The sequence below is a fragment of the Typopeltis vanoorti genome, chromosome 2 (assembly GCF_054136105.1).
Source record: "Typopeltis vanoorti isolate ZY-2024b chromosome 2, IOZ_Tvanoo_1.0, whole genome shotgun sequence".
NCBI lineage: Eukaryota > Metazoa > Arthropoda > Arachnida > Uropygi > Thelyphonidae > Typopeltis > Typopeltis vanoorti.
Genome location: NC_143550.1, coordinates 170338229 through 170482407, shown reverse-complemented (window position 1 = coordinate 170482407; position 144179 = coordinate 170338229). Strand labels below are relative to the sequence as shown.

Here is a 144179-nt window from a genome sequence, read left to right as displayed (position 1 = left end):
ACACACACACACACACACACACACACACACACACACACACACACACACACACACACAAAGAATAAACTCTATTCTTACCAAGGATTGGATAATTGTTGTTTGGTGTTGAAGAATAAATAGTAGAGTTTTTATATACGATAAAAGCAAAGATCCGTGGCTTGCAACAGAACATTGACGACTTCAACTGGACGTAAACACAATTCTGCTCCCGTAACCGCAAACTTAATGAAAAAGATATTACAACCGTCCACACTTCCAGGGTGGACAAGTCAGTGAACCGAAGAGAGAGTTAAAGAAACAGTTAAGTCGAGAAGCAATTAAGGAAAATTGAGAGGGAAAAAATACTGCACTTTTTCTTTAAAAGGAGAAGGAATGGAAGAAATAGTACGTAATTGCACATTCGCACTGGTAGACAGAAATTTAGAAACACCCCATTTCAGTATATCATTCGAATAACAAAGGAAATTAATTAAGATGAGTTCACACTACACTCAGTATTTTGCTTGCATATTTGAAGCCACTTCTTAGTAAAGCAAAAAAGTCCCCTATTCACTGTCGGCTCACATTCACAGTGCTTTCCATTCACTGTCAGTATTCTTCCCATCCAGCAACCGATCCCATTCCACTGAACTCAGTATACTTCTCATTTTGTCATAATTTACCGCTTTGTGGTTCAGCATATAACCTTTTCTGAATGGAACATTCATAAACTTAGTCGCTTCCGAATTGAGTACCGCAAATTCACGATGACCAACTGAAGGCAGAAGAGTTACGTCTTTAACAGAAACGCCCTCTGACACTATAATCAAATCTAATACTCTTTGACCTCGAGTTCCTTCTGTCACATGCTACTTGAGGAAGGTGTCTCGCAACAGCTCAATAAAAGCATTTTCATTCTTCTTATGAGATTCTACTATTACCCAATCAATATTTGGATAACTAAAATCTCCCATGATGATTATTCTTTTCGCGCTCACCTTTTATATTTGGTGATGAATTTCTTCACCACGAGCAACCGATCCACCAGGTCTGTAACAACACCCCACTATGTAATTTGTCTTGTTAGATTCCATCTCACACCAGATGGCTTCAAACTCATTTCCACATGAAATATTGTTGGTAGTAGTACTACTATAGTCATAGGTCTCAACTCTAACTGGATTAAAATCATCCGATATCATTAGCAGCATCTCCCATCCTCTCCTATCCTCCTCTCCAATTCCATACAGAAAAATTACTGTATCTACATTTGGTACACCATACAGCCCCCCTGGTGGTGAATTTGAGAACAATTTAACATTTTTTCTCTCAGATGTCGCTTCCGCATAACATACAGGTACTTCTGCAAGCTTCGCAGCATTTGGTTCACTGGGTGGCGCTCCATATTTTGATTACATGCATATACCGTATATGGCATGCCTGATACAATTCAGTAGATATTTACGGTAGATTTCAGTAGAGTTCTACAAATAGCATAGTCGTAATAATATAGAAAATCCCAAATGCAACATTGTTTGAAGTAATAAAAAAAACAATATTTACTTTATAAAATTTGTATCACGTAAATTTATATGAATGAATAAACTTCCTCTTTCAAATAGGTTGTTATTTATCGAATGCATCGACTATATATGTTGTAGTTAATAAGATCTTTAAAATATTTAATAAGATTTATTAGATGAGTTACGTATTTTATTAATTATATATTTTTCAAAACCTTATTACAGTAAATTCACTTATATCTGTTACAAAAAGTCTTAATAATATTAATGAAAAGAAGAACACTTAAAGAAACAGCAAGTCGCGCAGAGATTTTTTTTTTGTATCATTTAGTGTAGTCAATCTCCACGAGAGGACTCTTGCAAGAATGGTATCCAATACAGCAAGGCAAACAGGAAATGCGTAATTTAAATAAGTTCTATCTCATTTCTTAATAAGTTTCAACGTGATCTGCTAACCAGAAGAAGGAACTATTATGTTGTTGTTATTGTTGTTGTCATTGTTGCGATGTATGACGAAGCAGCATTTGAGGATAATGTGCTATGTTCGTGAACGAGTTTTTATTCTACAGCCTGTTTGCCTGTTTTTACTCGCCATGACATCTAGAGGCTCTACAAGTCTATACATTATAATTAATGCAATATAATTCGATGAAGTACGTCTTTCCCAGTTGTGAGATTATTACACTAATAACAGATGAAATGTTTTGCGAATAAAGCACAGTAAATTTTGATGATACATTCCACAGTCAACTTGATTTTTTTTCCGATGATCTCGTCCAAAAATGGTCTTTACTTTTTTCTTTTTTTTCCCCATTGAATTAATCGTCATTTTGCAATATCCTGTAGACAGCAGAATTCGCTGACATTACCGGAAAAAAATATGTATATAAATATAAATGAAAATAATTATTAGGAAAGCCAACACTGAGTGAAACTTAACAAAGAAGAGAATAAACTTTTACTTTTTTCTGATAAAGTATATTTATAGTATCAATACAATAATTTTAACTCTTCAAAAATAAAACTGTTTTTTCCCCTGCAATTTACAAATTTTTCTCTACTTTTCCATAATCACGTGCCATTAGGTTCAGCCTGTTTTCGTTTTCAGCGTTTCCATATTTCGAGATTAGGCCTAATGGAACACCAGGCATCGTTGAAAGGAATTATATCAGAAATCGTCGATGGTCTTTTTAAATGGATGCAATTATTATGTCCGTCCAGACCTAGATTGTAACTTTTATAATATATTAATAATAAGGAGAGGAAGAAAAAATTGCACCACATATTTTAAGTTTGTTTCACAGGGAGTTTGGTATGATTTCTTTCTGTGTTGCCGCTAAATGAACAGTTTTTTTTTATATTACTTTGTGAAGACGAAACAGAAATATGCTATGATTAAAATATCGATCATATTCAATTATTAGACTTCTACTTTATAATATAATTTTTCAAAAAAATTAGAAATGTCTTTTTAGAGGTTCCTGAAACCACTTCAGGAAACGCTAGAGCCAGTGAAGAAAAACAGTTAATTAACAGAAAACACTTCATTCTTTTTTTTTTTTTTTTGGCTATATGGGTGAAGCAAGAATGCTTTTCATATTCCTCGTTATCTGTAGAAGAAAATGTATGCACGGGGCTATAAGCTCTGATCATGGCAGGAGGGTAACAGCAATAGCCGAGCCTCAGTTAGAACTTCATTGGTCAAAGCATTGCCATTCATTACCCTCCCAGGGTACCCATTTTAGTCGATTCATACGCAATGCATTGGCTACAGTGGGGCTATTCTTATGCCGGCCAGCACAAGACGTCTCCATAAATTATTTTTTAAATTTTTTTTCGCTAGATGGGCGAATCTAGAACGCTTTTCATATTCCCTGCTATCTGTAGAGCAATGTAAGGATAGGGTGTTGTAGAGCTATGATCACGGCAGGAGGGTAACAGCAATAGCCGAACCTCAGTTAGAGTTTCATTGGCTACAGCATTGCCATGCAGTTGAGCTATTCTTATCCCGACCACTACACGGGGAAAACCGTTTGCATAATTTATTTATTTTTTTTTCCCTATGTGGTGGCCGGGATAAGAATAGTTTACATAAATTATTTTTAACACGCGCTAGTCTAATGGCGTTATGAATAAAAATAAATGATGGTTTAGCACAATCTTACAGAAAGATTAAAATTTTCTTTACTTTTTCTAAAATATATATTTTTTAATATTAGTAATATAAAAAAGTGATTTTATTTGACAACTAAAGCAGAATAAATATTTAATTTCTTGTATGCAATATACTGTTCATTTTTTATTATGAATTATTCCTAGCAAGATTAATTGTGATATTTTCATCACCAGCCTGCACGTTCCAGATTACTGGCAACGTGCATATATTTATTTATGGATAAAACTGACACCATCGTGGTAATTGCGAAACTTTCTTGAGATAGGTTAGCTGTTGAAATCGTTCCCTTTGATTATTGGACAAGCTGTATTGCAGAATCCAGTTAACCTGTTTGTCTACGATGTTCTTCTCTTCTTGGTCATCCTTTCGCGGATATGCTACAGATGGTCGAAAATAAATTCATCTAAAATTATTTTTATGTTTGGTTTCCAGATTGTCTTAAGGGAACTTGAAATTGTTAGGGAGAGATTAGTGTACACAGTCAGTAATTAACATTAAGCCAAAAGAACTCGAGGGCCACCAAATTAGAACAAGGGGAGATTACATTTTGTACGCTATGAAGCATGAGGCATGCTTGTGCGGCTTGGATGAGACAAACGGGCCTATGAAATCAAAGGATAGTGGAATGACTTAGAGCAGCGTTTCTCAACCTTTCTAAGCCCAAGGACCAGCAAAATGCCAAAAACAATTCTACGGACCACTAAGTTACAGAGGCGTAGCTGGTGAGGGGGGGGGGATCTGCACCGGGCGGCACTTTTTTTCAATTTAAGAAATCTTGTCATAGCAACTGAGTGATGAAATAGACTTCGACAATGTCACCGACGATTTTGCGAACATAAAAGCGAGAAAAATAATATTTTAGAATGTTGGAATTACAGTTTTACTTCAAAAATAAACAGAGTCTTTTTAATTTATTTATCTATACGTCGTTTTGACTTTTTGCAATTTTTTAAAAACCTATGTAGGAATTATCAACATTTCGGAAAAACTGTGCCATTTATAACATAATAAATCTAAAAACATGTTTTGAATACATTTGGAAAATAATTAAATTGGAAGTAAACGATTAAAAGTGTATCATCATTGAACAAAGTTTTAATATTTATTAAACAAATAAATAATATGTTATAATTTTGTTACTACTTACTTTTAATGCGATGGTTACAGAGTTGCTGGATATCTGACTCAATGTTGGTCAACTTCAGTCGGCACACACACGAAGACGATTTCTGTATTTTGTTTTTATTTGATGGAGCGATGAAAATTCTTTCTCACAAAGATAGATTGTAGAAAACTGCATGACGATTTTAATGCATCTTCAGATAATTCGGGAAATTCACTTCTCACTGAAGGCGAGATCCAAAATCAAGTCAAACCACGATCACGGAATTGCATTTTAAGCCCACTGTCACTTGAAAGCTCAATTAACTGTTCTTTTTTTTCGATAACGAAAAGTTGTTCTCGTGACTGCAAGCCTGAAATGGATCGCGAACCCACAGAAATTTCTTATAAAAGTTATTTGGAAAATATGTTTCAAAATTTCGTTTCAGATTTTTTAGGTGGGGTCGCAAACCCTTTCTAGAAACTCGGAATCAACAAAAAAAATCATTTTCCACTAAAATGGATTCCAAGGTTGGAAAAGGTGCAAATTGTCTGTCTTTTACATAATGAATCCATAAAACCAGTTTTTTCTCGAATGCCTTTATTTTGTCGTGGGCATCAAGAACAGTTAAAGAATTTCCCTGAAGGGAGAGATTTAGTTCATTTAATTTCGAAACAAATGTCTGAAAGATAGATCAGTGTTGATAACCATGCTTCGTCAACAAGGAGTGATGCAAAATCACAATTATGTTCATTTACAAATAATAAAACTTCGTGCCTTAATTGAAATAACCTTCTCAGTACTTTGCCGCTAGAAAGCCAGCGAATTTTAGAATGAAGCAAAAGTTGTATATATTCCCATTTCATCGCAGAATACTGAAAATAACCTGAATATGAGTCTTTACAGCGTTGTATAGCACAGTTTTAAATTCTGGTGGCATTCCTTTGGAGGCTAACGCTTCCCTATGTATGAAACAATGCATCCAATTCATATTCGGAGCTACTTCCTTCACCATAGAAACAACCCCATTATACCTGCATGTAAGGACGCGAGCTCCATCCAAACAGAAGCCTATCCATTTTCTCCACTGGATCCCTTTGTGTATTATGTAATTATTGAGAGTGTGAAATATTTCTTCTCCAGTGATTCGGGATGGCAAAGTTCTACAAAACAGAATATCATCATGAATGCTGTTATCATGCGCATATCTTACGTAGCATATTAACTGTGCATCATCTGTAACATCAGTAGTCTCGTCTATTTGTAATGCATAATAAGGGCTCTTCGTAACTGCTTCGATTAACTGAGATTCTACGTCGCCTGCCATATCATTAATTCTGTGACTGGCAGTGATATTTGAAAGAGGAATCAAATAAATATATTGTAGTAACTTGTTGCCAAACATAGTTTTTACCACATCTTTTATAGCTGAAAGTCGCAAATTTTCCCCGATAGAAGGAGGTGTCCCTGTTTTTTTTTTTTTTTCGCTATGCGCAAACTTAAGAGATAGGATGCTTCCAGTTCCATGCTATTAATGAAACCCATGGCTGAAACTATCTCTTTCCCAGGATTTAATGTCCCTAAGCATTGCTGAAAAAATTCAATTGGCTCATTTTTCAAATCACAATGTTTAGTTTCTAAATGTTGTCGAAGTTTCGCAGGTTTCATGCATTCGTTCGACCATACTTCATAACACAAAACACGTTGAGGTTTCTGTTCACTTTCGTCTCCACACCAAGTAAACCTGAATTCCAAATATGAACTGTTATATTTCCTACTGTATTTTTTCTTTGAACTGCTTGTTTCTTCTACTTTAATAGTATCAGATTTACTCGCTGTTGCAACACGTGTAACAAATATCAGTTAGCACTTCTAACAATATACTGAGCCGTGGTTGAAGGAGGGGAAACCTTCAATAATAAAAATCAATAAGCAACAAGCAATTGGTTGAAATGTGGATAACACATGTTCACTTAAAATCTGACAAAACAGCAAGGAAAGGGGGGGGGGGCAACAAAACTATATTGTTGTTCACTTCATCCCTCTAATTATTCATCATTCTGCCGCTACAAATTATTGTAGTGCCAGAATGACGAGTAATAAAAGAGGGTTGAAGTGAACAACAATATAGTTTTATTGCTTCTACCTTTGAACTTTCTGAGGCTAATTATTGGGTTTTTTATGTTTCCATTTGATTTCAATACTTTTTACTTACTTATTCAATTTTAATTTGTTTTGTTTGGATAATTAAAAAATATATATTTATTTAATTAATTTAAGTCTGCCTGCGGACCACCTGTCCCATCGTTGCGGACCACAGGTTGAGAAACAGTGACTTAAAGTAATGACCATGGTTTACCAGAGATAATATTTGAACTTAGTCAGCGGGAAATGGGTGACGCTGACTGCATCTAGGTGAGGGGTATCATGGATGAACTGTTCAGTTAATGAATCCCATGGAGATAATATGGGGATTCATTAATAATAAAAAAAACTTCACTCAATAAAATGCATTTTAGGCTATAGCATATTACGACACAGGGATACCGAGAGTCTTTGCTGGCTGGGGAGAGCTAAGATTGGTACTGGATAAGTCAGCCTACCAATCCATCATTGGCTAGTAGGGAGTCGACGGCATATCTGTTACAGTTTAGCTGAGGGGTTTAAGGAATGCATAGCTAAAGGAGCACAAGTTAACCGGAACGTATTTATCATAGTGAAACAGCCAGTTGTTTGGTCAAAATTGGATTCCTTGTAGTTTACTTCACTTTCAAAATGAGGACCGAAAACGATGTCTGGAACCTACCCTCAGAAATTCTAATTTTTTATGTTGCAAACTCTGGACCTTACAAAGGAATCAAAGCTTTTGCTGCGAATATGTATCTAGACTATCACAGTGACATACGTGTAAAATACGACTTAGTAAAACTGGCCAACATCGTGGATTTTTCTGTGAATCAGGGCTTCATCTTCGCAATGGATAGCAACGTCCATTATGTTTTATGGTTTAATGAGGGTAAAACAATATAGAATCTAATCTGGAAGAGTTTTTAGCATCAAATTCCCAACACCTGCTAAATAACAACAGTAATATCCCATCGTTTGAAAAAAAAAAAAAAAAATCAGAGGAAGCAGCCTCATTGATCTGCCAATAGCAAACGATGCTATTTTTTCCTGGATTTATGAATAGAGATGTGAGGAAGAGGAAAGTGTTCTGATCATCGCATATAAAACCATAGGGAATTCTATTTATTTACAAACAGGCAACAAGTCATGACATTGAGAACTACAGATTTATAGCTAACCTACCATTCGTTTTTTCTGAAATTCATGAAAAATAACAGACACGAGAGAAAATACTACTTATAGAAATGCATAATCGGGCAAATGCAGTATGCTTTCCAGAAAACAAAACAAAACAAAAAATGTGCTATTAGAAATCTTCATAAAAACCAATCATTGACTTAATTTTTTTGACATATTTGAAAATGACATATTGCGGACCAAGTTTATATTCATCTGTAATAAAAAGAACACTACGTTTTTAGTTTTATTTATTTATTTCGTACGATGACACAACGGCCGTGAGCCCCTTTTACGGGGCGTTACGACCAGTGCCGACTCGTGGCTTGAAATCGTGGGGTGCTGCAACTTTCGAAATATTCATAGACACTGTAAGTACAGTATGTACGTGTTTGGATAAAATATCAAAATTATGGTAAAAATTTTAAAAAAAAATAATAAACATGAAAAAATATTGTTTATTATCGATAAAATTATACAGTTTGATATAATTCAAAATTACTTAAAAATAAAATCCATTCTTTTAATTGTAATTAAAGGAATGGAATTACAATTCTTTAATTGTAATGTCCAAATATTTAAAGACACGGAGTAAACACGAAAATCACTACGAACACTCTACTACTGGCGCAAACTGCATATAAACAACAGTGGAACTGCGCGACGGACAGTGCCTCATTACGCTAATAGCTCGCATCTCACTATGACGTGCATATGCTTGAGCGCGTAGCAATATGACACTGTGGTAAACACAGTGCTGCTAGTGTCCTTCGCCCTCCTAAGTGCTACAAGAGGGATTTTTATTATTTTTTATCCAAAATAAGAGAATTGTATAGGATTATTGATGATAAAATTAAATATTACAAGAAAATATAAATAAATTAATAAATATATTTATTTATATATCGAGAAAAATTGGGGGTGCTGCAGTTCCACAATGCCTATGCCGGAGCCGTCCTTGGTTAGGGCACCATCTCAATACTCCGCTCCTCAATTTTAATCAGGGCTCGGGACTGGGACAGCTGATGAATCAGGTTTATGGCTGGGTCTTACGTATTCCTGATTGCAATCCGTGTGTGTTCAGGGGACCGGTTTGCCTGTTCCGGGGGAGGACGACAAAAGTCGGTGTCATACCTCGTATGAGACCGGCTAACTCACCTTTCGTCGAAATAGGTCAGATAAAGGTTCCTCACGTCATGGACGGGAATCGAACCTAGGTCTTTCCGACCAAAGGGCTTCGTCTATACCGACTGAGCTACGGAGGCTTTGTTTTTGGTTTATGAATTATCTGTCAGAATCCAAGTAAGAAAATGGGCACAAGTCTTAGCTAGGATACATATTCTAAACCGAGTTCCGAGCAAAAGACATGATAACAACTTCATGAATCCATCTTTGGTCAGAGAGGAAGTGAGTTCCCTAAATCCTTATTCCCTAATCGGGAAGAAAAGCCAGGCTGCTACACAGATCCCTTTTAAATCACAGTCACTGTTTCCGGAAGCGACTTATGTTCCACTCAGCCAGTTCGAAATGGAACAGAACAGATGTTGTAACTGCGCTCAAATTTTGCCGCACCTCCCTATCCTCTCGTCAGCAGTTATCTCCGAAGACCGCCGTAAAGAGCGCCACTGTAATCCCCACCACCACCACCCACGTGACTTTCCTTTATTCTCAAGGTCAATTCATTGAGTGCGTGGTGTGTCTCCAAGGTGCCTTTGATAATGCTAGCTTGAGTTGACGAAACGTCTGCTTGTAAACACTTAATTTAGTTATTACATTTATTTATTTTCTTTCCAATTCTAATTACAATTTATTCCAGAAACTTCAACATGAATAACTGGAGATTTTTAAACAAAATTAAAATACTTGAAAATCTATCCCCCCCCCTTTCAGATCCAGATTATCATAAAAGTTTTCGCTATCATCTTAAATTACGACTTTCTTGATATTTCATGGCCTCATAATTCTTGTTTATAAAGTTTGAGCACATCTCTCAAGCAAAGGAAATATTTCATGGTTTATAAATATGACCTCGCTATGGTCAAACATTTTATACATAAAATTCTTCCTAAGAACTTCTTTCCTAAGTATCTCTGAACAGTTTGAACAGGGCAAGATTATTGCGAGAAGATTCTTGTAAATCGTTGTATTGTATTTGTTGTATTTACTTCCTAGTTTCGATAACCCAACAACTCATTTTGTGTTCATTGCTCATTTCTGATTATTTTTTTCTCTTCCAAGGATAATGGATACTTTGATCTAAATTTATTAGATGAAAATTGCAGAATTCATATCCATTTTTAAAAAATGCAGGTGCAGGTGCGATTAAGTAAAATATAATATAATTGAATGAAACAGTGTGAATTAAAGTATCACCAATAAAAAATTATTTACGAATGTAATAATTTTTTATTGGTAGTCCTTATAAGGACTGGCTTAAAGGGGCGAAGCAAGAATGCTTTTTATCTTCCCAGTTATCTGTAGGGTACTGTGTATGGATAAGGTGCTATTGAGCAACTGAAGCTCTGATCATGGCAGGAGGGTAACAGCAATAGCCGAGCCTCAGTTAAAACTTCATTGGCTACAGCATTGCCATCCATTACCCTCTGAAGGGTTTTGGATTGAATGAATCAATCATCGCATTTCACGGTCGATTGATTCCATCTCCGTTTTATTGGTATTCTTTTAGATATTCTTCAATTATCATTATTAATATTTCGTTTGACTAAAATAGTAAATGGTGCCTTTAAAAATATACATTTATATTTTAATTTTTTTAATTTCTTAAATATCTTTTTATTGTATGATTCGTAATATTATACTTTTCATTAAATTTTTAATAAATTTTAAATTACTTTTTAAAATATATGTTTTGGTCTACAAACGATCGAAACAATCCGACTTGGCTATCGACAGATTACGAATGAAAGATCTACAATTGAATGGTCGTACCGTGAAACACAGCAAAAGAAAGCATCTACCGTCTAAAAATTATTTATTTTTTATTTTTCATGAAAGAGGTATTTCCAAGAAATTAAAACAAAAAAAAAACTGCTTAATAGAATAATACCTTATAAATGTTATGTTTTAAAAATTCTCACATCTTCTTAATTCTAATAAAAAAAATTATCTGCATTATTTAAATGATACCCAGAAACTTCGTTTCGAAAAGAATATTACAGTAAGGCGTCAAATTGTACGATTTGCTAATTAATTAACGTGAATATATTATATTGCAGATTAAAACAGGGACTAAAATTATATTATTTAATAAATGTTATTAAATTTGTTTATATTTTTTAAAAAATGTATATAAAATAAATGTAAATATAATAAATTAAATTAATATTCTAGTAAATCAAATTAAAGGATTTTTTGTTTATTGGAATACATTGGGATACATTGGATTAAGTTAGTTTAGAAAATTTCCGATCTTCGAACAGGTTAAGTGATCGATGCGCCCTCATTTTTGTCTAAATGCATTACATCCATTGTTACTTAGAGATGGTATGCAGTACCTGGGAAGATGTGACTAACATGATTGATGATTGCGCTTAGGTTTTCACTGCAGCAGTTTGGAGATTTAGAAATCCGTTTTGTTTCCAACTCGAATATTACAAGATCCAGAAATCAATTTTAAGCTATGATTACGCATCACTTTTTCCTGCTAGAATTGCCACCTTTCCCTTAATTGTGATGACTCTGTTAGCCTTCAAACGAAGTTGCTAATTTCTTATTCGAACTAATTTCTTATTTTTATTCACCATTCAAATGAAGCTGCTGATTCCTGTGGAATAAAACCTTCTTGACTGAATCGTTCACAGGTTAGGCTATTTGCTGATTCTAAGACGAAGAAATAAATCAAGTAAAGGTAAAGTATTTCTTTTGTTACAGAAATACGTTTTTAAAAAACTGCAGTTTGATTATTATCTATCACTTCTTTAGTGATATATTGCCTCAAAGGATCTCCAAAACGAATTCATCTTACGTTTTTATGTTGATTCCATCCATAAAGGTTGGTTAGTCAACCTGTGAATTGAATTCCTTGGAAAACACAAAGAAGGGAGACTCTTCCAGAATACAGAAATAGAAGGAAGTGAAACTAGTTCTGTGTGTTTCGAGTTGGACTGCGAAATGAGCATTGGGTGGCAGGTACACGTATTTCAATGGATTTAGTAGAGAGTACAGGAATTATTGATGTTGGTTCATTGGGACAATTGACATGGTTGTATTTATAGAAGGAGTCCCCGTAGCTCAGTCGGTATGGACGAAGCCCTTTGGTCGGAAAGACCATGGGTTCGATTCCCGTCAGCGATGAGGAACGTTTATCTGGTCTCTTTCGACAAACGGTGAGTTAGCCAGTCTCATACGAAAACTCGGGTTTTTTCCCCAGAGCAGTAATACCTGCCCCGTGAACATACCCATTGACAGACATAGTTCACACCGGGAGGCATAGAGCTAACCACCTTATCCTCTAATTACATTTGCGAAGTCCAAGAATACTTGGAAAGGTCGTGGGCGCTTAAGTGCCTGTTAGGACCACTAATAGGATATCAGTGGTCCTAACCACTAATATCCTATTGGTGGTCGAAGTGATCCTAACAATGGTCCTAACAATTAAAAATGAAATATATTATTAGAAGATACTTAAATAAAATATATATTTAAATTTTATAAATTTAAATATATATTTAAATTTATGAAATATAGTATAGTATTTAAAGAGGGCACATGCTACAGAAACCAAATTCCAACCAAAGTGGTAACAGGCGGGTCATTAACCGATTTAAATTTCCCTTTCCTGTATTGAGTCAAGTATTTTAAGGGAGATCTTGGGGGAACAAGTACAAATGTAACAGCAATATTCGATAGTTGAGCGGACTTGCCATTTGTACCAAGTTAATAGCTCTTCGGAGGTAAATTAACGTCTTGAACAAAAGAGAAAATCCAGTTTATTGGATGCAGAAGAAGCAATGGCGGTTGCAATGCATTCATACCGAGAGAGAGAGAGAGAGAGAGAGAGACTTGATGTATGTCAGGGTAATGTCAAGAAGAGAAATCTCATCGTATGGTATGAGTGGTGTCTAAAGTAATACTAGAAGAATCCTTTTCTTTTTTGGTGGGAAAAAAGGCAGAACTGTATATTAATAGCATTGAAGCTAACAAAGTTATATTAGCCAGTTGAGGAATTGTTTGCATATCAGAATAGAGGATAGTTGATGCTCTAACTTTTGGTGATGTCTATATTGCAAGGTTTGTCGAATGAAAAGTAGGAGTGCAATCTACTGTCATCAACAAGCTATGTTTTGGTTTGCAGATCAACTGAAATAGGTCATTGATATATATACAGAAGAAAGAAAGAAGGTGGGTGAGAGAAAACACTTGTGAAGTTCCAGCATTAGTCGCAAGGCTAGAGAATAAGAATCATCTACTATCAGACTTACGGTTAGAAGGTGGCAACTCTTTTCGCAGAGGACATGAAGATCCGGTGATGGGAGTATACTTGGCCGTTGTACCAGATCCCGTCAAGCCCTCGGTGTTACCACTCAGATTCACGAAACGTTTCCATGGTATTAGTCTGGAGATGCGGCGTTCAGTGAAGAAATGGAACTTGACGTGCTCGTCGTTGTCAACGGGCAACTTTTCCGAGGCACGAGAAGTTCGTTTTTCGTGTTTTTCTTTCGTTCGTGAGTGCGAAGCGGTCGATTCGACAATTTAAAAGCAATCCAAGACGCCTGAGCATTTATTAACCTTTTTCCAACCACTACCTTTTCACTCGTATTTCCGTATTCAAGTTTGCTTCTGCCTAGAAATGTACAAAACACTTGATGCCATTTGCTTACGAGGTTACGATCGTGGTATCGTCACTGCCATACATGCGGATTAGCGTGATGCCACCGCATTCAAACGAGGATATTTTGTTACCATACACATAATCTATCTTATTTCTTCACAAAAATTATCTTTACGTCCTGGACTGATCATTTATTAATTATTAGTTCAATTAATTAAATATTGACTGATCGAAAGTATACAATCTCCAAGAACTGTACAGGAAATGTAATTTTTAGAAAAATAACTTGATTTTGTAAAGATAATTAGGCATCACTGGGAGCATTTTGGTATTGTTTCGGAGTATATAATTAATAAATAGAAAAATAATAAATAAAACAGGTTGTAATAGAATGAACAAAGAGAATGAATAAGCACGTGCTGACTCGTACGAAAAGTTCGTGCGTGCACGTGTAAATATGTGCACATTTATATACGTGAAAAAATATCGGGTTAGCTGTATTAGTTAGCTGAGTGAAATCTTCCAATAGTGATGATTTTCTTTAGCATTATACACAGCATAATAATGATTTATAACCGATATACCTCATTTAGGTCATTTATTATGTTTTCTTTTCTTGGTTTGGAAATTAATCGTCATGGAGTATTTTTCTTCCTCTCATTGTATTGATTTGTAATTAGTCCAGACATTTAAGTAATCTGATATGTAGTTTATATTTTATATAACGTGAACTTAAAAATGAAAATATATTATTAAAAGACACTTAAATAAATACATATTTAATTTTTTTTTTGTAAAAATTAGTGTTTTTTTCTTAAATGTTGAAAATATTATAAAAATTTAAAAAAATTATTTCGTACACCTTTTAAGTATAAATATAGTAGAGCAATATATTGATATCCTCGTTAGTTAAAGACTTCGACCCAACTGTCCGACTGCACCGGGACACGGAGGTCCCCTATATCTACACCTTCATGCAGACTATAGCAACCAAATTCTTTTCAAAGGCAACTGTGCACCCTAACAGACTGATCCAACTGGCTGCTGACTATGATGCTATGGACTACTCGAAGCACAAAAGACCTAAAGCCATCCTCAAACCCCTCACTGAGGATTAATCTCCTAGCCTGCTGAGGGCGAGCAATTAGCTCATAAACTCTTTCTACTCACAGTCTCTATTAAGATAGCCGGGAATATGAAAAGCTTTTGCTTCACCCGTTAAGCCAGTAATGTTACTAGTTACTAGTTTAAGACTTCGAGATTACGGGTATAAAGATCTTAGTCCTTTTTAGGACTTCCAGGGTAACAATTAGCAATGCTGAACCGAGGAAGTTAACTGAGGTTCGGCTGTTGCTGTTATCCTGGGTGTGAGTTTTTGAGTTCGCTCCCTTAGGGTTTTTGCTTTAAGGGAGCACCTTGAGTCTCCGGGGAAAGTGTTCTCCGGCAGGGCCCGCTGAGGGGTTCTTGTCGGTGAATTATTTTCCTCGGAATTTGAGCGGTTCTGCTCAGGAGTCGGGGAGCCCATCGGGGTGCTAGGATGGGGCGGCCGACACTGAGTGGAGCCAACGCTGAGCGGTTCTGCTTAAACGGGGAGCCCGTCGGGGTGCTTGGACGGGGCGGCCGTCAATGAGTGGAACCAACGCTGAGACATGGACGGTCTTTCGCCCACTATGGAGTGGCCTAGAGATCGTCCGATTTTTTGAGATTTTACCCTTTACTTACTAATCAGGGTAACAAATAGCAATGCTGAACCGAGGAAGTAAACTGAGGTTCGGTTGTTGCTGTTATCCTGGGTGTGAGTTTTTGAGTTCGCTCCCTTAGGGTTTTTGCCTTAAGGGAGCACCTTGAGTCTCCGGGGAAAGTGTTCTCCGGCAGGGCCCGCTGAGGGGTTCTTGTCGGTGAATTATTTTCCTCGGAATTTGAGCGGTTCTGCTCAGGAGTCGGGGAGCCCATCGGGGTGCTAGGATGGGGCGGCCGACACTGAGTGGAACCAACGCTGAGCGGTTCTGCTTAAACGGGGAGCCCGTCGGGGTGCTTGGACGGGGCGGCCGTCAATGAGTGGAACCAACGCTGAGACATGGACGGTCTTTCGCCCACTATGGAGTGGCCTAGAGATCGTCCGATTTTTTGAGATTTTACCCTTTACTTACTAATCAGGACTTCCAGGGTAACAAATAGCAATGCTGAACCGAGGAAGTAAACTGAGGTTCGGCTGTTGCTGTTATCCTGGGTGTGAGTTTTTGAGTTCGCTCCCTTAGGGTTTTTGCCTTAAGGGAGCACCTTGAGTCTCCGGGGTAGGTGTTCTCCGGCAGGGCCCGCTGAGGGGTTCTTGTCGGTGAATTATTTTCCTCGGAATTTGAGCGGTTCTCCTCAGGAGTCGGGGAGCCCATCGGGGTGCTAGGATGGGGCGGCCGACACTGAGTGGAGCCAACGCTGAGCGGTTCTGCTTAAACGGGGAGCCCGTCGGGGTGCTTGGACGGGGCGGCCGTCAATGAGTGGAACCAACGCTGAGACATGGACGGTCTTTCGCCCACTATGGAGTGGCCTAGAGATCGTCCGATCCGATTTTTTGAGATTTTACCCTTTACTTACTAATCAGGACTTCCAGGGTAACAAATGGCGATGCTGTAGCCCATGAAGTTTTAACTGAGGCTCGGCTATTGCCGTTAGCCAGCCATGACTAGAGCTTTTTAGCTCGATAACACCCCATCCACACAGATTTTCTTCATTCAGATGACGGGAAAAAGACTTCGAGACCATTATGGATTCGTAGTCTCGCTCTTTAGATGTTGTTATCAAGCGAGTTTCAGGTCTAATCTATGAGGAAACTCGAGGCGTAAATTCCATTAAATTCGAGATTTGGTGGATGATTTTGTAAGTGATGCTTGTTGCAGATGAGTTCTGAAGATCTCACCATTTTATATCAGTGCTCTTATCCAATAAATTCCGAGTTTTACAGAAGCCGGCAAGGCTACAACTGTACGGTAAGCCGTTTTTTTTTGTTTTCAGTTTCAGACATTTCATATTGAAAAACAGTAAAACGAGACGATATTTGAGAAGGTATATCGCGATTTCATCAGACTAGGCGAGCTGGTTAATAACAATTGGCCGGGAAAAGTGAAACTTTATGTTTCCCCCAGCAACTGTCACAGACGTTCACTCCGGCAAAATTTAGGATCAGTTGGAATCGGTGATCTCCACTCCCTCAGATTTTGAAGAGGTCCGCGCACGCAAGAAGCGTAGAACCACTCAAAGACAACGAAATGGAACAAGAATGTCAAGTTTCGGGCTCCACTGCTTCCCCAAAGAAAAGGTGCCTCTAATCATTTTAAGAGAAAAACACAGATGGGCAGCTCTAATATCTACAATGTCCAGTTTACACATTGGTTATATAAAAGCTAAAAATGTGGATGAGGGTATAAAAATACAACCTGCAACGGTGACAGATTACAAAAAGGTTGACTAAAGACATGGGTGATAGAGGTATTCAATATCATACTTTCTTGCTCAGTTCGGAAAAAAAATTAAAAGTGGTCCTCCGTGGCATCTGCGAAGACATTGATACAGATGAAATAGCTGCTGATCTTAAACTGCAGGATCTACCTCCTGTTAAGGTCAGCAAAATGCACAGATCCGACAAGTCTCGCTGCCATTACTCCTTATAGAGATCCATAACATTTACAAAAAATATCTACAACTTAAAAACAATCTGCGGCCTCATCATCACACCAGAACCACTCCGGAAAAGGGCATTTTCTGGGCAATGCCACAGGTGCCAAAAATTTGGCCATGCCCAGAAACTACATGTAAAGCTGAGATTAAGTGTCTGAAATGCGGGGATAGCCACTCAAACAATATCTGCACAAAGCCAAAAATCACCTCGGCTAAATGTGCCAACTACGGTGGCCCTCACCCTGCCAACTATAACAGACTCAGCACCCAAAGAACAGACGGATGGTGTCAGCTAAAAAGTCCTCCTCCTCTAGTACTAGAACACCAGAGGCTTCCATAAATACCCCATCTACTAATAATCTAGGGGTTACAGGTACAGAGGTTCTCATGAGCTCACTAGGTAGACTAAAACTCTTTGCAGCATACATTCCTCCACTAAACTCATTACTGTCCTTGGATTTGGACGCCATCTTGGGCATTGGAGAGACTCATCATTGCCGGTGACTTAAACGCTGAGCGTCCCGTCTGGAAGAGTCGAACTACCAATAAAAATGGACACATACTTGCCAACTACACAGGAGTCAACAATGCGGTTGTGGCAGGTCCACTGAATCCACCCATCATAATGCCTATGGCGGGGCTGATGTCTTGAACATTGTCATACTGCAAAATGTGAGACGCCAGTACAGCTTAACGAACTTAACGATATTTCATGTGATCACAACCCAATATTGCTACAGCTGGAAAATCAAGAAAAACTCTCCTCCTCTCCCCAAACTCATTCATATCATGGGAAAGGTTGATCAAAGTATTCCCGAAACATATTGGTCCCATTCCAGGACCAATATCTTTCAGGAGTACTTTGTCTAATGCCTAATATTCAAGTCCGCTCAGGGAAAGAAATTGGCTTATAAATTTTTCCACGCACTGTTTCCCTATCAGATAGCTGGGCGTATGAAAAGCATTTTGTTTCACCCTTTACGCCAGATATGTTACTCGGTAATCAAGACGTTGATTATGAGAGAGGGATGGCAATGCTGTAGCCAATGAAATTTTAATTGTGGCTCGGCTAATGCCGTTACCCAGCCATGACTTGTGCTTTTAGCTCACATCCCATCCATACAGATTTTCTTCAATCAGATGAAGGGATAAAGAGTCAAGGACTGATGTCATTCCTTGACATCAGCCCATCCCCCCCCCCACAAAAAAAGACGTTGATTCATTCAGCAACGGATAAATTAGGTATTATTCCAAATGAGCAGTTAGGATTCAAAAAAAACCATAGCACTGTACAACAAATACACCGACTGGTTGAATACATCACAAGAGGTTTCAACTGGAATGTCCACACAGTTGCGGTCTTTATAGATGCGAAAGCTTTTGATGAGGTGTGACATCAGGGGCTTCTCTACAAACTCATCAAATTCAATATACCAATTAATTTAATAAACGTTATTGACACATACCTCAAAGATACATGCAGGTCAAAATAAATGAAACTATATCAACTAGAAGTAAGATCCTAGCAGGTGTACCGCAGGGCTCACTTCTGGTCCCCCTTGCTGTTTTCTATCTACATAGCTGATATCTCTCAAAACCCAAGTTCAACAATCACTGCATTATATGCAGATGATACTGTTTTATTAGGAAGATCTCTCAGCCCCAAACTAGCTATCAGAAGACTCCAAAGCAGTATTCATACACTGGAGAAGTGGCTGATGGACTGGAGGATCCAAGCAAACCAGAACAGTTCAGCCATACTGCTCTCCAAAACGAAGTCCAGATCAAGGAGGACATACATCTTCTAGGAGTCAAGATTCCATGGCATACTGAAGTCAAATATCTCGGCGTGATGCTTGACCAAAAACTCCAATTCATGTCATATAAAACACATAAGCTCAAAGACATCCAAAGTAATATCGGAACTCTACCCCATGATCAACATAAGAAGCAAACTGGATACTCGGAACAAACTGCTCATATACTAGATGGTAATACGCCATGTCATCACTTTCGCATGGAGCGGATTCAAACATTCAAAAACTGCAGAGGATACAGAATAAACGCCTGTGAATGATTATGGACACCCATGGTTCATGAGAAACTCCCAGATTCACCGAGAAGTCAACACTCCTTACATCACATCCCTCCTCCATGACCTAGCAGAAACGTTCTTCACCAAGACAAACACTTATTCAAACCCGCTGATCAAGCAAGCTTCAGATTATAATGAAGCAGAATTCTATAAATACAAAAGACCCAAGTAAATTCTATGCTCAACTGAACACGACTAATCTCACTGCCCTTCCAGGGCGAGCTTAAAGTTCAATAACTGTCCACTCAAAGAACTTCGCTATCAGACAAAGGGGAATATGAAAAGCATTTATGCTTCAGCCATCAAGCCAGTAACGTTCGTTCTTCAAGAAGTTGAACATTTTCAAACTTTGTTCCGTTAATTACTGCATGATAATAATCATTATTATTAAAAAACCTTCTTTGACTTCATGGAGTTTTTTTAATAATAATTAAAATAATAATTCAACGCGGGAGATCCATTTTTATACACACAGTTTATCATTCTGCACCTTAAATATATTCACTGTCTCTGCGCTCACCACACTCTCCGGTAGTACATTCCAATCACTCACCACTCTCCATGCAAAAAAACCTGCTCCTCACTCCCTTGCTCACATCCTCCATATACAGCTTCCAGGGGTGATCTATTGTTCTGTTATCTTAATCCATTCTGTGCAAACGCTCCCTGAAATTAATCTGGTAATAACCTCTTAAAAGCTTATATGTCTCGATCATCCCCTCTGCTCCTTCTATATACCAATTTCTGCAAATTGCATTTTATCAATCTGTCTTCATACTCAACATTCCAGAGAAGAGAAACCACCTTAGTCAGTCGTCTCTGAACCTTTACCAATACATCCTCATTTTTTTGGAAAACCAGGTGACCAAATCTGCGCACAGTAATTTCATATTACTACTGGAAAAAAATGCTTTGAGAGAGAGAACCATAACATCCTTACTTTTACAATTCAGTGCCTTCCGCATCATTCCCATTAACCTCTGTGCTGTCCTCACAATTTAGCAACCAGTTAATTATTAATTATCACCAGTTTCGTGTGAATTCGCGTCAAGCAGGTATGTCGTATAGTTTCACATCTAAAGAAAGCTCTTCTCCAGCACTTTTCTTTTATGGTGTCAGTCCCCCCCCTCTTATTTTTCTTTAATTCTATTCTTTTCTTCAACTCGACATATTACGGCACAGCTTATTATCACAGATGAGGCGGTCCAAATTCTGCTTATGATGATTCCGATACTAACACAGACACACACCACGCACGCACGCATACATACACAATGTTAAAATAATAAATTTGGACCCGAAACAGAAACGAAAGTTAGCATTCAACCTTTTGTTAAGTATAGTATTTATTCTTATCTAGGGTTGGATCATTGGTTGGTGTTCAAGAATAAATAGTAAGGGAAAGAATTATTACAACTACTGGAAAAAAATGCTTTGAGAGAGAGTAATAGTTAAATTTCATGTTAATTTGCAATTTCATATTACTATTAAGCCAGAGGATTAGGAATGGGTGTAAACCGAGTTTAAGGTTTTAATATAAGAGACAACCAAAGATCCGTAGTTTGCAACAGACCATTGGCGACTTCAACTGGACGTAAACACAATTCTGCTCCCGTAACCGCAAACTTAATGAATAAGATATTACAGCCGTCCACACTTTCAGGGTGGACAAGTAAGTGAACCGAAGAGAGAGTTAAAGAAGCAGTTAAGTCGTGAAGAAATTACGAAAGATTGAGAGGGAAAAAATGCTGCACTTTTTCTTGAAAAGAAGAAGGAATGGAAGAAATAGTACGTAATTACACAGCCACACTTGTAGACCGAAATTTAAAGACATCCCATTTCAGTATAGAACCGTTTAAATAACAGGGAAAATGAACAAAGATGAGTTCTTTGTTCATTTCCCCTTTGTTCATTTCAAAGTTATTATACTCGAGTGTTTTGCTGGCATAATTTGAAGCCACTTCTTAAAAAAACAAAAGCTCTCTCTCTCTCTCTCTCTCTCTCAGAACTGGACTTATTACCCTAGATGCTTAGCTAACTCTCTCACTCATTCGTATTAAACACCAGTCACGTGTTTATTTAATAATAAAATAAGCAATTTTATTTAATCAATAAGAACAGTAATCCAAGGTGCTTACGCACCCTTAAGGCATGTCCAGATTGGCTTATGTAACTGTAATAATAATTTTATAATACGATGGATAGTCTTATGTCTAAACATATATTTGAGTGTGCTCTCATAGACGATTTGTCTGTTTAATGTGATAAAACAAACTGACTTTCTAGGGGCGGGTGGGTGGATGTAAAATCCTTCTACATCAGTATAAAATCGACTAACTCACCTCAGCTAGAAAGCCTTGATAAAGAGTCTTCGCATCCAGGATGTAGATTCAAACACAGATCTTTCCCACCAAAGGCTTACCCCAAATCTACAGGGCCACAGAGGCTTTTAATTAAATAAATAAACGAAAAATAATTCATTGTTTTAATGAGATATCATTTTATTTAGTCATAAATAAACTACACATAAAGACGTATATTTTATGCCTAAGTTACTAGACTGGTTAACTGAGTATCTATCCTACCCTCTACCCGGCGAACGTAATGGTTATGATTATCTTTAAGGCAGCAAATGAATTTCGTGAACACGTAAGTAGGCGATTTCTTCTCCTTGCTGAGTGATGAATTTCTTTAATATGTTCATTTATTTATTTTTATTTAAAAATAAATAAAAATGAAACATTTTTTGTGATTGTTTGTGAAAATACTAGTGGCAATGTTCCGCTGTAGATGGCGTTGGTGTAGTTCTCCACCACCCAATTGGTGGATTGGGTGGTGGAGAACAGAGTTGTAGAGCAGGTGCCCTCCCTCGATTAGTCTTTGGACTCCCTGGAGGTGTCAAATAATAATAATAATAATAATAATAATAATAATAATAATAATAATAATAATAATAATAATAATACTGTATATGTATATAAAACTGTTCTTATCCACTATATTAGTGAGGGAATTCACATAAAATAATAATAATAATAAAACATACTTTTCAATCCTAGGATGTAATTAATGTATTTAATATAAGTTTAAAAATTGTTCGTTCTCTCATAATATTTCCCTAAGTAACCATATACAGTAAATCTTAAAATTAAAAAAAAATCTCTTGTAATTTTAATTAAAAGTTTGCTATCTGATAATATGTTATCAGTGATGAAGGGTCGAATCATTCGAATAAATAAATTAAACTCAGCTAAAACAAATGATAGCTTTAGAAATAGATCCATCATTTGAAATTTAATTAAATTAAAATTAATTACAATTGGACGACCGAAACAGCAAAAAACAAATTAATATAAAAAGCTGAATCAAAAAACTAACTAACTAAATAAATAAATAAAAATATGACAAAGAATTTTATGTTAAAAGAAATTAGTTTTGTTCAAATTGATATTCCATATGGTCTTTGAGAAAGATAAATTATTTAAATTATGAATTTGAATTCAAATGAGATCTAACCTAACCTGATCTATAAAAATAGTTTAATTGTTTTATTAGATGAATAACCATAAATGTATTATCATTTCTTGTTCCGTAATATTTTTTATCTAGACGCTAATAAATATGTATTACTTATACGTTTGAATTTGGCTGCAAATGATAAACCTTAATACAAGCATATATCGGTAGTTTCTGACGGAGAAACGTACAGTGGCGCCATCTTTTAATAATCATCTACAGCGGAATGTTATAATAAATTTCAAAATTACAATGTTACTTTTAGATGCATTGCTTAGTGCTTGTCTTCAAAATTTAGTTAAGGTTAATTGAATTCGGTAACTTTCTTTGGGAACAAAAGATATTACAGGATTATAGTTTAGGACGTATTCCCTAAATTCACTGAATAAAAAAATAAAAAAAAGAACACAACCGATGTTATTAAGTATACCTCAGTATTATATTGTATTTCTAATTTGTACCTTATTGTTAAGGACGCAACTTCAATGCTCTCTGATTTAAACTTTTTTTTTCCTGTGATGTCAAGTAGCAGACGCAATACACAAAAGGACTGTCTACACAAAGCGCGTAATTTATTTCATTGTGAGAATGCAGAAATACAACAGCAACAAAATGAAGGTGTCTTATTGCTTCCTGCAAAGATGAGTGCTCCAAAAGCCATGCTTTTGACAGGATGATATACCTTTTCACAACAAATCATGACATCTTTCTACGTAGCGATTCGAATGACAAAACACCCACTTTAGAGTGCGAGGAAGTTGACATATTCCAGTTCCGCGATATCGTCAGCAGCTTTTCCACACAGACATACTTCCATTTCGCATTTCTCATTCAATAGAGTACGATTCTATAGAAATGTTTTTCGTCATTCTCAGGTTTTATATCTTTTGAGTTCACCGACCTTCACATGGTGTTTGTTGCGTCAGAACCGGAATTTATCCACACCTCAGAGCAACTCCAAAAAGCTCTTTTAATAAGGATGCATTCCCTCCCCCCCCCCAAAGGTGTCTATAGTATTTCAAAATAATTGTTTATTAATCTAAATTTAACACAATTAGAAACGACAATATTCCGATCACGTTGTGCTGCCATCTATCGGTATATGTTTAAAACAAAATTTTCTTATATTATTTTTATTCATTGTTCTATCGGTAGTTATGTAGTTCATAAAAATAGAATATTTCTCAAGTGAAAAGCTATAAACACATTAATAAAAGTGCAATCTATGACTCTCGTATCATCGCGTATCTTAACCAGTGTATATTGAAACTATGTAGAAATAAGATAATTCAAGCATACATTTAGCTGTTCTTTCATTCAAATAGCACTTCTGCAGACATTTTGAAGTTTTAAAGCATTTTAGGCATTTACTTAAATTTTATATAAACAAAAATATTTAAAGTATAATTTTTAATCATATTTCTGTTTATATAAATCAATGTTTAAAAATCATATATTTTAATAAGAAAATAGCAACATGGGGGGGGGGGGGGTGGGGGGGGGGGGGGGTGGGGGGGGGGGGGGGTGGGGGGGGGGGGGGGTGGGGGGGGGGGGGGGTGGGGGGGGGGGGGGGTGGGGGGGGGGGGGGGTGGGGGGGGGGGGGGGTGGGGGGGGGGGGGGGTGGGGGGGGGGGGGGGTGGGGGGGGGGGGGGGTGGGGGGGGGGGGGGGTGGGGGGGGGGGGGGGTGGGGGGGGGGGGGGGTGGGGGGGGGGGGGGGTGGGGGGGGGGGGGGGTGGGGGGGGGGGGGGGTGGGGGGGGGGGGGGGTGGGGGGGGGGGGGGGTGGGGGGGGGGGGGGGTGGGGGGGGGGGGGGGTGGGGGGGGGGGGGGGTGGGGGGGGGGGGGGGTGGGGGGGGGGGGGGGTGGGGGGGGGGGGGGGTGGGGGGGGGGGGGGGTGGGGGGGGGGGGGGGTGGGGGGGGGGGGGGGTGGGGGGGGGGGGGGGTGGGGGGGGGGGGGGGTGGGGGGGGGGGGGGGTGGGGGAAATCTACAAATTTAAAAGACCAAAATCTATTTTAAGTTCAGCTGAACACAGCTAACTTCACTCTCCTCAATAGGCGAGCATATAGCTCACAAACACTCCATTCAAAGTTCTTCCATTACAAGACAAAGGGGAATATGAAAAGTAATTTTGCTTCACCCATCTAGCCAGAAATGGTAATGTTAATGTTATTATTATAGAATTGGAGCATTGTTCCAATTCTATGAGAAGAGATAAATTCATCTTTATTGGAAATATCCAGTGATTAAAATGTATCAAAACTTTGCAGGATTACATTGTACGTCAAGTGGTAGAGATATCTGAGAAAACGTTCCAAAACCAGAGGAGTGGTAAACACGAACTTCGTGGAATTTGCATATCACGCAACTCGGTAGGTGCCAATGGGTGTACTAAGAGGGTCTTGGGATTTTCCCTTTTCATTCTGGTAATTAATACTGTGACAGCGATGGCATTAACCTTGCCCCAACGTGTTTCGCTCGTGAAGCTGTACTACCTAAACAACTGTCGCACTTCGCGAATTTCGTCGCCTGAATAAATGTCGACGAGGTTCGTTATTTTCGTGTGTTCTGCGAGGAATGATTAGTCGTTTTGAAAAATGAGATCGTTGACCTGCAGAGGTCGCAAACTAATCAGTTCTCAATAAGTGTATGAAGTTACTACTGCCATTGTAGAGTAGGCCATGAATAACAGCATTGGTTTTATGCAGTGCGTGCACGTGCTGTATCAAGATACATGGATGTGCTTTACACAACTGTATGGAAAATTCTACCGAAGATTCTGCATTTCTATCCATTCAAGAGTTGGACGCTGCGTAGGTCATGGATAATTTTGTGGGGATTCACCTTCACCTGAACGGAGCTGTGCATGCCCACAATTTTCAGATGTGGACTACGCAAAACCCGCATGCAGTCCAACAAATTCCTTTGCATTCACTTGCTGTTTTACAGCTTCGTTTATCATTGAACCATTCTTTGAGGACATTCGCCAGTCTGATCCTCAGATCTGCTCAGTTCCTGCTGAGAGTTATCGCAATATAATAAACAATTTTGTTTTGCCACAGCTACAGTAGCGCCTGTGCATGGATTCAGTCATTTTCATGTAGGATGGGGTCCCTCCACAGATCAGTCGATCCGTACAGTGATCAGCCACGCGTTTCCCAATCTATGGCCGCCTCGTTCAACTGATCTGACCCAGATCTGAAGTGACTTCTGGATATTAGGATTTCTCAAAGACAGGCTTAACCGGGATCATCCTAACAAATTGCCAGCGCTGAAACCAGCGTAACGCACTGTGCAAAGGATGCGGTTTCTGGCATACCGAGAAGGGCACACAGACCAGTACAGGCCGTGAATGACACACATCACACATGTGCTTCTTACACATACACAGAAAAATTACTGCATCTACATTAGGTACATCACACAGCGCCTCTTGGTGCTGAATTTGGGAACTTTATTTTCTCTCAGATATCGTTTCCGCATAACACACAATATACTCCTGCAAGCTTCGCAGCATTTTGTTCACTGGGTGGTGCGCCATATTTTGATTACATGCATATACCGTATGTAGCATGCCTGATGAAATTCGGTAGATCTTTACAGTAGATTTCGGTAGAGTTCTACAAATAGCATCATCGGAATAATATAGAAAATCCCAAACGTAACATTATTTAAAGTAATAAAAAAATTTACTTTATAAAATCTGTGTCACGTAAATTTATATGAATGAATAAACTTCCTCTTTCAAATAGAATGTTATGACGTTTACTTATTTCATGCTATGATAACACTTCTACTTTGTTTTGCTTGCGACTGTAAAGTATGTTGTTCTTTTTAGGAAGGATATTTTCTGGTCATTTTCGTACCGTTACTAAGATACCGATACAAGAGTTTTCTTGTATTTATTAAGTTAAATATACTAATCTAATACTAAATTTCATTTAATTATTAGTTTTCAAGTTATCCTGAAACAAAAATATTTATCTACCGCCTCTACACATGTTCGCATTCGATGGAAGCACTTTAACCCTGTTCATCGTGAATATTAAAGTATCCCAACGTTCTGCACTGACAAAATTATATTCCCTGATTCCATGTTCTGGTTGATTGTTTGGATAGCAGTAAGTAGTGTCCATTGCTTACATACTGCGTGAAATAATGAAAATTCAGAGATAAGAATTAGAATCTTTCATGTTACTTGATATTTGATGAAAAGGGTTGATGAAAAAGGGATTTGTTTCTGTAGATTTGAATACAAGTAAGAGAAGAATATTTAATTAAAATTGGCTTTTAATTGTCTGTTAATCATAAACGAATATTGCAATAAACAATCCGAAAATCACCGCTTCAGTACGTGGAAAAAGTCTTTATGAGTAGGCACTATTTTTCCCCGATTGCATTCACATTAATAAAAAGGATATTATTTTTTTATTGTTTATGTTTAGTTATGTTTTTGTGTGTTTTTCTTAAATTTGTTATTTATGTTTTAAAATAAAAATGTCTATTCAATTAGTATTATGTTTTTTCTTTAGAATATATCTTTATGCCATGTTTTATGTTCAATGAGTTTTTTGCTTAATACGTATTGACTCTCTCAATATAACGATTTTATAAATATAAGAAATTACAGGTAAATTTCCGACAAAGAGGTATTCATTAAAATTTTTACCGACTTATAGATAACTGAAAAATTTGGGAAATTTGCGGTTTCTAATAATAGCAATGACAATTTAAAGATAAATAACTTTCTGTTCAAAATCCTGTTAATTCATCGGAGTTGAGACGAATGAATTAACAGGAATGTTGATGAGGAAGTTATGTTGTTTAATTTCTTAATTAGAGAGACATATTTTAGTTTCATCATGGTTATATCTCGAACTTTTCAAATTATTACGTCAAATAAAACCTTTCTAATTATTTGTGATATGGTGATAATTTTATTATTATCATTATTATTATTATTATTATTATTATTATTATTATTATTATTATTACCTTCAGGGAGGCTGTAATTCACCCAAACCAGCTGTCATACCTTCCCTTAAATTCATTCACAGATGCACTCACTACCCCTAAGGGCAAATTATTCCACTCACTCACTGCTCTCTGGAAGAAAAACCTAGCTCTTAACCCTATCTTGACTGAGAACAACCTTAACTTCCATGGATTCCCCCGTGTTCTCTCCCCACCTTCCATATAACGAAAATTTTCATCATTTGAAATGATATAACACCCATTCAAAAGTTTATAGACCTCTCTTATATCACCCCTCTTTCTCCTGTTAACCAGAGTCCGCAATCCACATACTCGCAATCTGTTCTCATAATCTAAATCCCATGATTCGGATATAATCTTTGTAACTCTTCCTTGCTTCCTTGGAACCCGGGAGACCAAATCTATGCACAATAATCCAGGTGTGATCTTATCAAAGTCTTATAAAGAAGAAAAATGGCTTCCTTGTCCTTACATGTCAACATCACAATTATCCTCTGAGTTGTATTTGCAACTTCTGCTATGTGTCCTTTGAACTTTAAATTCTTATCCACCAATACACCAAGATCCCTTGCCTCTTCAGTTTGTTGTAGCATACCTCCGCTAATATAATATGTCGCTGGAACTCTAATCATACCAAACTGCATAACTTTACACTTACTGACATTAAACTGAAAGAAGCCATTTTGGTTATTATTCTAAGGAAACGCTTCTTCAATTTACTAATTCTCGTTAATTCTCCCCAGAATGAACCAAGTAAACTTTAAATTGTAGAAGAGAATGGAATTTTGCAATAACTCATATAAAACGAAACGAATTAAATCAATCATCACTGTATATATGAACAGTGGTCTAAAAATAAGCGGCTGAAGTTGTTGATACAAAACACAGTCCGAGCGATATTTGTAGCACTAGTAGTTACACTTCTCTGGCGAGAGAAAAAGAGAGAGAGAATATCACTAAAGGCCGAATGTGTGGCATTTTGCATCTCTGTGACAATTGATGGGTTCATCGACTTGGTTATGAATATCCGAAACATTCGCGAAGGACACGGAAGTGGCGACTATATTACAATTGAGCGAGTCGCATGTAAAAGCAAATTGGCACTGCCAGCAAGAGATAAGAGGAAACAGCTCTTAGTGACAGAATTCCCACGGACAAATATTATTTACTGAGGCTCGAAAGGCAGTTATAAGCAGTGCAAAGAGAACTCTCCGGTCGATGAATGAATAATTTCTTCCTTCCTGATTGTTAACCCTAATTAGAATGTGTAATATTACAAACCGCCTTTAAGAAAACAGATACAATGTTTCTAAGAAATTTCACACATATAAGCGTGCAACCGAAATCAAAGCGTTTGGTCACATGTGTGTTGAGTTTCGATCTTTAAATTAATGTTTAAAAAGATTTTCAATCCTTTCGTACTACTATATTATCGAAGCGTACAAAGATGTATTAGGCACAATAGGATACCCTTTCTTATAAATCTAAACTACCCAAACATTCTTCAGATATTTATCAGTATACGCAGGTTATGGGTTACTGTATATAATGCATAAACAGGCCCTCCCCTAGAAATCAACATGAAACTCTTTCAAGGGTTTCAGGCATCCAATAAACAAGTTATTGTCTCACAGAAAAATTAGATTCTCCGATCATCATCTAAAGATATTAATAAACATGAATGCAGGCATGCCCACGTGTGATTGAAATCAAAAACTATTTTGTGTTTCCCTCATTAGGTTACCTAATGTAGAAACACAACAGAGACCAAATATGTACAAACAATTTCAGTCCTCCAATACACATACTGTTGGTCTCATCTACCATGTACAATCATCTAATCGAGCCTGAAATATCACAATTAAATGGCAAACGAAATACAAGGACACATAGTTTGCTTCCAGGAAAAATTCACATACCAATAAAGGTAAAACAGATGGATGAATCATTGAGATATGAAAAGGGGAGATAAATCCCCCCAACAAAAGCCTACACTTTTCTTTTACTTTTTAACAGAAGAGCTTCTTCCATTACTGAAAATATAATTTGGTTTACTCTGGCATCACGTGCATTCTAGTTCATGTAAAACAAAGACTCAATTTGCGAAAATGAATTTTAGTTAAGTATTCTGTGTAAACAGCATATTAAAGCGGGGAGGGCTTTTATCTTTTCGCAAATTACAATTAGTCATTAATCCGTAGATGAATGAATAACTTCATAGCAGATTTGGGAATGTTATAGTCGTATGAATATCTTTATCTTCATACTTGATGCAGATACTACGTCATCAGTTAAACTTGTTTTCCTAATTCTCGCATAAATCTTTCATGAATGAACTTGCAAATGCAGTCTTAGTTTTTGAAAAAGGATGTCCTATATTTTAAAGTAACATTGTTTTATTTCAAATTTTAAAATAGGAGTGTAAAATTATGTAAAAAAAATAAAACTGAAAATAACAGTGACAGTCGTGTTCACAAATATCTTTATGTGGGAGACGAATTTCGCACTAGTGTGGAGACTATGATTCCACTTATTGGAACCTTCAGATAACTCTAAAATTTGTGGAGTTTTCATCCTATACCAAAGAGTGTGTCATAAAAGAAAACCGAGTTTGAAGCAACAATTTTATCTGACGTTATATTTGATTTATTTCACTGTTTACAGCAGTGTTCACTAAATCAATGCCGCATGTACTTCAACAGACGAATTTCTAAAATTTGTCAAGAAGTCATTTTAAAACTGTATATTCAGTGATTTTTAATAGAGAATTCCAACTAAGTTCAGTAATTCCATCCGAATTTCTGATAGGAAATTTGTTTAGAATTGCGTTCTAATAAATTTTAAAAAAAATAAGAAAGAACTACTACACAATATAGCGAAAGAAAAGCAACTTCTTTGGTTTACTTTATGGATGTCATATTTCATAAGAGAAACCATAAAAACAGTTTCAAATATTCTGTTGACATTGACATATATGATGCTCATAATTTTATTCGCAGTACCCACCAATAACAGACAATGAATAGAAAAAAATTCTTCAAAACAGCAAAATTCTTTATGAAAGTAAAACATATATTTGACACCATAGTGTGCACAAGCATTCATAACTAAAAAATCCTGTATATTCAAAGCACCAAGCGGAAGTTTTCTGTTTACTCTTGTGCGACTAGAAGGCTGTTTTCCTGCATTTCTATGCAGCTGTACAGAGAAGATATTCCACAGGGGTAACGATAAGTTTTGCCTCAAGGTAGAACATCAATTACAAGAACGATTTGGGAATTTATTATTAAAATATTGACATAGACTGATGCTCACTCTTTACATTTGCATAGCTTCGAGCAAAAATTTAGGTACAATGACCTGCATGTTTGCGGTAGGAAATAAATCAGTGGTTTCAAAATAGGAGTTTTATTAGATTCTTATTACATAAGATGCCACTCTTTACATCGAACTTTCACATTCTATTTCTCTTTATTTCTAACATTCTGAAGGTTTTTTTTTAATTTTCGTTTCTAATATTTCGATATTCCTATTAGTTAAGGGCATTATTTCTCGACAGGTGGATGGACACTTCAGAACCTTTCAAAACTCTATGCGCATGTTGAAGATATTGGCGACGTCTACCATGAAAATTAAGAATTAATTATTAAATATATGCCTTGATCCATAATAGCCTCCGTTTTAATATTCGGGATTAACATTTTGCAGAGAAGTTTAAACATGGTAAGGCATGTTGATTAATGATTAACACGGAAGTGAAATTCGAATTACTTAAATTTAAAATAAAATAAGAAATCACATCTCTTTATCTTTTTAATGCTTTTGGCGTTTCTTATACAAAGTATTCCTGTATCGTTAAAATTTTATTTGTCGATTTTAATTCAAATAAGAATTGTTATGTACATTAAACACATACATCCAATATACTGATATTCCGTTGATAATCGAATCAATATATTTCATTAAATATTAAACTTTTGCATTATTTTAATTTTACAAAAATTGAAAATATTTACATTAGAATTTTGATATTTGTTCATCTTTTCATTTATTTCCCATCATGCTGATACAGTCGTTTTGTTGTATTATTATTATTTTTTAATTGTTAATTTTAATTTTAGGAGTAAGATGGATATTAATCCCATTGATTTATTTTACAGTAAATGTCTCGTGGAACAACCCTTTAAGCTGTTGGCTAAACTAACCAAGTTAATTTAAACTAACCAAGTAAAATAAACGGATACAATAAAGACACAAGTCACAATCCTGAATAAGAATCTTCATAAGGATCTTCCTGGAAATCTGCACAAGTGGAAGGTATTATGGAAAGAAGTCATTCACGGTATATTATTTTAGTAGATCTGCCTACAAGTGTTAATAATAATTCTTCCATATAGAATCATATTCAACTCAGGAACTCATAGAGTTTAATATAGAAATATAGAGCTTTCCCAGAAATATTATTTCTGGGAAAGCTCCCATGTTACTCCTGTTAAAAACTATTATTTTTACGGCTATTTTGCCTGCTTTTGTTTAAGAGTACCCCTTTTTTAATGTCATTGGCTTTTTACTCAAGAATTTTTAGGGCATTGCAGATCTATTTTAGAGACAAACATATGTAGCATTATAGAAGAAAATTCGCACATACCTTTTCTTGGATGTTGTTGACTGTCTTCTTTCTGTAGTGCGCATACGTCTACTGTTATGGTGTTGAAAGGCGAGTGGGGGGGGGATTAGGCAATGTGGGAGAATTAATTTGAAAAAAATGAAAAACCTGTTTTTTTTTGTATAATATATATTATTTTTAACGGAGCGCTTTTTTAAGGGTGGGGAAAGATGAAAAAGAAGGGCTGAAAATATCAACTGTTTTCTTAGAGGAAGGGGAAGGGTTTATGGGAAAAGGGGGTCGGGAAGATTAATTTTATCGTATCCATTAGTTTGAAATTGCACTGCCGGCCTGAAGAGCTGTATGTAGTTATCATACACACGAGAAATCACCTCTATCTTCCATTTACGCATCAGTCACAATAGCCTGCTAAGGACAAATTTGGACGTATCTTACTGTCCTAAACATTCGCTTCCAAGTGTGCAAGTATCTGCACTCACTAACAACAGGGTGCAGTTTTTATATACAGAAGTATAGATGATTGAGAATGTAATTAGGTGATGGATAACTTTTGCTGTCGATGGGCAACCATAAGTGATCTTATTGACAAGCTGATGTGGCTTGATGGTTTAAAAAAGGGTCTATATTTGGTCTCTAGAGGAGAAATTCCAGATTATCTGATCATTAATTTACTCAAGGTATTAATGCAGAGCAGGTATAGTAAGCGAATGTGCTTTACATAGCAGTTAATTCTTAAAATGCCTCAGTTTGGTAATGTAAGGTGGTTGATCTTATCTGCATAATTCACATTCACTATGTGTGTATGTGTGTGTGTGTCTGGGGATTATTACCAATTTTTCTGTTTTCCAGAAATGACAAATCTTCCTACTTTCAAAGTAGGGATTTTCGCCTTCTCCAAAACAGAAAAATACTTTCGAGTGGAACAGCAGTACTACCTCAATACAAAGTCAGTTAACTTACTTAAACATATCCTGTAAATATTGTTTATATATAACAATGCTTATACATTCTGCAAGTAATTGTAATCAACATCTCATTCAGAGAGATATGTCAATATCTCTTGTAATAACGCATATTTCCCTCCAGTTCGAGCCAAACGGTGTACTAGACAATGTAAAGTGCAAAGAGAGTCCCATTTCAGTACATTAGCTAACTTAGTTTTCGTATAGGGTTTTTGACATGTTATCCACTGCCTTAAAATAGGTCAGCTTCTTTTGTGCTTTAATTGCAGATAGGTTTAAGGACTGGCAGGTTTCTGCGCAATTTTAACGCTGGGATTCACTTGTATGAAACTCACTCGTGGAAACATTCAGACGAATTCTTATCTTTAAATTCTGCGTCCGAAGTGAAAACTGAGCCTCGGTTCTCTTTTATCAATAGTGTGTTACTTTTCTGCCGTTACTATGACAACAATGTCGTATCGATTTTGGATGACGTCCTTCTATGAAAATTAATATTTTTTTCTTTTGAATCTGATTTGTGGTATTGAAAATCAGTGAAACAATTACTTCTCCGTTGATGCATTGTGAAATGAAATGAAGGCAAAACAGTACATTTCTAGAGGCTGAACCAATGGAATACCCTAACGGGTATTGTGATAAAAGTAATGACCCCCATTCTGCGAGTTAAGGTGATTTTTTCTTTGATATTTATTTGTTTCCCTTTCTTCTAATAGCCAAGTAAAAGCTAACGAACCATTTAAGTTTTCAAGTATGAAAAACGATGCTAATTTTGATATGAATAATTAGCCAATGGTGTTTAAATTAAAGGAAATGTGAAACAGAATTGCAATAACCTGACTTAAGTAAAATTTTGAAAAGAACACAACCAAGTTAGTAATTTAACAGAATAGATGTAATGGGAGTTTATGAACAAATGTATACCTGAAAACAGATCCATGAATCCTACAGGATCCCTGATAAAAGCATATTAATATTCATCTTCATATCAATTTTAATATATTTAAGATATTCAACCTCCTCAAAGTAGATTCACTGGGAACCAAGAATCGTGTCATGGATCATTATTAATTATACTATTATGAGTGGAGACGATTTACGTTATTTTCCTTATTCCCGGTCCTGGACTCCGATTAACCATCTGAAGATGCCTTAATTCAGAATATCCTGATGGATAATAGAAGTTATCAAATCCTCTTCGATGAGCTAAATGTTTAGATCCTAGGACAACTTTGTGGTAGAGTTGGTAGCGTACAGATGTCAGTCAATAGCTTATGGCTTCGGTTTCCATTTTGAACGTTGTTGATGAATGTGTTTAGGTGGTAAATCATTTTCGTTTCCCGATGTCAAATTGTCACCTTGCATTTTCAGGACTAAAATAATCACTCTGACATCCAGGCCTTCCTATTTACTTCATTGTTTACATATAGCATATATTAAGAAGTTGTACAAATATCTGGACACGTGTTGTTATTGAATACGGCGTTGCATTGTCTCTGATGGCAATTATAGACGCATCTCAGTGATTTTCGTTCAACTAAGTGCTGCTAGATTAATATATATTTTTGTCCCTTAGTTCATCAATATAGCAATTAGTTTCTGGTAAACATAAGCGTGTTACCATTTCTTCCAACGGATGTTCTTACTGTTCCTAAAATCCTGTACATATTTTAAGTCAAGAATCTTTACTGACCACGTCTAACATTACTCTCATTTCTTATTATCTCAGCCTTTGCAATATCATCTGGTACATGATGCTGTATTGCCATCATCTGTCATCATTTTCACAGCGATGTGTGTGTGGGGGGGTAGGTGGGTGTGTCATAAAATTCCAGTGACCCGACATCCAATTAGACGTGTCAAAGGTGTCTAAATGTTTAATTAGATGTATTTGTCTATCCTATTTTATTCTGTTGTAACTCACAATACATTTCAAACTCTATTGCTACTTGTAGCATATAACCGAAATTTATTAACTGTGATTTCCTTTCAAACGAAAGCAAATGTGAACTTCTTTCAATTCTCCCCTTGGTAAATCGATGAATTTGACGATATTAAAACAACATCGAAAACAAATCGATACCATCATAATTATGCTTCTTGGTTGTTGTCTGCATATGTACAGTACTTCTGCTGCGTATAGACCGAATGTTTTCCTTTGTTAATTGAAGTATTGAAGATAATCTCGCGAAAATATCGCTCATGAAGTGGATGTGAGACGAAGCATTTTCATGTTATCGTTAACACTGTGAAAACCAAATGAAACTTAATGCACGTTGAATTAAATTTCATTTGGTTTGCTTAACAAGCCTGTATTCAGTCCACTTTAAAAAATACAAATCTCGCATCCCTTTCTGCGTAAGTCATTGCTTCCCACCTGTTTCCAATTGCTAACAGTATTCACATCTCAAATCTACCGTACCTGATACGACTGGTTTCGCCCTGTGGGTCACTAAAACATTTCTATATTCTTGGTTCACTAAGGTATACAGAAAATGTATAAAGAACCAGTAGCAAGGTACTTAAGAAAGTACCTTATGCATTTTGTTAAGGTATTTTATGGGCATTGTTCTACTGAACTTGTATAACAGAATCAGCGACTCCTCGACCTCCACTGAGATTCTAAGTACCAATCCACCAAGTCTGTCTTATTCTCCTCCTTTCTTACTATTGTATCTATTTCTGTTCTCTGGAAGAGAAACAATAAGAACTTTTAATTTCCAGAAAAATTACGATCTTCAAAGAGTATAAACAACTTTGCCCTATTCAGAGAAGAAAATCAGTAGGTTCCTTAGCTGTTTTTTCCTACTCGCACGTGACACTAGTGTTCTATACTGGTGTACGAGAATAATATCAAATGTCAACATTTGCGCTGTTGAAGAAAATTAGTTTTCTTTTAATTAACAGATTCAATGAGACAAAACAAATGAATAAGTAGGATATAACTGTGGATCTCCATAGAGTTTCCACATAGACGCTAGACTATGGTAGAAATATCACGCGTAGTATACATACGTTGATATCCCCTAAAAGACAGTTAGCAGTAAAATGCAAGCTCTCTCTCTCTCTCTCTCTCTCTCTCTTAGCAGTAGAGTTCCTCAAATTGCAACTTTTCATAGGCAAAATGGGTTTATTTTTTGTACATATACTTTGTTCTTGATTTAATGGTTAATTCTGGAAAATAGTAGACTTAGAAATATTGAGAATAACAAGGACGTACGAGTTTCAAGTAGTCTATAGTTTAGCGTTAAAAAGTGTTATAAATTTAAGGATAATATAGCGAAATGGTTACAGTATGATTATGATTTATAGTCTTACTGCATTTGTTTGTGATTTCTTCGTCCCAAACGAGGATAAAATGGAACCCAAGGGATTTCTGGTTGGTGCTTGGAACTGATGAAAATGAGAGACGAGATCTACAAATTGCAAGTAAATATTGCAAACTATGAAAGTAGATGTACAATTTCTTTCGGTAGAAAAACATTACCATAAGAATAGAGTACCCTATTTCTAGAAAACTCGAAGTATTTTCCCAAGAATATTTCGGTCATTTTCCGATGCATATTCAGAGACGTGAGTAACAGCACATTGATGAGTAGCAAAATCTGAAAGCAAAGAAATTGCCCTTGGATATTTTCAAAAGAAATAAAGGAAGTCCAAAGAACGGGTTGTGTTTTATTCAAGAACTGATCTCTACTCACCGAGCCATAAAAACTTTCAACAGCTCAGCGACGTTTTGTTGAACAAAATATAACTACGTTAGAAAAACAATGCAACTCGGACGTCGCTTTGAGAAATTCAGTGTTGGACATTTTTACCTTTTTTTTTATTTATGGGATGCCATTTTTCAACAAATTCGTTATTTTCCTTGTAATGTCTGCTTTCCAAAAATCTCCTTATATGGACATACGTAGAAGGTCTCCTGTTTAATATATTATATACTTTTAAGAAGTGTTACTATTCTGTCCTCTGCATCTCGCTCTATATCATTAGAGAAATAACATTTCCTTAGAAAGGGCGCAATTAGAGAGAAGTTGATGTGTTTATTTAAGGAAGTTAAAATGCAGTGTCTAGAAATGAGCTAGTGAGTCGTGTCTTCCGTCTGCTAATGAGTCCCGGAAGCTGTCTTGTTAACTTCGTGTTTTATAAACCCAGTAGCCAGAAGTCCTAATGATGAGACAGTTGATTAATTTAATTACTGTAATTCCTAACTTTTGCAATTCCAGTCAGATGTTTCAAGTCGGCAATTAATTACAGTGGGTATGTGGCTGACCCGAACTTGTTCGAACAAATCTGCAATTAAATCGATATTGCCTTCAGTACTTTCTTGATTTCAAATAGTGTTGGGATAGTAGCAATGCATCATACCCGCAAACGTAATTCAAAAACTACAGTACGAATGTGGATGAAGTTTATATTTGTCCTTGTATGGTATTGCGTCCAAAGTCACTTATAGTCCAATACGGTCTTCCATAATGTGCAATGCATTATGGGACAAATATTTCATCAGTGCATTGTACTTCGTACTAACAGATTTAAAACAGATAACGTAATTTAAATTTATTTTATGGTTGATTTGTAGCGGCTCTTTACAAAACGAATTAAAGCATAGAAGAGAAAGAAAGAAGAAATATATAAATATATTATGAAACTTTGTTTTCGAAAGTTACGAAAGACATGAATTTTATTAATATTTTTACAGAGATACACTTCAATTTTTATTGAACATATCGGATATGACGTAACGGAACTCTCAAATCACGTGACTGCGGCACAGCAAATAGATAGGAATTGATGACTTGATTCTTTTTAGTGGAGTATTTACACGTGTGAATTTCCGTGGAAAAGCATCGGTTCATTGGTCATGCACAGGTTTTCTTTATCAACTGTGGGATGTTTCTTGAGTGCCGTCACGGAGAGACGAGATTTGGTGGAGAATCTCTGCACAGTCGAATTTCTTGAAGACGTTTTAGTTGTGGTCGTGGTGTTCTTAGAGGAACGATTGGAAGTGTCGCTGCGGAGCGAGCGTTTCGAAGTCGGACAGAGGATGGCGATCTTCACTGCCAGGATGGTGCACAAAGGAAGTTTTCTAAGAAGAAGAAAAAAAACGAATGACTAACAACAACAGAAAGAGCACAAAACTGCTTTGAGATTTCTAACTTTACAGCAATTCAAATTTATATATTTATTATTATTATTTAAGATTGCACTAGCAACTATTAGGCTCCCTTAATCCCCATCATTTCACAATCTATCCAGTAGAATGATATTGCATAGCAGAAATTAATATTGTTAATGCATTTGATGACCAGATTAAGAAGTTCATTGATACCAATACAGCGGGTTTTTGTATCAGTGAAACACGAAGAGTTTTTATGTAATTTGTGAATAACGTAATTTGTTATTAATATTTTAACAATGTTATGAAGTTTGGATGTCTGTTGCACTATTCTGCACCCAAAATCGATTACAGACAAGGAAATTAATTACTCCAGATTTAAGTTATATTTAATAATCGGATATTGTTGAATAGACATTATAATTTATGTCATAATAATTCAGGTTTCACATTTACATAATCGTTTCAGTTTTAATTTTATTGAGTAAAGTTTGATGTATCTAAAATACTCAATATGCATAATGCAATTATTATTATTATTATTTCAGACCTCCAGGGAGTCAAGGACTCATCGAGAGAGGCTGTGAGTTACCCAACCCAGCTTTCATACCCTCCCTTATATTCATTTACACTAGATGCACTCACTACCCCTAAGGGAAAATTATTCCACTCACTCACTCACTGCTCTCTGATAGAAAAACCTAACACTTACCCCTTTTTTGACTGAGAACAACCTTAACTTATATCACTCCTCTTTCCCCCTGTTAACCAGAGTGTGCAATCCACGTACTCGCAATCTGATCTGTCCTCATAATTTAAATCCCATAATACGAATAAATTACTCTTCTTTGCACCCTTTCCACAGGTTCTTTATCCCCTTGAAACCAGTGATACCAAATCTGCGAACAGTAATCCAGGCGGGGTCTTATCAAAGCCATATAAAGAGGCAAAATGATTTCCTTATCCTTACATGTCAAGGTTCGCTTCAACACGGCAATTATCCTCTGAGTTGTATTTGCAACTTTTGCTATATGACCTTTGAACTTTAAATTCTTATCCACCAATACACCGATAGTTTGCCTCTTCAGTTTCTTACAGCATAACCCCGGTAATATAATATGCTGCTGGAACTTTAATCACGACAAAGTGCATAACTTTACGCTTATTAACATTAAACTGACAGCCATTTTCGTTAGCCCAGATTTCCAGTTTATTCAAATCATTTTGTAATTTCTGAATATCAGTAGCATCCCTTATTGCTCTGCCTATCTTCGCATCATCAGCAAACAATTGCAAATCTGATGATAGAACCTGCTTGATGTCATTAATGTATAGATTGAACAATAATTGCCCAAGGAGTGAACCATGAGGTACATCACTAATAACCATAAATCTGGCAGATTTACATCTACTGTATACCACTTTTTGATATCTGTCTGTCAACCATCCCCTGATCCAAGTCAATAGATTATAGCCCAATCCCATATTCTCCAGTTTACAAAACAGCCTATCGTGTGGTATATGTGGTATGCCTTTGAAAAAAATCCAACATTATCAGAGTGTATCCATTTCCTTTATCCAACTCGGCCGTAACATTGTTATAAAATATGAGCAAATTTCTGAAACATTACCTTTCTTTGGTAAACCCATGCTGTTACCTGCATAGTATAGAATGCTTGTCTACCCATTTCTGTATGCGAGTTCTTACCAACTTCTCTAAAATCTTCACTACCACAACAGAGATACTCATAGCTCAGTAGTTAGACACATCCGTTTTTGCACCACCCTTGTACAATGGAACTCTCACACATTCCTTCCATTCCTATGGTGTCATTCCTGAGCTGAGACTCAAGTTATACAAATGTGTGAAAGGCCTAGCCAATTCAGTTGAACAATCCTTTAACAAACGGGCAGATATTCTATCTGTTCCTATTGACAAGTTCTTATCCAGGTTATGCAAGAGCTCTTCAACCTCATTTTCATGAACCTCTAACCCTTCCTCCCATGTATCAGTAGCACTGTGCACTATGTGACATACACCTGGTTGATATATCTTAGCAAAGTGAGCACTCATTAACTGAACAATCTCCTTAGCTTCCGACACTCGTGTACCATCAACATTCAATAAAGTTATTCTTCCACATTTATTCTTTCTTTTGCTTGCAGCATAATTATAAAATTCTTTTGGATTGCCTTTAGCTTGCATGGCCAATTTCTTTTCATACTCCGTTTTAGCTCTTCTCACAATACTCGTTACTTTTCTGGCCTGAGCTTTATATATATCATAACTCCTCTCACTCTTATTCTCACGATATCCTTTCCACATCATCTTCTTCTTGTGGATTTCTAGTTTAATAAGGCTGCACATCCATTTCACTCCCAACCTATTTATTCTTCGAACACTAGGGATACATTCAGATACCGCCTCATTCGAGGACTGTTTCAAAGATTCCCATGCATTGCTGACATTTTTTCCATTCAGTAACTGATACCATGGGACTAAAGATAATATTCTTCTTAGTTCATCATAATATCCTTCATTGTAGTTCAGCATGTAACCTGCTTTAATCAGAGCTTCAATACAAGTAGATACTTTACAAGAAAGAACAGCATGATCACTGTCACCAATTGGTTTTAAAATAGCCATATTCTTGGCAGAGATCTCTTCTGACGCTATGAGCAAATCTAACACTCTTTGACCTCGAGTTCCTTCTTTCACATGGTGCTTGGTAAAGTTATCCCAACAATTCAATAAATTCCTGTTCTTTCTGATCATGAGATTTCTCTTCTACCCAATCAATGTTTGGAACATGAAAGTCACCCATAATGATTACTCTCTTGGTACCGATAAGGCTAAATTGGCGATGCATTTCTTCGTCCCCTACAACTTAGATTCCAGTGTCGGTAGCAAGACCCCACCATATTTCATTCTGTTAACGTCCACTTCACACCAAATAGACTCAAACTCATCGCTACATGGGACGTTGTTACCATCATTGTTTTCTTGTATTTCTACCCTAATTGAACTTAAGTCATCTGATATCATTAGTAGCACTCCTCCTCCTCTCCTATCTCTTCTGTCATTTCTAAAAATAGTATATCCGTTACCTTCTATCCCAGTTACAATATCTGATTCTGATAGTCAGGTTTCACTAATGCCAACAATCTTAGGCCACATCGTATTCAATAAAGCAACAAACTCAACCCCTTTGTTTCTAATGCTTCTGGCATTTGTGTATAGACATAATAAACTACGACCTACCCTATTATTATAATTAGATATGCAATCTATTTGGTCTTGTTCTAGAATTTTCTCCTTTCCCTCCCCAGATATACATACATAAAAGGTCCGAACCCAAAGCATATTTTTCCACTCCTTCGCCACATACATAACCTTGTTCAAAGTATTCATATCTTTATCTCGTTTGTGTACCATAGCTGAACTTTCACACACCCATTTTTCCCACCCTTCCCTTGATGATCTAGTTTCCCTGACTCTCTGCATTGGATCTCATACCAAGAAGTAATTCCTCCAGGCTTCTGATGCCACATGAATTCAAGCATAGGCCATCATTTTTATACAAATCTTTTCTGCCACCAAACACACCCCACACATCTAAAAACACTCACATCCATATCTTCTATATAGATATGGATGCGTCTGAAATCATTTGCTATCATCGCCCTCCTTTTTAACTCAGTACTGTCATATCTAGGTAGTAATCCTACAATTTTTACTCTTTCACATTTCTTTCTCGTTTCTTCCAACAGATCTTTCATATCTTCTCTCATACTATATTTGTCACCACTTTAATTATTAGTTACTACCAACACTACCATTTCGTTTTTGGTTTTCAATTACGTTTGTCATGGAAACTAGAAGTGGTGACTTCCTCGGCAAGCGCCAATTTTAAAATTGAGTCACCATACCATATTACCTCTTTTGTCTTGGATATTAAGTAACTTACCTTGTTGTTATTAATATTTTAATTTCCGTCTTAAGTATTTTCCTGCCTGTTCCTGTTCTCATCCTTATTCTTATCCTGTCGAAGTTTAGACAAACGTTTTTCCACCTTTTCCAATTCCCTGGTCGATTTTTTAATAATTTCTTTTAACCGAGCTATTTCTAATGTCAACGTATCCTCAGATAAATTATTATCATCATGCTATATTTAGTCACTGTCATGTTACGACGAGTTTTTGGCGCGATTTTTAAGAGTAGTAAAAACTAATAATATTTCTCAAATTATGCTATAAAATGCTTTAGTACAATAACTAAAATCTAAAATAATATATTAAAAATACACAATTAAATCTAAGAAAACACATAAATCAACGAAACCCACAAATCTTTCAGGGGCCCTCTTACAGCACTTCTTTTTACCCTAGCCTCAACACCAGATTATATACCCTTGGATTTTATAAAAGCCATGTATCAGATGCAAACAGAATATTTAAGATACCAGAAACAGAAGACCGAAACAAATTACATTCTGACCAAGCAAATTAATTTTTCAGGTAAATCTTATCAAGCAATCTTCTTCAAGATTTTCTTGAATTCTTTCCATTAAGCTACTCTATTCAGGTGATTTACGATTAACATGTTGAACTCCATTTTCCGATTTTCATAAAAAGGATGCGAAGGACCATTACCAAGGAGGCTTTTCAGCTGAAGGTAGGCTATCCAGTTTCATAAGGAGGAGAAGACAATCTTTTTCACCTTAAGAACTCGGATTTTTAATCACAAAAAAAAGTAATTTGACAAGAGAACAAGTAGTTAACTTTATATTTGAATACATTCTTCGCGGTTAACTCTACACTTGCGTATGTAAATATATAATTTAGTTAATTGTTACAAATACTACTACCCATCTATCCTATGTCACCTTCGGTTGTTTATACACACACATTGTAAGTACAGTGTATACGTGTTTGGATAAAATATCAAAATGATGGCAAAAATTAAAAAAAAATTAAACATGAAAAAATATTGTTTATCATCGATAAAATTATACAGTTTAATATAATTCAAAATTACTTAAAAATAAAATCCATTATCATAACCCCAATAACGTTCTAAAATAAAGACTATAACAAATGTTATGTCTTTAACTGTAACGTCCAAATATTTAAAGAGACGGAGTAAACACGATAAGCACTACGAACACTCTTCTACTGGCCCAAACTGCATATAAACAACAGCACGACGGACAGCGCTGCATTACGCTAATCGCTCGCATCTCACTATGACGTACGTATGCTTACGCGCGTAGCAATATGACTGTGGTAAACACAGTGCTGCTATGCGTCCTTCACCCTCCTAAGTGCTACAAAATGGATTTTTATTATTTTTTTATACAAAATAAGAGAACTGTATAGGATTGTTGATGATAAAATTAAATAATACAGCAAATATTAATAAATATATTTATATATCGAGAAAAATAGGGGACTGCTGTTCCGAAGTACCTATGCACGTGCTGCCGCTGGTCTTACCTATGTCCTGAACTAATTTATAAACTTCAATTAATCACGTCTACGGCTCCCGGGAAATAAACTCATCAGATTGTAATTAACTAACCAATTTTTATACAATGAGTTGTATAACGATATAAAAACGTACTGAAATCATTTTCTTTAAACTCCTTGAATCCCAAATCTCTTACACTTGCTTTGTTCACGATATCCCCAATTATTTCGTTTTGAACTGATCAAATCTTTTCTGGTCATTGAGCAAAAGATTCAGGTCATCCTAACAGCTGTATACTTCCCAGCATCACATAATTATTAAAGGGAGAAATTTTATTCAAAATAAAGAACTTAAATCATTTATGGATTCACTAAAGACAGAGAGGGGCTCTAATATTAAATCCATAGTAAGTGGGTCACCCTCTGCTAACTACTTAACTCATAAAAATCTCCTTTAAACGCTACTTTCAGTCGTCGATAAGCCAAACAAGTTCCAACCATTTAATTAGTAAGTCATTAATAATTATTAAAATCCGGAACTGAAAATACATTCAGAAATTTCTAAATGCATTGAGAAAGATCCTACAGTGAGAACAGAACCTACGATAGATTGATTGAAAGCGGAAACACCCACCCACTGAGCCTACTCAGCCGAGCTTTACCGTGATTCTAATGAAAGTAAATCATGTCTGGTTCAACAAGTGATCCTTATCAAGAATATACCCGAAACTCTTCCTAATTAATTTTAATTTGATGTAAAGAATCACCCTGGTGAATTGTAAACACCTTTGCAATTTTCCAATCACAAAGAACTATTCCCAGTCCCAATGATTCGTTAAGGACAATCAAAAGTGGGGTGATTAATTTGGATATACAGCAGCTCTATACGAAAGAAACGTACACCATCCTAACGAACAACCTTAACTATAAAATGATCGCTGCATGGTATTATTTTATTTAAAAGGGTAGTCTCATTACATTAACAGTTACACACTAATAGCTACTTTAGACTCTTAATTATAAATACTTAAAGCATCTTAACATGAGCCAGTTATGTGATAAACTAGTCGCATATTTTAAGAATACTGAACTGAAAAATACCTCGTCAAGTGGAATAATACCGTACAGGTCTTCTTTCAAATATTATCGGTTTTATTGTACAAACTGTGGCATAAATAACTTCAAAGCATCACTGCCATTCGGAGTAAAAAGAATGTCCCATCAAAGTGAATACACCAGCTTGCAGAGACTCACGAAGAAATCTCAGTGTATTTAGTGCATCTCCATTGTCAATGGAACAGTCAGGAGAATTGCAAAGACCTATAGGTCTAAAATCCTCTTTATAGTCAGTCGAAAAGAATGCGTAACAAATTCGTGCTTAAACTTAATTCACTCACTTCTTGTGTAATTCTGAATAATCATCTGTAAGTGAAAAAATTACCTTCGACTACGGCAGATATGTGTTGAAAAGAGACAGTAGATGATAGGATTGGCTGCACTGTTGAGAGGTGCCAAACTCTGAATGAAGGTAGAAACGGCAATAGTGGTTTGATTGCTTGGGATATATCCATACACCTGCAGCAAATCGTAGATAAAGTACGGGCTCCAACACAGAATAAAAACTAAAAAAATATAGAAAATAGTAGACATTATATAGTTATGATAGTAAAGAAGGTAATGCTATTAATCACTGTTCTTACATCGTCATATTAACGAATAGAATTAATTATTTAGAATTGAAATTGGGATTTATATTCTACACAGTATAATCCAATTGAAATCAGCTCCTCTCTCTCTCTCTCTCTCTGTGTATTTATTTGTTGTCTTACCAAACACGATAACAAAGGTCATCTTGACTGTTTTGATTTTGGCTTTAGGAATGATCCCTCGGGAACTAGCACGCTTTCTTTCTAATTCCCTATTACTGTGTCTTCGAGTGCTGTTTTTACCTGCAGCAGAAATATAAGCAGAACCTTTAATTTGCATCCTTACTGGCACAATTTTAATTCTCTATAATTTACTCGATTCTATAACACGCACACACAGCTAAAAAGAAAATGCACGTAATTTAATACATATCATCTATCAGCCGCTCGTACAGTCATACCGTTTGACGTGTATTTCGACACTTTTCCTTACCTGTTATGCCATTTGATATTGCCATCAGTTTCGGATATCCCATGATTTTACTTTTGTTCCAGATCGTATACACGATGATGCTGTAACATGCGGAGATGATGAGGGCGGGGATGAAAAATAGAGACATCGCTACCATGGTGATATAGATCTGCCACTGAAAAGGTTTTAAGTCGATCCAACACTGAGAACGACCCTTCACCAATTCCTCTTCATTCAGAAAGATAGCAGGTACCGAAAAGATTGCACTGAGTCCCCATGCAGATATTACTAGCAATCGGGCTCGTCTCCCTGAAGGCAAAGAAAAATTATGTAATCTCAAAACCTGCCAACGCAATTGATAGAGTAGAGGAGAGAAGAGATAAACACAGCAAGGTTAGTGGTTACGGTGTGTGTTAGTTGGTTACAGTATTTTTCGACGTGGAAATTCAGAAACACGTTACACAAAGCGAATATAATTTAAGGTAAATAATAACTGTAATTTAGTTTTCTAAGATTAACACTTATAAAGGATGATTGCATTACAAATACTCTAGGTTACAAACGTATATGGATGTATAAGAACATTTCCAGATGATTCAACCCAATCTACCGGTTGTTCTTAGTAAAAATAGGCCAAAGTATCCTTGGAATTCTTTACTTATTGAAATGAGTGTGTCGTGGTTGAAAAATCACATTCTAATTTAAGAGAAACCAACATCATTTTGTGGGGTAATATTATTCTAGCAGATGCATTCTCTGACTCGCTTTGGCTGATGACATAATTTCTCCGAAGACGGCAAGAGATTCTGCGTGGCCTCCTTTTTTATGGCTTCAGAGAAGCGTTGGTTGAAACACTCGCACTAACAAATCCCTGAACAGTTGATACTCACATAGCAGACGAAAGAAGGCCATGTTTTTGTAAGTAATATTTTCTGTTTTATGTCTTCCTACCTCCATCCATTCTCGTTTTGTCTGGTTGAGAAATTTATTACATATCTGACCTACAGCTTCCGGACAAAACATTAAAACCGAGCTCTATTTTTTTTTTTTTTTTGGTGTTGGTGGTGATAACAGAAAACGAACACCACTAGGAATTTCTCTCTGACGTGCTACTTCCCTGGACAAATCTCTTTCTCAGAGTTCCCCAACTTTTCTTAGCTTCGGTAATAATCAGAGGGTTGATTGAGAGAAGCACTACCACTTCTCTGAGGATATGTCGGAAAATAGCCGAGCAGGGAATTGTTTAAGCGACGCATTTCTGACTGGGTTCAACCAGCCGTGTGCTAAAAGCGGGAGACTACAAGGGGGATGCTGTAATCTAGATTTATCCATCGCGTCGGGCCATCCTATCACGTAGCTCGGATTGACGTATTTCTATGTGAACAGCATGGAAGACTGGAGCCAATCATTTTAAACTTTTATTTCATTGATCCTCGTTTTAAAAGTATTAGAGGGAAAACAGTCTTGATCATAGATTGACCATTATCTGAGAGAGGAAATTGCTCACAAAATTCATTTGTTTTTGTGTGTTCGTGATCCATAAAGGGATTTGATTGAAGCCCGAATATTTTAAAATATTTGGTAGAATGGAGGCTCTCGTATAATTGATTTGTTTTGCAGTTGGTATGTGACCACATAAAGTTTTTGTTTTCTTTTCTTACTTAGGAAACAGTTCGCCTTTAACGAGGTAAACATAACTATTTTATTGATCTCCAATTTACATTTTATTTTGAAAGTGATTTTGAAGAATATTAGTTCGTCTGTATTGTATTTCGTGATTTTATTCAATTCAACATTATTAATCATGACAGTTGTTTTAGTTTCGTCTTTAAATATTCATGTGGTTCTATTTTTTTTTTTAATTTCAAGATATACAAAACAAAAAAAAAAGTAAATTATTATGTATTCTTTTTTTCCCTTTTTAACTCAGATTTCTAAGAGAATAAGTGAATTTCATTCACTTAATTCGTATATCTTGAACTTTCTACGGGGTGAATAATACTGAAAAATATCTTTGTTTGCGAGGATTTTTTTTATTGAATTTGTTCATTTTTAGTTGCTCTTCTCTGTTAACTCTGTTTAACGATGCTGTATACAGTTCATAATTAATAGTGGACATAACAAGGAATCTGGAGACAAACAGGCACCTACAGACGTTCTCCTGAGAACCAGTCATGTAACACTGCTATTATATATAATAGCAATGTTAAGAAAAATGTTAGGAAAAAGGATGAGAACAACAACAGGCAGGAAAATACTGAGCTTGGTAATCAAAATATTGATAACAACAAGGTAAGTCCGTTAATATATAGGAAGAAAGAGGTAATATGGTATGGTGACTCAATTTTAAAATTGGCGCTTGCTGAGGGAGTCACCCTCTTCTAGTGTCCCTGGAGCGAAAATTAAAAATATGAAACGTAATTCAAAACCAAAAACGAAATGTAAAAGAAATGGTAGCGTTGGTAGGTACTAATAATTAAAGTGGTGACAAACATAGTATGAGAGCATATATGAAAGGTCTGTTTGAAGAAACGAGAAAGAAATATGAAAGAGTAAAAATTGTAGGATTACTACCTAGATATGACAGTACTGAGTTAAAATGGAGGGCGATGATAGCAAATGATTTCAGACACATCCATATCTATATAGAAGAAATGGATGTGAGTTTTTTTACATGTGTGGGGTGTGTTTGATGGCAGAAAAAATTTGTATAAGAATGATGGCCTATGCTTGAATTCATGTGACATCAGAAACCTGGAGAAATTACTTCTTGGTATGAGATCCAATGCAGAGAGTCAGGGAAACTAGATCATCAAGGGAAGGGTGGGAAAAATGGGTGTGTGAAAGTTCAGCTATGGTATACGAACGAGATAAAGATATGAATACTTTGAACAAGGTTATGTATGTGGCGAAGGAGTGGAAAAATATGCTTTGGGTTCGGACCTTTTATGTATGTATGTCTGGGGAGGGAACGGAGAAAATTCTAGAGCAAGACCAAATAGATTGCATATCTAATTATAATAATAGGCTAGGTCGTAGTTTATTATGTCTATAAACAAATGCCAGGAGCATTAGAAACAAAGGGGTTGAGTTTGTTGCTTTATTGAATACGATGTGGCCTAAGATTGTTGGCATTAGTGAAACCTGGCTATCAGAATCAGATATTGTAACTGGGATAGATTGTAACGGATATACTATTTTTTGAAATGACAGAAGAGATAGGTGAGGAGGACGAGTGCTACTAACAATATCAGATGACTTAAGTCCAGTTAGGGTAGAAATACAAGAAAACAATGAGGGTAACAATGTTCCATGTAGCGATGAGTTTGAGTCTATTTGGTGTGAAGTGGAGGTTATCAGAATGAAATATATGATGGGGTGTTGCTACAGACCTGGCAGCTCAGTTGTAGGGGACGAAGAAATGCATCGCCAATTTAGCCTTCTCGGTACCAAACGAATGATCATTATGGGTGGCTTTAATTTTCCAAACATTGAGTAGAAGAGAAATCTCATGATCAAAAAGAACAGGAGTTTATTGAATTGTTGGGATAATTTTCTCCATCAGCATGTGAAAGAAGAAACTCGAGGTCAAAGAGTATTGGATTTGCTCATAGCGTCAGAAAGGATCTCTGTCAAGATTATAGCTATTTTACAACCAATTGGTGGCAGTCATGTTGTTCTTTCTTGGGATGTATCTACTTGTATTGAAACCCTGATTAAAATCAGGCTATATGGTGAATTACAAAGCTGGAAATTATGATCAACTTAGAAGAATATTATCTTTAGTCCCATGGTATCATTTACTGAATGGAAAAAATGTCAGTAAGTATCCTTAGTGTTTGAAGAATAAATTGGTTGGGAGTGAAATGGATGTGCAACCTTATTAAGCTAGAGATCCACAAGAAGAAGATGATGTGGAAAGAATATCGTGAGAATAAGAGTGAGAAGAGTTATGAAATTTATAAAGCTCAGGCCAGAAACGTAACGAGTATTGTGAGAAAAGATAAAACGGAGTATGAAAAGAAATTGGCCATGCAAGCTAAAGGCAATCCAAAAGAATTTTATCGTTATGTCTCAAGCAAAAGAAAGAATGAATGTGGAAGAATAGCTTTATTGAATGCAGATGGTACACGAGTGTAGACGCTAAGGAGATTGTTCAGTTAATGAGTGCTCACTTTGCTAAGATACATCAACCAGGTGTATGTGGCATGGTGCACAGTGCTACTGATACATGGGAGGAAGAGTTAGAGGTTCATGAAAATGAGGTTGAAGAGCTCTTGCATAACCTGGATAAGAACTTGTCAATAGGAACAGATAGAATATCTGCCAGTTTGTTAAAGGAATGTTCAACTGAATTGGCTAGGCCTTTCACACATTCGTATAACTTGAGTCTCAGCTCAGGAATGATACCACAGGAATGGAAGGAATGTAATATAATGTCATTGCACAAAGGTGGTGCAAAAACCGATGTGTCTAACTACCGAGCTATTAGTATATCTGGTGTGGTAGTGAAGATTTTAGAGAAGTTAGTAAGAACTAGCATACAGAAATGGGTAGACAATCATTCTATACTCTGCAGGGAGAAGCATTGGTTTACTAAAGGAAGGTCATGTTTTAGCAATTTGCTCATATTTTATAACAATGTTACAGCCGAGTTGGATAAAGAGAATGGATTCACCATGATAATGTCGGATTTTTAAAAGGCATACCAGATATACCGCAGGATAGGCTGTTGTGTAAACTGGAGAATATGGGACTAAAACATAATCTGTTGACTTGGATCAGAGGTGGTTGACAGACGGATGTTAAAAAGTGGTGTGAATCTAGCAGATTTAAGGTAACCACTGGTGTTCCTCAGGGTTCAGTCCTTGGGCCATTATTGTTAAATCTATACATTAATGACATCAAGCAGGGTCTATCATCAGATTTGCAATTGTTTGCTGATGGTGCGAAGATAGGCAGGGCAATTACAAAAATATTCAGAAATTACAAAATGATTTGAATAGACTGGAAATCTGGGCTAACGAAAATGGCTATCGGTTTAATGTTAATAAGTGTAAAGTTATGCACTTTGGCGTGATTAGAGTTCCAGCAGCATATTATATTAGCGGGGTTATGCTGTAAGAAACTGAAGAGGCAAGGGATCCGTGTATTGGTGGATAGTAATATTAAGTTCAAAGGTCACATAGCAAAAGTTGCAAATACAACTCAGATGATAATTGCCATGTTGAAGCGAACCTTGACATGTAAGGATAAAGAAGTAATTTTGCCTCTTTATAAAGTTTTTATAAGACCGCACTTGGATTACTGTGCGCAGATTTGGTCTCCCGGGTTCCAAGGGGATAAAAAAGCTGTGGAAAGGGTGCAAAGAAGAGTTACAAAGACTATATCCTGATTGTGGGATTTAGATTATGAGGAGAGATTGCGAGTATGTGGATTACAGACTCTGGTTAACAGGAGAAAGAGGGGTAATATGATAGAGGTCTATAAACGTTTGAATGAGTGTCATATCATTTCAACTGATGAAATATTTCGTTATATGGAAGGTGGGCAGAGAACACGGGGGTATCCATGGATGTAAAGGTTGTTCTCAGTCAAGAGCTAGTTTTGTTTCCCAGAGAGCAGTGAGTGAGTGAAATAATTTGCCCTTACGGGTAGTGAGTGCATCTAGTGTGAATGAATTCAAGGGTAGGTATGATAGTTGGGTTGGGTAAATTACAGCCTCCCTCGATGAGTCCTTGACTCCCTAGAGGTCTTAGATAATAATAATATGCTTATACATTTTGGAATAGCTGTATATTGGATTACTTCTATACAAAATGCCATGTAGAAAATTAGATGCAGTTCTTATAAAGCACTATACTAGAAATTACATATTACCTAAAATTTTCTTTCTTGATGATTATTGATAACTTATTGATGATTATTTCAATCTACAATGGTATATTTCTAACAAAAAAAACGTATGCAACCACTCAGACAGAATCATTAATTATTTTAGAGAAATTATTTTAAATTTAAAATGGTGTCAACATGTATTTGATAATTATTTTAAATTAAAACAATATTGCTTGAATTAAAAATTAAAATTAAAATTCTAATTTCAAATTCTTCACTATTGTTTGAGAAATTCATCTAATTAAATAAAATAAGCCTGCATTCTAAGCTAAAAGAATGATATTACTACTCCAAAAGATATACATAAATTCCTCGTGATATTTATGGATAAATTTGCATATCATATATACCTTCTGTTTATCTGTGTTTTAGGATTATTTAACTTTCGTTAAATAATCCCAAAACATTTGATTTATTTATATTTAGTCATAGGGATTGCATTCAAAATGATTAGCGGATACGAATGTAAATAACACTTACAACTTCCGCTAAAGTTCATGGGATGTGTGATGGCGTCATAGCGATCTATGCTGAGAGCAACGAGGACGTATGTAGAGGAATATGTCACCAGAACCTGCAGACAAAAGACCGTATACTGAATGACAGGAAACACTTTTATTATGCTAAAGTTAAACTTGGGGTACAAAAAAGTCTTTGAAATGAAATACTATCATTGGAGTAACAGATTCGCAATTATCGTAACCATTGTTCGTTTTATGCTTCCAATTTGAAATATCTGTAAGTTTCCCATTAATCTGAGTGCATATGCTCCATTTTATAATTGCGAGATTAAATTTTCCGACTCTAATGTACTGTATACTCTCTCTTTCTCGTTATCCAATCATTTCAGACAATGAAACCGTGACGTCACAACATCCAAAACCAACAGAAACTAGCGAATTGATTCGTATTCGTATATTTAAACTAATATCTTGTTACTAAGTGGGTGTTGAATTAATATTTTATAAAATATTAATTCAGTCACTTTTTCGTTTCCTTTGCTGAAATCTAATATTTTGATTATTACTTCCTTAAATATTATTTATTATTTTGCAGAATTTCACAATAATTTGATAATAATTACGTAGAAAAATTATTACCAGAAAGTCGATATTTCAATTTATCATATTTATGCAATTTATATTCTTTTGCTTTACCAGCTATGCTTTCAAAAATTAAATATTTGCATATAAATGCACGAAACTATTATTTCTACATCATATAATTTCTAAAGAGAAAAAATAGTCTTCATTAACTCTAAACTATTGTCATTTTTTACATAGAATTTTACTTATTATGCAGTTCTCCATTTAAAAATAAACGAATACTTTAGTAATGAAGATACATTAAAAACTGGTTTAAATTAAACTGTCTGAATAAATTGAATTTTTATGAGGAAAAGCGACATATAAATTTGCTAATTTTGACATTTAAATTAATTTTATTTTAATTAATAGTCATAACAACATTTACCCCAATACTTCTTTTCAGTTTAGCTCATGACATTAATTACTGTAAATAAATAAATTTGTTTTCTCAGCATTAAGCAAGACAGCTGGACAGCTGAGAAGACTGTTTATATATCATTTGTGTCATTATAAAAGAGAAAGTGGAAACAAATGCAGAAATCTTAAGTGAATCCAGCATTTTAAGAAGTATACATTATTAATTTGAACCTTAATTAATTTGTTTTTGGCTTGGTGAGGAATAAACTGCATTAGATAAAGATTTCAACCTTTTTTAAATAGAGAATCAATTTAAAGCAGATGTGTCTGATATTTACTGCAAACGAGTTTGGAAATGAAATTTTATTCAACTCATCGCAAGGTCTTGGTGCGTAGGAAGAAAACTACTTAAGGAAAAGTTTGGTTTTTCTCCAAATGATGAGATTATTATGACACAGTGAAAGATGGAAGTTATAAAATACGAAAAACATACAGACAAACGTCTCATAATGAGATCGAAGGGTTAATAGTCGGATCTTGGTTAAGAATTTTAAACCTTTACAAATTAGCTTCCGTTCTAGAATGAACATTTCTGTTACCGGGAAAATATCGCCTTATTCTCCACAGTAGGACAAAGAAGCTATTTTATATGAAAATCAGAAAGAAATTTCTCGCATTTTATGGAACAGGATTAGAGTGATAAAGAAAATTAACTTATGGTTGTTAGGAAGGAATCTTAAGGTGGCTAAAACTAAGAAGCTACTGTACTATGCCTGTTAACTAAATTTATATATTGGTTGATTTTCTCTCTTTTCTATAATGAAAAAAACCCGACTTTCTCGGAAATCCTGCTACTTCTATTCATGATTGACTCACTCCACTATGACGGAAATGGCCTAGAAAAATTATTGTTAGCTTCTTTGTCGGTATTTGGACCTGGGCCATTTTAACGAAATCACTCACAGAGATTTCTAGATATAAATAAATGAGAAGGGTTAACACAGTCGTTATTGCGATTAGTAGTTGAATAGTAGATGGTGTGACTTTTCTTTATAATTAGTGGGTTGTTTATTAATGACATTTGGAATGATTTGTAAGATGGGGAATCTTGCTCATATATAGCTATTGACTGCTACGATAAATTAATGTTTTCATTAGTCCAAACACGGTAGCATAACTTAGTTCTTAAAGTTCTTATAAGAACTGGGCGATGGACTGAGTCCTTGACTCTTTATCCCGTCATCTGAATGAAGAAAATCTGTGTGGATGGAGTGTTATTGAGCTAAAAAGCTCTAGTCATGGCTGGGTAACGGCAATAGCCGAGCCTCTGTTAAAACTTCATTGGCTACAGCATTGCCATTTGTTACCCTGGAAGTCCTAAAAAGGACTTTTGGCTTATCTACATTCACTATGAAACCGTAGCATAACTTCAGTTTAGAGACTAAATATAACTGGATAGTATCTATGCAGCCTTGTGGTAACGTTTCTAATTTCTCAGTGTCAAATTCAGAGTACTATTATAAGTTGAATTAGAGAGTTTGAATTATCAACTCAACGAACGTTTTGAGTCATTTTTGCAGTCAGTTCCCAAATTAGTCAACTTTTAATGCAGGTGAATAGAACAGACCCTGGTAGTATTCAATTTATAGTTAGTCTTTGAAAGTGTCAACGCTTCAAAAAGTTAATATTAGTATCAGTGATATCGGTTAATATCAGCGACATGGCATAAGTATTTGTAAGAGATGGATGTTAGCAATGCATAGGTGATAGTCATTTTTGTTTAGCACAGTTGGAAGAACGACAGTACGTTGAGCCCTTCGACTGAAAGGCCTAATTTCAATTCTCGTCGTGACGAGAAGAATCTTTATATGGGTGTTTTCAATTGAAAGAGAGTTAGCTGATCTCATACGGATCCGGGGTTTTTATCCCGGAAACTCCAGTTTTTGATCTCGCATACAGACAAATCGGCCTGCAGAACACACGCATTTTACAAGAAAGAAATACTAGTGGTTGTAGTGCGCAGCAGATGACGTTGGTGTACGTGAGGACGGTAGTGGCAGTTCACTAGTTGGTGGATTGGGTGGTGGAAAGAGAGTTGTAGACTAGGTGCCCTCCCACGACGAGTCTTTGGACTCCTTTGAGGCGTCACGTAATAATAATAATAACAATAATTATTATTATTATTATTATTACACAGTTTAGCGAAAACTGAGGCCACTGCATTGATGAATGGTTTGTGTTTCATGCAATATAAAATTTATATACTGATGTACATTATATATATTGTGAAAATTACTCACCTGTAAGTATTTCACCATCTTGCAGATAACATTCCCTCCATAAAATGCTACCGTAGTCCTCCAAATGATATCCGTCAGTACGTTTATCAGGCCGACGCTGAGATCTAAAACATAAACTTTAGTCATAAAGCAGTAACGGGCCAAAGGGTTCGTTCGTTGATTGACACTCAGTTGGTAAAAACAGAAACTTACCTGCAACTGCAAGCTGTGTGATGAAAAAATTCATCCGGGACTTTCTGTTCTTGGACAGCAGCAACGCAATAACAACAGAACTGTTGGCCATCACTATCATGGTGAATATGATCCACAAGAAGGTGAGCTGTTCTGTCTTAGAATAAATAGAAAGATTAATTAAACTGCCCATTATAACGAATTGGTACACTCAATTAACCACATCTATACACATTTGTTAATGCAGTTCACTTCACTTGAAACATTTTCGGTAACAATTTAAGCCGAAGAGCGAGACCTTACCATATACTTGGCTTAATGGAGACGAAACTTTACAGGACGAAGGCTCTTTACACACCATTATCTTCGTTCTGTCCCATCCCACATTACAGGATGATGGTAAGCACTTATCATTTGTGGTCGTTTCAATGGAATTACCGCAAAACTGTTTAATTATGCACGTGCTTCAAGTCTTGGCATTCACTCTGTCGGTGTCTGCGTGCATCACAAAACTTTGCCAGAATGATGGATGTTGCGATATGCAAATTAGACTGGGATTTGTTTTTATTGCCGAAGATAGCTTAAAATTTCGCTTTATGGTCATTTATCTCTGACACTCCAGCGCTTCCGTGCTAGTTTCTATTTCCTTACAATTTTATGCAAAAACCATCTCCTTTTAACTTCTATACTTTAGGGTTATGAAGGTGTTTCTTCTGAGTAAAATTAGAGGAAAAAACATTATTTAATGACAGTTCAGTGGCAAAATTAAAAAAAGAGAACAAATGTTTTTTATGACAATCTCACTGATTAAAGTTTGGAAATGTAATTTAGTACTCTGAGTAAGCTAATTCAGGAAAGATGCTATACACTACTTAGAGCAATTTCGGTCTTCAAAAAATAAGGTGGTGAAATTCATCTTCTACCCGAAGACATTCTCAACTTCCTTGCGTAGAGAGAAATCAAAACCCACGTTCTGTTATCTGGAGAGCGCAAATGCTATCCACTCAGCACCAGTGACATTATTTGGATCTCTCATAAGCAGAGTACAGCAACCTGTTTTCTTATATCTGTTGAATTGGGAAAGCTCGTAACGAGTTCTCTTTTATTTAGGGTTATCACACCCAGGTGATTCGTGTGCTTCTGAATATAAGTAAGCTATTTCACTCAATTATAAAGGTTCTAACAACAGATTGACTTGCGTTGATTCATTGAAAGACTTATTGGAAACCAACTAAGAAATCTACCTTCAACGATGTAAACTGTCACTGAATAAATTATACCAAGAATTTTTTGTCTCTATTTATAATAAAGGAACTACTGTTGTTTTCAATTTACTTGTTTCAGTAACCGTCAAGTTGCTATTAAGAAAAAAAAAGATACTCGCTAAAACAGTTCAAATTTTCCAAATGCTTACCAGTTAGATCCTTGGAATCTAATTAATAACCGGTTCTCAAAACTTTTTTATCGATATTCACAGTGAGTATTTGGCAACTGCGTTTTTTATAAACATGATCTCTAAAAATATATACTGCATAATTTACATCTTGCGCAAGGATCTGTTTAAATTAAATACTAATACTAACTCGGCTTATGTTATCTTAGAAATCACTAAAATAAGTCTGTACATTAAATATTTGAAAGTTATTTTAAATAGCATTTTAATAGTAAACCTGTGAACATCGCCACATACGCGAAATATAATAGGTTAAATTATTTTCGTTGGAACGTGTGAATTTGGTTTTCACTCTAAATGAATAAATAAACGTCTTCCGTAATTTGACCCACTGTTTTGTTGTGGTCTACGTTTTTTTTTTTTTTTTAATCCTGATTTCGTCTTATTTTTTTCTCTCCCCGTAGAAAACGCATCTCAATGTAAAGCCAGATAAACCATCTTCGGTTAAAAGGTATTCCTAAATTTGTTCACATCCGAAGAGAGAATCAAGCCTGATGTTTTTAAATAAAACCTATTTTATTGTTCCTAGGGTGCTCTTTTTGTTCGAGCATTTTTGATAGATTCCGACATGTTGATAACACCAAAATTGTAGCACCACATTATTGTTTTTATGACCTTGGCATTCTTATTCCAAATGTCTAGTATTGAGAAAATATTTTTCATCTTTTATTTCTATTTCTTCCTACAGTTCTTTACCTTTAACAAAGGTCAATATTTCTCTAGAAATACTGTTTTTCCCCTCTCTGTTAATACTTTCTTACTTTTATTTTCTTCCAGTCTTCTGATAACGTAGAAGTGACGCAACTTGTTTTCACTTATCGAAACTTCTTTGAGATTCCGATAAGTGAAAACAAGTGTCTTCAACTGGTTTCGGTAGATCAATTATACAGTGAAAAGCGCAAATATTTTTTTTATATAGGCATCTTCACAATAAGTACCTATTTCTCAACTTATAGATGGCGCATTATTATCGCAAAGAATCAGGCTGTGTACTTAATTAGATATATTAAAACAGCTCCTCAATTTCAGTAAATATCAATTGTCCGTTAGTGTAAGGTTTGATTTAAAATGCATTCATTGCTAGTTCTGATTTTCTGTTTACGTTTTCTTTTAAATATAAATTTGAACACATTTGAGCTACTGTTAAAAATAATAATTATTATTATTATTATTACGGACAACTCCAAGAAGTCTTTTCACTCATCGAGGGAGGCCCTAAACATCATGACAAGAACTATTCACCATCCACACAGTATCTATCATACTTTGCTTTGAACTCACTCACAGTCACAGCACCCACAACAGACTCTGGCAACCTATTCCGCTCATTTACCACTCTTCAAGTAATAAACCTAGTTATAAAATCCTTGCTAACTACACTCTTGCTAAGTTTCCATGGATGGCCCCTAGTTCTCTCACCATCAGACCTGTTCTGAAAATTTCCTGTGAATTAATCTTGTAAAAAACCTTCAGTAATTTGAATGTCTCAATCATATCACCCCTTTTCCACCTATCAAGCAATTTCTGTAACCCACAAATCTTCAACCCGCTCTCGTAAGGTTCTTTCCATAGAGCAGCTACCATCTTGGTCACTCGCCTCTGGATCCTCTCTACCTCCTTCCCATCAAGAAGAAACCCTGGCGCCCAGATCCGGGCATAGAATTCAAGACGGGGTCTTATCAAGACTTGAAAAAGAGGAACAATAACCTGCTTGTCTCTTCTCGTCAAAGTATTCTTCATTAACTAAGTGATCTGATGAGCTGATTTATCCACTTGTGCCCCCTAAGCTTCAACTCCCTATCCACCAACACTCCAATGAAGCAAGGATTCTACAAAATGTTGGAATAACGCTGTATTTCACATATTTCAGAAAATAACGCTGGTTTTCTAAGATTTCAGAAACTACAGGTGCTTTTCAGGTTTTTCAGGTGTTATTATATATAAGTCGTTACGCTGCAGGTACACATACCATTTGTTGATGTATATACCATTATATATACAAATCTTACACACCGCAGAGGCAAACTTTTCAGTATTACTAGCAACATATTATAGCATATGATGTCGTCAAAAACAGTACATTCTCATCAAATACACTCTCAACTCTGTAAAATGGTTTCGTGGCTAAATACCACTTAACAAGTTAGAAATAATCAATGGCATTTAACATGCCTTCAGTTTATCAAAATAAGGAATAAATTCAAAAGGAATTTAATCCCTAACTAACCTCGATACACAGCGAGCTCCCTTACTATAAATCAGATGAGCTGAAGATAGTTAAGGTATAATAGTTTAGGATACTATGCTTGATACTGAACTGAAACCTTGTAGTAAGTAAATACGAGTATTGTGTAAACATAAATCTTGGATATTTGTTCAGGATTTGTGAGTTCCCTCTCGTTCTCTATAACTTTAGTAGAAAGAAGAACTGTAAATACGTAAAAGAAACAGAATAGAGAGAGAGAGAGAGAAGAGGAAGTCAGCGGGTTTTTGAATGTGCAATAATTGTCCGACACTGTTCTCCATCCAAATAAAAAAGAATCTTGAGACACTCTTTCCGGGTATGGATGATGAATGAGAACAGTTTGAAGGCAACCAGCTCCACATCTCGTGGCAATGTCTTCTGAAACCTGCGTAGCATTCTGGAATAGCTCTCAGTAATGCAATCGATTTTTGCGACCAGTTCTTCTAACTGAGCTCGGTTACGTCGACAAAATTTGTTTGTTATTGCCCGAAGTATAGCTACATCCGCGATGCTGTCAAACTGCAGACTGTCAGTGGTCTACTTGATGTAGATTGAGTAGCTTGAAAGGGTCAAAACACATGAAACAGAAAAAAATGATGTCAATCTGGGATTGTTGGTTTCACTGTACGCTATAAAATGATTTTCGTTGCATAAATTAAAGAGTTAAAAATAGAATTCAGAAAACTAAATTCACTAAAAACCAAAAATGCGATAATCAATACAACTAATTTAGAGGAAGTTGAAATGATAATTCTTTCCATTTCTAATTCATTATTTCACTCTCTTGCATCAATGAAGCAGTTAAAATATTGTTTAAAGCAAGGCTGTTTCATCCCTGTATGAAATCGGACGGAAACCATCATCAAAACAAGAGATAGATACAACTGAATATTTTAAATGAGAAATAACAAAGATGGAATTATCGCTGGGTATTTGCAAGGAGCATTGTAATTAAAAGAGCGATTAGTTGATGTCAACATGAAATCTTTTAACTTGAATTATTTAAACAAAATTAAGTTCCTTTTATTTATAACTCATTCCCCAATACATATGCTTACGAAAGTGTGCAGAATACCATGAGAGTACTACAGTTTAATATTATGCTTACATTATTACAAACTTGCTATAAAGTTCATGAACATCTTTATGTTGAAACATGGTGGTAGTAATTTCTAGTCAATGTCTCGGTGCTTACCATCATTACGAGCGTTCTCAATTATTCTTCCAAAAATTACTAAATGTCTGATATTCATTTCCCGATTTGCTGGTTAGTTATCCAATCAGAATCATGTTTCATTTTTTTATGTCTCTGCCCTTTCTAGTGAGTCTAAATTTCATATACGTCTTCCCTACTAAATAGGAAATTAAACCTGACACTTCCCTGTGGCTATAGTCCGAGAAAACTCAGGTTTAATTTCCTATTTCGAAGTCTTCTGTCATCACTTTACTTACATTTGTCTGTCATTCAAGACATTTATTATTACCTATAGATATTCAATTCCTTATCATGAACATCGGTGCATGAACATAACATCTAATACATTACTATTTATAATTACCTTACCATTTTAAGTCTTCATTTCGTTTCCTCCAATGAAGGCAAGCCTACAACTCTTAAATCATTCCCATTTAGATTTCATTTCAAAATATTTTATTTGTTATTGTATGATGATTTTGCAGTCCGTTTTGAGAGGGGGTGGTCCATAGTAGAGCTAATATTTTAATACGAAGAAGCAAGGATTCTGTAAAATGTTGGAAGGTGCCTTGAGAACACTGATGCATATTTTTACGCCAATTCAGAAAGTTCATGAATATATTCTGTCTCGAATATATTCCAGATCATGGAACACATCAGTTTTCAAGACTACCTTATTATGAAATGAAGCCATGTTTACTAAAGTCTAGAACCCTTATGGTACTCCTTATCTATTATTATGGATGAATAGTTATGCTCCCAATATATCTGCAAATTTGTTAATGAACATAGGTCACCAATCAACTACTATATAAAACCTACATACACACCGTACCTAGCAATATGTGTAAGGATATTAGCAACAGATTATGACATATTATGTCGTCAGAATAATCTAAAATCTTATCAAAATGTTTGTACAACTTTACTGAAACCTTCACGGTTTTCCTGTCTCCTTATCCTTCATGTTATCGCATTTTATTCTCGTAAATGTCAATTTATTTTTTACCTTTTATGGTTTTTTTCTGTTCTGAAGACAATTGTAACACAACTTGATTGTTCTTCTGCTAACTAGGATTTTTCGTAACTAAATTAGGCAAACAGGCCTAGAGAACGGACACAATGTACATCTAAAATATGTTTATAGGAATATGACCTTCCATTAAAACTATGGCTAGGAATCCTCCAAGGACACTAGGCATACAGTACGTTGGGTCCTAAGAGCCTGCAAGCACCACTGATGAATGCATGAATTAGGTAATAATTCGGTTATTAATTGATGATTCCAAAATAGGATAATGCGGATATTATAATATTAGAAACACCCGTGTTCATCTAACGCAGAATCTTCTGCCCAGAGTGCATTATCGTTACGCAGTGATCTACAAAGGCAGCGTTATATTCCTGTTATTTGCATTTGACATAATTTGAAATATAATATGAAGAAGAAAAAGGCATAAAATTAAAAACTTCAAAATATTTACAGATTACAGGCCTGATGAATAGAACAATCAACCCAAATATGGTACAAAAGAAACACGCTTGAAAATATGCAATCCTTTAGCACTGCCCACATTATTATATGGCAGTGAAATTTGGGCAATAAACAAACAAGATAAACAAAGAATAAAAATAAGTGAAATGAGATTTATGAGAAGAACTGCAAAATGCACATTATTAGATCAAAAAAGGAATGAAGACATTTTAAAAGAACAAAACACAAAATCAATATAAGAAAAACTAAACAATTATAAACAAAAATGGATTGAACATGTAAACCGAATGGCCAACACCCAATATCCTAAACAAATACTAAAAAAAAAAAAAGCCAACAGGAAAGAGAAGGCAGGGTAGACCTCAAAAAAGGATATTAGATGGATAATGAGACCGGAACAGACCAATATGGTCTATACCAATAATTAGTGTTATGATGATGATAATTTGATAAGATGGGCGACAGTTCAACAAAGTGCACAGTGTCTTAAGTGGAACAGAATTTTGATTAAGTGATTATTGTTCACCGAAGATTTAGTCCACAGTCAGATTAATCTGCCGCTAGTAAATGCAACAACAATAAGTTGTATAATCCATTTAAAGAAACTGGAAATATTGGGAAACGTATATAGAAGTTCTCAAGAAAATTATATTTGAAGTGTATTTGAATCGCTTTTACAGTCGAAATCAGCGAGAATATACTTGTTCAGATAAGTTTCAAGTTGTGGTGTCTCGGGCTCTTTATTGCAAACTGATTCAATAAAGATATCTATATAAGTTCTATAAGTATGGAATTCCTCATCATACCAGTTTAATTAAAAGATCGACTTACAGAATTAGCAACTTATATGCGTGTGTAGAGAATGCAGAAAATAATCCCTCATTATGTTTATACTTCAGGACGAAGCAACTCGTCGAAACTCGACATCTGGTTTATCTGAATATTTAGATCATGAAAGGGATTTTCCTAAAGTAAGTGGTGCAATCTTACGATTATTCTTTTGCTAATGTACAAGACGTCATTTTTCAATTAGATGGCAGCATCATGAAATTTGGAACATTGAGAAACAAAATGAAAATTGAGTTACGAAGCCATCTTAGCTCAGTCGGTATAGAAGAACCGTTTTTGTCTGAAAGACCTGGTTTCGATTCCCGTCACGTAAGGATCGGATCCTCTATCTGATCTCTTTCGACGAAATGTGAGTTAGCCGGTCTCGTTTTACCACTCGAAAATTCGGGTTTTTGTACCTCAGAACAGGCGACCTAGTTTCATTAATTAGCTGAAAGTGTCCTCTGTAGAAGGGGACTCAACCCGTCCTAGGATAGGATTGACGAGTAGATATATTGATGAAAATAAAAATTCCCATTTATAAACTATATCATTTGATTATAAACACCAAATTACTGAATATCTCATCGTCCTGACCTAGCAGTTTAAATTCAGTTTTTCAGTCAAATTAAGACAGCACTGCAATTGCATTTCTTCCTCAAATATTATAACACAGTTGAATAAATAAATGAATAAAGTTTGGATGCGTATTGAATTACAGAGTTTTCATTCAACATTTTCACCTCCAATTAAAACTAATGCATTACCCTATTTATTACATTGATGATTATTTTATATTCCTTTTTTTCTAAGAAATATTTTCGTTTGAATTACTGGCATTGTTTTTCAGAAAGAGAGAGGAAGAGTTCCGAAAGTCCATTGATGCGAATAATCATTTAAAGATGCCCCTTATAATTCTTCGAACTCAATCACGGAATGTACTGCTTACTATCAGTCTCCGGTATATTCTCTCAGAATGTGTTGTTTCCATCAATCTGCTCTTAGAGCAGCACCAGTGAGGTCGACATCAAGCTATTGTAATTGTTTTTTTTTCAAATGGAGGAAAAACACAGCGAAATACTTCCTGTTATTTTATTACTTGCATTATGTGATTTCGGAGACATTTCATACAATTGAAACCGTGTTTCAATTGTATGAAGAGCATTCGTTGTCGACAATGGTGTGTTTGTTTTGATCCTTTTCGAACTTAAGACAACATGGAAAAAAGAAAGGACATCGAAATAATGTTTGCTTACGCCAGAGGCACACCTGAAGCAGTGATGAGGTTTCGCTGTGTGGTGTCATTAGCTTCAATCACTTTACCTCTTTTATGTTCTTCGATAAACAAGGCCATAGAGAGAGAGAGAGAGAGAGAGAGAGAGAGAGAGAGAGAGAGAGAGAGAAGCCAAGTACCTACCAAAAAATACAAAGTAGACACGAATTCGCACGATGGTCGTGACAGCGCTGCCTACATACCGAGCATTAATCTATTTTTAATATCGCACAGCCATACTTTAAATTCCGGTTGTTGTAGCACACCTTGCATGCACAGCCATTTTTGTTATCCCTCGTCGTGTGTTTATTTTAAAAATCAGAGTCATTAGCTAATAATGCGAAGAATATTTTTAACTGCCATTCTTCGAAAAACAACTTTGGTATTTGTTAGTAGCAGCTGAAAAGTTCAGGAAAACTCTGTTAGAGGCATCTGCAGGAACAGGTTTCATAGAATTTGGAACAAAGTTATTTTGCATTAGAGTATTGGTATTCGTAATAAATGGATTATATTTAGAATTGGTACAGAGTTCTGAAATAATTCTTCGGTTCTGATATAGTTCTTAAGATAAAACTCAAAAAAGTTATGATTTAGAATATCAACAACGCACAGAATGAAACCAATATTTACCAAAATTACTTGAGATAAATATTTTATTGAAGGAATAAATAAAATATTTGTGCATAGTAACTGTGCTGTTGATATACATATTACTAAAAATGTTTATTTGTATTTTATTTTTATATATTATTTATTTATAACGTATTATGATTAAATTATTATAGATTTTAAATGTGCATCTGTGTGTGTTTTCCTAATGGTGTTGTGGGATAGGAATTATATTTTACGAGAGATCTATCATAGAACAAGCTGGGTTCGCGGAATTGCATTCTCTTAACCTGTTTAGAGGGATCAGAAACCGACGTTTCATGCAGTAACAGTCTTGTAACTTCCCTATGATTTTTAGCAGCAATAATAGAACAATAAGAGGCAATATTTTTTGCTTTCCCTTTTATAGATTTTTTTCGCTCTTTCCTTGAGTATTAGAATTATTAGGGTAGTATTAGAAGACTATTAGAAGATAGCAAAGTATCGCTATCTTGACTGCAAACCAACGTGAAAGTAAACTATCATTCTCTATTATAAAGAGAGGATATAGAAAAGACACGACACTCATATCACTTTATTCCAAACAAAATTCAATCTATCTCCGAATTTTAATGAACTGATACCACTACTATTGTTCATTTCGTCTAAATCAAGATTGCCTTTTTCGTAATATGGTTAATGTTTAATTAGAATGAAATGTTTCAGTATAGAAAGCTATAATATAATTGCGTCTGACATAATCTTTAAAAACTAAAGAAAATAACTGTTAGTTGTATTAAATCTATCGAATTCCGTTTCTCTCTTCTCTTGTTATCAGCGTCCTTGCTTTTTTCGGTCAGATTAATCTGATGTGATATCTTCTGTCAATATTTTATGTTAGAGGCTTAGCTAATAGTCGTCGACATGGCAATTTTCAATGAAATCGGAGTAATAAAAGTCTGATTCTGTTGATATCACTCTAAAGAGTTTGTTCCCAATATCGAACACCAGTTAGAATATTTTGAGTTGCATAGTTGCATATAAAATATTTTTCGAATTAGTCATATAAAATATTTTTCGAATAGAGTTTTTTTTTTCGAAAAAAAAAAACTCTCATTTATCCAGTATCACCATCATGTGATACATGAATAGTTAAGGATTTTCCGTTCTTTTGTGACATTGTTGTTATTATGTTAGTATAACAACCCCAGAGATCGTTATTATAGCTTGATTCAATATATGTAAATAATGCTGCGTTAAATTTAAAATAATAATGCCCTAACTGAAGTTTGTAAGTCGTTGAGTATCACCAACACCAAAGAACTGATAATGTTATAGTAATCCAAAGTCTAAAAGTTGTTTATCCTTTGTAACATTCTCAAGGATGTAAGCATCAGTATTTTGAAACAAGGGAAGGATCTGCATTGTTGTTTGCAGTTACTGCAAAATCAACTAAGAATATGATGCGAGTGTATTGTAACTATTACTTGCATATGTTCTACAGCTGTTTTCTGCGTCGCACAATGAAAACATTCAGCAGTAAAACTGTACTGCCTGATTATGAAATAGCCTAATCCACCTTCACCTCATAGCAGTTAGAAAGGTTCTTCCTGTGGTAAATATTCAATCCCAGGTTTTTATAACCAAAGGACATTATCATTACTCTAGTCGGTATAATTCGAAGCTTATGTCTCACAAAACGGAATTCTTTAATTCCACTCATGTTTATGCAGAAAATATACAGGACAGAGTGAAATCGATTCGTGTATACATTAATCAGATGCAAGCGACGATGTATAATTCTCGAAAATTCAATGGAAATATAAAAAGGAAAAGCTTTACAAATATAGATTGATAATAGTGGAAATCTTTAGCTCAAATGTAGTGAATTAAAATTTTAGATAACCCGCTCTATAAAGCTTTGTTAAAAGATAAATACAAGTCTTAATAAAGCGTGTACGTACACACACACACACACACATAGTTGCATTAATAGCTAGATATAGTTGAAATCAGTATCCTGACGTGTCGTTCCTTACGATTAACTTCCTGTTTAGCAATAAAAATTATGAGTGGGCTGGTAAAGTTGGAAATAGCCTGCAGTTAAGCTGTAAATGTGTGTAAAAGAGCAAACAAATTACGGTTTTATGAGTGTGTACTGTCGTAATACGTGCCAACTAGACAACTTAGTGAAGGTGCGATCTAACAAACGCTTAACTTCTGTCGACTGAGCGAAATAGTTGTCGCCAGTGAGATTGCTATTACAGAAAGGTGGAGAGGTAATTAGATATTTTTATTATAAAAATTCTTTCCTAACTTGATCATCCTGATTTAAAAAATAAAAAATGCAACAGCCATCCCAAGCTCTTTTTATATATATATATATATATATATATATATATCCTTATAGTCCTTATAAGGACTGGCTTAAAGGGGCGAAGCAAGAATGCTTTTTATCTTCCCCGTTATCTGTAGAGGACAGTGTAGGGATAAGGTGTTATTGAGCTATTAAAGCTCTGATCATGGCAGGAGGGTAACATCAATAGCCGAGCCTCAGTTAGAACTTCATTGGCTACAGCATTGCCATCCATTACCCTCCAAGGGTATGGTGGTTCTTCATATATATATATAGTTCTTATAGTTCTTATAAGAACTGGGCGATGGACTGAGTCCTTGACTCTTTATCCCGTCATCTGAATGAAGTAAATCTGTGTGGATGGAGTGTTATTGAGCTAAAAAGCTCTAGTCATGGCTGGGTAGCGGCAATAGCCGAGCCTCAGTTAAAACTTCATTGGCTACAGCATTGCCATCAGCTACCCTGGAAGTCCTAAAAAGGACTCAATTATCCATATCCTTCTCATAATGATTCTGAGATTTTTTAATTGATATTAAATGTTTCTTTACGAAATTATATTTATTCTAGTGAAACATAAATAGAAAATCCCCGCTTTTGATGCATATAAGATGTTATGATTTAGGAAACTTTTGTTTGAAAACATATAGGGAGAAAATGACTCTTCTCTTAGCAGTAATTTGTATTCCACTGTAAAACCAATATTAATAAAGAACAAAATCAAATCTGATGGGACAGAAAGCTGAAGTTAATTAAATGTGAACTAAATGACGACTCCAAAATTCACTTTTTTTGAACATCTTTAACGCATACAAAGAGCTTATCATATTATATGAGACAAGTTATCGACAAAGAACAAAAATAACTCACTCATTTGATAAAAGGTGTCAGCAAAGGCCAGTTTCTATAATAAGCGAGGCGCTGAGTAAACTTTAAAGAAATACTTATCTTGTTTAATGCACCCATAAAAAATTACTCGATTTCAGATGAGGGAAGAAGTTGCATTGAGACAGTCTGGCGCCGCGATCTTTGCTATAGCACAGGATGCATCATTTGACGCTAATAATGGATCGATTTGATGAAACACGGCAAGAAAATGGTAGGCGTCTGTTTTGATAAGTCACGTTAAATGACTGTGTGTGTGTGTCTTATCTCAAATGATTTTATAAAAGAATACAACGAAAACATATTCTGCGCCTACAGAGTGAGAGAGAGTGAAATACATGCCTAAAAGAACATGCTTGAATCCTAAATAAGACAATGGGGCATGAATTAAAAAAATAACTTTCTTTAATTGTTTTACATTGATGTTCTGTTATGTGAACCAGTATCAGTTGCAATTTATACCATTTATTATGAGTATAATTAATACCTAAGTGTACATACGTGTATTCCTAATATTAATTCTTAAAATAGTCACTTATAAGATAAAAATTATAACCGAGACTTAAACAAGTTAGTACTTAAAGAGTACTTAAAGAACTGTTAGGACGTTAAAAATAATTAATCGATTAAGGAACCCATCTTAAAACGAAAAAAAAAAAAAAACTGTTTAAAAATAATTATAAAATATTACCCCTGTAGAAGATGCATCTCCTATAATCTTCATTGTATGGCAGTGAGAATGCTCACTTATAACTATTGCCAACTGAAGGGGACATTGATGTACCAGTTTCAGCTTTTTGGAGTGAATAAAAAGGGAAAAAAAAAGAAAGAAAACGACGACACTTTAGAGCTTCCATTATCTGGCTCAATTACATTAATCAAGGTACAGTCCGTCTACAAAAAAGTGGTAGTTTCCTGAACAATACTCCGAGATTTGTGTACATTGATCGTTATCGCTGAAAAGCCCTTTCATTGCTTTTAGTCGTCTATGATTCCGCCGTGGAATGCGAAACTTTAATTCTAAGCAGAGAGGACCTAACCTCCATCGATTTGGAGGTTTTCGTACCGCCGGTTTATTGAATAAAGCGAATCCACAGAGCCTCTAGAGATGATTTTAGGCTCACTCTGAACGTTAATCAACACCAATTTACTACGACAGCGTAAAAGCATCCAGAAAAACAATTTTTTCTAGTAGTGTTACTATCTAAACACACAGGTTTCTACGCTTATATCTAACTATTGCTGTTGCTGTTCTTGTTGTAACCGTGTGTTAACGTAATCTATCTGACACAAACTAACAATCATCAGTTGAAACCTTTCTAATAAAGAGAAATTACTTTATTCGAAAATGGTAAATAGAATTCTTAAAATGATATGAAATGTATAAACTATCTTCAGTTGCTGACAGAATGTACATTTATTATTATATCCAGTACAATAAAAGAAAGAAAGCAAAAGAATAGATTTTGAATTTCGAGACAGCTTTGTGAAGAATAAGAGAAATATCATTTTGAAGGAAATCATTATTAATCATATAAAATATATTTATGAAGACACTGAAAAATTACATCATACAACAAAGCAAAGAGAGTTATAGAAAGATAGATAGATAGAGAGAGAGAGAGAGAGAGAGAGAGAGGAAAATGGCTAAAGAAAATATATGGACATACTCATTTTTCATTCCTATTATGGACATTTTTACAAGAACAGGAAGAGCATCACGAAATGTATAAAAATAAGACAAACAGAATCGTTTTAAAAAGGAATAATTGCGATGAGGATTGAGAAATATTTTCTTCCCATGCTTATAGATTGTAAAGAAAGGAGTATTTTATGATAGCACAATGAAAAATCAGATCCCCCATGTTCTCTTCTTTAAACAAGCTCGTTGTCTAATCTGGATCCATCTTGTACTCTCTCTGATGGTTTATTATATTTCGTAAATCACATTCTTCGGCTTCAGAGAAGAGAGGAAGTACATTCCTATCTTCCCTTATATATAAACTGAAGCAGGTATGGATCTGAGAAGAACTGACGGGGAAAATCTCATTATCATAAGCAAATGCAATTTTCATGTAAGAAGATGCCTGCAACTTGCGTCAGTCTTATCAGTGGCTCCGTTTTTGTGTGTTAACTTCTAACCTCCGCGGACTAACCAGGAAAAGAAAGTCTGTTTTTTGATATTATGCGACCATCAACCCATACTGTTGAAGCAGGACATTGTAACAAGTATTTCCCCTCAACAATTGCTGACTGTTCTCGTGGCTACACACCAATGAAGTCTTCATCTCAGCCACAATCACGGAAGTGCGGGGAGAGCGTGTTTCGACGTCTGATGTGAAGTGGAAACTTTCACGGAACCGTGACGTTTGTTTAGAAATAGAGGCTGCGCTTTTCCACTTGCGCGTCACTTTCAGATGTTTTATTAAACCCTGGGAGTCGTCATGGTTTTCATCCTTTAATCATCTCCGTGATCAGTTTGCGACGCTTCTCTAGGGTTGGCCTTTTTTATTTTCTGATCGGTGTTCATCAATCGTATCAGGCAACAAATTGAAGTAGGAGTCGGCTACGAAATGAAATCCTCAAAAATCTCCATCCCCGCCTTCATCTATTTGTTAAACAGTAGAATTGCATTGCGTGATGTTTGTGAGTCGTTCTCTGGGCAAACATATCCGCCTCTTCCGTCTGAATGCGTCTTCCTCAAGGCAACAGCAACATCGACCATATGACAAACTTACCCTCTCTCTCTCTCTCTCTCTTGTGTGCGTGCGTGCGTGCGTGCATGCGTGCGTGCGTGCATGCGTGCGTGCGTGCGTGTGTGTGTGTGTGTGTGTGTGTGTGTGTGTGTGTGTGTGTGTGTGTGTGTGTGTGTGTGTGTGTGTGTGTGTGTGTGTGTGTGTGTGCATTTATTTTTATCACCATCTTATATTTTATTTTAATATTTTATTATTTTTCTTATTAGCTTTATTACTTACACAATTTAAATGACACTGTTTGTTTCTACAAAAGCATATTTTCTGTCGAAGATAAAGAGTATCCTCAGGACAATTGAATATGCCTTCGATTTCCCCTACCAAAAAGTACACTCTGTAGCTTCTGCAGACATAATCATACTCTCCTTAAATTTTTTAAGAATGTTAAAGGTTTTACTTTAGAGAACTAAAATCGAATACCATTGTTATTACGTAGTCTCATGAACAAAAATCTAACCGACTGAACACAACCGATGGATAAGGTTAATACGTGAAGTCAAACTATCATAGCGCTATCTTGAAAGATTAAAATTTTGCATTATTTTTCCTTCTAAATTTTTTTTCATCTATTTAAACAAGACATCCGGCTGGAAACTACATACAGTTAATAAACAATAAATATTCTAAAACCCATAGTTGCAATGACTGCACTTCTAAAACCAAAATAATGATTTTTACGTCCACGTATTCATGTTCTAGATTGATAACTTAGTCAAGATGAATACTCATAGTCCTCTTCAGATATGGTTCAGGCACATCTGAAGTGCAGAAGGAATTCTGAAAAGCAAATCGGTAACTGCTTTTCCATTACCATATAAAAATTCTTCGCTAAATCAATGCAACATAATCCTTCAACAGTCAGAGCATTTAATGGAAAATAGTCACCATTGTAATTTCTTTATTCCCGAATGTTAGGTTTTACCCCATTGATGAAATATATAAAAATAACATAACATTTATCGCGACCATAGACCAACTCTGCTATTCTACAACAATTTCCAAAGCGAAAATTAAAGTGCACAGTAATCCCTCGATTAATGCGTCCCCGATTACTGCGTTTTCGATTAGTGCGTCATTGTTTTCGATACCCGAATTCGATTAGTGCGCCTCTAAAATTCGATTAGTGCGCCTATATACATCTTACAAATAAATGTTACAGATTTTAAAAATGTTTCTATCTATACATTTTTATGGCTAACTATTTTAAAAAATCACTCACCAGAATTAAACAATTTAGTTACCGATTTAAAGCATTTTACAAAGTTATTTTTAATGGCCTAGTACACTACTTCCATATACACTTGCTCCAAATAGTTGTATAGCAGACGACGTAAATTTTTACCCCCAAAATTTATGTCGTCTGCTATAGTACGCCCACAGATTCGAAATTCTTCGACACTTCTGCGCATGACACAAAAAAGAGAATCGATTCTGATAATAGGGTAATCAATCCGTCTTCTGGGATGAGTTGTTTATTATTACACGTCGGAAAATTACCTTCTCTTTTATGATCATTGTAGTTTTTAAAGTGGCACCTATTTTACTTGTATAACAATTGGGAAATTTTATCTATAGAGCACGTGATTTCGCGTGCTGGCAACCAATTCGTACGTCCTACATTTCTTTCTCGCCTTCAAAATTTAACCACTGACAGTCAGCCAAAAGATATTTCATAGAAACAATTTGAAAATATTTTTCGTACAATCGAAGTTTTTAAGCAGCAATGCTTAGAGGCTGACCATTATGAAAAGAGAAGCAGTAAAATTTGCAGAAGAGTAGAAGAGGCAATAGGGCCATACTCGGCTGTATGAAAAAAAAAAAAAAGAAACAAAATGCCGGCCAAACTACGTTAGCTCAATTCTTTGTTAAGAAGTAGAATAATACATTTATATTCTGAATATGTTTTATTGCCTTTCAGCTTCATGGTTTTCCTTTAACTAGGCCCTGAGACATATCCTAATTCTTTTATAAAAAAATGAAGGGTCAAAAAAGAAATCCTAGGAACGAATTATACATTTTCCCATAGGTTGTTATATTCGATTAGTGCGTTTTCGATTAATGCGACTGTTTTAAAGAACGAATTAGGCGCACTAATCGAGGGATTGCTGTAATTGCAATTCATCTATGAACAGCTGCATTTAAAATGTCAAGAAAACTTTCCTTGTAGACACCAGAAATTTTTCTAATTTTCATACCTTGTACCTATCGGTTTAATAATCTGTGTTGTAGAGTAAACCCTTGTTTATTATCCTTTCGTATGTCCAATAAGTTTATTATTACATTGGAAAAGTGCTGTTGGCTGTTGTTGTAGTAAGCATCATTTACTTATGAATGTAATTCAAGTTCGCGGCCATATTTTTGCAAATCTCAAATCTATTTAAATCGATTAGTCAATTATTTAATTTTGTAAATGCATGTGATTAAACAACGTGGAGTTCGTTCATCAAAAACACAAATAGATTGTACGTAATTATATGCATAAATTGCATACCTCATAAATATATCAATGCAGATTCTAATTAAGAACAAGTTAACATTAATGGTCATCAAGAATGTCAAATAACCGCATCAAACTCCAAATATTTACGCTCAGTAACTATGTTGATTACTTGAAGCAAATGTATGACTATCTCCAGGGTAAATCCTCTTCCTTATTTATAATCCTCGTTTATAATCCGTACCATTCATCTTTGATCTCATTTCATTAAAGGGTTGTCTGGTAATACAAATTCCAAACAAGAGACGAAGCAGCAGACAGCAGATTAATAAGTCAGGCGACATCCTTCGTATTTACAAGCGTTCTGTCTAGTTGGGACGTTCTCAAACGAGGCAGAAAATGAAACTGCTGCACAGAATGGTCGTATTTAATATATAGTTTGTACATATACATCTAATCATGTACAGTGTCTGTAATGTAAAATTAGATGAAGAGTTTTTATACATCCTGCGTATGAAAGAGATGAGTTTGGAAGAACACAAAACTATTTATTTAAAACTTCATGTTTCGTAGTTGAATTGACTTTGATAATCTCGTAAGAGAATCAGTATAATCAAGAAATTAATTATAAAAAAAACTTACTACTTTATACTACTTTAGTTGGAGTCATGCAGTGCTTCTTAAAAGGATATGGCAAAGGAACCAACTATCACACCTTTGGTAAAATCAACTGAAGTACTCGGAACCATCAGACCTTTTGAATGATGTGAGTTCTTTGAAAGGATTTAACTCTCCAAGTGTCCATTGTTTTATGTTCCTAAAGTTAATCATTCGCTGCGTGCAACTGATGTATTTTCCAGATAGAATTTCGCCTTAGCCACAAGCCGGTTCTCGAGTGAAATCACAAGTTATCGGACACTGAGCAGTCTGCTGGTTGTTAGATGCAATCCCAGCTTTGCCTCAATAATCGATATTCACTACTGTTCAACGTAGCGTTTGCTTAGAAATGCATTAATTCAAACCTCGTGTACCTTTCGTATGCACCGCGAATATTTGTTATGCAGCTGACTCTATAATTATTGTGGCATCAAATGGCTCATTATTTCAAGTCATTGCCTGCAATGCTCGACAAGAGAAATGCAAATCGCTCTTTCACAGAAAAGTAACTAATAATTTACTTCGCCTTCAAGTTTGATTTTAATAAATGATCAGTTTCTCTTCATACATCTAATTATTTTCATGAAATATATCTGAATTCTTCTTTGGAGTAAAGTAGGCCCATCATATTATATCGTGATCATTCCCCCTTATCAACACAATAAACTCAATAAAGATTATCGGATGATAATCTCTGTTGAGTGCCCATATTTAGAACGATAATATTAAAAGAGATCGCGACTCTTGGTCTATTATGACGAAAGGCATTGGATGCTTTCCTTATGTTTCAAATACATTGTAATAGTGTGCACGAAATCTATCTAGTATGAAAGAAATCAACGATGGCATCTTAGGGTCACTCAGTTGTTAAGAGGATACAGTTAGGAAAACCAACAGTTCATGTTTGAAACTGTTAGTGCATTCTGGCGTATTTAGCTATCTCTCGAAAAATGTCTAATTTCGTCGGATGTCCATTAACGCCGTTGATGGCCTCGAGTTAGCGGTCAGTGATTGGCTAAGGATGGAGATTGCCTACTAACTCTATATATTATCTGTAGGAAGAACTTGGAGGAGGATGTTGATATTTGTTGAAGATGGTTTGTTTTTAAAAAAATCAACTTTTGGAAAATATATTTCCGGCATATTTGTTATTATTCAGGTCAAAGTTTCTGAAACAAACAGCTACGTTGACAATGAAATACAAATAAATAATTTACTAGCCAAAATTAATTATTTACAGCCTAGGTTTGGCTAGCTTAAGCTAGCATTGTCAGAAGTAATTTAAAACTACACACTCAGTGAAGACAAACTAAAATGAACTGGATAACAAGGACACTCACGTACATAGAGGGCGACTGTCACTCTCTCTTCGTGTTGTTAATTCTGAAGGATAAATAGATACCGAGAGTCTGTTCTGTTACATTCAACCGAGTTATACGGAACCCTGCTAACTATAGCAGAACGGACGATATGAATTTAAATAGACTTTGGCACATTGCTCTATCTACCGATCAACATTAACAAGAGGAATCATCACAAAGAAAACCACTGTCGCTCTCCATGCACGTGAATGTTATTGTTATACAGGAGGCCATTTTGGTTGGTGTCTTCATTGAATGTGTAGTATTAAATTGCCTCCAATAATGCTAGCTTGAGATAACGAAACGTCTGTTCCAGAAACTTCGACATGCATAATATTTAATAACATTTTAATATACTAGTTTAATATTTTATCTTTATAGTATATTTTAATATTTTACTATTAGATTTCAATATGCCATATTTATTTTTTTATACTACATCCTACCATGCACATAATTGACTGATCTCTATGCCTTAGAGGTCTTTTGGGAATCCATTGCATAAAGATGTAGGGGTGCAGAATGTTTAAAGGCATATGCTATATTTTTAGAATTTTAGAAATATAAAGTATTTAAATTTTTAATTAGAGATATTATTTTTGAGAGATAATTATATAAAAGGAGGATAATCATATAAAATTTTTGTGTGCGTACACCTGTACGCGTGTGAAGCAGCACAAACTGTAAATGTAATAATAATGACTTTGTTAAAGGCAGGTCCTGCTTCAGAAATTTTGTTTGACGTTATATACTAAAATATTGCAAGCAGGATATGTAGAATGGACATTTGGAAATACTCTTGAATATGTAGATATGTAGAATATTATCATTTATACATATTCTATATGTATAAATGATACATATTCTTTATCATTTAAACATATCAAGAGTATTTGGAAATACTCTTGAAGTTTGTCAAGGCAATCGACAGGATTCTGTATGGGAGATTATTATAAAAATTGATTGGGTTGGTTTGCAAAATGGTCTTGTGGCATGGATAGCAGAGTGGCTCGCTGAGAGGTATCAGAAAGTAAAGTATGGTGTTATACTTCTGGTATACCACAAAGGTTCTATACTGTAGTCAGAGCTGTTTAAGTTGTATATATTCTGCAGTTCATCTTGATAGTATTAAGCAATTATTTGTTGATGATGCAAGGTTAGGAAGGGTGATAAGGAATGTTTCCGATACACAGTCCTTGCAGGCTAATCTGAAACTGATTCTAGAGATGAATGATAATAAAGATCAATTCAGCAAAGCTAAGTGCAAAGTTATTCGTTTTTGAGCGAAGACATTGCAGAGTATTTTATGGATGGTAATTTGCTACAAGTGATTAATGAAGCTGGAGAATTTAGAAATGATGGTAGTAGGCAAGTTAAAGTTAAGAGCCACATTGCTCAGGAGGATAAGGGATCACATGGAGATGAGGAAAGATAACCCATTTTGTAATAGTAATAAAGTTATTCTTCCGCTGTGCAATGCTTTGTTAAGACCATACATGGACTACTGTTTTCAAACATGATCATCTAGGTTCAGAGGATAATTGAAGACAATATTCATCAAGTGTAATCAAGATGATATTGGGTCAATGGAATTGCGCATACGAGAATAGACAGCGGGAACGTGCTTTTCATCGTTTGAATTATGAATGAAAAAGATGAAACATGGTAGAAACATATAAAGACATCTACAGTGTAAATGCAATTGAAATTTTTTAATCCGCGATAGCAGGTGTGGAAAACTCAGGATCATCCCTGGATAATGAGCAATCATGTGATTAGGAACTATATGAGATCCAGATTTTTTCTCATATTTATGTTAGTGTATGAAGTAGTAATGCACGTTGCAGGTATGTCATCAGGGAATATTTTCAAAGAGAGATAGAATACGTTTTAGGCATTGTATGATCTGTAAGAATAGACCCCTTGATGACTCCTTGTCTCCCTGAAGGAGGTGCATGTATAATAAAAAGAATAACAAAAACAAACATTTGGAAGAACAATTTGGTAAGAAGAAATATTTTTTTAGAAGAAAAATTAATTTTCATTGAAATGGTGCATCCTGTATTTCTCAAATATGTAAATGTGATATTCCGTAGTGTTTTGTCTCCGTCAACGTAAAATCTGATAACTGCATCTGTATACAAAAAAAAATGATGTTTCGAACTACAGAAAGAGGTAACCTAACAACCGTTTCTAAAATTCTTGAAAACGTATAACACGGACTTCAAAACTACTCATAAAATTATAATCTGATCTCAAAAGCAAAACTTCTCCAGAAATCAAAAAGTACACCCACGTTGCGCGAATATATTGCAGACATAAAACTCCTCAATTAAAAAGAAATACGCTGTTTTCCTCACTGTAGCCTTAACAGATAGCGGAGAATATGAAAAGCATCTTGCTTCACCCCTAAAGCCATTAATATCAACAGTCAAAAACGCTGATGCAAAGATGCATCTTTACAAGTAAAACTGAATTTAATTTGTACTGTATGTCCATTCTACAAAGCGAACTTGCATATCTTAAATGTTTAGTCATCAAGAAAGGCCAAGGTAGTGTAAGTGTTAGTGTTAAAAAAAAGAAAAAAATACTGATTTCCCTCTTCCACTAGGAGCCAGACACTAATCTATCCGGAATGGCAACGGGTATGACCTTCAAGGATTACCTACTCTTACTGTATACAGAAGTGTATCCAAAGTTATAAAACTGTGTTGGAAGATGGTTTTATGGCTCTGGAGGGAAATCTTGAAGAAAGAAAGAAAACAACCAAAAGACTGAGATGATGAACTCAGTTCTAGAAGAAAAAGAGCAAAGGAGAAGAACAACTGAAGTTATTCTTACTATAACCGGTCAGGTGTCTGAAAAAAAACCGATATACACTGGATTCCATAAGTTAAGGAACAAAGATAAAATTCTTGACATCTCCGAAAAAAAAGGAAAAACAAATCATGTAAAAAGTGATACCGAGTGTGATTATCGTACGCAAAAAAGATTGTTGCTGTCAGCTGTAAATGCAAATGAGCAACGACATAAAATCGGGCCTTTGGTAGTGGTTTTCCATTTCATGTCTGGAATCAGAAGAACCCATATTTCATTGATCAAAATTCTTTCTTCTCTCCAGATGAAGCCAATACCAAACATAGTCTCATCTGGAGAGATCCTGGGACTCGTTACTCTAATATTAGTGAAAAGGATACGTGTGGTGGAAGTAGTGTTAGGTTTTGGGGAGGCATCGTGTAATCTGCATATGCTTCTTGAAGGAACCACGAATGTTGCAATGTTTGGAGACAACAATGGATCCCTTATGTTCGTCTGAATGCGCGTGCGATAGGGGAGACATTTATTCGACTAGACTATATTGCTTGTTCATCATCGAACGAAGCTAGTGGACCCATATCTTCAAGGAGAGACTGTGGTACGTATGGACTGGCCAGCCAGGTCTCCGCACCGAAACCCTATCGAACATGTCTGGGATTCCCCAAGTAGACATGTTGATGACCCCCGCAAAAAAAAAAAAATCTTGAAGGACTGAGGAGAGTTTTGAAAGTTGTTACTACTGAGGTCCTGGACACCATTATACAGTATGAAACACCGTTTTGAGCGCTCCATTCCCGTGAGATGTGAACACGTTCCTTACTGGGATCCTTTGACAATCTTCAATTTGAACGTTGTCTTCAATGATCCCATTTGTTACTGAATGAAACTGTTTATTCACGATATTTGTGAGCGTTTCTTTCACATCTCAAATCGTACTACCAACACCAACAATAATAGAAATGGAGAGTGATAGAGTTATAGAGATATAGAAAAGGTTGACCGAGAGAGAGCACTTCTCTCTCTATTAGCCCTTCAAGATAGAATGTAAAATATCTGGGTTAGTTACAATTCATACCATGCCGGAGGACATGATAGTGTTGTTTGTTTATCCTGAATTATGACCGAAACTATTAACGCTATGAGGGTAGTGTAGCAATTTAGTATGACTTTCTGGCCGAGCTGCCTTTTTTTTTTTTTTCTGAATAAAAACCAACCCGAATTTCAAGATAATCTGTACCACCTCTGTCTGAAACACGCCGATCGCCTTCAACATAGTAATTTGAATAAGAACAGAGAATATCAAGAAATCATTCATATGTCCACACTCTCTGGGTTAAGTCAAAAGGGCTCATTTTATTTGACTTAAATATATAATTGCAGCCCTTGGGGAAAAAATGAAGATTTTTGCATCCATATTTAAATCCATAGTTACTGAATGGAAAAAATGTCAGCAATGCATGGAAATATTTGAAAAAGTCCTTGAATGAGGCGGTATCACAAAGTATCCCTAGTGTTCGAAGAATAAATAGGTTGAGAGTGAAATGGATATGCAGCCTTATTAAGCTAGAGATCCACAAGAAGAAGATGATGTGGAAAGAATATCGTGAGAATAAGAGTGAGAGGAGTTATGATATATATAAAACTCAGGCCAGAAAAGTAACGAGTATTGTGAGAAAAGCTAAAACGGAGTATGAAAAGAAATTGCCCATGGAAGCTAAAGGCAATCCAAAAGAATTTTATAATTATGCTGCAAGCAAAAGAAAGAATAAATGTGGAAGATTAACTTTATTGAATGCAGACGGTACACGAGTGTCGGAAGCTAAGGAGATTGTTCAATTAATGAGTGCTCACTTTGCTAAGATATATCAACCAGGTGTATATAGTATGATGGATGGTGCAACGTTGGATGAAGAGTTAGAGGTTCATGAAAATGTCATTGAGGAGCTCTTGCATAATCTGGATAAGAATTTGTCAATAGGGGCAGATGGAATATCTGACCGTTTGTTAAAGGAATGTTCAGCTGAATTGGCTAATCCTTTCACATGTTTGTATAACTTGAGTCTCAGCTCAGGAATGATACCACAGGAACGGAAGTAATGTAATATAGTTCCATTGCACAAGGGTATTGCAAAAACGGATGTATAACTACCGACCTATTAATATTTCTGGTATGGTAGTGGAGATTTTAGAGAAGTTGGTAAGAACTTGCATACAGAAATGGGTTGACAATCATTCTATACTCTGCAGGGAACAGCATGGGTTTACTAAAGGAAGGTCGTGTTTTAGCAATTTGCTCATGTTTTATAACAATGTTACGGCCTAGTTGGATAAAGGAAATGGATACGCTATAATAATGTTGGATTTTTCTAAGGTTTACTCAACAACCACACGACAAGTTGTTGAGTAAACTGAAGAATATGAGATTGGAACATAATCTATTGACTTCAATCAGGAGATGGTTGAGAGACAGATATAAAAATGTGGTATAAAGTGGGTGTGAATCTGCCAGATTTAAGGTAACCACTGATGTACCTCAGGGTTCAGTACTTGGGCCATTATTGTTCAATCTATACATCAATGACATCAGACAGGAATCTATCATCAGATTTGCAATTGTTTGAAGATAGGCAGGGCAATCAGGGATGCTACTGATATTCAGCAATTTCCAAATGACTGGAAATCTTGGCAAGCGAAAATGGCTATCAGTTTAATGTTGGTAAGTATAAAGTTATGCACTTTGGCGTGATTAGACAACCAGCGGTATACTATATTAGTGGGGCTATGCTGCACGAAACTGATGAGGCAAGGTATCTTGGTGTATTTGTGGATAAGAATTTAAAGTTCAAAGGTCACATACCAAAAGTTGCAAATACAACTCAGAGGATAATTGCTATGTTGAAGCGAATCTTGACATGTGAGGATAAAAAAGTAATTTTGCCTCTTTATATGGCTTTGATATGACCACACTTGGATTACTGTGCGCAGATTTGGTCTCCCGGGTTCCAAGGGAATGAAGAAGCTGTGGAAAGATTGCAAAGAAGAGTTTCAAAGATTATATCTGGATTTATATTATGAGGACAGATTGCGAGTATGGGGATTGCAGACTCTGGTTAACAAGAGAAAGAGGGGTGATCATAAAGGTCTATAAACCTTTGAATGGGTGTTATAGTATTTCAAGTGATGAAATTTTTCATTATATGGAAGGCAGGGAGAGAACACGGGGGCATCCATGGAAGTTAAATTTATTTGCAGTCAAGAAAGGGGTAAGAGCTAGGTTTTTCTCCCAGAGAGCAGTGAGTGAGTGGAATAATTTGCCCTTAGGGGTAGTGAGTGCATCTAGTATAAGTGAATTTAAGGGAAGGTATGATAGCTGGGTTGGGTAATTTACAGGGTGAGTCCTTGACTCCCTGCAGGTCTCAGATAATAATAATAATAATAATAATAATAATAATAATAATAATAATAATAATAATAATAATAATAATAATAATAATGTTTTTTTATTTTATTTATTTATTTTATTTGTTTATCATGTCTGGGATGTAGAAGTTTCGCGTGGCCTTTCCGTAGTGATTATTATATTTATATGTGATATAATTAGTTGTCTGAGGTCTTGTTATACGGTATGTATTTCTGACAGTCCTGTAGTTGGCATGGAAATAATGTTTTCGCAAAGCTGCATAGCGACATAAATGTTTTGCTGTGAGTATTTTGTGTTCTGACATTGCAATGTATATAAGGTCGTTAATTTCTTTTTGTTCCCAAAAGATCAGTTTTATCATTTGTACTGTAGCGATATTAATCTATTTAATTTGTAGGGTACACAGAAAGCATACGTTGTTATAGCGTATCTTAGTATATTTTGGCATAGTGCTTTGTATATTAGTGTTTTTAGGCGTATGGGAACTATGTCTTTTAATCTGTAGAGTTTGCCACTTATTGTTCGGAGTTTGTTATGTAGATGGTTTATGTGGCTATTCCAGTTCATATTTGCATCGAAGTAAATTCCAAGGTTTTGTATTGTTTCAACCTGAGTGATTGTAGTGGTTTTGCTGTTCTGTGTGTTTTTATGTTGGAAAGTGGATGTTGGGTGGTTATATATTTGTTATCGACTGGTCGAGTCAGTGGATTTCTGAATATCATTAATTTTGTCTTTTCTGAGTTTAGGTGTATGGATTCGTGAGCCAGTCTATGATCAGATTTATGTCATGTTGCATATTTGTTTGGGCTATGCTTGCGTTATTATTGATAGATATTATTGTTGTATCGTCTGAGTAGTGGAATATCTTACCTTTGAGAGGTAGCTGATTAATATCGTACGTGTAAATGTTGAATATAGTCGGGGATAGTACAGCTCCCTGTGGTACTCCACAGGGTTACTGGTAGCTCTCTGCTTTGGTTTGACCCAATACGTGTGATATGCTTTCTATTTTGAAGGTAGTTTGTAAACCACCTGTGAAGAGGCCCGTCTATTCCAACATGCCTCAGCTTTTCTAACAAGGTCTGATGTGTGAGTGTATCGAATTCTTTAGTTAGATAATGACTACAATGGCAATTTGTTTTTTTCTAAGGCGGTATTAATTACGTCTGTAAAGACTTCCAATTTCTAGGATTAAGTTTTGTGTTATCCAAGGATTTTGTGTTGTTGTTGAACGAATTCTGACTTTCTTTGTTGCTTTCTTATATATTTCCTCCGGTGTGAGTTTAATGTTGTTGAATCTGATGCCAGGTGTTCCCAATCTGTTTTTCTTATTTCGTGGTTGACTATTTCTTTGTATATTATTGTTTTCTGTCGTTTTTCTTCTGTGGGACATTGCATGGATATTGTCTTGGTGTGCAGGTTTAGAGCGGTGAAGTAATGGTCTGCTAGTTTGCACTTTATGACTGATGCAGTGCAACTGTTTGGTGGTGCTCGGGCGTTTATATGATCTAGACAAGAGACAGTGATAGTATTTCCGAATATTTCTTCTTTAGTACATGATGTTATTGTTGGTATTACATTATACATGGATAGCGTCTAGGTATTGTACAGTGTTGTTCTGGTTTTCGTTTGCAATATTTATGTTTATGTCGCTAATTATCATTAGGTATTCGGTTGAGCAAAATTCTTGGCGTGAAAGCTAGCAATTGAATTCGTTCAAGAATTTTATCATGTTTAGGTTTGGTGGCCTGTAAATAGCATTTAGTATTATGGGATGCTGTCTATTGGTGGTATTAGTGATTTCTAGGCAATGGGTTTCAGCATGCTCAAACTGATAGGCCGTTTCTTTTGCTATTAATTTTTGTTTGATAAATATTAATATCCCCCCCCCCTTTTTTTTTGTTTGGCGGCATGATCTATGTTGTTGGAAGCCTGGAATTTGGAAAGCAGTAGCTTGGTCATTAGTTATGGATACTTATGTTAGAATCAATATATCAATAATATCAGTGTAATTCCTCAGATAACCCTGTAAAAATAACCAATGTTTTCGGATGCTTCTGATGTTAACATGCAAGATTGAGAGGCCTCTCGCTTGTTTCCATGCATCAAGCGATTCGAAAGTACAATTACTGATGTATTCTGGTGTAATTACATCTATCTGTTGGTTCACATTCATTTTTGTTGTGTTGAGATCATCTTATTGAACTAAGTTGGAGTCTTTTGTTTCACTCTGGAAACCTGTCTATATCTTCCGAGCTTTTTATTTCTATAGACTTTGAAATCTATGACTTTTTCAAGAATATTTTGCCGTCTTTGATCGTAAACATTGATACTTTTTTTCTGTTTTTTTCTTTTCTTGCTTTGTTCAAGAGATTCTGATTGAAAGGTATTAAATACTCAACTGAACATTTAAATCCTTGACTACTGGTTTTTTCAGTGTGCTGGCTTTTATGAGATTGTTTCTTGTAGCCTTGCTTGTCAGACGAACTATGACTGGTGCGGGTCGTGGCGAGCCTTGTTTTTTGTTCTTCCTGGGAATCCTATTTATGGTCTGAATATCATTATGTTGTAGGGGGATGTCAATTGCATGGTCTAACTTTAAAACTACGTCTCTGATATTTTCTGTGGATTCAGTTTCTGGAAGACCGTTTATGACAAGGTCTTCTTTATGTTGTTGTTGGTTTAAAACTTCGTATTGTAGTTTCAGGGAATTAAATTCTTGACGGAGTTCCGATGTGTCTTTTATCAATTTGTGCTGCCTGTCAGTTAGTGCATTAATGCTGGTTTTAATGTCTTTTACCGTTTGTAAGACTTCCTCGACTTTTGAATTATTAAATTTAACAAACTCTTCATATTCGCTAATTTTTTTGCTATTTGTTTATTCTGTTTATCAAATAGTTCTTGAACAAGATCTACCAAGCTGGCTTTTATATTTTCTAAACCTTTTTCTATTAATAAATTTACGGAACTCAAATTATAAGACTCACCGTTATTTTTTTGTCTGTTCAGTTCATCGTCCAATTCTTCCTCCGGCGTAATTTGCGTGGTGGGTGGCGGCCTTTCTTTGTTCTCTCTGCAATATAGGCATTTCCATTCCTCTCGCTTGGCATCGGATTTACGTTGCCATGTTGTTTCTGAGGTTCCGGAACAAGGAAAGTGAAGATTTCTAAGGCATTTCCTGCAGGTTATATGACTTCTGTCGGACGATAATTCCTTCGGGCACTTGTTGCACTTCATGGCTCACCTTTCTTCCCTTGGACAACTGTAAAGATGGCGACATCCTGTGTTCTATGCTCATCAGTAACCACGGTAAACTCTGTTCAATTTTCAGCACACTCACAATTTGGGTTTCACTTGGCCGATTTCGATGAATTATATATCACTTCTTCAGCGTGACAAGAAGAGTTTATTTGTGACACTTTTAAATTAACAACAGGAGTTTGAACCACATTAAAGTATAAAATCTGGAACAGCGATACAACCATGTAACCATTCGTATGCCTAATAATAATAATAATAATAATAATAATAATAATAATAATAATAATAATAATAATAATAATAATAATAATAATAATAATATTTGTTTGATCTGATCTGATTTTCCCTTTCAGTAGTTTCCGACCGTAGGTGACTTTGTAGGCATTGCCTACAAAGTATTCCTGATGAGATTTTACAGGGTAGTTCACCATTGCTTTCCCTCACCCCCAATTTTATTGGTCTCGGGACCGGCATATCGCTGGGACGTATTCATGATTGTTATTCATGTGTGATTAAGGGGCCGGTTTGCTTGTTCTGGGGAACAAAAAAACCGAGTTTCAGTATGAAAAAACCCTACCTCCGCATGAGACCAGCTAACTCACCTTTGGTCGAAAGAGACCAGATAAAGGTTCCTCACTTCGATGACTTTCCGATCAAAGGGCTTCGTCTATACTGACTGACTACGAAGGCTCTCATATTTGTTTAGGTTATGAATATACTTCAGAACATAAGCAGATTCCCAGAAAAACATGTCACTTTCAAAGCGGAGTTTTTTAAGATAACAGCTTTTTTCCTGGATATATAGTACATGATCTACTGATCCATTTTATTCATAGTTGTTCATCCTTATATAGTTCTGGTGATCTTTTTCTCCATTTTGGGGATAATCTTTCTGTTTTCTTATTTCGTTAATAATATTTAGTTTACCTTGTTTTGTTTATTCGTGAAATGCCTCATTTTACTTTTAGGCAAAATACTGGATTATAAAATTCAGTTGCTTTTTTTTTCGTGTTAACAAATATTTAAATTTTAGAAATATTTTCCATTTCATGTCTGGAGTGAGAAACCCACATTTCATAGATCAAAATTCTTTCTATGGAAAATATTTCATATAATTTAATTATTTGTTAACACGAAAAAAGAACAACTGAATATTATAATCCATCTGTTGACATATTTGTTACTATTGGTCACTACGTTTATGAGTATACTAAATCTACAGTTTTAATGCATACATTAGTCGATATCATTCAATGTTATCTACCCTCGATTCTGGAGATTTAAGTCCAATTATAAAACTATTTAATCTCTCAATTGTTTAAGGTTATTCGATATATTCTACTCTAGCCGGAAAATATAAGCATATTTCATTAATTTTATTTTCGTTGCTTTTTACGATGTCCTATAATATTGACGTGACTGCTCATGTTCAATAGATCAGGCTGTCTAAATTATAAAATCTGTACTACTCGTAAATTCCGTTGAAGACACGAAATAATTTATTCATTTATGAAGTATGTTCCTTCATCATCAACCCAGACAGAAAGTTTCAATAAATCATTGATCAAATAAATTAGACAATTCTACTAAAGCAGAAGCAAAGAGTATCCTTCCCCCACACTTAACTGGGAAATGTTCACCTTTGATTTTCGTTTTTTTGTTCTTCACAAGGCATACCATCTGATGTCAGTATACACCCTCTGTCCGAAAAGAAACCGAATTTTTCGAAAATAGACGAAACTAGTGAGGCCACCTGTTGTATCTTTTTGTTGTCGAAAGCGGCAACCTTCATTAGTGTTGTATCAACTATTTATGACATTTGTTGCATTTGAAGGTGAGTTATAATGCAAAGAGTGACAGTGTGTTTTGACGAACGGTCGGAAAACGAGTTTCGAACTGTGAGCTGTGATTGACTTTTGTGTTAAACTTGGTAAAGGTTTTACCAAAACGCATCAAATGCTTCAAAAAGCATACGGTGATGAATACTTATCTCGTACTCAAGTTTACGAATGGTTTAAGCGATTTCAAAGTGGTAGTGAGATACTTGAGGACGACAAAAACCCGGGCCGTCCAACAACTAGACTGAGCGAAGTTAACCTTCAAAAAGTACGTGATTTCATCAAAGAAAACCCGGAATCGTCCATGCGATTGATTAAAGATGAATTGGGAGTTCAAAAATCAACTGTGCACAACATTTTGACCGAGCGTTTGGGCCTTCGTAAATTGAATTCGCGATTTGTTCCCCACTAGTTGACCGACGACCAAAAAATGTATCGAATTGAACACTGCAAAGACTTCATTAAAACTGGCGTAAGGACTCCGACTTCCTTGAAACGATCGTTACTGGTGACGAAACGTGGTGTTTTGAGTATGAGCCCGAAAAAAAGCTCCAGAGATCTGAGTGGAGACTACCAGAAGAGGGGCATTCGAAAAAAAAGTCGCTTGGGGAAGTCAAAAGTAAAGACAATGCTGATTTGGTTCTAAGATTCCAAGGACATTATCTACAAAGAATTCGTTCCGCCTGGCCAAACAGTCAATGATAAGTTTTATTTCAAAGTTTTGAAGCAATTGATAGTGAGAATTCGTCGAGTACGACATGAATATCGTGATGACCGACCGTTCGTCAAAACACACTGTCACTCTTGGCACTATAACTCGGCTTCTAATGAAACAAATGTCATAAACAGTTGAAACAACCCTAATGAAGGCTGCCGCTTTCGACAACAAAACGATACAACAGGTGGCGCCACTAGCGTCTTCTAGTTTCGAAAAGTTCGGTTTCTTTTTGGACAGAGGGTGTATTACACTTCAGGTATGTGTTCTTCAAATTATCTATGTAATCAAATTGATTTAACCCACAACCTCCCAAATAACCTCAACTATACCGGATTATCATGTTCTATACAGTATTTGCAAAAACATCTTCAGAATAGTTTGGTGGTTACAGAATGACGTCCTTCATGAAGATAAATAAATAATTATTGTGAATGTATTGATCTGGAATGTTTTCTTTTAAACGGGATGTTTTAAAGTTTTTCCTCCAATTCCTGAGTAGCTAATCACTAAGATAGTAGAGAACTGGATGGCTAATGTTAAGCATTTCATAATAACGTGAATGTTGACTTGTTTGCCAAAGCAGTTGCATTCCTAACTCGGGGCCATTAGAGTCGGCAACTCGTGGTGGAGGCAGTGCTCAGCAATCGATTTCACTGAATGCTCAACGATATTTCAAGAGCGTATCATCCGTGACCAATTTCTCCTTTCTCTCTATTATTTATTGTGGTCATGAAAGAGCCATAACATTAGAAATGGGATTCTGGAGTAATCTTTATCAAACTACCTATCTGTACACAGTGTATGTAACATAATTTTATAAAGGAAGGGCAATGACCTTCTCTAAGACTATAATACCCGCTTAACCCAAATAAGAAATGTATCGTGCTGAATTTCCTTTTTTTACTAAAGTGAGTGGAAATTCTTTTGTCATATCCATCGCCAGAGTATATTACTTGGAAATGCTATCAAACTCTATTTACTGTGTTCTAAGATCGATCTGCTGTTCAAGAATATAAATATTTATTATAAACAGCTGAATAACATAAATGTGAAGTAGAATGACAAGGGGATCAGCGCAATCACACGTACCCTAAAAGTGCATTGAGATAAAAACGAATTTAACTCTTATTTTTTCAGTGAACTGGAATTTTTGTGACTGCAGTTCCAGAGAATGTTGGAATTTTCTCCTGAAGAATCAAATCAGAAGCAATTCGAAAAGCATTATTAGTAGTTTCTTTTCACTGTCTAGAACGAAGTATTTGCACTTACCATGTTACCGTAATTTTATTTTCAAGGTGCATCTGACTGCATCCAACTTAACTTAGACTTCTGTAAGTATGTGGAAATAATAAACAGTAAAGATCACAGAATACTTTCACAATTCCAACGACTACTTGAATCCAATACTGTTTAACTATTTTCCATCCAATATGCTTTTATTCGGTTATTTAAAATACTATCAAAATCGCAGTCACCAAAAGTTACATTAAAATTCTTTTATATGTTTTTATAGTATTGCTATCGACGGACAACATTCCATAGATATCTTTCGAATCTCATGAGCGATTGCTCCGTCCAACTCGGATCAAAGTATGTCTGAATGATAGAAAGTGGATTTAGAAATCTTTCTCAAGAAAATATTCGCTAGTCAGAAGATGAAATTCCAGCGACAGTTTACAGATGTTTCCCGAAAGTAAATCACCTCTTTGACCTTCACGGGCCATTTCCTCTTGTATCGAATCACTTGCCAAGACAATAAAGAAGTTCCTTGATTGAACTACAACGTGAGGTAGCCGCGAAGCGAGAAAAGCCACACTATACACTAAAGGGTTAATGTAGCGTGATGCTTTCCGTTACGTTATACTTGACAGCCTTAAAATGCGTGTTTGGTAAACACCCGTTCACGATACATGTGCAAAAGAATCGTAAAGGTGAAGAACCTCGCCAGAAATACCCTCGCACTCCACTGAGCGTTCCTTGAAATATAATCGTGGTCGTTATCATCTGCCCTTGGCGACTACAAATCAGTGCTGCCGCCCCAAATGATGCTCCCGCCTAGCGACTCATCCCTAGAGTTTTGTAAGAGGGGGAAAATCTTAAATAATGAATTGTCTTATCATCTTACCACATGATGGAAACTCTTATCTCTCTTTCCCTCTCTGAGATGCCATGCATTTTATTGCCAGGATCACAAAAAATATCACTCGTACAGAAAAATGCCTTTCGTTGTGAGTGAAACAAAGTATTTTCTAAGAACAGTGTAGGCTTCAGTTATCGAATGAATTCACCGTTCAAATCATCCTAAGGCATCCTCAGTAAACAAACATATAAAGGATTTCTAGTGCATAAAGAAAATAAAAGCAAAATCATAACTATTGAGTACAAAACCAGATATTTTATTCTCTCAGACCTAAACAATGATAACTGTACTTTATCGCTTTTTGACAGCGCATAAACGTAGGTGAAAATCTTAAATACTTCTTGTTGTCCCTTTTTCTACCTGTCTTGTTGCCGTTCTTTTTCTTACGTTCTTCTTAATCAGATTTTCTAAACTCAACTAACCTTTCCTAATAAAATATCGGCGCCTACATATGTGCGTTTACTCTTAGGCGCAATATGGTAATTCTCTAAAAGAAAGAGAATTTATAGCTGAATTTTAGCTAGTAGAGTGCACTCCAAGACATTCAATTGGAAGACTGCCAGACCGTTAAGTGCAAGAGTAGATTTTTTTCTCCTTTTCTTGACTGTCATGGAGAGAAAGATGCGGTGCCGTTGTATTTACCTTAGTTTTTACAGTTTCTCTGGAAAAGCGCAGCGACAAATCAAAATTGGAGAACACAGAAAAATATCTCGTTTTTTCAGCACCAAACGATCATGTTTGAGTTTCCTTTTAACATTCTAAAGGTTCTCTTTATGAGAATGGAACGTTTTCATTTACTAACATAAAAATCGTTAAATCGAATTACTTGAAGTCATCGCACCACAAAGCGATTTTATAATTCTATCTAAGAAATGGTATTAATGAATTTAATTATCTGGTTAGTTTAATCCAGCATGTGCTTACCGAAGAATAGTTGTAATATAATCGCATTGAATCTCTAAGAACAAATCAGTCTCCACATGTATTTCAGTAAAAACTGTTTAAGGATGATACGTAAATACAATTTTAAACGCCTTAATGGGGTTTCAGGATGTTCGCTGTAAGGAGTCTGTTTTGTTTTTCAATTAAAAACTGATTTCAGCTTAATAAATGCTGATTTGTTTCATTTTATAAAGAAAGTTGTAGAGTTTATTAAAAGAAATAACGAATATTTCAATGTATAATTTTCGTTTTCAGTTAAAGAGGGATATTTTTTATTTCTATTTTTATTTTTAACTTCAGCATAGGAAGAAGAACACTTTAACGTTCTTTTCGTTATGTTTAAAAAATAATTACAAGTGACAGTATTTGAATAATGGTTACTTGAAAGAAACTTTATTTAAATTTAATTGGCCCTTTCATTAAATATAACTTAAAGAGAGGCTCCGTAGCACAGTCGGTATAGACGAAGCCTTTTGGTCGAAAAGACCTGGTTTTTTCTGTTCTGAACCGCAGAAGAGACAAAAAGGGCCCCGTGAACACACGCATTTACAGACATAGGACACACCGGAAGACATAATACCAACTACCTTATCCTCGGGACAGTCGAGGTTGTGAAGTCCGCATCTAAAGAACCTCGATGGTTAGTGTAAAGATTAAGACAAGACAAGTATATCTTATTTGATTTGCATAAATTCTTTGCAATATTTATATTTTCATATTTTTTATAAGGGGTATTTATTTATTTTATTTTTATTTTCATAACATGTATCTTACGAAAAAATTATACATGCTTATTGATAGCAAAGAAATAGTATCTTAATTTGCTTATTATCGATAAATATCATATGATAATAGGTAACATTTATTAAATATTAATTAAGATATTAAATAAATAAATAATTATGACACTGATCAATAAAACTCTCAAATAATTTGAATAAGTTATAGATATAAAATTCTCACTGTTAATATTTTATTGATAACATTAAATATAGAGTCATTATAAAGTCCTTGCGCAGATTTATAATTTCGAAACGTCTGTTCTATTCATGGTAAAATCAATCTACAAAAAAACATTAGAAATATATTTCAGTGGGGCTTGGAATGTACTAAGAGTGATTCAGTCATTTCATTCTTGTTTAGTAAACGAATTATTATTTTTTGCATCAGTTTAATGAAACATTTGACAGTAATGCTTCATTTATGGACCATTTAATGTTTTCGACGGAGAAACATTTCACATTAGTGGTAACGTCAACAGAAATGACAGTCGTATATTGGCGGAGACCGAAAAGCGACAAGAAGTTGAGGAACATGAAAGAGAATGGATAATTCTTTTTTTGATAGATGGTTGTTAACAGCGAGAGTTACTTCCTGTAGAATTACTTTATTCCTGAACTGACAGGTTTCGAACTTCAACAGTTTTCAGCAAGACACTCGGCCTTGTCGCTTTGCTCTCAACTGTTAGGCGGTTTCTGGATGAACATTTTCCTAACAGATGAACTGGAAGAAATGGACATATCCCTTGGCCAGCATGTTCTCTTGATTTAAACCCACTGGATTATTGTTTTACATATTGGAACATGTTAAGACATGTTTATTCAACAAAACCTCATCCTTTAGATGATCTGTGGACGTTACTGTGGATGGGATTCAGGCTATTACTGAAAATCAACTGTAAAACGTATTTGTAGAACTTTAGACTCGTATTTTGGTTTGGACTTTGGAAAGGATTCGTATCTGTAGACATATCAGAACCAATGCACTAAACATATGCATTTACGTTCCCTCCTTCCTATTGCAACAATATAGATGTAGATGCCATGTTCGAATTTAATAATACCTGTATATATACCTGTATATACAAGAATATACAATACAATAATAACTTCAATACTAAATTACTACAGCTATCATCAGTATTACAATAAAGACTATATTTAAACACGAACGGTGTATTTCTGAACCTACATTGTCAGTCTTAATTTCATATTTTATTCAATTCTGAATATAATATGCTTGAAGAGATTTTAGTACCTTTTTTAGATATAGAAGGATATACAATTGTATCAGAATTAACTCACAGAAACAATGAAAAGCCAAACGACTATATTTTCTAGCGAAGTTGATTAAATTAAGGGGATAAAAATCCCTTATTATTTTATAGCCAGTATGCGAAACTCTAAGATCGAAAACTAAGATCACTCTATATTTCATGTAGAGTGACCTCTCCTCATAATGTAAAGCAGTATTACATCTTCTAGGAGCTGTGTTTTCACATTATGAGAAAATATCAAGGATAGTGTGGGAGCTTGCTCCACCTTTGCTTCGAGTTGCCTTGGTTTTGTACTACCAAGTGGTTACTTACGCTTGGATTCGCCGATAGTTCTTCGGCATGAAACTGGTTTGGCTTTTCATCTTAATTATATTATGGGCACACCACTCTGGCATTCGTATAGTAAAGGTATGTAAGTTCTTGTCACTTAAAGTTTGATAGAGAGAGGTGGACATGAAAAGTCCTTTTTAGGACTTCCAGGGTAACAAATGGCAATGCTGCAGCCAATGAAGTTTTAACTGAGGCTCGGCTATTGCTCGCTACCCAGCCATGACTAGAGCTCTTAGCTCAATAACATTCCATCCACACAGATTTTCTTCATTCAGATGACGGGATAAAGAGTCAAGGACTCAGTCCATCGCCCAGTTCTTTTAAGAACTTTGATAGAGATATATCCAGGTCTAGCTCCGTGAGGTTCTGCTTGGGGTAGGTTTTTTCCTGTCTCCCAGTGGGACCACCGTTGAGATTATGGCTCTTCTTGGTGGTGGGGTGAGCCTGCCACTGGGTAGAGCCAATACTGAGAAGTTCTTCTCGGTGACGGGGTGAGCCTGTTATTGAGTGGAACAACGCAGCGTTGGGCGATCTTTCGGGATCGTCTTATTTTTAGAGCCCGTTTCACTTTTACATTCACAAAAGGTTGAAACCGGTCTAAGTAGTGACTCTCCTCATAATGTAAAGCAGTATTACATCTCCTAGGAGCTGTGTTTTCACATTATGAGAAAATATCAAGGATAGTGAGGGAGCTTGCTCCGCCTTTGCTTCGAGTTGCGTTGGTTTTGTACTACCAAGTGATCACTTACGCTTGGATTCGCCGATAGTTCTTCGGCATGAAACTCGTAGATCGTAGTTTTCGATCTTAGAGTATCGCATAATCTTCTTATTCTTCTTCCTAACATGGAATATAGGCAATGTGGCCTGTTCCGGTCTCATGCCATCTCTTTCTTGGTCTTCCGATTCTTCTTTTTCCACTTATTTTGTATCTATATAATATTTTTGGTAGGCTGCTGTTGTCCATTCGATTTAAATGTTCTAGCCATTTTTGTTTATACTGTCTTATGTAGTAATTAATTGGTTTGATTTTTAGGGATTGTAAGATTTCTTCATTTGTTTTGTGGTCCCACGTGGTATATCCAGCTGTTTTTCTGAGGAACTTCATTTCTGCTGTTTGAATTCGTTTTTCATCTTTCCTTTTCATGGTCCTTTCGCTTCCGTATAGTAGAGTTGGTTTTGACAAGACATTATATAGTCTGATTCTAGTGTGTTTTTGTACCAGGGATGACTTAAATATACTGTTTATTATGCCATTTACTTTAACAAAGTTTGATATTTTAGTGTCTATGTCTTTTTCTTCTTCGTATGATAGATCACATCCCAAGTATCTGAAAGTGTTTACTTGTTCTAGTATTTTATTATCTATCACTGTTTTACTTCTTATTGGGTTTTCTCCTTTGAATGTCATTATTTTTTTTTTCTTTGGATATTGTCATATTATATTGCTTTGAGATATCATTTAATGATTTTAATGATCTTTGTAAGTCATCTTCTGATGTAGCTAATACTATTTGATCATCTGCAAATAGTAGTGTATCTATCTTCATTTGCGGGGTCATTTGTATACCAAATGTGTTATGCTGTTTCCAGATTGTTAATATTTCATTTATATATATATATTGAAAAGCATAGGTGAGAGGGTACATCCTTGTCGTACTCCACTTGATATATCTTTCCATTCTGAGGTGTGTTCTAATTTAACTGCTATTTTATTTCCTGTATATATTTCTTGAATAGATTGTAAAAGTTGGTTTGGTATATGTTTAAATCGGTTAATATTTTAAACAATTTTTGTCTACGAATTTTGTCAAAGGCTTTTTCATAATCAATATAAAGGCCACGTGTATTTCTTTTTGAAATTCTCTTCTCTTTTCTATTAATAATTTTAAAGTAAAAATTGGATCTATGCAGGATCGGCCTTTTCGGAAACCATTTTGTTCTTCTAGTAATTTGTTTTCTACAATGCTGCTTAGTTTCTCTTTTAATATTCCTGCATATATTTTATATCCTGTATTCAGCAGGCTAATTCCCCTATAATTATTGCAATTGTCTTTATTTCCTTTTTTATAGATTGGGATGACCAGTGCTTTTTTCCAAGAGTTAGGGGTTTTTCCGGACATCCAAACCATATTAAAAAATTTCAAATTTTCGCATAATAAAATACCTTATTATTTTACTGGCTGTAAAATAATAAGGGATTTTTATATCCTTAATTTAATTCACAGAAACAATAATAAAATATTGGAAATTCATTTCTCCAAAATGAATAAAACGGATTTAATCAAACAACTTTGCATGTTTTATTATTTCCGGGTTATTTCAATGAAGTGATCAGATGTGTCGAAACCACCAAGTACATATTTACATGATTGATGGATTTTGATGTGCAGTTATTTTAAAATGGCGCTGTTTTATTTAAAAAGTTATTTTAAAATTAATTAAAACAATTAAAAAACAATTTAATTAACTTATTTAAAAAGCTAAAGAAAACAATTAAGATCATACACAGAGACGTAATTTTTCTACCATTTACGAATTCTGAAAAAAAAATACTGAAATCGAATTAATTAGTTTAATTAGTGATTTAAGCATTTATGATGCTGTGTACGTCTTGTCCAGGAATGGCGCGCAGGTACTTTAATGAGATTACTTAAAACGAAGTTTAAAAGGATTTTAATAAGATCACTAATGAAAGCTATCTCACGTCTTGCCCAGAAGCTTTCGAAATACTTGATTAAGGAGCTAAAAAATAACTTGTCCGTTGGAATTCGGAGTGTTGCTGTAAATTGCTGTCCCTTCTCCAGCAGGGGGTGCGGCGAGAGCTTCTGAAATACCACAAGAGGCCAACTTCAGGCTTAAGTGAGGACGACGAGTAGTGAAAGGGTATTCAGCTATAAGTCTTAATTAATGGAAGACAAGATTCCTCTTCGCAGCGATATTTGAATGGGGAAAACGGATTTAAAGTGCACGCAGGCAAAGACCACGTAGGGCGATTAATTTGGTCGTGTGCGGAGAAACGACATGCCATGTCTGCCATAATTGGCGAAATGAGCGCCACTCGGGATGAAATGTGTTGTAATTACGGCATCGCTTTCACTATCCCCTACCAGAAACCATGTCGTCGTCCTTTCGCATCGGATGCGAGTAGGAAGTAAATCACGCGCGAGCAAAAAAAAAAAAAAAAAAAAAAAAAAAAATCAATTGGTGACTTTTCATTTCGGTGAAAGCGAAGAGGCATTCCTGCGACCTCGCTAGCGCCAGCGTGGGCTAAGAAAACACACGGAAAATTTCCAGTCTCGTGCATGTCTAATGGATCCGACATCTGATGCGACCGCAGATCTGTTTCCGGAATTTAAGGACCCGAGAGCACCCGCGGTTCTAATGCGTTTTGCTGGGGAATAGAAAATAAGCTGTTTTATTCTCGTGGTCACGAATTTCCGCTTGTCCTTAACAGGTGAATATGTTAGAAGAACAATCACTGCCCAAGGGTTTGTAAATCACGAAGTAGGAAGCTACTGCCATCACCGACACGGCGTTGAAAAAGTAGTTTTAGAGCTGCTTCGTTTCAACCAAATGAAACGTCAATAATTGACGATGCATCAGAATAATATCGAAACAAGCATGTTCCTTCTAGATCAGTTCGAAGATAGGAATTAATTTCATTTTGTAGTCAGTAATTAAAATTAAAGTTTATTCAAATTTCACCTTCAAGAAATTTTGCATGTTTTATTATTTCTGGGAAGAGTCTGGTTTTAATCAGTCTTCACTCTGGGGTACATGAATAAATATTGATGCAAAACTTCATATCCGCATCTGTCTCGGCTCCAAGGACACTTTATATTTTTTTTTGAAGAAAGTGACAGCTGGAATTTCTACGAAGCTTGGAAAAACTTTTCCTTCCGGAAATTCCAGTCTTCCTTATCATGAAACAGAAAATCCCTTTTAAAGAACACACGCGTCAGACATCAAAAACCCTCCCAGTAACCTTACGTGCCTTTATTAATTCTTAAAAATCACACCTTCTCATGCAGATTTAATAAGTGGTTCTGAAATATCAATCAATAGTATTAAATCCTCTTGTACGCTCTGACGGAGGATGACAAAGCAAAAGGTTTTCGTCAACTTCATTGCCTTTCAAATACTTCGCAATAACAAGAAAAAAAGCGAAATAAGCATATGTGTTTTTATCAACTTGAATAGCAAAGAATTTGCTGTTTTTAAATATATCTATTACTGTTGCCTCAACATCGTCAGACATATCCTGATTTTTTCGAGATATTGCATCGTTCGAGAGAGGGATGAGGTTCATTTGCCTCACACGTTCTTCGCCAAGAAATACACAGAACGGCATCTTTTACACAAGGAGAAATTCTCAGCTATATTATGATTCTTTCGACATCTAGCAATACGATAACTAATACGACTGCAGGCTTCAAGCGCATTTTTGTTATATTCTGATGTTTCGCTAGGCGGTGAAAAAAATCTGCTTTCCTTGTTTGAGTAGCTGGCATGTTTTGTTTGTAAATGTCGCAAGAGTTAAGACGTTTTCATGCTACCATTGGATAATACTCACCCCCTCCACACACACACTAAACAGAGGCCTCACCTCCTGAATACGAAAATCCACACTTCATTCATTCATGTCAGTATTTTCTCTTTTTATCTGTTCGAAGAACTGAAAATTGTCTGTTTTGCACTAAAGTGTTAGACAAGACCTGAGAAATTCTTGGTGATTGGTCACTATCTACATTATGCTTCGACTATTCAATGTGCTTATTTACAACCACTGATCCATATCTGATAATAAACGCATTAATTCATGTTCAATGAACTTCACACTTCACTACTTTTGACTCCGTATCTTGTCTTACACTGTTGACGTATGTGCTTTTTCCCGCGGTTATTCTATTTTTTTTTCGCGTACCCCTAAATGTCCTGATTCGTGCCTCTGAGGATACACATACCCCACGTTGTGAATCACTACTCTAGAGCAGCGCTTCCCAAACTGTAGGCCGCAGCCCCCTTGGGGGCCGAGGTTTTGCTGAGGTGGGCCGTGAAATAATGAAAACAAATTTAAAATGTTTTAAGACTAAGTGTGGTATTTCAAATGTGTATGTAAGATGCTAAAAATGTAATATTTAATTTGATTTTTACGATATTCGCTGTGTATGTTTTGTATTGAATATATACAATAAATATAATAATATATGTCTGTATTACGAATTTTTTTTTTCGATGGGGGCCGTGAAATATTTTAATTTTTCCAAGGGGGGTTTTTACATCCACAAGTTTGGGAAGCGCTGCTCTAGAGCAGCGCTTCCCAAACTGTGGGCCTCGTTCCCCTTGGGGGCCGTAAGTTTTGTTGAGGGGGCCCGTGAAATAATGAAAAAAAATTCAAAATGTTTTAAGACTAAGTAGATTTTTTTTAATCTTAAAAGAAACGTATTTAAGTTTTATTATTTATTATTTCTTTTCTGTTATTTTTTATATTTTAATGGAAAAAATCACACATTGGTGTTGGTTCACAAATTTTGCTTCTTGCATATTTCGGCGATTAATGAATATTAGTAAATATATGCTTATTCATATAAGTTTCATTTCAAAAGTATTGATAAGAAACACACAAAAAAGATTACAAACGCAAAATCTTGAATATAATTATGGGGCCATGAAATATTTAAATTTTTCCGAAGGGGCCTTGGCATCCATAAGTTTAGGAAGCACTGCTCTAGAGGACCAAATATGTAGTAGATATTTGAAGCAACTTTAGACATTGTAAGTCCACGAGGAAAACCAACTTCTACCTAAATTTAAATAAACGAACTTTGAATTCAATATCACCTTGGTAAACAGAAAAACTAGGATTATTTCTGGGCAGTAATACAAAAATTGCCATCCTTATTTGTTGCTTGCATATCATCAATGCCTGTGTTGATCAGGAATACTTATATAAGGAAAGCAACCCTCGACTCGCGAAACATATGTTGCCGAAGATATCCAAAGATGAAGGAGAGAAAAAGGAATTTTATAATAGAATACATTAAAAACCAGTAATATTACGGTGCATATCGGATTGCATCGCATGTGCTTGTTGGGCTATAATATCAAATTTCTGTTAGAAAAAGAAAAAAATAATAATAAAAGAAATCTGACAAGCGATTGAAGTCAAAAGTGAAATATTGATGATGAGATTGATTGACAAATTGATTGATACTTTGATCCCACGACTGGACAAATACTTAATAATCTTTGACGACCATGCGTAAAAGTAATGTGAACCTAAGTTGCCTAATGTGCAACACCTGCTTCTGTGTCAAAATAGAATTCTTCAGCAGAACAGATGTCATTTTTAATCTCCCTCATTACGCTGCACCGAAATAAACGATTAATATTTTAAAGGAAAGAATAGAAAATTCATTCACTTAAAAATATTTGGTGGATAAAAAACCAATATTTTAATATCACCTCATTGGAATAAATTCCGAAATACCAAATAATTACTGCGCAAATGAATACATTCAGTATTCATTTGCGCAGTAACTCTTTCATTCCAAACAGTGCAGTTACGATGGATCTAATAACAAAAATAGTTTCAGTAGAAGAATTATACATTTAATGTGAACTCAACTCTCCGTCTTGTCACCCACCACATGATTGTCTTATTATTTTAATTATTCCTGTAAAGATATTGATTTTTAAAGAAGAACAACGTATGCATATTCCCAAGTGGACCGCCCAGTCAAATGAACACTGTCTGTACAGTATGTAGAAAATTCACCAAATGAAAATCAGTTCTTCGAAATCACAAAACATGATCAGTAATCTACCTACAAAGCAATTCACGACAAAACGTTCACAGGAAACAAAATTCCTTGACCGAATTCACCGAAATTCGAATGAAGAATGTTCAAAAATTTGAATGGGATAGATTTGAAATTTGATACGTTAAAAGCTGATATATAATTCATTGTACATAACATGCGAGGAAATAACTCGTGCAACTTATTTTAAAATGATTACAGAACATTGGGAATGTTATTCGGTTCTTAAAAAAATAATACTCCAGAAAAAGAAAATATTGCGTGTTATTGTTAATATTTAAGTGGCTGCCACTCACTAAAAGTAATTGCAAGCCCATAGCACTTTCGTGAATGTGTTAATATTTTTAAATAATTAAACGAATATTTGATTAGTTTTATATTTTTGTATGTTTTATTTATTTTCGCATAATGCAAAGATCCTGCTCTAAACACTAAACGTGGAACTTTTTCAAGCCGCTTTACATTTCACACCTCACAATGAAATTCATCTTCCTTCTAAAATAATTATTCATGTCGATAGCGAAATTAGTCGAATTCGGATTCATTCAATCCAATACCCTTGGAGGGTAATGGATGGCAATGCTGTAGCCAATGAAGTTCTAACTGAGGTTCGGCTATTACTGTTACCCTCCTGCCATGATCAGAGCTGTAATAGCTCAATAACACCTTATCCATACGCTGTCCTCTACAGATAACGGGGAAGATGAAAAGCATTCTTGCTTCGCCCCTTTAAGCCAGTCCTTATAAGGAAGCGAAATTAGTCGGTTGGAAGAAGTTCAAATATGCTAACCGGTGATACTGATAATGAATTCACATGGCATGGAATCTTTAGATTCCTGATCAAACGCATAAAAAACCATATAAAAGAATTACATAAAAACATCTAATAGTAATAGTAATAATAATAATAATAATAATAGGTAAGTTTTACGGTAATATGCAGGATATTACTGAGTAGATTTTACTTAACATTGGTATTTAAAATTTTAATTAAAATTCATCGACCCATTTCCATTTTCAGTCTTTTTTCAATACTAGTACGGAACAACATGTGCAAAATATATATTGCAGTAACCTCACCCTGACTTACTGAACTTTAATAATCTTCTGGATTCGAAAACGACAAGAAGTTGTCAGCGTGGTTTAGCTTTGATTACGGCTGATTCGTTTTATTGGAAATATTTGGCAAAGGGTTCAAATGATATTAATATTTCTGATATCTGATAACTATTCTCTTTCCTTAAGATTTTATCACTTCTAATTATACTACAGTGATGAACTCTCTTTTATATAACTCACAGCTTAGAGTTGATTCCTTCTCTTATAGATATTACTGAAAATCAACCCTTGGTTTTGATATTTTCCAATAGAATAAAAAAATAGGATAATAGTCTTAACTCACATGATTATTTTTGGATTGTATTTAAGTTCTGTAGGACAGCAGTCACTTTGATTACACTCATCATTTAAATTAGTCTTTTAAAAATAATGGCGAAATCCATGAATAGTCAACATCTTCTTCTACCTCAATATTTCTCCCGTGTTATCAAATGATGTGTAATCAATCGGAATTTTGCATGACTGTATCACGACAGACATCATAGAATCATTCCATTGAGTTTGATTTTCGTTTACTTTAGTCAGAGTTTTTATCTTTCATCCCAGAGAGGAGAAAATCAGCTATATGGGGGAGCCACTTGCAGTGTTAAAAACAAGTTTCCCAGTATATAAAATTTTATATTAAACTTTTTTTTTCCATTTGTACTGAAGTTTATAACAATTTTAGTTTTATCCAATTTAAAACCCGAACAGGATAATAAAATAAGATATAATTTATCTTATTTTAAAACGAAGGACTTAAAGTTTAGTGATAAAATTTCAAATTTTAATTGTTTTAAAAATGAATTTAGCAGACAGATCTCCCATTATAATCCGACAGGGAACTGTGCAGAAGAGTTAAAACGTCTGTGGAGGCCAATGTCAACATGGGCCTATAGCCGAAATATTCTGTTTTTTAAGTATTTTGCTTTCTTCTACTTAAGTTCTGAGGGCTAAGCTACCAAGGATATCAAATTAAATTGGCAATAAAAGCAACATTGAAGACACCCTGTATCGTTACTTATGCAATATATAGTTCATATTGAAGTTTGCTTTAGCATTGTATGTGTGTGTGTGTGTGTGTGTGTGTGTGTGTGTGTGTATGTATGTGTGTGTGTGTGTGTGCGTGCGCGTGCGTGTGTGTGCGTGTGTGCGTGTGTGTGTGTGTGTGTGTGTGTGTGTGTGTGTGTGTGTGTGTGTGTGTGTGTGTGTGTGTGTGTGTGTGTGTGTGTGTGTGAGAGAGAGAGAGAGAGAGAGAGAGAGATCTGTTAATCTGTTGTCCTTTATTATTAATTGATAAATTAATAATACTATATTAATTTATCAATTAATATAGTATTAATTGAGTCATGTTTTTCCATCAGAACAGGTAGACCAGGCCACTACACACAAATCTACACACATAATATACTTGTCCTTAGAAGGATGCATCGAATGAGTGGAGTGGCAAATTTGCTAATTAGGGGACTCAATCCATCTCGATGAGGACAGATAGATAAATGGATGGATAGTATTAATAGTGGTTCCAATGAGAAGTAGCATCTTCAGGTCGAAAAGGGAATCATCTGTTTCGGCTGTTTGTGCGAAAAAAGTAGTGAAGAAATTCACTCCAAAAATAGAAAATGAGGGATTACCTTAGATTTGATTTGAACAAAGAGAAAGTAGACACGATTCCATCTTGTTTAGTTTCTCTTTGTTAAAACCAAAGGTTGTTCTTAGCTGCGTGAGAACAACCTTTGGTTTTAACAAAGAGATTTTTATTTATTAAAGCGATGTTTAGTTTTCAAAACTAAACATCTCTTTAGTTTTGAAACTAAACATGTTGGACATTATAGAAGTTCATGGAATGAAGAGAAGATATAGAATGTACTTTTATCACAAAAATTGTGGATGGTTGAACTCAAAGACGAATACTCAGAGCCCTGGGCACTCCACAATTTGTGATGAAATATGAAGAATGAACCACTACAGAGGAAACTTACGACCTACTTGGAAATGATAGAAGGCAGGCCATAGGATGCTGCTAGTTTGGCAAGTTGACTTCTTTATATGATCCTATCAAATGCCGTCGAAACATAGAGTGATCTCACATATTCCTTAACGGCTTACTATATATTGCCTACTAAAACAGCTTACTGCAATCGTTCTCTGATCTTACACCAACTCCATAGCTTGCAAAGCAACGTCTTATGATTTGAGTGCGTTTGGAAAGACACTATCAACCACAAGACGTTGCTATACTGCACATGATTATTATAATGGCATTCTGGAGAAAGATCAGAGAAAGTGAATTAACCTGTTCTTGATATAGTATGCAGTGATTCGTGTTGGTCATCTATGCAGGAACTGGAGGAGACAATGCCTTTGAACAGTTTACTTTGGAATGTTATTACAGCCTCCGTAGTTCAGTAGGTAAGGACGTGGACCTTTGGTCAAAAATGCTGGGGTCCAGTTTAGCATGCGAAGGACGTTTATAAGGGCTTTCAAATGAAGTGGAATCAGTCTTTCTTAAATGGGAGTGACAAAGTGTTCCATCCGGAAACACTGATTATTTTCATCCCGAAAACATATTAACTGGCCTGAAGTACGCACTTCAACTTTATTAACATACGAAATACTGACCACGTAGTTTTGATTCTCCGTAATAATTCAAAAAACCTACAACAACATCGATATTCAGCTAACACCACCTGGATGTTAGACAGATGGAAATGAGCATGAGACAAAGATGAGGCCAACGGTTACAGCGAGGGATCAGAAAGCATAACTGCCATTTTAGAAGACTGAAGATTTCCTTCAACTACAATTCGGATCTCAATTTTATGAACGTTTGACAGTGCTGCAAGCTACAATGCCACCCCATACAAAGGTATGGTATGGTATTGTTTACACCAGCCATTTCAGATAAGGTGAATTTTTATCCTGTATGACTGCCATGGCACACTCACAGAAAAACGAAGACTAGATTGAGGATTTGTAAATACTATTTAGTCCTGTTGTACTGTCATAAGACATGAACGGAGAGTGGCTTTGAAAAGGACTTTTCCAGAAAACTAAACACCGACAAGGTTATGATATGAGTTACCAGAAAGAGAAATGAGTTTTCGATCGGTATGTAGAAGTCACGTTAATTCCCTGCTGTCAACAAACACCTTAGTATATGTTATACTAAAAAAAAATAAGTGTATTTCAGTTATGGAAATGAAATTCTCGAAAGATGATTCGCACTCTTTGGATTTCAGAAAATAAAACTTAAACGATAAATTTTAAGAGGAGTTGGATCGATTGTCAAAATTTGAAGAGCGATAAAGTGATCAAAAGAAAATGACAGAATGGAGAAAGAAAATTTAGAGTCAGAGAAGATCAAAACAGAGGATCGCATACTTTGGCACGAGGTGTCAGATCTGACGAGTACATAACTCTCCTCTTAACGGAGGGGGGGGGGGAATGCTGTGTGTAGTTCTGATAACAAAAGTGGGCATTGGCTGCTACGACCGATAATTCGAGTTCTCTTAGAAGTAGAAAGTCGGATTTAGATAGCTTGTGTTACATTTTGTTATGATGTTTATTGAGGGTTTGGTGTTCATTTTTTTATTTTATTGTTTCTTATAGAAAATCAAAACAAAATACCAAGACACATTGTTTTTTTTTATTAGGTGTGCAATTCGGAACAAAAATAAATTAACATTACTATAGTTATTCGTAGAATAATAGATGAATAGAAGAAAAAGAAGGGGTGTAATTATGACAAGCAATCAGAGTTCTATGAATATAAAATTGTTACTCTTTTTGCGTGTTTTATTCAGTAGGTTTTTCTGTTCTGCAATAATGCGACTTTATTATGCTGACTATCTAATAACCTTCAGATGAAAATCCTTGTAATGATTCCGCATATTTGAAGCCAATCTGAACCAATGTTTTTTTTTCCAAATAAATAAGATCACATCTACTATCGGATGCACTAAGACGACTCGTAACATGATATTCGATGCCAGACATTCTACTGAAAGTGCTGCCATGTAGAGATGCCGGTTCAAAAAGTATCTACAATATAGCTCAAGTGCCCGCCTACCAACCGGCATCTAGCTTACAGTTCTGTGACTAAAGACAACTTTTTTTTAATTCTGAACTTCAAGGAAGTTTATAAGCGTCACGTTGTCTAATAGATGGGCTACGAACAACAAGAAACTTAAAAAAAAATACTAGTCTGGAACGGGTATTTTAGAATGCCTGATGAGTCGATCCTATCATGGATTGGGACTTACGAAATACGTAGGCTGGAAAGATCGTTTGATAAGATGGTTCAGGAACTCTTGGAGGTAATCCGGAACCAAATTAATAAAATATCATCGACCATGGGTAACTCTATCTCCTGTACTGGAAAATATATATTTGGAAGCTTGAATTATCTCAACAACTAACATTCAAGAATACCATTCACCGTGGAGTTAGAAGTTAACGGCTCTCTTCCTTTCCTGGAGGTCAAAACTACACATGTATCAGAAAAACTGAAGAACCACACATACCAACAGATAGCGTCATTCTCAATCTCATTATTACCCACCCAAACAGCTTGGCTTGGCATCATTTCTACATTAGATAGCCATGCTCACTTCCTCATTAGTAAAAAAGAGGAGATTATCAAAGAACTACAGAACTACAGTTTCAGAAAAACAGTTATCGTAAGAGTACGATTAATAAGCTGCTGTTTAATCCATATAATCACAGTACTAAAGATACTAATGATGTAAAAGGTTTTATTTCTCTTATTTATATCAGCTGTGTTTCACTAAAGTTAGCCAAACGTCTCAAAAATACGAGGCGTGTTCAAAAAAAACGTTTTAAATAGCGCGCCAACTGTCATAGAGAGCGCATTGCGACTACTGAGCGCCCCTAGCGGTAGGTTTTGACAACAGACTGCCATTTTCCCCGTTCTGATATTAGAATTAGTCGTCGAATCACATCCGCTGAAGTGAGCCCGTGCACAAGCTGTTCGTTGGATTAGTGACAATGAAAGAGCTTGAAGAACAACGTGTGTGTGTGAAATTTTGCTGCAAACTTGGTTAAAAATTTTAGAGACATTTCAATTGCTTAACCAAGAATACTCAGTGCTAAGAGTGGTTTAAGCGTTGATGAATGAGTCAGTCAAAGATCAAGGTTGATGTTGGTTGTGTTTTTTGATTGGAAAGGCATTGTCCATTATGAATTTGTACTACGTGGTCCGATGATAAACAAATAGTTGTGCCAGGAAGTTTTAGCGCGTTTGAAGGATGCTGTACGCAGGAAGAGGCCTGAATTGTTGGAACACCAGACATGGACGTTGTACCACGACAATGCGCCGCTCCTCATCCGCAATCATATGCCAAAACATCAGCCATCCACTTTGTTCCCCATCCACCCTATTCTCCGGACGTAGCTCCAGCAGACTTTTTCCTCTTTCCCAAAATTAAAACCACTTTGAAAGGACGTCGTTTCCATAGAAGAGATTCAGGAAAATACGATAAGAGAACTGCTCGCCATCACGAAAATGCGTTCCAGGAAGTATTCCAACAATAGAAGAAATGTTGGGAACGTTTTTCGCCAGTGTAGGGGGTTTCTTTGAAGGGAACAGTGCTTAAAGTGAGCAATAAAAAGTCTTCATAGCGAAAGTTCAGTCTTTTTTCTGAATACGTCTTGTATATGAAATGCACAGCTCTTTCATTGCTCTAACGAAACTGCGTTCCTTGCTTCATACAGAAAAACCCAAACATGACAGCATAAACTATCCAAGAGTTTATTGTTTTTGGTGGAACTGCAGTGCGCGATGTTTTGGTCAGAAGGAATAATCCATTGAACTATGTATAGAGGAGCATGAGAGAGCATCAGCTACAGCGATGCATCACCCATCACTGGAGACACCGTTCTATCTAGTCACGATCTTAATTCTACTAACCCCTAAAATGAAGAACCCACCATTCATCTAATAGATCTGTGATGAATCAGAAAATATTTTAGATACTCTGAAGAGCTTGGAAGAGTAATTGTTGAATGGAACAAAAATGTCCTCCATCAATCCACTTTAATACTAAGCTAAGCTGCACTATAACCTCTGATTTTGCTCCTCAGCTATCCAAATGTGGCATACAGAACATGAGATACCCACGTCAAGTTGTCAACAGTTTGGGATCTACATCTCTTTCAAATGTCCGCAATCTGTTTTTAACCTAATATTATGGTAATTGTTCTCTAGTAGTGTATATTTTTTGTATTTATATTTTATCACTTCAATGTTATGCGCCGCATGAAGTCTTCTAGCAAAACGTAATTAGTTGTGCCTTAAAAATTAAACTTTTTTTTTTCTGTTTTGTTATCTATATTTATGTTATATATATATATATGGGGGACACGCATGCATGTGGTGGCCATTGAAGAAGAAGATGTTGGAAGTCGCTGTTATGTTTATATAAAAGTCTACTTTTCAGGATGGACTTTATCGGACACAACGTTCAGATAATCCTTCGAGGACAACCGACCTTCCAGCAATATCAGGAACTCGTTCCGTACCAACAGAACATACCCAATATCATGACACCACCTCCAGAAAGTTGATTCATGTTTACAAGGCAAGCTCGGTTCATTGTTTAATAGGGTGCCACCAAATTCTTTGTGCCATTAGTACATAGCAATGTGTACTGTGACTAGCCGGAACATATGACTTTATTCCAGTCTTCCAGTCACGGCATTCTTGACACTACTTTGGACGAATTTTTCTGTTCTTCCGATCCTCTTCAATTCCCTGCTCATAGTTCTCATACGAAGACGATTTCGTTCCACAGACTGCCTTAGGTCCACAGTTACGTCTCTTAGACAAGCAATCAGGGTTATTTTTCCACTGATTAAACTCCCGAGATATCTTACCTTGTGAGAAACAAGTCAGCTCAGCTTTTCAAAATCGTGGCTCCAACAAGAGGGGCACACACAATGAACCCTTTATATCCGAAAGATAGTTTTTTTTCCCTATTATGATCAACAGCATTGATGATTACTGACCATCAGCATTCTTAAATAGTTGCCTACAACACGTGGTAACGCATGTCACCAAGTATTTTGCAAATACCCTGCATAAGTAAAGTTTACGTACATCTGCATAAAGGTATCTAAATCAGTGGCCAGTATGTGAATATAACAGGATGAAGGAGCGAGTTTGGTGAAGACCATGACAAAAACTCATGGCGAAGTGCCAGTTCATCCTTTAAAAGTTCGAGAATTTAACTTGTAATTCTTTAATCAATAAACGTCGGTTGTAAAATGTGATGAGTTTCCAATAACCGATATATATTTGTCCTTGACCATTCTGCTGGAAACAGGGTCAGGGATACTGCAGCCAAAATTCAGCATATTAACGTAAGAATAGTTAACGAATATGTAAAATGACTAAACACCTTTAGCAAATATTTAACGTGATTAAATATTCCCTATTGATGTTACGCAATTTTGGAAATGTGAGTATTTAGGACGGGGCGGGGATTGGGTAGGGATGATGGAGTATTCGTGGATTTTGTTTGTTTCTTTGGCAATTAGAGCTAACGTAGTCAAGTCTATGAAGTGCATTATGCTATAAATTGCTTGTATTCTTTGTATCTTTCATTCAAAACAAGCTGGGATATTTGTCTGTTTTGCAGGATAAAAAACACGAGATTCTAGAGGAAAAAGAAAGAATCCTCCAGTTCCATATCTCTAGAAGGGTAATTTTCTTACTGACTGAGTTGCAGAATATTTGTCAAGCGCTGCAGCTAACATCGGATTCAATCTGGACGCAGTAGACACATCCTAAATGATTAAAATTTTAGAAGGCTGAAAATTAGAAGCTTGTGTCAGCTGTGACTGTATGCGCAGCAAATAGGAATCACGTTTATGCTAACAGCGCGTCAGAGCAGTGAACATACCGAACTTATAAGACATGATGTCCCGTCACAGCCACGTGGAGCTTTGACGAACGGTCTGTTGAAGAGCTACGACATCGCACTAACTCAGCTAACATGACGATACCTTAAGAGACAGCGCCTGGGGGAAAGTTTCTCAACGAGGGACAACACGACGAATTCGTTACACGAAATTAATAAAACTTCTAAATTAAGATAAGATTTATCACCTTCTCCGGCACGTGCTTCTTATTAGCACTACCATAAATGCCTCAACTTGGCACAATGCTGCACATACGAAGAGTAACAGCTGTTTGTGGGTGGTCGTCCGATGTTTCGTCTCGCACTGGGGGGACGGCTACACGATTAGTAACTGTAAAATATCACGGGCGGACTCGAACATGACATTTATCAGCGTCTGTTCGGACTCCTAGACGCCCTTGTGAACGCTATCCTGAGTAATAAACTGATCCGAAGTAGGTTTTCGTAAAATTGACATTTTTGGTAAGTACAAGCACCTAGTGTTGAAAAGTAAGAAAAATCTCAACCTATTAGTAATTGGAGCTTCTACCATTAAACATCAGGATACAATTTCGGGCGTGAAAGTGTTAATGACGTATCAGGCCGTTCCCGATTTTTCAGATCAGTCATTGTTTATTGCGTCCAAAAGCAAGAACGTCTGTAATTAGGTGAAAAAGACATCGAATAAATTGGTGAAGTTTTTGACTAGAACTGGACATTCATTGATTTTCTTCTGCAGACCTACCATTATCGAAGTCAGCTGGCATCTTATAAATTTATAAACAGTTGGAACAAAGAATACTAAAATATTTATCGTTCTCTCTTTATCAATACAGATATCAAAAAGAAAGCAAGTTTGATTGAAGAGGAAGACATATGAAATATAAATTAAAATTAGGAGTTTATGAATAAAGAATACTTTTTGATACATCACCTTGAAGTGCCTAATAGTAATAATAATAAGAAGAAAAAGAAGAAAGCGTCTCTCCAATACTACTAAGATGTCCCATCGTCTACCAACAAGAGTTGTCTCACATAATTCGAAGCGTGTAATGAGAGAAAAAGCTAATCTTTTTATCGAGTTTTATGAAAGTACATTAGAAAAGTCTGAAGATCTTTAGGCTCCAACTATTGAATGTTTTAGAATCGACTCAGTACACGGCTTCTGTCACTGCGTTAACTTACTGCAACTTTTCCAAGCGTTCTCACTTGTTCTCGTTAAAATAAATCACTCGAAAGTGGGCAATCACAATACTCTCTCGCTCTCTTTCTCTCATTTTAAAGAAAGACAAAGTACTTTAGTTCTTCAGAGAGGAGTATTTTCATTAATGTAGAACGCCATTTAACTAGCAATCAAGTACAGTGATTACCCTTTCATTACAGAATTAGCTCGCTATTAAAATGAAGAGAACAAATACGGATTCTTCTCTGGAGGAGATGTGCCAAAGTAATTTCCGAACCGTAGATCGCTTCATTTAAACTAAATTTAAAGACAATTTCAGAGAGCTATAGTAAAATAACACAAGATGCTTAGATAAAGCCTGTGTTTTGCTAGCCGTCTATATTCAACAGTCTACGGGTTCGAGTCCCGCCGTGGACATGGACGTTTGTGATTATGTTCAGTTAGAAGATGAATTTTGACACCAAATATGAGACGTGCTTATTGGAGGACTAAAGTGGCATGAAAAGTCCATTGCCTAGCCTCTAGAACAGAGTTTCCAGACAGTAAAGAAATAAATAAAAACTATAAAACTAATAAAATATTTAAAATATGTAATTATATAATATAATAAATAATTTAATAGAATAATATACCGTATTTGTATTTAAATATAAAAATATTTTTAAACAACTTTTAATTATTTTAGCATATTGAAAGTAAGAATGTACTATAGATTTAAAAAACGCTTCGTGGGCAGGAGCTCCATAAAAAAATCTGAAATAATGGTATCAAAGTAGGATTCAAAACTCACGCATGTTTTTCATATACATTAATGCATCAGTTCGTCTTTGTGCTGCAATAGGATACTCATCTGCTATTCATGAGACTTGTTTCTTTTATTTCTTCGGTTAGATGTCATTTCTTAGTAATTTCAATATGTGTGGGCACCCTACAAGACTGACGTTAGCCATTTAAAATAATGATACTATTCAAACAGCAAGGAATTAATACCACATAAGCGCTGAATGACATTACGAAGTCGCTCTAATCCCAACATTAAACTGACAATGAAACTCAAAAGCCAGTGAAGTACATCAAATCATTCGGAGTCATTATCCTGTGACGTTTATAATGGGATAAACTAGTGCTCGACTTCTTTCCAGTTCTGTTTTATAAAGAGCATCTGTACTTCCCTTTCCACATCTGCCAAGAATAATGCACTTGCTGTGTACCGTCCTAATACACAGGCTATTAACAGAAAAGAGACATCCTGCAGCATAGAAACTTCTCTTCAAGTCATCTGGTGCTGTCTCTTCTCATATTTTGCTGATAAACTTCCACGCCCAATCCACTCCTTCCTTAGTGGTGCTTTTATCATCTCAGTCACCACTATCGATGACCCTGCTGCCGTTTTCACATTTTTCATTCTCTTTATGACCTCGTCTATATTCTCTTTTATAATATCTGTCGACTTTCTTTTATCTCCTATTGTTAATCTCTAAAGGAATCTCAATGTCACATGTCAATTCTATGTAATCATTAGTTCGATATCTAACTCTAGAATTTTGAGTGCATTTCTATAGCTGTGCATCGTAGAGCAGAGTTCATTTTTTTTCTTCAAATATCTCTTTAAGGTTCTTTGCTCATAATTTACTATTTCTTAGCAGTTATTATAGAATTATTAATAGTACTTTGAGATTATATTACTTTTGCATAATCGTGATAGTTTAACAAAATATTAATGGAAATGCTGTTATAATGGTAATGCAAGTACAAGTATATATACCTGAAATAATAAAAATAAAACGTACACGACACTACGAAAAAACATTAAAAAAACCGCAAACACGTTAAATTAAATCTTCACACTAACTTAGAAAATATGCCACCGTTCAGAAATATGATAACCTCAGTAATCAACGACTAAAGTTCAACTAAAGAATCAGTTTTGATTTCTCTCTTATTCCACATAAATCTATTCAACCAGTTCATCGCCATAACAGCATTGCTAATGCTGTTTGCTATTTCCAAATTTAATTTGCAATAAAGCAATGGTAAAAATAAAAATTAAAGATAATAAAACATGCATTCTTTTAATAAGTTATTTTTTGGGGGAAGATGGACTGAGTCCTTGACTCTTTATCCCTTCATCTGATTGAAGAAAATCTGTGGGTGGGGTGTTATTGAGCTATAAGCTCTGGTCATGGCTGGGTAACGGTAATAGCCCAGCCTCAGTTAAAACTTCATTGGCTACAGCATTGCCATCCATTTCCCTCCCTGAATGCCGATTTTTGTCGCCTCGTACGACATGCATGGGTACAGTGGGGCTATTCTTATCCCGGCCACCAGATAGGGATTTAATAAGTTAATGTTAAAACAAATGTGCCTTTTTCCTGTAAAATATTATTAAATAATAAAAGTGTACTTTTGAAACTTAGGAGAAATTATCGATTATTTCGATATAGAAAGCTATTCCGTGTAAATAAGCATTTTGTATAATTTATCCAAATATTATACATAAGAAAAATACGAATATAATAAATTCTGTTTTTTATTGAAATCGATCGGTTTTATGTAAAAAAGAAATTCTGTTAGTTCATGTCAATTCACAAAAAAAACACGTACAAGGTTGAAAACCATCTGAGCTTCTGCACACAAATTTTATCTTCATGAAACGAAATGGACTATTCATCCTCGATTAAAAATGAGTAGACTTTTTTACTAACTCTTGATGAGCAAACCAATGCATTTAACTTTATTCTTGTACCCGCTAGCAAAGTGAAATGCTTGTCGGTCAGGCTTCATTAGCTCAGTAACTGTTGCAAATTTTCCAAAACGTGTGCTACAGGATTCAGATCGGAACATTGCGAGGTCTACTTGCATTTCGTAAATCATGCGTACTCAACACTTGACAGGATGCATTATCATGCGGTGAATCAACTGGATAAGTTTCCTAAAACAGATAAATCAGAAGCACAGGGGAATGAACGAAAATGCCAATATAATATTTTTATGTTCATTTTTCACAAAGACAAGGAGGAGTACTAGTACAAACTAGGAGAAGCATCCCCATGTACAATACACAAACACATTCTTCTTATTTGAGATGTGCATCGTAATACAGCAATCCATGTCACAATTTTCCGAAGGTCTACTGATCTAATGTGGCGATCTCCGCAAATCAATAATGAACACGTTTTTAGGGAGGGATATGTTTGACTTACGCAAAGCATCCCTTCCATGGAACCCGAGTACAGTACGTAATATTCTGGCAATGACATATACAGCTGTGGATGATTTGATGTCATGATTGAGAGAACATAAAGCATAGAATACCTCACTGTTAACCCTAAATCACATCCTATTTAAAGTAATGCACACATGCGTTACTCTTTTTGTATTTGTTTCCTTGATTTTGCAATTCTCACTGGTAAGCAGTATTCGCTAAAAAACAGGAGTTTCCCATAATTTTGCAGCACAGTGTATTTTTAAATAGTGACATCTGACATATGCCTTGCCTTTTCATTCTATATGGAATAAATAAATTCTATTACGCAGATTAAATGCTAATTCCATTTTAATCTAGCACAGAACCCTCTTGTAGAGTGATGGACCTCCGATGAACAAATTTCCAAGATTGCTTCTAGAAAATGACCACAATTTCTCTCTTTCTCTCTCTCTGCTCTAGTAGATATCGCCAAAGCAAAATAAATTTAACACACACACACACACACACACACACAGGGAGAGAGAGAGAGAGAGAGAGAGAGAGAGAGAGAGAGAGAGAGAGAGAGAGAGAGAGAGAGAGAGAGAGAGAGAGAGAGAGTCTCAGTTAATAAGCTTTTATTTCTTGCTTTCGTCTTTTATCGTTGTTTTTTTGTGAAGTGTTTAGTTTTTTCCCCCTTTGAATCAATCCAGTTTGTTCTTTCTTATCTTCTGTCATGAGTGACTTCAATGCTGCCCATTCTTTTCACCTCTTTTTCAAAGTAATCATAATCATTTCTCCTCACTGTTTGTTCATACGTGTTCATTCAATTACGTCTGTCTGTCTTCTTTGTGCCTTCTTTTGTACTTATTCATGCCTTCTGTGATTCTTTCAACATCATTACAGATGGGCTGCCATAATTAGTTTCTACTTGTCTTGTTAGTTATCGCAATTGTTTTTGATGTAGAAATTTTAATTTTATGGATTTACCTTTTTTATTCCATTAATGAACAACACTTTATTCCACAAAACAATAACTTTCCTTATCCTTAAGTCCTTATAAGGACTGGCTTAAAGGGGCGAAGCAAGAATGCTTTTCATCTTCCCCGTTATCTGTAGAGGACAGTGTAGGGATAAGGTGTTATTGAGCTATTAAACCTCTGATCGTGGCAGGAGGGTAACAGCAATAGCCAAGCCTCGGTTAGAACTTCATTGGCTACAGCATTGCTATCCATTACCCTCCAAGGGTAATAATCACTGCATCTCACGGTCGACTTATCCACAATAATTTTCTTAAAGTTCTTAAAAGAACTGGGCGATGGACTGAGTCCTTGACTCTTGATCACGTCATCTGGATGAAAAAAATCTTTGTGGATGGGGTGTTATTGAGCTAAAAGCTCTAGTCATGGCTGGGTAACGGCAATAGCCAAGCCTTAGTTAAAACTTCATTGGTTACTGCATTGCCATTCGTTATCCCGGAAGTCCTAAAAGAACTTTAGGTTGTGAAGAATGTGAAGAATCTTCACCGACATCGCCACAACAATTTTAATTTGATTCCTGCTATTTTAAAAGAAGTTATGTTAAAAATTAAAAGGAGTTCTAAATATTTATAAAAAAAGATATATTAATAAAATAAAATAAATAAATTTTTTGGAATATTAAATATAATTTAAGTTTCAAAAATGTTTCATAGAAATTTTAATATTTAATTAATTATTCAGTTCGAAAATAGTAAAAATATATTAATATTTTGGCAACCCCTGTTCAGGAGATTTTATTCCAATGTGTGTGTGTGTGTTCATGCCCATTACAGTCACTGAATTATTTCACTCACAATTTACTAACTTTTTTTGCAAGAACATTATTTTTTAAAATATAAAAATGGCGTTTTAGGCTGTCGTGTGAATTGTTTTATTTATTTATTTATTTATTTATTTTTACTGACTCGAAAGACGCGTCTCCTTAAAAATCTCTGTGCAGTAAAATTTCTTCATTCTTTAAGTCCTATCAGTCAAGGAAGTTTATAAGATCGCTTAAACTTTTCAATCTCCCTATCCTTCCCAAAGCGAGGAAACATTTTTTTTTTTATTCTTTTACTGAATGACAGAGATTTAAAGAGAACATTCCAGCGGAATAGCCATCTGCTGTTCGTTTTACTTCGCGCGACACTAACGCCCTCTTTATTTACAAAAGCTGTAGTTATGCTTTAAGACAGTTTCTCTTTGAGGTAGCAGTCATAACTGACATTAATAAGAGACTTCCTTTTGATATTTTCTTGCTCAGGAACATGTTCAAGTAGTAGACTAGTGTTTATTCAGATATACAATGGTTCCACTGTAACGTTCCGAAAAATTCCAGACTTTATTGCATTTAAAATAACAAGAGATATTTTAGTACTATAAATGTTCTCCACTTAACAAACTTTATTGACATTTGAAATAAACAATAATCCTTGTTATCAATCTATGAATTAGCTATTTTTTTTTCATTTAAAATGTAATTTTCAAATTCAAAAAAATATTAAATATTATTATTTATTAATTATGCTTTCAATACTTCGTTTTTTATGAGATTATGGCAGGCTTATGTTGTTTATAACTCTCGTTATCCCCAGGAAGTAGGTAAGAACTTATAATTACAGAAGAGTTATCAGCATTTGCTTTTTTTTTACCTAAAATTACACTTACCTGATAGAAATAGTAAAATTCAAATTCGTCTGATTTATTGGCGATGTTCCCTGTGACGTTGATTGATGTGTTGCCTCCTTGAATGCTATGAAGGGCTGCATCCACCATCTCTGCAATACTTGTGGAAAAGTTCCCACTGACTGGATCCATCGTTAAAATTATCTCCTGAGGATTAATTTACCATCATCCAGTACATACTGAGGGCATCTCTTCTCTTGGAAAATTTACCCTACCGGACATCCCTATTTTACACTGAGTTACAACCAGTAAAACTTTTTTTACTGTTTTTCAGCAAAGGAAATAAAAAATTAGTTGAATGAAGTCAGTGGCCTTGTAGTTTTCCACGGCAAAGATTCTGTTGTGAACTTCACTACGCTCCGCGTGTGATAGGACCCAGCTGTGTCACAACACTTTTCCAAAAGACACCTCAGTGGGCGTGGGGTTCCAACATTCCTCTCCTATCAGCCTTTAAATGTGAACTCTGACGTCACACGCAGCAACTTTTAAGCATGCGTAGGCAGTTACGTTCGTACAAGTGTCCGGCGGAAAGCTGGCATCTGCGGCGCGTTCTCTATCGTCGAAGATTGCTGTCCTTAGTGCGCTTCGTGATTGTATGATACGACCGGCGCTACTGACTCAACGCAGTAAAGCTGGACGGGCTATTTAATAGAGCTCAGTTCTTCATGTATGTTTGCTCTGTCACAAAGTTAGTAAAAAAAAGTGCACATGTTCTTATGGATATCAAGATATGAATCTCCACGCATTGCCCATAAATAAATAGTTATTTTACTTTAAAATATCACCTCCTCTAGGTGATAGTTTAATCCAATTTAGAATCAAATCAAAATTATTTAATTTAATGACATTGCAAATATTACTCATAATCGTTGCTTTAGAATTGGATTAATTATCTCTGTAAAGAGCAGACAACTTTAATGATAAACGATAGACATTGCAAACAGCGATTGCAAGGCCCCCTGGAAACAAAAAAATGTGTACAATTTTTTTTTACGAATTTTTTGAAGTGTACTTATTTCTTTCCAATTTGCTCTTTAAATTAAATATATGTTTAAATTAAATTAATGTTGCCAGTTCAAGATTTTTAAGTGTATTGAACATTAGCTTGTCGCATGGATTCTTTAGTCTAATAAATGGTTTTAAATTTTTTTAATTAAACTTATAAATTGAAGTAAAATATTCGCGGTTATATTATTACAGATATAAAACATAGTTAATTTAATTAAAATTGTTAACACATTTTTGAATAAGAATAAAATTTTTAATAAGGAAATTTATCCTTCAGATTTGAAATATTGAATTCTATTTGTAAATTCATTATTATAGAAAGAGAATAATTTTATATATTTTTAAATTAATTAAACTGACTAACTCAAGGTAGTGAGAATATTATCTTAAGTAAATTTACTTGTTAAAATATGTGCCATACAGCCCGAGGTAAATCAATCTATCTTCTTACGAACATAATCATTGCAGCTCATCGATTTCTTTCTCTGATAAAAACAGTAACTATAATTTCTTGTGCTCGTTTTTTTTCCTTTTTGGAGGCGAATAATAATATTGAAACTGTATCATTTATTTTTAACAAGATAGTCGGAAACGAAATAGACTTTTGACACAGTAAGTTCAAATTTCCCAGAAAAGGAGTGCACATCTTTAGTTAGTCCATTTCGTTCAGTGTAAAATGCTTCTGATTTTATTTTAGTTTATGTACCACCCTTCAAAACAGAATTTCAGAAATACTTAAACGTGTTTCCGCTAAATGTTTCTCTTAATATTAACACACAACTGATATAAGTATATTCAATGAGAGTTTATACACAAATGAAAGCAAAAGATAGACTTCATAATCTTGAGTGCAGCTAGTCTTGTTAGAAATATCCAATATTTACTTCTCCTACAAGGTTTATCGATATCCCCCTTGATGCCTCCCCCCCTTAGTAACGTAGTGTCAATGAACCATCTCCCATGAGAAGTTATGTTTACCACATCTGCGAGTATTTCCTGTCTGGAAGAAACGCAGAATCACCCGAACAAATTATATAAATAGCACCCAATTAGTACATTGAAGTGATATCAGCCAACTAAATACTGCCTCTGTTGACCATCTAGAATTCTGAGAGTGCCGTCATAAAGTATTAGCGATGGAGTGAGAAGTCCACATCTTCAAGAATTCTGAGGATACTCAAGATTCTGTCTATGTAAGAATAATCTACCTCATCACGGTACGATGAAGTTAAATAAGAAGCTTTCATCTGTAAATGAAATATCGCACTTATTTATTCACGTTGCTAATAGAAAACCATGATCGGATATCAATACGGTTAAGCCAATCATGGCAATGAATGTGGACATATTACGATGCATCTAAGTAAAAGGAATCGACTTCCTTTAGATATCAGATGTTTGCAGCACGATAAAGAATACCCAACCCTTACCAGACACCAGAGTAATGAGCTAAGAAAGAAAAATAGACAGTCAACTTTGTCTTGACACTTAACAGCCAAGAAAAGAAATATGCGATGCACACAAGTAAGCGGCCGATAAAGGGGAATGGGATCCATTTACAAGAGACGCACTCGGATGAGAAGAATTGTTAATAAACACGGCGCAATGTATTCACTTATCTGATTTCCTCCTCAATTTTTGTCTCCTGCACACTTGCAAGGAAACAGGGTATGAAACACTGAACACCGTATTCGCATGACTAATACTGCACTCAGAAGCGATTCATATGCAAAACCAATAAACATGGAGAGCATTTCTCATGCAAACGCTTACCCAGTGAGAAAATTCATTCCTATACTAGCCAATATGTTTAAGCAGGTTTCGTAATCTAGAATCTATACTTAACTGTTAGTTGCTACTGTAATAAATTCAAATGTTTACTACAAAGATATCAAAGTTTGGTGCCTAATTGTGAAATGAGGTACCAAGGAAAGTATAACCAAGAGTTGTTGGTAGAAAAAGTCAACTTTTCAAACACCTTTTCAAGTCCTCCAAATGAGTTCATCATGAGAGATTTATCCAATATATTAGCACGATTATAGTGAACCAGGAGCTATGTGACCACTATATTGTGGCAATTAATGGCAATGTTTCTCCTGTTGGTGGGTAAAATTCTAGCTTCCAAGAGGAATAACCCAGTCACCCTTTTTGATACGGGTGGGTTTTTCTAAATACTATAAATCTCTTAAAAGAATTCGAAGTCTGGTTCATTTCAAACGAAAGGAACACCTCGAGTCGTTCTCCTAACTCTGCTCCACAGGTTTCTGTATTATCAGAGTAGAAGCTATGAATCTTTAATCCATGAATTACAAAGCAGCAAACCTAATCCATGCAAAAAGACGCAATTCACATCATTACACTGCCATCATGAAACCTTTTTTTTTCAATAAGCAACCCAAGTAAAATGTTTCGTATTCTTGGCTCTTTAACACACTGAAATGGCGATTAAATAGGAACAGCACTTGGGTTCGTTGCTCCATAGGACTGATTCTCATTGAACCAAGTTCCACGTTTTGTGAGGTCCTCCTCTCAAATAGCGTGTTTTTATCGTTCCTCTTTAAAACACTGAAATCTTTTCATTTCGAAATGACTTCAAGCAAGCTACTGATATCACCTACATAAGCCAATTAAATTGAGGTATTGCATGTTCGCATCCATTTTGTCTCCCGTTAGAAGAGCCTTGTGATAGGGCAGTGTCTATTAGTGCTACGTCTTTTATGTATTGATAGACTTAAACTATGTATACTTTCACTATACCTTTCTAGAAAAAAAAAACATAGATGAAACATAGCTTCAAAGATACCTAACAAAGATAACTTGCAAGAGAAAACATACTGAATACACAAAGAAAAGAAAGACATTCATTGATAACACGAAATTATCATCAAATATCTGAGATAGAAAATTTTAGATCATCAATGATAGAATACATAAATTCAAAAAGATAAAATAAATATTGTTACCTTTATTTCAAGAGCCAGGAGCTGAAAGGATGAACGTGAGTAGCTTAAACCTGAAAGGAAAAAACGAAAGAAAGAATGAAAACTCTGAGGACTTATGACATCGATCAAACTCAAATCGGAATGATTGTCTAACCTTACCAAACGTTTGAGTGATTTTAATTATTACTAATTGTAAATTTCTACGCTATCACTATTCAGGTATAAAAACTATTCACCCATCTAAGTCCTATTTCTTGTAATGAAATTTCTATTCGAAATATTGTATGTGAAAGAGAGAGAGAGAAATTCATTCATCCTTACCAGGACAAGCATTTATGTCAGAGCATCGAAGTATGATGTTTTCATGATGTATTTAACATATTACATCATTTTCGATAGTAGTTCCTCTCCCTTTCCCGATTGAACATCGATCCAGTTTCTAATTGCCATCCGTAAAACCTCTTTAACTCCATTTATTAAACGTTACCTTGATTGAAATTTAAAAGAGAAGCAAAGTCGTAAATTTATTCAGTTAGCCTTTGTTTTTGTTGCCAACTGTTTCCCAAAATGGAAATATTTGGATATTGATATCTACAGGTTTTAATTAAGATGGAAATCCATTATTTGCTTTGGCCTTTATTTTTATCATTTTAAATATGAAGTACTGATATAAGTAAATTTTTAAAACCCGAATGATGTTTCAAGTGATGGTTAATAAATCATTTGGTAGTCAATGGGAAAATACAGACATTGAAATCGGTATTAATTGGAATTACAACCGAAATAACTAAACTTATGAGGTCAGGCAATAAGGACAGCGTAACAACTGTTGAGGAGTATTAAGAAGAGATGTTGGAGGACCAATTTATTCTATGCTTTAGAATTAGTAGCGAAGTCATTGAATAGAGTGGCATGCCTGATTATCTCAAGTTTATTTAATTAGCATGGGAAAGATGAAAGCTTGCTTATCTGCAGTTAGTGCAGGAGAGGTGATGTTCGTGTTTAGTTTGCCATTTATGTAAGTTAATCTAGTAGGAACTGGAAGGTCGTGGACTACTGGAGGCTATAACATGAATATGGAAGCGAACACGGTGTCGACAACTGGACCGGGAAAGAATTTGAAGACTACATTGAGCATGTAAAATTGTTAATATGGAGATACTAGCATCAAACTCTTCCTTTATTCAATACAAGAATGCTGTATTCTCTTCAAATTACATATGGACAGAACCGACAGCGACAGAAGAGAATAAAGATATTTGTGCAGCTCTTCTTTACTTGTAGCTATGATGAACTATGAAAAAGAATTTTCCTAATCTACAGAGAATGCATCCCATTCCTATTCTCTCTCTATTAAAAACTTTACTTTCCCTACTATATTTTTCAATTCTTTCTACTTCTCCAACCTTCTTTTTTTTTGCATTTTGTTCAAGTATTCACGTCGCACTATCCATTAGCCGATTCATTTTTCATATCTCCCCAACTTCACAAGGCTTTTATAGCTACACTTATTAAATAAATTCAAGAAATCTGTCTGGCAACTTCGATATTTTTCATATTTTCCGTCGCTATTACCTCTGTAATCAACCTTGAAATATATTGGGCAGACATAAAATTTGTAAGAATGTCTCCGTCTGATATTCTATCCAAGAAAAGGTCTGCATTTACTTAGACTCTTCTTATCAATACCACCTAAAGCTATGTCTTCCATTAATGATCTTCTTTCGAGAGAACATAACAAAGTATTACAAATAAAAATGCACATAAATTTTCATGTGAAGTGTACGAATCTGTCTCACTGCTACCATTTCCAAGGCTACAGGAAAGCAATCCACATTCACAGACAACATCATTCACAGACCTAATAAAACGTATCCTCAAAGAGAAGAACCATTTATGTCATTGAAATAAATTAAGATTGCGTAGCATTATTTTCTTTCTTCTTCATTAATCTAATCTTTTTAGTCATAAGCTAGCCCACAACGGATATGACGCACACAAAAAAATCATCACTTTAATGTTACCCGCCATTCTATTTAATATTAGTGTAATCAAAGCAGAAACAAAATGACAAGTCTCCCCATCCCATTAGGCAAACGCAATTGAAAAAAAAGAAAGTAAAAAACGACCGACGACACAATTCTCAGCAGTGCATTTGATTTTGTTGCACTGTTATTAACGGAGCTCATCTTTACCTAAAAATCATCTAAATAAAGTAAACCGACAAGATGACATAACAGTAATAATAAACAAGCAAACTATCAAACCAAACTATTACCATCAATAAATGCAAAATCACCTACACAGAATTCGAGGTGGACATCTCTACCAACAAACGATCCCCAGCATTTAGACAATTATCTAAATTAAAGACGCAGTAACCCAAGAAAAGCATGGAAACCATTGTCTACGACAAAGGCATTCATGCATATTGCTCCCCAAATATCTCGTTAAATCTAAATTAAATCGATCTCATAGGAAAGTTCTCATCAAAATGCAGTATCTTATCCCGCTGTCCATCCTCATGCATTACAGATAACTCCTGTTCTCATACTGAATACGTAAATGAACTAATCTCAACTATCTCCTCGCACTTCAGTTGATCTAAATCTCTCTGTCGAGAAATTGAATCTCTAAGTCTTTGGCTCTCTCAGTAAGTCTTTGGCTTTCCTATAAACTTCGAAATAGCTTGTTAACTCACAGATCTCTTCATAGACTACCTGGAGAACTCTCTCTCTCTCTCTCTCTCTCTCTCTCTCTCTCTCTCTCAAGATGATGTTTCCTTTCTGTTGAAGCAACCAGAATAACATTCTTATCATCAACGTTGCATCAATTCAAAATCTAATCAAGTCCCCAAATTCGCCCTCGATATAAAACAAAACTCCATAACTTTGCGAAATTTTCCATAACAGACTGTCACAGTCATGTGAACTTTCAAATATAAGAAATCTATCGCAATGATTCTTGCTATCTACTGAAGATTAAAAAAAAAACCTGTTCTAAATAGAAATTGCGTTACAATTTCAAATAAGCCTCATACCCCAACATAGCTACGCTTTCTGATAAGAGAAGATGTTAATCTGGCATCCGCCACACCCACATCCGTCCATCTGCTCGGTAGCAGGTATAGTGTAATTCATCGCTACATAACACGGCTTTTCAAGCTTCCATGTCCTACTGTATACGCCCTTTTGCACCACTGAAGGCAACGAAAGAGAATGCCAAGTTTCTTGGATGCTGAGGAGACTCTTGTGTTCGTTTGGGTAATGTGTGGTATGCACATTGCTGTCCTACCATGGAAACTCATGTTGTGAGCCTCGGTTCTGAATGTTTTTGTGCATATTCGTGTTCCAGTCGATGCCTGGAACTCCACATTGAACGTGTATGAAGCAAATAGCTATTCTTAAATATTATCCTTCATAGCATCGTACGGTCTCGTTCGGGTAGAACTTGCAATTGACTCCCTGCGCTTTCATCTCAGTATGGTATCACTGATCTGATTGTTGACCTCTTTCAATCTCTGTCAGTTCCCTTCTCGCAGAGATTTCACCCAGACGTAGTTCCACAGACTTGGGAGCATCATATTCCTCCAATTTATACAGGCTAGATTTCCCATCCCTCTAAGGTGAGATTCCAAACCAGATTTCTTGTCTGTTATGTTAACGTAGGTAGGTGGGTATTCTGGTTTTTATGCCGTCTAAAGTGCTTCCACTGTCACTGTAAACTGTTGCCATCTTTTGATGCGAGGTCTTGAACTCTAATTCCTGGAAATATGTCAGTGAATAAACTATTGCTAGTTGTTCTGCTTGGTTGTTTGAACAGAGGGGATGCAGTCTAGAGCAGCGTTCTTGTGTAATGGACTATTTGTAATATGCTATGAGAGAATAATCGACGTTATTCCTTTTGTTTCACTCCCGTCAGTATATATATGATATTCGTCAGTCACTTTCAGCGCTTTAGTATGTTTTTTTTTTTTCTGATTGAAGTGACTTACTGCAGTGAATTCGGAGTTCGTAGTTTGGATCATTATTGTAATTTCTGTTATATCTTCTGGAAGGTGACTTTAGGATTCTGGCATCTTCAGGCAGATCTGTGTTTAGACCATCAATAACGCAAACTGCCTCCAAAGATATTGTCCTGTATCTTTTAATTATTTATTTAGCTTATAGTAAAGAGTTGGTTGAGTGTAAAATAGGCTCTAGAACGAAAGAGAATGCCAGGTTTCTTGGATGTTGAGGAAGCTCTTGATGCGGCGTGTTTATGCCTTGAAAGACTGGAGGTAAGCGTTAGTCCAAGCAAAGAGTGATTTTGTATGATGATTTGTTTAATAAGTGTCTAGCATAGTGGTTCTTAACTGGTGTTCCGCGGAAGGTGAATAGGTGTTCCGCGAGAAGTTTTGAATGTCATTTTTAAATTAATTTCTCAGCACAAATTAATTTAATGATAGTTTAATTGATGTTTAAATAATTACTAATTAATTATCAATTATTGATTAATAATAAAAATCAGATAAATCAGAGACTCAATGCCACACACGTTTGATAGCTTTAGAATGTCAATGCTATTTGCACAAATTTCTCCGAAACTTACCATGGTAAGTGGGTGATGTAAGCTACAAGGTCAGCTGTGGATCTTGAATGGTGGCATCCGTATTGGTGGTAGCTGATTAATTCGCAGGCCTCTAAATAGTGGATTAGCTGGCTATTGATAACTCTCTTCACTATTCTGGAGAGAACAAAGGTCATAGCAATTGGTTGGTAGTTTGGTGGTAGACTTCTATCACCCCTTTTTAGTAATAAGATGGATATGAGATCGGTTTCAGGTGAACTTAGCACCAAATACTGAACTCTTCGAAGAGACTGCAATGTGTTAACTGTATAGATGTAAATAGCATGAATGATAATAATCTCCCTGTCAAATGTATATTTATAAAAACAACGAATAGTCAGCATTTAACACAATCGCTGATGTGAAAAGGAATTAACAATAATATCATAAATATATATGAATAATACTATGTATGCATGAATGATTATATAGCATTAGGCACATAACATATGTATTTGTATGCATATATATATGTCATAAGTATTATGTGTTGAATTATAAACTTTAAACGACTAATTTATGACAGCCGGCCTGGTTGGCCGAGTGGGTAGCGTACCAGTCAAAAGGCTGTCGGTTCGAATCACGCCGTGGGCATGGATGTTTGTGATTGTCTGTGGAAATACCAGTGGTTGTCGGCGGTAGATGGCAGTAGTATAGTTGCGGTCAGTTGGTGATTGAGTGTTGGTGACGGAGTTGTACAGCTGGTGCCCTACCCCGATGAGTCATTGAGCTCCTTGGAGGTGTCAAATAATAATTTAAAAAGTATTATTGTTAATTTACATACATTAATTCTGCGTATTGTAACAAAATAGCGTTACTCGGGACTAAAAATTTTTACCAGGTGATTCTTTTTTTTTTTTTTTGCATACTTTTAATTTCGTTGTAAGAGGATAAATATTTTTAAAAAAATCATTATCTTAAACAATAAAACCTGAATGCATTCACAATATATTTTCATAAAAATTCAATCATAATAAACAATTTCAAGACTCGAATGATATCAATAAAAACCGAAGAATAGCATATTCTGTGGCATCTACACTGCACTTGGTCATCACCAATATCAACGCCAACATTTGCCATTGTCCGAAACCACGCCCGTAACATGCAAATTCCTTGAGCCTTTACGTGGATTCCAACGTAAATGGACCAAACACACTGAATATTTTCACATGAAACGTCGCATTATTGCAGCAAAATTGTCGCAAGTAAAAGATATAATATCCCGTCAACATCAATCCAACGTTGCATCTGTGAACTGTTACTAAAATAAGGCATAACAGTCCACTATTCTAATACTGCACTTGAAATTAGAGTCATTCGACAAAGAATCATTTGTGGGTGCTTTGGAGAGCCAATACACTGATCAACTCTTTAATGAACTCATAAAAATTTATTTATATCAAACCTGAGACACTGTGTAATAATAAACAAATACATTAATAATGATTACCATTGCCATATGACACATATCACATAACGCGGCCTATTACTACCCTCTACATTACAAGGCGCTAAAGTAACACATGTGGTGATGCTGTGTGAGGGAGCATCGCATACCTGCTCTACTCAACAACGTTCATACAACTTAAAACACGTAAACAGTTATCGAACACTGAAACAAGCACTAGTAAGCGATTCCAACACAATTAACACATCGCATCTATAGAACGAGAAGAAAGAGATTGAACAGGAAGATTCACCTAGGAGATTAAATCGAAAACACGACACAAACACAAACAGTACTCGTAAACAATACCACTTCACTCATAAATGATTAAACTAGCTTCGAAGCCTATCGGATTATAACGTCGCATTTAATTCTATTAGCATAGTTAATATCAAGGTCAAATTACCTTAACTGATGTTATAATATCTTTCTTGTGCTTATATCCTTAAATATTACATTTATTCTTATTATAATGAGGTTTATTATTGCTGGAATATATCATTCCCTCTCTTTGTGCATATTAAAAGATGTTTTTATGTCTATATCTATCATTCATCTTAATTACCAAAGTTTTATCTCCTAATTTTATTATTACCTCTAATTTGGTTAATAATAATAATTTATTTGTATCATTACTACTGCTGGTGTTCTAATAGTATGTATACTTCTCTAAATGACGAACATGCGTTTGTGTGTAATGCATTTGTGCTAAACAGAGAGCATAACATATTAAGTGAATATATGAAAATAGTCTGTATGATAACACTTTCATTGAAACAAAAAAAAAAGAAAGGTAAACTGCAACATTTAATTACATTTATCTTGTGTAACTGTGAATTATAATTGCAAATTATTTCTGTGATTTTATTACGGTCCGCGCGGTTAGCCTAGTAGCTATGCGCTTCGCAACAATATCTCCGGGGAAGGAGTGTCCTAGGTTCGATTCCTAGGACAATCCTGGGTTTGATTAAAATAGTCAGAGACGTGAGGAGTTGAAGGATCTTCCTCAGCCATAGCCGAGTTAGCCAGTCTTGGGCGTGGACAGCAGGGTTTTGGGCCAAAAGTATTAAAAGTTATTATTTATACAAATTACTACAAAAACTAATGCATGTTAAAATAGTTTGATTTTTGGCTGCTTGGTTTAAAAACAAACAAAACAAACACGTATCAATCCAGAACAAAATGATTTTGGTAACATGAGAAGTTCCATGAAGGTTGAGGATGTGGGGCTGGTCTTTTCTCAAACATTTTAACATTTACATCGAGATGGTTTGCGTAAGGTCGCACGTATTGCGTATATTTACTGCATGGTATAGGTTTATGAGTATTCATACAAATGACAATAACAGATGTATTGTGTAGTGGCTGAAGCCTCCAAAGCATTAAACCGTAGCTACATAACCCTTAACAAAAGCTTTGAGATATGTTTGCTGATTCTAGGACCAGCATACATGATCCATACCAATACAATGCGAAACCAAATATGCATGAAACAGCGCATTGATCAATCAAGTCGTTCTCGGTTCTCTATTATACATATTAAACAGAATAATTCGAAATCATTTCATTATGTTACAGACTTATATGAATGCTTACATTGACGTTATTGACAGATCTTAATTGAATATCTTCTACAAATGACGAATCAGTTAGCTATCCAATGCCTGACTTCCAACTGTATATACGCTGTGGACAAACAAAGCGAAGAGGTGGAATGCTAATCAATGAACACAATTAATAGTAAGATAAATAAACTATACATTTAAACATTCTAAAAACCATGCATTAAAATAATCACTATTTTAAACATTAAGTACTATTTATATCACTTAAAATATGAAGTAGTAACGCACATTAGAATTTCTATATTAGACAAATAGTTTTCATTCACAGGACTATGCGTAGCTGAACACATATCTGTGGTATAAATAGAGACATTCAAATTATAAACCGTAACATCCGTGTATTACATCTATGCATCACCTTCAATAAGAGCATACAGTAACGAAGAAATATTTGGAAAACACAATTGCTGCTCTTGAATAGATCCTATAAGCCTATGGACACCATGAAATAGCTATACAGCAGCTATCATCATATGTGAAGTCACAGATCATTACTGAACTGAATATATCCTTGCAATGCTCGGAATCTACAAATTTTCGAATAAAGGGCAATCATGTTTTGCCTTTTATTCTGATGGCTCTCATAGGTCATTATTGGGAGTCCACATTAGTCGTAAACAGTGTTTATTAGATTGCTTTTGAATTTGTCTAGAATGGTTTAAAACTTTTCATCCCGCTGCTATTCTAGCTGAAATTTCATTATCAAACGTATGATTGTTTGTAATGATTTCGAAATATTTGTATGAACTCACTGTTTCAATATGTCTTTGATTTATTTCAATTTCTTTTCGTTCTGAAGTATTTCCACAATACATTATTTTTGATTTATCCATATTTATTTGTAGGCCTATCTTCAACCTTACTGCCTTTAATTCAATAATTACGTGTTCTACTTCTTCTGGTGATGTTGATATTAGAATCATGTCATCAGCGAATCGTAGACGTCTTACATATTCTCCACCAATATTCAGTCCTCTTTTCTACCAGTTCAATTTTTTCGATTTTTCTCATAGCTTACTGTAACTGTGCTTTCAACAAAGTATTTTATTTGATTACTTGGGAAAGATCAACATAGTTGCTTGTTATTGCGATATTTACAGGAGGATAAAAAAAAATATAATAAAATAAAAAAATACTCTATGAAACACAAACTTCATGTCAAAGTATCATATTACTTTCTGTGAGAAATTAGAAAAAGATATTCGAAATCCTTATAAATTATGTCCAGTCCGGTATATCTGAAGACATTGTAGCTTCAGACAAAAATTAGTAAGCATTGAATACATAGAATATATTTCGTACACCACTTATCTAACCATATAATAATGAAATATTACATAACGATAGCAGACATGCCCTCCCGTAGAGGTGGTAGAAGAATCCAATACTCTTGGAGGGTAATGAATGGCAATGCCGTAGCCAATGAAGTTTTAACTGAGGCTAGGCTATTGCTGTTACCCTCCTGCCATGATGAGAGCTTATAACCCTATATTACTCCATCCATACATTTTCTTCTACAGATAACGGGGAATATGAAAAGCATTCTTGCTTCGCCCATCTCGCCAAAAATAAAAAAGAAGTAAGGAGCATGTTCTGCGAAAACTCTGGAAACGTGTGAATTTTATAGTACAACTGACGTAAATAATATTGGATCCAAATGTTAAATCACTTGTATTATAAATAACTTTATACCAAGCGCAACAACAACTATATGTCCACTGGCCACACAGCATTTAAGCACAAAAATGTACAAACTCCATCGGGATGCAAATCATAAGAGGAAGATTCTCCTAAGAGATATTATGTCCAAAGACTTGCACTGGATAAAGCATAAACCATCAGCATAAGATCAAATTACATTCAAAGTACGAACAAAGACTGAACAGATAATGAATCCTTCAGCGGAAGGAGAGAGAGAGAGAGAGAGAGAATGAATGCTCCAAGAAATCCAATCTAGAGCGCGGTGCCAAATAAGGAGGCTAGCAGAAGAACAAATATAGAAATTTACAAAATATGAAAGAAGAACAGCAGGTGTCCCTATTCATGAGAAAAACAAAGGTTTGGGATAACCATAAACGCTTTCAAAGAAACAGGACGTGACACTTGGACAGTCTACACATACCGGACACTGAATTAGAAACTTTTATTTAATACCGTGTTTGGATCTCCTTTAGGCCGAATTGAGCACAAATGCAGTCTGCCATAGATTCCACAAGGTGTTCGATTGCATCTACATCTACAACATTGATGGAAAAAGACTTCGCTCCTGGATCTGTTTTTCTAATATGTCCCATGCATTCTTAATGGAATTCGTGGTGGCCAGGGAAGATGATGAAAGTGGCTTTCATACTCGCTGAACAGTTTTTGCTCGATCGGAATTAGCATTGTCATCCAGGAAACAACCGTCAGCTGCTGGATAAAATGTCAACATTGCAGGATGAACTTAATCAGCAACAATATTCACATACAGGGTGTTCGGGATAAATTTGACAGTTTCGTAAGGAAAAAGAAAATCTTCTTTGTATCTATTAAATTTAATGAATTGACAAAAAAACATTACAGATAGAGTTAATTACAATACTATCAACAAGATTTACTCAAAATAACCACCATTAGCATCGATCACAGCTTCAATTCTGCTTTGGAACCTCGAACAAGCTGATGCTACAGTCTCCCTGGGAAGGGCCGCAAAAACTGTTTTAATTTTATCCATTAACTGGGCTTTTGTATTACTGGAAGTGCGATTGGTGTCTTTTTCAACTGCGCCCCATACAAAATAATCCATGGGGTTAAGGTCTGGGGAGTTTGGAGGCCAAACATTTGGACTGGTGAAGTCGTAGAAATTTTCAGACAACCATTTTTGACTTTTCCCAGAGGTGTGGCAAGGGGCCGAATCCTGCTGCCATACATACGGCCTACCATTGGCTACCCTTGTTATCCAGGGCTTGACTACAGTTAGCAACTCCACGAACAAAGCCCGAATTCCAATGCCAGGGTTCTTCAACACCTGTTCCTGCAGATTTGCGAGGAATTCTGCTGTACGAACGCAATCAGATCGTCTGCTAGGGATCTTTCTTCTTGATACATCCTCGTAGTCACCATTGCAAGTCTCTAGTTCATGCCTGATTGTTTTTACTGTATTCAGGGAGCATTGGGCAGCAGTCGTAATATCCTTATTTTGATGGCGGGCACGAATCATCATGATACAAGTTATTCTCTTCCATGATTCAGGTGGGTTCCAGCTATCCATCCTTTCTGACATCTTGTATATGAATGAAGAAGGGTCCAAACTTTTAAATGAAGAGAAGTGTGTGTTAATACATGTAACTTACGGAAAAATATAATTAATTATAAATATGTCAAATTTATCCCGAACACCCTGTATATCTTGAAGGATACCGTCTTTATAGAACCAGGTGAACAGTGACTCTTCGGAGCACATTGCATTAATTTTTTCCAGTTATCCGGTATCCAGCCACGGGTTTCTTGCATTGATCAATCCATTGATGTACGCGGAAAGTTTTGTTTGTCCGTACAAGCCATCTCAGACGACGGCGATCTCGTTCCTGACAGACTGTCTTAAGACCATAATTATGCTTATTAGACAAATATCGCGTGTTATTTTTGCACTGATTAAACGCCCAAGCTATCTCGCTGTTGAGAAACTAGTCAGCTCTGGTGTTTTCGGGATCGTGGCTCCAGCCAGACGGGCACCCACAACAAGCCATTTATCGAACTGCAAAAGATTCTTTGTTTTTCCCGTTATGATGAATACTGTTGAAGATTACTGACCAGTAGCATTCTTACATAGTTGCCTGGAACACTTGATGATGCATGTGACTAAGTGTTTTATACGTTACATATACTCGTGCATATACGCTAAGTAAGTGACGTTTACGTACGTCCGCATAAAGATTTGTAATTTAGTAGCCGATTATTTATAACTTAAGGTCTTTGTCACTGTCCATGGAAGATGGGAAAGGGATTCCCGGTCTTCATTAGCATCACAAGATAAGGTTAGAGGAGAAGCAAGATGAGATGATTCTCAAGCAAGATCTGGGAACGCGAAGGTTACTCATTACAGAAAAATACCGAGTACTAAGCTAAGAAAAGCCCGTAAGTTCTACTACAACACATCAAGGGTAAACTAAGTCTTCTACTGTATCTCCGAAATATCGTCTAAATTCTTTCCTCTGAGAAAGAAGGAAGAGCAGTGGTCGCCCTCGGAACGCCTCTCATTCTTATTGCTAAGAGTTAGTATACTGATGCATTTGGAAGTTAAGGATAAATGATGGATACGCCTAAGCCAAACCAGTTTGAATTGATAGCCCTTAGCAAGAGCCCAATCTTGCTAAGGGCTCTCAATTTGGTTCATCAATACAGAGCTCACTGCTGCATTTCTCTAATTGAAGAAACTCAGGTGTATCAGAAGATGGTATGCAGCTGCTCCATAAACTATGTAAGGAACTAACATTGTCTCATGAGATATTACCACGGATGCTAAAGGAGTGTTCAGTTGAATTGATTGAGCCTTCGACCTGTTCTGAACAATTTGAATCCGTGTAATTTGGCTCTACAAGGAAAATTCCTGAAGTAGTGGGAATAATGTGTGATAATCCCGCAATAGTGATATAGTCAGTATCTCTGGAGTGATGGCGAAGACTTTGTAAAAGTTGGCAAGAGATTTCATAAAAATAGATTGACAGTGAATCTCTACTTTGCAACAAACGGCATCGATTTATAAAAGAAATATCTTGTTTGTGTAAGTTGCTCACCTTTTATAATAATGTTATGGTCAGAAAAGACAAGTGGAATGGATTGTCATGATATTTGGAATTTGCCTGAGGCTTTTGGCAGGATACAGCATGGAAAAGTGTTGCTTAAATTGTAGAATATGGAATTGGATTATAAAATATTGGCGTGGATAAGAGGACGTATAACTGACAGATAACAAAAAGAAGTATATGGGGCAGGTAAAAGTCTGCAAGGGGGTAAGGGATAAATTTCTTTACAGGGAATTATTCCAGGGTAAAGATATGCGCAATACATCTCTATTGAAGACTCAAGAAGACTTAGCCTCTTCTTTACCAAGACCGCACTGCGTGACGAAGAATCACATCCTTCCAGAGGAGCCCCCGTTTTCATTGAACAGTGCGGATCTAGACTGGAAAGTCGAAAAATATTCCAGAAGAAGGTAATGGCAAACCACCTCTATACCTTGCCAAGAACATTCCATGAACATGTCAAAAATGCGAAAGTACGATATGGTGTTGGATGGTAAGATCCCCGGGCCTGAAGGCATCCAACATTCAACTGGGGAAGAATAGAGGGCTTCCACAAGTAGAACTAGTTTTTATGATGTGTCCAGGTCAAACCCGGAAGGAAGCTTGGTCACGGATGTTGCTGGTTTGAAAAGGGAGGCTCCCTGTTTCACAAGTAAACACAGGATTGGAACTTGGAATGTTATAAATATGAACCAAGGTAAGCTGGAAATAATAAAGATGGAAATGGAGCGCAAGAAGCTGGATATATTGGTAATAAGTGAACTTAGATGGACAGGAATTGGCCATTTTCAGTCAGTAGACTATATGATGTATTACTCAGGACATGCGACAAGTCGAAAAAAATGGAGTATGTTTCTTACTGAGGAAAAAGATGGCTATATAAGTATTGGGTTATAATCCAGTGAGTGATAGAATTATTTCTCTCAGAGAGTGAGTGGACATCCAATGAATATGACTATCATTCAGGTTTATGCACCTACTACGGAGGCATCAGAAAAAGAAATTGAAGAATTTTATGGCAAATTACAAGAAGCGATGCCGCACCAAAGCCTCATTTATGGCAACTTATCGGAGATTGGAATGCAAAAGTGGGAGAGACTGAGGAACAAGGAATAACAGGTCGTTTTGGTTTAGATATTCGTAACACTGTAGGGAAGAGACTAGTTGAGTTTTGTGCAGAGAATTCTTTGTTTGTTGCTAACACCTGCTTTAAACAGCAGAAAAAAAGAGAAAAGAAGATTGTATACAAAATGATATCACCTGATGGACAATACAGAAATCAAATTGACTATATACTTGGACAAAGAAAATGTAGAAGTGCCATTCAGGCTGTCCAAACTTTTCTAGGTGCAGACTGTGGAACAGACCATGAGTTATTAGTGGCTATGATACATGTGAAACTACGGAATCTGAAAACAACACAAATTTCGATCAGATATGATCTTGGAAACATACCAGCTGAATACAATATTAGCATACAGAACAGATTCAACACACTCAATTTGTGTGAAAGATAACCGTATAACTATGGGAAGATATTAAAGATATAATTAAAACAAAAGCAAAGAACAATATTCCAACAGTTTGTAAGAAGAATAAGTTTAAATGCTGCCAGAAGATGCCATCAAAACTGCTCAGGAAAGGAGGAAAATGAATGCCACGGGAAATTTGCAGGAATTACGGCATTTGAATGCAGAGTTTCAACGACAAGCCAGAATAGACAAGGGAAAATACTTTAACCATTAATGCCAACAAATAGAAGACCAAAAGAAGAAAGGAAACACAAGAGATCTTTTCAAAAATATCAGAGAACTAACAGCGAAGTTTAGTGCCAAGATGACAATATTGAAAAGTAAACACAAAGGATATCTTACAGAAGCTGCAAACATCAAAGAAAGATGGAAAGAGTATACAGAAGCCCTTTACAGAAAGGACTCTAAAATTACTGAGAAATTTGAAGAGCAGGATTATACACAGGGGCCAGTACCACTGGAGAGTGAACTGAGGTGGGCACTGCAACAGCTCTCCAGTAAGAAAGCACCAGGAGGAGATGGAATATCCATTGAGCTGCTCAAAGCCCTGGGAGAAGAGGCAGTTAAAATTTTAACAGTTCTATGTCAGCGAATTTGGATCACAACGACATGGCCTAGGGAATGGAAAACAGCAGTTTATATACCTTTATTGAAGAAAGGCGATGCAAGAGAGTGCGAAAATTAAACTATAGCACTGATTTCGTATGTAAGTAAAATCTTACTTAAGATCATTCGGAAAAGACTGGAACCATTGATGAAGAGAGAGAGAGAGAGAGAGAAATGCCAGATGAACAGGCAGGATTTCGAAAAGGCAGAGGAACAAGAGATCAAATCGCCAATGTGAGATGGATAATAGAAAGAGCACAGGAATATCACAAGAATGCCTACCTTTGTTTCCTTGATTATAGCAAGGACTATGTAGATCATGTGAAATTGTTGAATGTGTTAAGAACAATTGGAGTCCCAGAGCATTTCATTATCCTTCTGAGGAATCTTTATTATGAACAAGAAGCTACTCTCCGAACAGGTCTTGGAGAAACTGAGTATTTCACAATAGGTAAAGGGGTGTGACAAGGGTGTATTTTATCTCATACCTGTTCAGGGCTGGAGGAGTCTCCAGTTGGAATTAAAATTGGTGGAACAAATTTTAATAATTTAAGGTATGCAGATGATACCACCTTGCTAGCAGAATGCAAAGGAGATTTAAAGGAACTTATTATGAAAGTTAACTAAATAACGTCTTAAACTTAACCTCAAAAAGACAAAAGTTATGGCAACATGTGGACTTAATGATTTTGAAGTAGATGGGGAGAAAATGGAAGTAGTTAACGATTTTTTGCTCCTAGGATCCCGAATTGATAAAGATGGTTATTGTACTGAAGAAGTTAGAAGATTCGAAAAGAAAGCAATGACAAATTTAATCAAGATCTTTAAAAAAAAGATATTAGCTTCGCAACAGAAATCAGAATTGTGAAAGCAATGGTATTCCCTGTGGTGCTGTATGGATGTAAAAGTTTGACCCTGAGAAAGAGTGAAAGGAGGAAGATAGGTGCATTTGAATTATGGGTTTGGAGACGCTTACTAAGAATACCATTGACTGCAAAGCAAACCAAAAAATCAGTGATAGACAGAATAAAAGCCTGATTGCTCCCTCGAAGCTACTATGATCATCAAGCAAAAATTACCATACTTCGGACATATTATGCAAGCAAATGACAGTCTGGAGAAGATGCTTGCTAAAGTTGATGGAAGCAGGAGAAGACCAAGACCAAGAATTAGATGGGTGGATGGAGTTAAAGAAGCAACTGGAGTGCGCTTGGAGGTTCTGAAAGACATGATCAGGGACAGATCGGAATGGAGAGTGTATAGTCGACTCGTGGAGTCGCCAGGAGTCGGAAACGACTCAATGGATCATAACACACACAAGTCTGCAAAATTTAAGGTAAGTAGTGGTGAGCAGTAGGGATCAATCCTTGGTACTTTTTCTTTCAACATTTATATTAATGACATTGGAAAGGATTTAACAGGAAATATACAGTTTGGTGCTGTGGATGCAAAGATAGGCAAGAAAATCAGGAATGCGATTTACATTCAGCACTTCCAGAATGATTTGCATACACCGTAATTTTGGACATTGGAAAATGACTCTCTGCTTATTTATAGTAAACTTATGAAATTTGGCATGATTAGATAACCAATGCCATATTTTTATATTGGTGGAATTATGCTAGAATAAACTGATTTATAGGGATGGGTGAATTTAAATAGATAACGAAGTTGAAGTTCAGAAGGCATATAGCAAAAATTGTAAATACAACACGTTGGATAACTACAATGCTGAAAACGCTCAAATTGACAAGTAACGATGACGAAGTCATTTTGTCTGTTTATAAGACATTGATACGATATCACTTGTAATAATACGATCAAATGTGGTCTCTTAGTTTCTAAGGCGGTGCCTATATAGTAGAAAAAGAGCGAGACAACAAAGAATTTTAAAGATAATATGAGGAGTGTGGAATGCAGATTATTTAGACAGATTTAAAATGCGTGGACTGCAGACACCAGCAAACAGGAGAAAGATGGGCGATGCAATAGAGTCCCCCAAAACCATGTCAGTAGATGAATTTCATCATCTTATGGAGAGTGTTTAAACGGTATCATTAAAAGAAGAGAATGAATGCAGTCAAAGAAAGGGATAAGAGTCAGAATTTTCTCTCATAGAGTGGTGCATGATTGGAATGGATGACCTTTGGAGATGGTGAGTGCCGATAATTCCAGAATAGGTATTGCGGAAATGTCTGTGTTGGCGAATTGTTGACACATTGGACATTCCAACAGTCAATGATACCATACTGGGATGAAAGCGCAGGGAGTCAACTGCAAGTTTAGACGACTCACCACACTCACCGAACGTGACCGTAGGGCACTACGAAGAATAATATGTAAAAACTGCATTCGCAGATCGACACGTTGAATGCGGGGTTCCGAGCATCTACTGAAACACGAATCTACACAAAAATATTCAGAATCGAGGCTCACAACATTGGTCTCCATAGTAGGACTGCGACATGCAAGCCCACATTATCCAAATCAACATGTAGCGTCGACTTCAGTGGCGACAGCGGGATGTGGGAGTTTGAAAAGCTGTGTTATGGAGCGACGATCACACTATACTCTCTACATAGCATATGGACGGGTGTGAGTGTTACGAATGTCCGGTAAACGTCTCTTACCAGAGTGCATAGCCCTAACAGCAAGATAATGCACCGTGTCATAAGGATGCTACTGAAAATGTTTAATTTGTGGACTTGCCTCTATAGAGCCCTGATCTCAATCGTATTGGATAACTGTATGATGAATTGGAGCGTCGGGTGAGGTCCATGGACGTACATCACAACAGAACATCACAACAGAACAGTTCACGAGACATCATTACATGACTACAGGAAGAATGGTCCAAAATTCCCATTGATCGCTATTGTATGCTTGTGGAAAGTATGTCCCTTGGGATTTTTGCAGTCATGGCAACGAAAGAAGGTGGACACTATGGCTGTTTATTACTCACAGCATGGTGTTCGGTGACTTTTTTCCAAATCACAACTCAAAGACAATTTCGTCATATTCCACATCTGGATGCAGTTGATTCCGCCTCATATGACACTTAAAATGAATCTAATAATATATATTCTGTGTTTATCACTTCAACTCAGAAGCTCGTATGCGGTGTTTTGAGCCTCTTGTGAGCTGTTAAATAACTCTAGTTTACCTAGTTTAGTTTAGCCTAACAAATATAGAATTTTGTAAGTATTTTCGTACATTTCTTATACAAGTATTAAAGAAGAATTTTTCGGACCTTTTATACAAAAAGTCGATATACTGATGCATTAAAAAATTGTAATTACTAACGGATTCGCCTAAGTTAAAAACCAGTTAAAATGTAAAAGATATTCTTACTTACTTTTGCTGTTTTATAAGGTGTTGGGTTTGCAGACAGAAAATCGGAATAAAGGAAATCCAGTACTGTATTTGAAAATGCACTGAATGGTAATGAAGAGAGATATTTCGTGTTATATTTCTTTAAAATCTTTGTTGAATTAAATAATAGTTTGGATAAGGAATAGCACACTTTTATTGTATTTAAAATAAAGTTTCATTTAATTTGAAAACGACATCTTTTCCAGCCTTTGATCTGTCGTGAAAATCCACAAGTCACTGATTTTTTAGTAGCTAATCGTGTGGTTTCCATAACATGCATTGCTTCCAGAGAATTAAAGCTATATTAAGACTTATTCTTAATATGACTCTCGAAATAAAATAACAGCGTCTGTGTGGTAGTAGTAACCTCACATTAAGTTATCCGGAACGCAGAATAAAATAATAATTTTACTGGTTATTACTGAGAGAGAAACATCACGGGAGTGCGATGTGAAGAGAAGATAGATGCGTTGCAGGTTGCTACATGACGTTTCAGCTGTTCCTATTAAGATATACTCACTGCAATGTCAAGTTAAACAACTACACAAACGAACAGTAAAGAAGCAGAGAATGCGATTGTACATGAGCTCATGAAATATTTTAAAGATATAACGTTTCAGCTTGTAGATCATGACTGCAGAAATAACTTCCAAAATAGATTTACTAGCAATAAAATGAATAGGATTAATTTTAAGTTTTTAACTTGGCATTCCTCATTCCAGTCAATGTTTTTCTATTCGATGGTGGATTACTGTAAAACGCAACCATCTCTTTGACGCTCCAGTAAAAGCAATACGTGGATCTCTCAGTGTCTTTACATTTTTGAAAACTCCGGCAAAAATCACGAAATCAGAATTTTTTGTTGATATTATCTATGAACGCAAGTTCATTCTTCATCATATTTAGAAAGGCTTATGTGTTCCTCGTATATGTTGATTAATTTTGACGGTATATATTAACACAGACTGATAAGTAAATGATTATTTATTGACTTATTGCTAATATTTCGCTGATATTATATCCAGCATCTTCAGAGCACAAAAGCAGTGTGTCACAGTACGCGAGATAACAATCTGATGAACAATGGGACTAGTTAGTAATAGCTACAACACAAAGATTGAAGTCCTAATTTTAAACAAGGATGTTTAAAAAAAACGGAGAGAAAAAGCAGGTATTAGTTAGGTCTTAAGATTACTGTCTCCCAAATCTTAGGTAAATTTATACAGCCTTATATGTTGAGGTTTGGAGTATGTTTCAAGGATTTTGCTAATTCTAAGAACAATCTCTATGACCTGTAGAAGCGTCTGTGCAGCGCCTTGGTTTTTTCTAGTTGATCCTGTGTGCAGGGGTATCTAAAGCATGGTCTGCTGACCAGACTTACCACAGCGATAGTGCCGGATGTATTTTGTATGTTCACTTAGGTGGATGTCCATAGTTTTTCCTGTCCTTGTCTATCTTATGGGGATTATAGCCACTGGCTAAGAAGGTGTGGAGTAAGTGACCGAGTTCAGCCGTAAGAGCATTGTCATTGGAACAAATCCTTCTAGCTCTGTCGGTTAGTGTTTTTAGGATACGATGCTGTTGAGATGGGCGAATTGTTTATGTAAATATCTTCCTGTATGTGCGGGTTTTCGATAAACTGAGAATGATAAACTGAGAAAGGAGCCCATGGAAAACAGCTGGGGGTCCCCTTAGATGGGACAGCTATGGGCTCCTCCTTTCTCCCTCCTTAGCCAACTTCTACATAGAACACCTGGAAAAGTTAGCTATCGATACAGCCACTCTCAAACCAAAGCTTTGGCTACGCTATGTTGATGTGCTTGCTATTTGGTCACATGGTCCAGACACATTGGATGCATTCTTAGCGCCTTTAAATATATAAACCCCAAAATACCTTTACAATGGAACTGGAAGCTACTAACTTAGTGTATCTAGGAAGGGCAGATACTAACTATCTGCCCTTCCTAGATACACTAATCGCACGTCTTCCAGATAGTTCCTTATCATTCCCAGCGAAATATCAGCAATAAGTCAATAAATAATTATTTACTTATCAGTCTGTGTTCTAATATATCCCATCAAAATTAATCAACATCTTCGTCATGTTATTCAACCTATTCTTTCCCCATCTCGTATGTTGCATTACAATGTATAAGTCATATGGCGAAAGCTCTCAATCGACTTCTTAATTAGTAAAATTAAGTAACATCCTCTATTCTTATGATATGGATCGGTGTGTCTTTTTCACCTAATCCAATAAGAGAAAAGGAATTCTGAGAAAAAGCGTCAAAGTCATGTTTCTGGAGTAACATTTGAAGTACAGTTTCGAAGACGGGATGTTTGGATCGAGTGAAACTGGACTCCATGATTTCTGTAGTTGGAATAAGAAGTTCCAGCTCATCTAATGAGAGCTCTTTGCTTGAGATCCTTCTAAGCTCAGTTAGTTTTGAATGAGAAAAGACCTGGAGTTGAATCCTGTCTGTGACGCGAAGAACCTTGATCAGTTTCGTAAAAGTGAGGGCTCTTCTTCCGGACACTTGGGTTTAGCGATATGTTTGCACACGCATATCTACAGACATAAAATGACGTAAAATCCCTAATTAGGGATTGTAAATATTTAAATGCAGCCGTATTGCTATTCCTCAGTGTAAATATTTCACTGACTGAGAGAGCATACAAATAACTATTTATGTTGATCAAGCTAACGATCTAAAGCCTACTACTGCTGCCATCTATAATTCCCTATGCACAAAATGGGTGATCGGCGTAGCTTAGTATTGCAATCATTTTCCCCTGCACGTCTGCAACATCTAAACAAAATTCCACACTTGGACTTGCATATAATTCTGCTTGTTTCTCTTTGATTTGCTAGACACTTCTTACTCTGTCAAATACAATTTCAGTTGCAATATCATTTTAAATGAAAAGATATAAAACCCAGATATGCAATCATTAAAATTTAAAGTCTCTTAAAGTTGTCAACCTTACGGATAGTTCCATCTTCTCTGACTTAAGCAATCCATTAAAATGAAATATTCAACATGCTGCAATAGGTCATCAGATATTTAAAATCTGTGAAGACAAATACACCTTTTTCAGAGTTAAAACCAATAGTATGCTTAAGGAGTATTTTCCTTCCGTAGTTTTAAAATATATTATGCTCCATCGAATGTAAAATATTTTTACAGATTTGATTTCTTATTTGTCCGCGCGGTTAGCTTAGTGCCTGTGAGCTTCCAAACCATATACCTGGGGAAGGGATGTCCTAGGTTCGATTCCCGTCGGTGACATGAGGAGCTTAAGGATCGTCCTCAGCCATAGCCAACTTAGCCGGTCTTGGGCGTGGACAGCAGGATTTTTCCCCCAGTTTTTCCTGGGGGTTTTTATCCCACAAAGCAGGCAAATCGGCCTTTAGAACTCAATACTACAGGAGATAGGGTACACCGGGGGTATGGCTGACCACCTTATCCTGTGAACGGTTTGAGGTCCGATGATTAATAAACCCTCGACATCGCAAGGTAAAAGCGGGTATAAAGAAGATGAGATGAAGATGAGACGATTTCTTACTTTCATTTACCATTCTCTCCATTTTAATGTAACAAAATGTATTCTGAAAAATAATCCAACGTATTCATCACGTAATTTGAAAATATCAAAATTCTAAGTAACAAGGTTAACTCTGTTACAACTAATTCAAATACCTGAATCTACTTCTTAGTTGTCTTTTTTATAGGGACTCTGACTACAATGACGTCACAACATACTAGAAAAGTAGAAAGACTAGAGATAAACTGAATTTTTCTCATAAAATGCATGCCTTCTTTTCATAGAACAATAGCTTGAGTAAAGGATTTCCACTTTCCACTTACTGGGTGATGAGAACTGGCTGATTAGAATAATTAATTGAGTTTGTTATCTGGCAGGTTGGTCTATTTTCAGAAATAAAAAACGAAATAGAATTTCTGTAGCCTCCGAAAAAAAAGTGAATGAACTCACCTCCATATGAAAAGTCCTTATTAAAAGTCTTTGCGTCCTTGAATAGTTCCAACAGATAGGAAAATGTGTGTTGTCATGCGACTGAGATTACTTTGAACCACTCTTTATTATGTTCTTTCATATGCAAAATCGAATTGCTTAAGCAACCCCGTGTTTTCGTATGCTTGCATTGTGCTACAAATCCGAGAAAGATAAGAAAATCACGAGCTGATGTCGGGTATTTGGATAAAGAATTGTTTTGGCCTAATTTTCCATTTCTCCTTGGCCTTTCGCATCAATTATTTTGTAATGAATTCAACTCCATTCCGGAAGTAGGGTAGAAGTCCGCATTCCTCGTACCAGTAATTGTCTGTCTGTTGCTATTCGAATGTCCATGTTACTATCCGGCGTCTATTCATTTCCTGTTCTCTCTCTCTCTAAATTATTTATAACGATTTTAAAATTCTATCTCATACGATAGCTCGATTCTCTTTCCTATTCATGACCTGGTCACGCAAGTCGTAGTTGCTGTTATTAATTACACCTTCCGAAGAATGAATGAAATCAAAGAAACCCATCCATTTATTACTTGGAATCCCCACCGTCATCTCACATAAATGAAATAAATTTCTTCTTTCATTGTTTCTTTCCATCTTATATCAAGGAACACAATTAGAAACATACACACAAATGAGACCTCAAGGATTTGCTCTTCCAGCAAAAAAAAAAAAAAAGAACGTTAACTAATGATATAAAAATGTAAATTATTTCTTGGATATGGCAAAGAAAAGTCCAAATCCTTCGTACAAATTGAGGCTTTCACAGCAAAGTAACGAGCATTAAAGTTCCCGCCCACAAAGACCGTTGACCTCAAACAGAAAGTACGGAGAGTTTGTAATGTAACAAACAGACTTGTTATTATGAGTCTCAACTCAGCGACTCGGAATTCCGGTAAGCGGGACGTTCTCATAACAGTAATCAGTCAGTGTCAGCGAGTTCCACTACATAATGAAGCGAATGACGAAACAAACAGACCTCTCGGAACACAAAGAAATGCACATTGTTAAAGGAGATTTGGAAAACAGCAAATTACGTTTAAACAAACAGTTTCCAATGTATTTAAAGCATCACTCAAATAAAACTTTGGACATTTTTGTTTTCTAAAAATAACATCTACATAAGAAAAGTATTTGTCCAAAGACACCACATGAATATCAATAAACTATTTTCGTTGTTTCGAATAATGCTCCGCATTGCTTCCTTTCTTGAACACGAGATGGCGCTCTTTCCCATTTAACGCATTAGAATTTTTTACATAATAATCTTCCCTTTTGCTTTTCCCACAGAAGCACGAAATAGGACATTGTCCTGTACTGCTATTTTTATAACTTTTTTTTTATTCTCGATTGCTACAACAGCGATTGAGAATTCTTCTACTCGAATGTACATTTTCGTTTCTGAATTGATTTCTTCCTCGATGGTAAAATCAAATGTCTTACTCGGATTAGGGGGTGCACAGTGAGTGTGTCAGTATTGTCGAACTCATGTTTCTCTCGAGCAATATCGGGTTTGCTCCCAATCGCTTCGGAAACCCCCTTCTCTGTTGTTCCAGCCGGTTGTCGACCACTGAAAGCATCGACCGTGCTTCGGATAAATGCATTGAAAGATGCTGAAACGGTTGCCAAGGAGACCTGGATGCGGAGTGGAAAAGTGCTAGCGAATGTAAATCAAGTTGGATGTAATTATGCAACCTCTCTTAGGATAGACATCGTGTAGCGATGGGACCGATTCTACCTTTCCATTTTATACTTCAGAGTAGAGTGGAGACATGTTGAAAAGTACTTGTGTTGTTCCTCATTGAATTCGTCGATAATAAAGAGTTATTCAAATAACTCTCGTCAAACACCACCTGTAAAAGGAATACGACTGAATGAGATAGATGTCTTAATTAGAAAATGCAGAGAATAGCAATTCTTAAAATTTGAAGAAAAGTATTTCAATGAAGATTAATTTGGAACGCCTTTATTTAATGAAAGATTATTAATTTTCATTAATTTTAACATC

At 35.7% G+C, this 144179-nt stretch overlaps 1 protein-coding gene across 2 annotated transcripts; it reads right to left on the bottom strand.

The window, feature by feature from the left end:
* Window positions 1-38554: 38554 nt before the first annotated feature.
* Window positions 38555-116504, bottom strand: LOC150109660 (cardioacceleratory peptide receptor-like). Of its 2 annotated transcripts, XM_090409585.1 has the most exons (8): window positions 116196-116504; window positions 56276-56411; window positions 56084-56187; window positions 52819-52912; window positions 46462-46749; window positions 46152-46271; window positions 45764-45944; window positions 38555-38823 (listed from the first exon to the last, which is right to left on the bottom strand). In XM_090409585.1, exons 1-8 carry the CDS (start codon window positions 116343-116345, stop codon window positions 38556-38558), a joined length of 1341 nt encoding a protein of 446 aa, XP_090265711.1. In that variant the 5' UTR covers window positions 116346-116504; the 3' UTR covers window position 38555. The 2 variants fall into 2 exon arrangements, with proteins under 2 accessions (XP_090265711.1, XP_090265717.1); XM_090409591.1 differs by lacking the exon at window positions 46152-46271.
* Window positions 116505-144179: the final 27675 nt, after the last annotated feature.

Excerpts from the sequence above, each read along its gene's own strand:
- LOC150109660 (XM_090409585.1), bottom strand. The coding sequence starts at position 116,345 with ATGGATCCAGTCAGTGGGAACTTTTCCACAAGTATTGCAGAGATGGTG. Across the intron at positions 46,750-52,818 it reads CATGAACTTTAGCGGAAGTT|GGAGACGAGCCCGATTGCTA; the intron begins GTAAGTGTTATT and ends CTTTGCCTTCAG. Across the intron at positions 46,272-46,461 it reads AATATCAAATGGCATAACAG|GTAAAAACAGCACTCGAAGA; the intron begins GTAAGGAAAAGT and ends TTTCTGCTGCAG.